Here is a 144,179-nt window from a genome sequence, read left to right as displayed (position 1 = left end):
TGGAAAATGCTCGGAATATTACAATTAGGTTTGGAAGGAGTTCTCGGAAGAGTTTCGGGTTCCAAAAACGTAACAACGGTTGACGTCGGTTGGTTCCCGTTTTTATAAAATAGATTTTAAATACTCGGAAAAAGATTTTATAAATTTCATATGATTCATATAAATTCATAAATCAACATAATAATAATTAGGAAGATATGACAATTATCTATATTTTATTTTGGACATATAAAAATTGAAATACTCAATTAATACTATTTTTGAATATTCAAATACAAATAACACTTAACAGTTAATTCACAGAATAGATACTGAACACACATAATAATTATTTAATAGCAAAAATAATTACACGATATATCCCGGATATTACATCCTCCCCCCTTAAAAGGATTCTGTCTTCAGAATCTCTTAAGAAAACAAATGAGGGTATTTTTCTCTCATATCACTTTCTAATTCCCAGGTTGACTCTTCAACCTTTGGGTTTCTCCACAATACTCTTACTAACTTTACCACTTTATTCCTTAATACCTTCTCTCACTCCTCTAGAATCTCTATCGGACTCTCTACATATGACAAATCTGCCTGAAGCTCTATTGGCTCATATTCTATTACATGCCTGGAGTCTGGATTATACTTCTTAAGCATTGATACGTGAAAAACATTGTGAATGTGCTCCATGTGCGGTGGTAACACGCCAACTCATAAGCTACTTTGCCAATGCGCTTTAAAATCTCAAAAGGTCCGATATATCTTGGGCTTAGCTTCCCTTTCTTCCCAAACCTCGTTAGTCCTTTCCATGGTGATACTTTCAATAATACCAAGCTCCCTTCTTCAAATTCCATGTCCTTCCTTGACTGGTCTGCATACTTTCTCTGACGATTTTGTGCGGCTATTAATCTCTTCTGGATAATTTCAACAACTTCCTTTGTCTGCTGCACCAATTCAGGTCCGAGTATTTTGCGTTCTCCTACTTCGTCCCAATATACTAGAGATCTACATTTACGTCCATAAAGGGCTTCATAGGGTGGCATCCCAATGCTGGCGTGATAACTGTTGTTATAAGCAAACTCTACCAGGGGTAAATGCTCGTCCCAACTTCCTTTGAAATCAATAGCACAAACACGTAACATGTCCTCGATTGTCTGGATCGTTCTTTCACTTTGGCCATCCATCTGCGGGTGATAGGCCGTACTCATATTCAATCTTGTTCCCAAACATTCTTGAAAACTCTTCCAGAATCTTCAGTTAAACCTTGGATCTCGATCAGATACGATAGACACTGGAACTCCATGACGAACTACAATTTCTTTTAGGTACATATGGACCAACTTGTCGAGCGAAAATCTTTCATTTATAGGCAGAAAATGAGCTGAATTGGTAAGTCTATCCACTATAACCCAAATGGCATCATGATTAGCCCTTGTCCTTGGTAATCCAACTATAAAATCCATGGCAATGTGTTCCCACTTCCATTCTGGAATCTCCAATGGCTGTAGCAATCCGCTTGGTCTCTGATGCTCTGCTTTAACCCTCTGACAGGTATAACATTTGCTAACCCATTCCGCAATTTCCCTCTTCATGTTTGGCCACCAATAACTCTTCTTTAAATCTCTATACATTTTGGTACTTCCTGGATGGATGGAATACCTTGAATTATGTGCCTCCTGTAGAATTTCATTCTTTAACTCCGTCACCGGTGGAATCCAAATTCTAGATGAAAACCTCAGAATACCTTGGTCATCTTGTTGCGTGCATAATTCCTCACCTACCAAATGATTTATATCTTGATCCATTACCTCTTTCTGGCATTTCTTTATTTTCTCCCATAATTCCGGTTGGAAAATCATACTTTACACTTTTGCTTCCTCGGGCTTGCAAATTCTAATCTCCAATTCTAATTTCTGAAATTCTTTATGTATCTCTTCAGGTACGGATAACACATTTAACCTTTCCTTCCGACTTAACGCGTCTGCTACAACGTTCGCCTTACCGGGATGATAATTAATCGAGCAATCATAATCCCTGATCAATTCTAACCATCTCCTTTGCCTCATATTAAGTTCCTTTTGGGTAAATATATACTTCAAACTTTTGTGATCCGTATAAATCTCACATTTCTCTCCATACAGATAATGTCTCCAAATCTTCAAAGCAAATACTATGGCTGCTAACTCCAAATCATGAGTAGGGTACTTCTGTTCGTGTGGTTTCAATTGCCTTGACACATACACAATCACCTTGTCGTGCTGCATAAGAACACATCCTAATCCTTTGTGAGAAGCATCACTATAAATTACGAAATTCCCTTGATCGTCTGGAAGTGACAAAACAGGTGCCATGATTAATCGTCGCTTCAATTCCTGAAAACTTTTCTCGCATTTGTCGTTCCATATAAACTTCTCATTCTTTCATGTAAGCTTTGTTAATGGTGTGGCAATCCTTGAGAAATTTTGAACAAATCGAATATAATATCCTACCAATCCTAGGAAACTTCTTACCTCGGTGGGTGTTCTCGGTCTTTCCCAATTCGTAATTGCCTCGATCTTTGCCGGGTCCACTTTGATCCCTTCATTAGTAACTATGTGTCCTAAGAACTGAACCTCTTGTAACCAAAATTCACACTTCGAGAATTTAGCATACAACTTCTTTTTCCTTAAAATCTCCAAAGCTGTCCTTAAATGTTCTGCATGATCCTCTTCTGTCTTTGAATAGATCAAAATATCGTCTATAAATACAATAACGAACTTGTCCAAATATTCCTTGAAAATTCTGTTCATCAGGTCCATAAATGTTGCCGGGGCGTTGGTCAATCCAAAAGACATTACTAGAAATTCATAATGTCCATACCTTGTTCGAAAAGCTGTCTTTGGTATATCCTCTGGTTTGATCTTGAGTTGATGATATCCCGATCTTAAATCGATTTTGGAGAAATACTTAGCTCCCTTCAATTGGTCAAACAAGTCGTCAATTCTGGGCAACGGGTACTTGTTCTTGATCGTAAGCTTGTTGAGCTCCCTATAGTCAATACATAGTCTCATGCTTCCATCTTTCTTCTTAACAAATAATACCGGTGCTCCCCACGGGGATACACAGGGTCTGATTACTCCTTTCTCTAACAACTCCTGCAACTGCTTCGCTAGCTCTTTCATCTCAACAGGCGCCATTCTGTACGGGGCCTTGGATACTGGTTCTGTTCCAGGTGTTAAGTCGATCGTAAATTCAATTTCCCTATCTGGAGGAAGTCTTGGCAATTCGTCGGGAAACACGTCTGGAAATTCATTCACAACTGGAATATCTTCAAGTTTTGCTAGCTCCTGACTCTTGTCAATCACGTATGCTATAAAATGCTTGCATCCTTGCCGTAATAACTTCTTAGCTTGAATTATTGTTAAGAACTTCTTTACTTGCTTCTGTCCCTTGAACGTTACTACCTTTTCGTCAGGCGTCTTCACCATTACCTTCTTGTTTCGACAATCAATCTGGGCATCATGCCTAGATAACCAATCCATCCCTAATATAATGTCAAATTCTCCTAACTTAAATGGTATCAAATCTACACAAAACTTACTACCAGAAATCTCAACCTCACAATTCCCACAAACTTGATTCACAGTTACACGTTCTTGATTTGCTAATTCCACAGTCATTATTTCATTTAAATACTCTACTGGACAATTTAACTTGCTAACAAAATCTTGTGAAACAAACGATCGAGTTACTCCCGAATCTATTAACACTTTGGCACATAAAGAATTCACATTGAGCGTACCTGCCACGACATCTGTGTCCTGGATAGCATCCTTCACTGACATGTCGAAAACTCTAGCCCTTGGAGCCTTATTTACTGCTGGGGTAGATCCCATAATCCTCAATGCATTACTGACTGGGGCTGATATCTTGCAATCCCTGGCCATATGCCCTGGCTTTCCACATTTAAAGCACGTAAATCCAATGGCTGGAACCTTTAGTGCTGGATTTCGGATAGGCTGATCCTTATTTGCTGGCTCTCTAGCTGGCTGATTTTGGCACTCCCTCGAATAGTGCCCTTTCTGGTTGCATTTGAAACATACCACATTCAACTTGTTACAAACTCCTCCATGCTTCTTTCCACAAACTTGACAATCTGGAAAAGTTAATCTCAACTGATTCGGCTGATTCACATTAGCTGGACGGTTGCCCTGGCCTCCGTCTCCTGCATTTTGTCTCCTGAAATTAAAATTTCTCCCTGGCTGGAACTTTCCCTTCTTAAAGTTTGGAAACTTCCCTGGGTGTAACTGACCCTCACTTCCCTCAACCTTCCTTTTCTTGCTCTCTTTTTCCTTCTGTGACATCTCACTTTCGGTCTCCGCAATCATAGCCTTCTGTACAACCCCTGCATATGTCTCCAACTCAAAAATAGCTACCTTCCCTCTGATCCATGGCTTCAAGCCTTGCTGGAATCTCTTAGCTTTCTTTCTATCAATATGAACATACGACGGCACATACCTTGACAATTCTTCAAATTTACTCTCATTATTTGCCACCGACATAGTTCCTTGCTTTAATTCTAAAAACTTCAGCTCCATCTGATCTTGAACAAACTGAGGAAAATACTTTTCTAGAAATAATTCCTTAAACCTCTCCCTAGTAATAACATCTGTACCTTCCAATATCTTCACCATCTCCCACCAGTAGGTGGCCTCATTCTTCAAATAGTAACTTGCAAACTCAACCTTCTGTTCCTCTTTCACTTTCACTAAGGCAAATGCCTTCTCTATTTCTTTTAACCACACATTTGCTTCAATCGGCTCTAGGGAACCCTTGAATTCTGGTGGGTTTACTGCCTGAAAAGTTTTGAAAGTTATCTGGGGATTGGTCTGTCTTTGTTGTTGTTGTGCCAGGTGAACTGTTTGTTGGGCCAAGATTTGGAGAATCTGGGCTTTTGCTGGGTCTATGGGTCTTGGGTTCACATTCTGGTTTGTCTCATCTTGGTTATTATTGTTGTTGTTGTTGGTTTCTTCATTCTGGGTGTTGGTGCGGGTATTTCTTTTAGGAGGCATTTTCTGTAAAGAATCAAACAATTTATTTAGCTTTTGAATCAAATCTTTGCATAAAGGAAAAGTTTTGTAAAACAGGAATATCTCCTTTTTGAAAATAGTTGTAACTACGTAAATTACATGCTTCTTTACAGAATATAAACAGTCATGGAAAACAGGGTACATGGTATCACAGGGGTATAACTGGTGCAATAGATAAGGTAAAGTAAAACAGGTGCGATAAAGTAAATGACAGTGCTGGAAAAGAAAAGGTACTGATATATAGATCAAAAGTTTTAGGGTAGTACAAGCGTAAAGACGCTTCGGAAGTAAAAGCAAAAGGGTACAACAACCTACTTACTAGTCAGCATAGCTAGTCTATAAAAATAACTCAAAAGTCTACTGATACACACTACACACTACTGTACATACTATACAATCATAACAACACTTCTTAGCATCTCCGTCTCTGGATTTCTGACTCATGGCAAGTATGGACCTCCAATCTCTTCAAGCTCCTCTAGAACCCACTTAGCCCACTCCACTAGGAAATCAGGGGTGATGTCCTCATGTGTAGCCTCAGCAATCCTCACTACAGCTGTCCTACGAAATGCATGTAGCCTCTCTCTGAGTCGCCTCTCACCACTCCCAACCTCTCTGGTACGCATGATATGTAGTAACTCCTGAATCTGACCCTGAAGGAATTGCTGCTCCATAAGGCAAGCCTCAAAATGATGATATGGGACAGGATAGGAAGAGAACTGAAAAGGTACTCCTGTAACTGAATGACCAGTAAAGCCTGAATCAGCAGGTGGGGGTCCTCTAACAGGTGGCCTCATGCCTGGAGGTGGAATAGCCAATGATGGTGGAATAACAGGACGTGGATCCGATGCTGGTGCTCCAACTGAAGGCACTGAGTGATCAGCTGATACGGGAATAAAAGAGTCGGCCATCGCTGCTATCTGAAATTATATCGCAATATAAGAATCTCAAACCACGACGCGAACTATACTAATAGCGGTTATACCATAACACTCAACCTCTCGACGTTATATCATCCTATGCCTTACTTCTAATCCTAACCCCGTACCCATTCCCGTCAACCTAGGCTTGTGTTAGTGACTTATAACCTGTAGCTCTGATACCAAAACTGTGGCGCCCTCCAAACCCGGGTCAGAAGTTTGGGGTCCACACACACACCTTATTTATAACCTGCTTATAACAATACTGAAGATAATAATAATATGCAATGACCCTACTTACCTACTACCACGGATCGCAACAGGTTAAAGTATGCACACAAGCCAAACACACTAATATATTACATACCGATTAAATCCCAACCATTCAAACTCAAACTGAGTATTAAACATATTACAAACTTTTACAATTTTTAGTATTCCAAAAGAAGCCTACTAGCTCAGCTTCAACAGCCTTAATCCCTAGCTCTCGCACTGGACTGGGGATCCTTGCTACCAACTGGTTCCTTTTTAACTGGAAAGAGTATAAACAACATCGCACAAATGAGCTAACTAGCTCAGCAAGTCACAATGACAAAACTGAGAATAATGATCATCAAGTGAATATGGTTATGATATCGAGTGAACAATGGATTATGATTTAGAATTGGATACTATATTTTTATTTTAAAACCAAGGTTAGGCTGCTGATCAGTCACACACTAACCCCGAGCAAAGCACACAGCATTGCTCTAACTACTGGATTCAAGGCACACATTGGCCTAACTTGACCATTATATGGTCTCACCATGAATCTGGTCCACAATTTTATAAAAACAATCCAATTCTAACATAATAACAAAATTAAACAATAATAAACAATAATCAGAATCATTAACAATAGTGAGTGTTTAACAATAAAAGGGTTTCAAACCTTGTGTGGATCAACAAGGTACTTTCAAGGCTTGGGTGTTGGGTAATGAAAGAATTGGATAACAAAGGAATCAATGTTTCAGGGTTTCAAGAATTTGGTCTTTTAAAGAATAAGATACCATGGGTTGAGTATATAATAATTCAGTTCAGAGTCTGGTATTTAGTTTGTATGTATTTGTGGAGTAGTATCGTAGATTTGTGGTTCGTGTTTGGGTATACAATAATCAATGGCTTAGAAAGAATATGGTTCATGGCTCAAGAACAATAACTGAAATCAGGGTTTAGGTTTCTGTGCTTCAAAGCACTTGCAATGTCAACAAGACTATCAAGTACTACAATATCTCGAGAAAGTTCAGAACACTTGCCTGGTATTAGCTTGCTATCCTGCACTCGCTTCCAATCACAATCGTCTTACTCCTCAACTACCTGTTTCCCTTTCCTACGTCTTGCCTCTTCTGCTCACATATGATAAGCATCTATCAATCATCAACTCACAGGATTCTATTCAACACATACTTCTATCTACCCTTCGTTTCACCCAAATCCGATTAACGGATTGAAAGTTATGCAATAACCAAGTAACACCGAATATATAGACCGATAGTCAATCAACAACTCACGTATAACACATAATACATCACGTAATCAATGACATATCATTTATAAAGAAGTCTCGGATCATAAATATGCTTTCGGGTATTTAAAATGATTTTTAAAGTATTTTTCAGAATTAATATGGGTCGTTGGATCAATTTCGGGTTAATAAACAGGGTTCGGTTGGCCAATTTTGGCTCCGAAACAATTTAGTAATAATTATCGAGCCTTGGAAATAATTTAGAATAATATTTTAAAGCTCGAAACTATTTTTCGGAATTTTTAAATCATTTTTAAATAATTAAATCTAATTAAATAATTAATTAAAATCAATTAATAATTAATTAAATCAATTAATCAATTAATTTTTGAATTAATTGACCAATTAATCAAATTAAAAATCAACTGAAATTAATTAACTAATTAATTCAGATTTATTTTTGAATTAAAAATAATTTTCGGAATTAAAATACTAATTTTTAGAATTTTCAGAAATTAAAAATGAATTTTTATAATAAAAATAAATAGGAAAAATGATTTTTAAACATTTTATAAATAGGAATCCTATTTTTGAAAACTTTGCAAACTACGGGGACTAAACTTCATCATCTACAAAACTATAGGGGCCTGTTTGCAATTTTGCCAGCCCAGCCGTCGACTCGCCGGAGTGTGGCCGGAGAACACGATTCTGGCCACCTCAGGCCACCAAACTGTCCAGATTAAATCTACAGGTTACCAGCAACTTATTCGTGCAATCAAAACTCAATAATCATCTATGTTCTGGCCGGAAATTGGCCAAGAACATCGCCGGTTTCCGGCGAACATCGAAAACTTTCAAAACACAACTCCCTTCGATTCATTAATCCTCTGTTAACGAGCTATATAACAATCGATTGCAAATTTCATAAGGAACATAACCCACTATAAATCAACAGCTAATAACCCCTGGATCAAAAACCCCCAAATTTCAATTGAAAACATTCATACGGGCTATAAACCCTAATTTTGAAAATCAAAAATTAAACCTACTTTTGAGCATGTTATTGAACTCCAAATCAGACGTATAATATATCAAAATCATCAGGAAAACAAGCTCTACCACATGCAATCATCAAATCATACAAATAATCATCCGAACAAAAATTCATATTTTTCATAAAAATAAATTAAAAATAATTAAATTTATATAAAATCAACCTTTGATTCTGCAGTAAAACAGGTTCTGGAATCTGATAGTACTCCTTGAGACCTTCAAATTGGTTACTCCAACTTTCCAAATGGATTTCACTAACACCTTGAATTTGTGGTTTGATTCTCAAAAAGGTTTATGAATATATGATTTTTCTCTGTAAAATTATATAATTATCTGTCTGCAAATGATTTTGATACGAAATAAAATACGGTAAAAGGCTATTTATATTTACGGGAAATTAGTATCCCGTTGGATCATTCCGGATATAAAACGGTACGTTTATTTGTAAAAACTGATCCAAACGGTATCGGTTTTCGGGATAATTATCCAAATCAGTACAATTTGTATCGTGGTCTTGGTCTCAGCGCCTGGTTACATGTATTACGAATTGATAATTGTGATAGTTTAATAAAAAGCTCCCGTTTATCGAAAATACGGGTTTTATTGATTTACCGAAACGAATATTGTATCAAAAATGTTGCGCCGGGACCCGCGCAGGACAAACCGTACGCCGGATCGAAAAAGTCGAAACATGGAAAATGCTCGGAATATTACAATTCGGTTAGGAAGGAGTTCTCGGAAGAGTTTTGGGTTCCAAAAACGTAACAACGGTTGACGTCGGTTGGTTCCCGTTTTTATAAAATAGATTTTAAATACTCAGAAAAAGATTTTATAAATTTCATATGATTCATATAAATTCATAAATCAACATAATAATAATTAGGAAGATATGACAATTATCTATATTTTATTTTGGACATATAAAAATTGAAATACTCAATTAATACTATTTTTGAATATTCAAATACAAATAACACTTAACAGTTAATTCACAGAATATATACTGAACACACATAATAATTATTTAATAGCAAAAATAATTACACGATATATCCCGGATATTACAGTTACTCATTGGAAGAATGGCTCAAACTGGTAGAAGCTCTGAGAGGAACTGAGATCATTGAAGAACTTGAAATTTTAGTCAAACTCAGGGATCTAATCAGAGGAGAACCTGGTTATGAGAAGTTCAGAGAGTCATGCAATTCAACTCTAAATATAACTGCAAGAATATATAAAAGTTGTTGTTTATAAATTTATCTGTTTTACTTTTATTTGATTTTATCTTGGGGTTAGTCTTGTTATTAGGCATGAATTTTTGACAAGTAATCTTCTAACAAATTGGGGGAGATTGTTATGCAAAACATGCCTGTACATAACAAAACTAAGTCATATTGATAACCCTAAGGATAAGTTGTATGATAATCTAATTTTGTATTCTGCAATTATATTACTTGAGTCTATAAAAATGTTAAGTAGATTAGACTGGGAGATTTTATAAACAACCTTCAAGCTAAGGAATAAACTCTGATAGAAGATCAAATCCTGATCATGCCTCGGATAGAAGTGTAGCAGCTTGGATTTGAATAATACTGTTTTAGGAAAAATGTTCTAAATCAGATATCGAAAAGTTATAGATCAAGTAATATCGAGAAGTATGGCGAGAAATCCAAAATGACTTGTAGAGAAGTCCCAAGAGATATCGACAAGTCAATATGCATGTAGAGATCTCAGATATCGACAAGTCGAAAAGAACATGTAGAAAACCGGAGATATCGACAAGTCATTTCTTCATGTGGAGATCTAGAGATATCGACAAGCCAAATCTTCATGTAGAGAACTAGAGATATCGACAAGTCAAAAGCCTATGTAGAAAAAAAAGAGATATCGACAAGTTCTTCTATATGTAGAGAACTAGAGACCTTGACAAGTCAGTAACACATGTAGAGAACTCAAGATATCTATAAGTCATTATACTTATTGATATGTGAAATCTCTATAGAACAAAAAAAGATCTCCACAAACTATCTTATAATTCAGAATGCAGACAAATTAAAGATTTAAGATTATCAGTCAACAATCAATTCTATCACTGAATTGGGAAGACTATAAATGCAGCTTGAAGAATATATGATCAAGGGCTAAGATTTACTGGACAAAGGATTGTCACAGACCTAATACATTCTGCATAGATTTGCTAATAGTGGAAATAGAATTAGACAAAGTAGCTTTTAGAAACTGTGTTAGTACATTTTGGTACAAGTTTCGTAAACACGTGTTGTTGGTCTATAAAGCATAAATGTGTCCTTTGTTTAAAAAAATAGATATAGGAAAAATATTGTATTCACTCTCAAGAATTGTAGCTGAGTTTTTATCTTTAAGAACACGTATTTATAGCAAATCAAATTTGATTAATACAATCAAGTGAGTTTTTGATATTTTTTTGTGTGTTTCTAGTGTAAACATTTCATCACTACAAGTTCATCTTTATTTTGTTCAAATATAAGCCAAACACTTTTACAAGTAATTAAAATCCAAGAAAACACATTCACCCCTTTGTGTTGTATTTCACTGCACTTAATATCTAATAGATAATAAATTAGACTTGAGAGATAGAGAGATGGATGAAAACTGGGAAATATCGTCGAGGAGAATAAAACCCGATGTCGGCAAAAGTGAAGTATAAGAAAAAAATAAAAAACATTTAAAAAAATCGATATTTATAAGTTCATTAGACATCAGTACATGATGATGACTAAGACGACGATAAACATCAATTAATTTTCTAGAAAATTGATGTCTAAGAGCTAAATAAACATTAGTCATAGGAAATTATTTGGTGGTATACATCATGTTATACATCACTTTCAAAGAAAGAAAATGAGTTCTATATGAAAAATCACTTAGTATATTATATGTTTTCTTGAATATATTTCAGGTAATTTATTTATGAAAATAATTACATTAAATATATCAAATAAAAATTCTAACATAGATATCCTAATTGAAGTTATAACCAAAGTGTATTTAAGTAGAGACATCGGTTTCTGGCCTAAAACAATTTGTCATCAGATGGAATCGTCCCCTTAAAAAAGAAAATTGTAACATGGCATAATATACCATAACTTATCAGGCTAGACAATGACTGAGAATAAGCTACTTTCAGTGACATATTATGCATACTTTATTTAAATTATTAGGGATTGTACACTTTATTTTTTAACAACACTACAAGAAAAAGGCTAATAGACAACAACTCACACTAATGTCTAAAATGTTCAAAACCAAAATCTATGTCGGTGTGGTAAAAAATATCTATTTTTCATATCAATTTTGAACCAGTGCGAACATCGGTTTTGGACCGATGTGAAAGACAATGTAATACATGATTTCTAGAAAAATAACTTATATATTAGACATACTAAGACATCATTTAAAATCAATATGAACAATAAGAAATTATGTTAAGTGGCGTATACAACAACGCCTCTATAATATACCAGATATTGTTTGATGTAAAAAAAATCAGATTATCAATAAAAAAAGCAATGTAATATCATAAAAATATATGTAGGTGGTTTGTGTTTTGAGAGAGTCGAGAAAAAAGAAAGAAGATGATAAAAGAGATTTGAGAGAGAGAGAAGAGAATTATAAAAATATCGGGGAGGAGAATTGATAAAATATCAGGGAATATTCTTAAATAATGACTCGTGCCTCGCAAGGGCTATTATGCTAGTTGATATTTATATAAAAAATTGAGTTTATTCAAATCATGCATTGTAATTTAATCAAATAGTTAGTATAATCTCAGCATTCTGATATTCGGTTATGTCTATATAGACTAATTTGATCAATTTTTAGTGTACTTAAATATATATTCATTAAGGATATTCTAGTCTAATTCCTAAATTATATACGGATATTCCTAAATTAATTTTAAAGTAAGAGAGTATTTTTAAATTCTTAGCATTATTCTGGACATGTTTTAAATCCCAATATTTAAAATTGAGTGATTTGATACTTAATTGAGTCAAGCTGAATCGAATACAAACATTTATATTTAAATTCGAGTCGAATATAAACAATGTGTAAAAATTTTAATTCAGATCCGGATTGAATTCGAATAAATTATTTATATATTCGAACCAAATATGATAAAACTACCATTTGCACCTATTCAACGTGTCTTCGTACCTATCTGTACTTCTATACTATATTATAATAATCGGAATGGGGTATAATTTAGTATGGCCTTTTTTAGTTGGTTTGGTTATCCCCGTTTATGACTGTCTCATCTTTTTAATCAAGTGATCAAGATCTTTGGATTCAAATACTAAAAAATATACACTACTCAAGCTCTCAGGTTCGAACCCCACCAACAATAAATATTTATATTATTATTTATACACTACTAAAGCTCTCAGGTTCAAACCCCACCAATAATAAATATTTATATTATTTATTATAATTTTAAATAATATAAAAATAATAATAAAGACCTTGTTGTGGAATAAAAAACTAGAGTGTGTTAGTAATTAATGCTAGGGTTTGTGAGCTTGAAGCTTTAATGGTTGTTCTCACGGTAGGGACTAGCTGTCCTCGCAAGATACCTACGTATATCTGTGTTGTAGAGAATCAAGATAAAAAAATGTAGTTCTAGGTTGAGGGGTAGAGCCCTTGATATAGAGATGTGTCTAGGGTTAGACTTGTGATGGGAGACTTGGTGGACAAGTCTCCTACTTATATGGTAATTAGGACTTCTGTAAGGGAATGAATTCCAAATCCTTCTCTGTAGGAATTTGTTTTCGTGTTGGACAAATGTCTCCACTCTTCTAGCCGTACTGGGCCTAGTCCACGAACAGCTCACGCTAATGGACCTTGACAAACTCTTCTAGTGGGCCTTGACCGCTTGGGCTGTAATAACTTGAATTTTTGAGACTTTGTAAAATGATTAATGAATAGTAACCCTGACAATCGGGGAAAACATTTTAGCCCACACTATGTTATGCATGGGAAATTTAGTTTCCAAGTCGACAACGTGAATATAGTTTAAGTTACTATATGATATACTTTTCATTCAATCAATCTTTAATGTAAAATTAGCCAGCACTTATTTGTACTATAATTTAAAAATAACAATTACTCATTCCCTCTGTCAACCATCAACATCAGTTTCAAGATGTTCCATTAACAAACAATCTTAACAATCCAATATACTGTTAGGCGTAAGACTATTTGTTTATTCTGTTTGTTATCAACATTTGTCAGTGACAATTCAATTTAAAATATTTAAACATTTCTTTTCCGAGGGACTGGGACTTTAAACCAACTGGATATGATTAAATTATTATCAGTCATTTCAATCATGTCCTTCTAAGGAACCTTTTTACTACTAATAGATAGACAAGAACACTTTTCGAACTTGACCAGGCAAAAATGCTTTTTGAACTTGACCCTTATGATGGACAAGAACACATTTTGAAATTGATCACATCCATTGGCAGCACATGGGCCAGATTTAAAAATGGTCGGACCGACTAGACACGATGACTTGCGTAAAAGTACCTCCTTTCTGGTATTCTCAATCTACGGTACCGACGTTCATGTCGACCGTAATCTAGTTTTAATAGTATACTGACCAATCGGGTCGCATCTGCTAGGGCATCATGTACAATGATCCCTGTACTAACCGAGTCCCATGCATTATAAAAGAATATTCACTTTTTATTTTAGTCCATTCATGAGATTCCATGTTTCACATTCCACAATTACCGGTCAATCTTTTTTATATCAATCACATCATTCTTATCTCTTTATTCTCATTATTACTGTTATTTATCTCAACAGTCATCATATTAATTATTATCCATTAAGGAATATTATTAATCAAGAACATTCTCGATTTGACCAGGAAGCCTTAATAATTGCTAAGATATTTAATAATCTCTTACTCTCTGATTTAAAAATAATACTTTTAAAAATTTAGCCTCCATTTGAATATCAATTAAGATTCCTTAACCAATATTTCAAAATAATTAAACTAAAGAAAATAATTTTATTTAAATAATTAAATGTTATCGTTTAATCTTTATTTACCAAATTCCATCTTAAATCCTTCATTATTCCCAAAATGTTTTGAAGAATAAATAGATAATGAAATAATGACTACATCGTCTTTATGAGTTTAGGTTGTGATAAACTTGTTTGTTATTCTCACTCGTATATTTAATAAGATTAAATACATCAAAATTTGATAACAAAGAAAGGAATAATATAAAATCGTATATTATTCGAAGGAACAATCTTCGAACTCAGATGACTACTGTTAGAAGAAAGGTCGGCTTCCGGTCGACATAAAGAAAACATAAATAATTAGCTACTAATTTTCTCATTCATTTGAATCCACTTCACTTAATTACTCTTCCCTATTCGTGGGATTCAAAAATCCTTATACATACATATCTTAGGGGAGTCATTCATACCTCGAAACAATTATCAACTCGTATCTAGTCTATGCATATATATATAAATATATACACACATATGAACACTTTATAACGAACAATATCATAAAGTCAAGAAGTTAACAGTTAAAGGATAGAAGTCTTGCTTCAATGATGCGAATGCAAATGCAACTGTAAATGCGAATGCGACTACGAGGGTCCTGGGTTGGTATGATAACCTATAAACAATATCATAACTTGGTATTAATCCTCGGTCGCTTAAGAAACTGAGATTTACTCATGCAAACCCTAACGCTCGCTTCTACGCTTAGGGATTTACATTAGCCGCTCGAGTACCCTCGGCTCCACCATTTTTATAAAATTAGCCATTAAATATTTAAAGGCGAATCCTTCGTGAGGGCTTTACCAACTTCCTAATAAACCTTACATAAATGTTTCTTGTTTCGTAAGTCTTTTAGGGGCCTTAAACATGGTCTCAAAGTTACTCAAGGGGTAGAGGTTCGTTCACCAAACGCCGTTACTTAAAATGGTCGTTTTCCTAAACCGTAAATTGGATTAAAGAGAACCACATATCAAAATTAAGCTTAAAACACAACCTATCTAAGTATGGAACTGGTGAGTTCTTAACAGTGGGTTCTCAGGTCCAAAAGTTAAGAACAAAACAGTTTTTAGAAAAAATGGACATTACGACGACTATACTTTAGCGATTCCCAAATTCTTACTATACCAAATAACTCCATTCCAACAACAATCCAACCACAACTCAAGATCTAAACTTTTACTACTGAACTAAGGTCAAAACAAGCTCAAGATCATCCAACCCAACCAATCTCACTCATGGTTTAATAATCATAAAAACAACTTTAACAAATATTACACTAAACATGCTTAATCTTTCATTTACTAATCAACCATCAAAACATACATTTACAATCCTTACAACATACAAGTTCATACTATTAATCAAAGAGGGAAAGCTCTGGTATACCTTCTGAAGCTTCTAATACTCTTAAAAGGCCTATGTATCCTTGGATGATCCTTAAATAACCTTAACATGTTATAAAATTCAACACAAAACCAAGAAAACAAACATGTTTATAATTCACCTAACTGTAAATCATGAAAAACGAGTATGGGAATCAAGGAGGTGAGGAGAGTGGTTACCCTATATGCGTAGGGCTTCTCGAGGGTTCGATTTGAATGGTAGAACGTGCGAATCGGTCAAGGAAAACTCAAGATACAAGTATTTCTTTCTCCACCATTTTTATCTCCTTTTCCTCTCGGTTTTTTCTTAAAAAATGAAGAATGAGATTTTGGTTGCTTCTTTGCTTGGTTGGTTGGTGGATTATTGATCAAGTGATTTACTTGGTTAATTTTTATCCTTATCTAAATATCTAGATTTTCTTTAAAAAAAAGTGCTCGGGTCCTTGCTTGCATCATCTAGCTTACCTCACCATCTAGCCACTTGTCCAATTCTTATGGATTGATGATGTCATATTGATTCTAATACACTTTCTTAATCTCTCTTGCTTCTTGTAGAAGCTTGATCATTGGTCGCTTATTTATTTTACGGTTCGCTTAACTCCCGTTCTCGTTATTCTTTTGAGGGTTCATATCAGGGATCTTCTTACTTGGCCTTCCCTAAACCTTTATTAATATCTTAAATTCCTTTAATGATCCTCTGTTATAATCCTTGAATTGAAATCCTTTTAATCATGTTACCTTATACTTAATTCCTTCGGTATCTGGTGGATTTTCAGGAAAAATCAAAGTGTTCGAATTCGAATTCCGACGACCTTTACATACACTCATTTACTTTATGGAATACTTATACGATCTCAGAATTTCCATAGCAGAACTCCTATATAGGCGGTCTGATAATTTCTTTAATCAGTACAATCAACAAAAAGTTATTATTCATCAGGATTACAAAAATAGGGGTTATTACAGTATCGGCCCTTCATGGGTATCGACCTCCCACGGGTGTAGACCCTTCATGGGTATCGGCCCTTCATGAGTATCGTCATTTTATCATTAAGTGTGGACTGACCTACATATTTACAACAACTTATATAGTGTGAGTATACACACTTAAGGCCTTTAGACAGGCTAATTAAATAGTGTTTGACACTAAACGGTCCTAATCGGGACTAAAAAGTGGGCGTTTTCACCCTTTAACCTTCGTCTTGGTTAATTATAGGGCGCAAGCGGCTATCAGGCCCTAATCGAGGCTAATTTCCATGTATAAACTGCTAATTAGGCTTAAAATAACCTAATTTCAAGATAGAATACGCTTGTCGGCCTTAATCGAGGCTAATCTGCCTTAATTGGGGCCAATTCGTCTTAATCAGGACTAATTAGTATGCACGAGACACTAATTATCCCTAATTCACACTAATCATGTGCGTAAATAAGTTAAACAGCCCTAATCGGGGCTAATTATATCACAGGAACCACTAATTACCCTTGATTTAGGTTAATTACGTGTAATATACACTAATCGACCCTAATCAGGGCTACATCTCACCAATCGACCCTAATCGGGTTTAAGTTTAAAATTCTGAAAATTTTAAAAAAATCGAATTACTTCCAATTTTTGCAAAAAAAAATAAAACTTTTCGTAGGAGGGTCACTAGAAAACCTACAGGACCCCCTAGACCATCCTCACACGAGGTCCTGTTGGGCCTCACCTCCCCATGTAGCCTGTTCGGCTCCTTCTAGTCAGCTGGAGCTAAGCGTCCTGCTGGCCGAGAGGTGAACGTCCTGAAATATATATTTTTTTGCAAAAGCTTCTACTCGGCCATATGTCCTTCATGTGGCTAGCTAGGCTCTTTGTAACACCCCAAATTCGGGGTCAGGATTTGGTGTCACTAAACAATCTTTACATAAAATAAAGAAATAAATAAAGAACCCCTTAGATCCGGATCGTTTACAAGTTATGGTATGAAACAAGAATCTAACCTTCTACAACTTACAATAACTAAATTACAAATGAGAATACCTTTGAACTAATGCTCTTGTCACAATCTTCTAACACCTTCAATCTCTCGCAGCGAAATTTTTCTAACTCCTGCCGTCTATCGAAGCTATTCATTTGTATCCTTATCTGTTTCTGGAAGAAATAAGAATTTACAAAACAAGAGTGAGCCAAAAATGCCTAGCAAGTATATATATTTTTAGTTTCAAACATTAATATCAATTAAAACTTCCGAATAAATCTTAAAACAATTTTAAACCATTCTATTTATTTTGAGTGAGTGAGCGAATAAACGTTGGTTGTCACCAGCCTTTAACTAAAATACAAAAATGACAAACGATTCCCGATTCATCTCCTAAACTAGGGTTTTGTCCGGTTTTGAAATCATAAACCATTCGAGAGAGAATGCCGTTAATGGCGATCAACAACAAATTAGACTGGACACTAGTTTGCATCTATACTCTACTGATCAGTCAGAATATAATGCAGACCTATATCTCAATATATAGATCTAGTCGGGTCCCCAGGCACTACGGCCCATCTCGAGGCACCAGCCATCCCGGACCTCAGGATTAAGTAAAACTCAATCCCCAAAATATCATCATTATCCAGCCCATGGAGTATTTTGATGTCAAATCATTTTGAATTCAAAACATTCCAATTCAGGGTTAGCAAATAACCCGAAAGAATGGGTATTTGCTCACGAGAGCAATCGAATTACAGGAATAAGAATAAATGAACATGCATAATATGAGTAATTGCAGTGAAATGTAAAACATTTAACTATTCTGAACTTAGGATAGGATCGAAGAAATAATTGCAGTATTTTAAAAGAAAATCAGGAATACTTGCAGTATTTAAAAGAAAAATCCAGAATACTTGCCTCAATAAGCTTTAACCACTATTATCGGTTGACTTTGGTTTGACTTTAATTGTTCGGCCTTATCGTCAAACTTATATCCTATTCTGGATATGATCCCAACATTCAGGTCCTTCAATTAGAACTTCGTTGATCTCAACGTCTAATCACTAGATCGTTCCTAGCCCGATGTCACATCTCGGTTCTTCCGTCTAAACCTACAGGGTTGAAGTACCCTAATTCTGATAACCGCTTGAGCTTAACATCAAACCGCCACCCTATTCTACCCATACGATTTCATAACTGAATTCATATTTATACGTATTATCGAAGTACACATAACAATTAGGGTTCACATCTTCGAAAATCGGTTTGGTATTTAATTTCGGAAAATACATATATTTGTCATTTTGAAAAATAGGGTAATCGATTATTCACAAAATATCTTGTCATGTCACGTAAATAGGTTCATAAAGTTCAATTATATCCTCGTTCGACGTTACCGACAATTACAGATTACGTTCTCGTATTTTCGCAATTTATTTTTCCGAAAATCAGGCAGCGTTTCCTCTATTTATCGGCCTACCCATCGAATCATTTTGACGTCAAATCGCAACCATAACACAATCCACAACCCAATCACAATCAATTCCACATATCCCAAACTCCGATTTGGTTAATTATTGTCATTACTTGTATTTTACATTTTTATTCGTATTTTTATTTCGCAATTTATTTTATCAACTAATTTTTATTTATCTATAATTTATAATTCATATTTTATAATTTAGGACTTAGATAAAAATCATCAGTGCCCACCGTCGGCTCGCCGAGGCTCATCGCCGACGGCGATAAAATTTGCGGGTTTCCGATTATATCGGACATCCTTCGCAATTTCATCAATTAACACAACTTATTCTCGCACAAAATATTTTATTTTCACGAATCGATTCAATTTAATATCTGCAGGAATACCAAAAACAAAACAACTAATATTAAAATCGAGTTGAGGCAACAGGTAACAGACAACAGGACATACGCGCACAACACAATCGCACGCGCCACCACACCTCTCGAAAATTTCCGAGAGGCGGCAACGCCAGGAGCAGCAAAATAAGGCTGACACAATACATACACGCATGTATACATATATATCAACAATAAGCAGTCACCATAGAATCGAAGAAATCAATCGGAAAATAGGGACATGGCCGGAGGAGAAAGAATCCGGCGAACTTACCAATTCCGGCGGAACAGAGGGGAGAAGAGGGAGGAAAGGAGAGGGAGAGGAGGAGAGACTGTGAGAGAGATATAGAGAGAGAGACACCGAGAGAGAGAATCGAGAGATTAGAGAGATAGAGACGAGAGAGATTGATGTTATGAACAGGAGAGAGAGAAACAAAATAAGGAAGAAAAATTATACACAGGCACATATGAATTAATCTGCCACACACTTGTTTTTGATTGCCACGCGTCCTTTTTCTGACTGCAGCCTGAATTGATGCCCGCATTTTGAATTTAACGATACACTTTACCGATAAAAACAAATCAAAATAATTTTAAAATTCTTAAAATATTTAAATACTAATAATCTATAAATTTCATAATTTTTTTGAAACATTTTCGAATTGCACACCATACCCACTTTTTGTGATTTAACGAGCAAACGTGCAGGTGAATCTAATCTGAAAAAAAATAAAAAAAATAATTTTAAAATTCTCTAAATTTTAAAAACTTAAGAAAATATGAGTTTCGTAATTTTTGAAGCATTCTGGAATTTATATTGAATTTATACTTTAATATCAACATAAAATCATTTAGGGACAAATAATTGATGAAATATAGTTTTCTGAATTTTATAAATCCCTAAAAATAATAAGTAAAATTACAAAACAACAAAAATAATTTTAGTATCAATTTTAGCATTTATGAGCATCAATATTTAATTAAAATCATTTTAAACAAATTAAATTCATACAACTCAATAATTAATTATAAAATTAATCCTTGCTTTGAACAAATTACACACAATTAATAATAAAGCAACACACGGCTGACAGAACTATCACATATTTTATTTACTTAATAATTCGATGATTGCCTTTACATATTGGATCCGAGAATAGATTACTTAGCCGCTAAGTAACTGAAAACACGATACGATTTTAATACCAAATTTGGATAATTCTCAAAACAGAGCTTCATATAACATACTTCAGTCCAAAATAAGGTAATAATGTCTCGCCTTTTGAGAATTTGGATTTTTATCGGACTATAAAATGATTTGCGTATCGAAAATTTCACACCGGGACTTATACAGGTCAAACCGTACCCCGGATCGAGAAAGTCAAAACATGAAAAGTGTTCAGAATTATCAGATTAGGTTAGGAAGGAGTTTTCGGAAGAGTTTCGGGTTGTAAAAACGCAAAAACAATTGAAGTGGAACGATTTCTGATTCTAAAAATTAATTTTATAATTATGTAAAAATAATCATTGTTAATTCTATAAATCCTTATAAAATCATATGATCATTCAAAAATTACCAGAAAAATACCAAAATTATCCAGATTTAATTCTGGATAATTGGAAATTAGAATATCTAAATTTTATCAGAAATAAACATTCAAATATTATTATCCATCATCAAATATTTCACCAAAATTCACACAGAACTCACATAATAATTATTAGTTAATAAAAATAATTACATAATATTTCTCAGGCGTTACATTCTTCCCCCTTAAAAGGATTCTGTCCTCAGAATCATGCTAAAGAACAGACACTGATACATTTCGAGTATCTACTTAAAACTTCTCAGGACTCACTATTTTAATCACGTTTTAACGGTCTTCTATCGTCATCAGATTTATCAGTTGCTCATGCAACCCCTAACTCAATTTTTAATTTCACATATTTGAAGCTAAATTACTTTTCATAGTCATACACACATAAATGCCTTATGGACTCGTTACACCTGTGACAACAAGCCCAACTCATTCACAATCGTTCTATCTATCTCACTATTTCAAAGGACCAACTTAATTTACACTAACCTTCTTTTATTTACGATTCTAGTAGTTTCCTGTTCATGAAATTTCTATTTTCACTAACTGTTCTACTTTACGTTTCATATCTCCCTCTGTTCGGGTAGTCTGGCATATGATCAATTTTAATCGTATTCGAGAATCTTCAATCGGTCTCTTGCATTTTCTATTCGTCTGCACCCGATGTCCTGAGCTCATGACGTTTGATTTTTCGAAATGTTCTACATCTATTCAAAGGCTAAAAAGAAAAATTTCGGCAATTGCATCTACTCACCACTTGGTAGCATACTTCTATTTCTTTTCAATCACTATCAAGTAGATTTATCGAGCGAAAATCTTCCACTATCTACAAGGAAAAATTAATTTTGGAACAGAATGAATCATAACTTTATTCAAAACCCGGTCTCTTGGTACTAATACTCATTTTATTGTCATATCAAATTAGATATCAATACGAACTTTGATGCTCACAACGTCCCAAACTGAAGTCAACATCAATCATCTGCATTAATACCACCTTTGATATCCAACAACAAAGTAAGCATCAGCATAACCCAAAAGACGGATCAATACATATTCGTCAATTTCTAACTTTTCGAATTCTTTTAACCACTTCTCAACATTCTTAATGGTATTCACTCTTTTATTTTTTTTTGAACATCTGTTCCTAAATGGACTTTTCCTTGTTGGTATTTACCCACATACTGGAGCTCATAATCAATTATAACCAGAATTCTTATCTTTGAAGCTGAGAATGCAGCTGTTATTTTCCCACTCTTCGCAAGCATATCTTCAGGCGTTCAACTTGGTCTTCCTTAGTCCTTGAACTAGCGAGGATGTTATCAATAAATACACTCACACTATCCCAATACTCCTGGTACATTGTGTTCACTTAACCTTCAACTTACAATTCCTGATAATCGTCGCGTAACCTCATATCTCTATTTTTTTATTTTTTTTTCCATGACCACTTTTGTGCACAGCACAAAATACACTTTATTTCATTATTCTTTCATCCCACATTTCTGAAGTTTTTCCTTTATTTATTATTTCATCCCTATTGAGTTAAACGATACAGGGCTTTTGACACCAGCTTGACTCTGTGCAGTAACCGACGAGAAATTCTTACCTTATTCCCTGAGGTACCCTTAGTAAATCATTCGTTTGAACTTTCGGGACTTCACTTTAATTTTAAGGAACTCCGACATGAGATTCATTGCAACGTCCTTCTCTAGCAGTTTTCCATTAATACCTTTATTTAATCATTCATGTTTACACACATTCCTTGAATAATATTCCTATCTTCAATTATCGGCATTTCCCTTCATTCTCCAATCAGTTCTGGCATAACCGACGTTCACAACTTGCATATATTCTGGATTATTTTATAAAATTTCTTTATCATCCTTTTGATTCCACTTCTTGTCTTGATTAGTTCTTCATTTTCATTATTTATTATCTCTCTTAAACATAACGAATTTCTTTTTCTTAGTAATATTACTCTGTTTATTATTGGATAAGCCATTCCTGAAGTTCACGCTGGAATGAAGGCTTTTATTTGTACTATTTAAATTCTTACTAACAAAATTATCGAATTTTCTCGGTAGCTATTTCCTTAGCTTTGCTTGACGTACCACAGATCGCGTGTTTGACTTCTCTTCATTGACCATCATCTCTTTTTTTCCTGAATTAACATGCGGACTTCATCAATCTTCATCTTTCATTGGGTGCTTGAATTTGCGAGCTTTTTGTTATTCTATCGCAACTTCCTTTCAATCGCCGTTCAAAAGAAGTGTAAATTTAAACCTTCCATTAATTCGTCATTCGATATGGGTATACATCCAAGTTCTTCCTGGAATGCTATTGCAGATAATATAATCCCTTTGCTTTATCCTGAACCTTCAGGTCTTAAAATATTCCTCTTACTAGCATGTACCAATAACTTCCTGTTCCTCTTATTCATCAAAAAGAGCATATTCTTCTGGATCAAACCTTGCACCTGATTACAATAACATCACACTAATTGAGCTAAGCCTTCAATTTTCGTTAACGCCATTACTTTCTCCAAATTTCTAATCATTTTAATTTCGGATCTGGAAATCATGTTAGAGTTTCACTCAATCTAATTGAAATCGATTTCCATTTAACTAACCATTAGTTGGAAAAGTGGATCAATCAACTCCTTTAAATGATCACTTAAACCAAGTGCTGACTAGCTAACTGGAATCAAAGACCAATTACATAAAGTCGGTTTGGTCATAACAACTCTCTCAAGAACCGAGATTGCATATTTGGAGTACTGACGAGAACGGCAATATATTTCTTTGTTCTTAACTATAGGGTAATTTTTGAAAATTTGGGCAGCACTTCCCCCTACACCATTGACTACCAGTCGGACTCAAGCCGACACCATCAATCAACCAAGTCATCCACAATCATATCCGTCCACTTCCATCAACCAAATCATCAATTCCCACAATTCACCTTTGATCAGCATCTGACTAGTATAGCATATCTCTTTTTAATTGGGATTGGGTCTGAAACCCACAATGATTAATATAACCATACATTTCTCAATTCTTTTTAGAATATTACGAATTGTCCTTAATGAATTTAAGGTTTGATTTCATGATTCTGTTAATTTATTTCTGACAATTATTAATCGGTTTATCTTTTAATAACTGCGCATGGTCTTTATTATTACCGTCACAATCTGGTAGAAACTCAATCGTTAGATCATTATTTCTTGAAAAATTTCACAATCGAGTCACCATTGCTTCATCTCCACTTATGGCTTCGTATCGAACTTTCGTCACTGACTCGGGTATGAGCATTGAATTCACAATCACTTATTTACGCAAGTTAGAGAACTTCATAATTTCTTGAAGAGCACATTCGAAGTTCGATTATATTTAAGATTTCTTTTATCTTGAATCTTTACGACAAATATTTTCACGCGACGAAGGAATATTTCACGTAGTAATTGCATGTCTGAGTCATTATTCAGAATTTCCTTGATCTTTGATCGTCGTCCCGATACTCGTTGGCTCCTTCTGACGCACACAATGTTACTTCCTTATTCTATAATTGATCTAATTATTACGGTTCACTAATGATTCATTCCTCATCGAAATCTTCTGATTTGAAGTGCATCGCGTTAACGTACTCTACTGTACTTATGAGATCCTCATAACACGAACAACTGTCAGATTTGATGTCCTTGCCACGACCGCGTTGTCGGTGTATCCATTTTTCTTTGCTTGCAAATGTCCCCCATTTATCGGCTTGTAATCATATTCTTCTTTGACACGTAATTCTACCTGTCGCACGAGACTTTTCTATTTATTTCGTAATTATCAGAGAATAGACTCGATGCAAGAAGAGAGTTTATGAATATGATTTTGAATAAAAAGAAGGATAGGGAATAACAATACAACAAACAGTTGGAAGAATCTGTAAGTTAATAAATTGAAGGAATAAAATGAGTGAAGAATGAGACAACCATATTCATACTCAAGATGGCCAGTCTTTCATACTATATGGCATACAGCACATGATTAGGTGGCGTCCCACCCGACTCTTCGTCATTTCGACAAAGCGTCATACCACAACACTGTTATCTCAATCAGGAATCAAGAAACTGGAGAAGAGAAACAATTCAGAAGGAATATAAGAAATTTTCTTTCATTTCCGCCTCATATAATTTATCAACAGAAGAAGCTCCTACGTATTCAAAAATCAAGAAAAACATATACTGTCGTATTAGAAGAAAGAATGTCAATGCCGGTCACTTCCACGCTTCACTACGTATGCCTTCAGGATCGTGCGGATACAGGTTCACGATTCAAGTCACATCATTGCTTCGAAATGTTTCTTGGAAATTCCTTCATATCAACTACTTCAATAATTTGATCTTAATCGTGTCCTTCCGAAATTTATAACCATCGATCACGCAACGCCTCAGTTTTGTCGATAAAATATGATTCTTCTGCCTACTGTCTAGAAGATTCTGCCATTCCCTTCAATCATCCTCCGTCCATTCGAATCACGAATTTCGTTAAATTTGTATAATTTTATAAATTGGGTAAATAATATGTTGATTCAATTATTGATTTTATTAACAATGCTTACCTTTATTTTTTTCACAAAAAACTTTAAACTTTTCTTCCTGCCAATGGGTCTACTTTGCCCTTTGAATTAACAATACTGAATCTAATTATATTCTTCTTTTTAGGTCATTTTCTGTTTATAATAACAAGAACTTAAGTAGTACCTCGACAACCAAATTGTAAAACTTATTTCATGCAAAATCTTTCGAAAGTTGATTAAGGAAATCTTTTCTAAAATCTCATTTTTAAAGTTTTGAAAAATCAAATATTTGGTCGTCATTACTATATAAGTTACTTGCTATTTTCCTGATTTACCAATGAAATGTCTAATTAAAAGAATGTCCATATAAAGGTCTCTTCACTTTGGTACCTCTTCCATATTTCCTCGGATTCAGCTCACACTGATTAGTCGCCGAAACTTCATTCACCGTCGTAAATCATTTTATTCGCAACTATATCGCAACGCTGACATTTAGTACTATCTTTAACATTCTTATCGTCGTCCTTGACGTTATGCTCACACCCACGCATGTGATTCGGTGTTCCGTCTATAGATAAAGGCGCACGTTCTTGCTAGTCTTACCTATACCTAGTGAAGTAGATATCATTCCTCGTGCAGCTCTCGATAAGTGATAAGAATCCTCTCGCAACGGTGGTGCCTTCGAATCGCGCAACGTTAGCTCTTCATCAGCTTCCTTCAACTGGTTGCCTTCGGCGGGAAGCTCGTCCTACTACCTAATTTTAGGTTAAATCGTAGCTTCTCTTACACAAATTCTCACAAGAATCGAGATCATATTTTTTTTTTCAAAACCACATGAAAAGTAGGGTAACATACCCCATCTCCGTCGATCTGTTGATTCCTCATTATTGTATGAGCTGACAACTCAATATACCTATAATATTGTGATATTCGCCTTACACTTTCTCAACGATCCTATCTTAGCAATTCCAGATCGGATCTGCTAACCCTAATTCGCACTCAACTCAACTTAACCTAAGTATGCCTAGGGTCTTTCTTATCCTGTACGACCTATCATTCCTATCTTGCTCTCACCTATTCTTATTTCAGTGACTAATAACCTGCAGCTCTGATACCAACTGTAACACCCCAAATCCGGGGTCAGGATTTGGTGTCACTAAACAATCTTTACATAAAATAAAGAAATAAATAAAGAACCCCTTGAATCCGGATCGTTTACAGGTTATGGTATGAAACAAGAATCTAACCTTCTACAACTTACAACAACTAAATTACAAATGAGAATACCTTTGAACTAATGCTCTTGTCATAATCTTCTAACACCTTCAATCTCTCGCAGCGGAAATTTTTCTAACTCCTGCCGTCTATCGAAGCTATTCATTTTTATCCTTATCTGTTTCTGGCAGAAATAAGAATTTACAAAGCAAGAGTGAGCCAAAAATGCCCAGCAAGTATATATATTTTGAGTTTCAAACATTAATATTAAAGAAAATTTCCGGACAAAATCTTAAAACAATTTTAAATCATTCTATTTATTTTGAGTGAGTGAGCGAATAAACGTTGGCTGTCACCAGCCTTTAACTAAAATCCAAAAATGACAAACGATTCCCCGATTCATCTCCTGAACCAGGGTTTTGTCCGGTTTTGAAATCATAAAACCATTCGAGAGAGAATTCCGTTAATGGCGATCAACAACAAATTAGACTGGATACTAGTTTGCATCTATACTCTACTGATCAGTCAGAATATAATGCAGACCTATATCTCAATATATAGATCTAGTCGGGTCCCCAGGCACTACGGCCCATCTCGAGGCACCAGCCATCCCGGACCTCAGGATTAAGTAAAACTCAATCCCCAAAATATCATCATTATCCAGCCCATGGAGTATTTTGATGTCAAATCATTTTGAATTCAAAACATTCCAATTCAGGGTTAGCAAATAACCCGAAAGAATGGGTATTTGCTCACGAGAGCAATCGAATTACAGGAATAAGAATAAATGAACATGCATAATATGAGTAATTGCAGTGAAATGTAAAACATTTAACTATTCTGAACTTAGGATAGGATCGAAGAAATAATTGCAGTATTTTAAAAGAAAATCAGGAATACTTGCAGTATTTAAAAGAAAAATCCAGAATACTTGCCTCAATAAGCTTTAACCACTATTATCGGTTGACTTTGGTTTGACTTTAATCGTCCGGCCTTATCGTCAAACTTCTATCCTATTCTGGATATGATCCAAACATTCAGGTCCTTCAATTGGAACTTCGTTGATCTCAACGTCTAATCACTAGATCGTTCCTAGCCCGATGTCACGTCTCGGTTCTTCCGTCTAAACCTACAGGATTGAAGTACCCTAATTCAGATAACCGCTTGAGCTTAACATCAAACCGCCACCCTATTCTACCCATACGATTTCATAACCGAATTCATATTTATACGTATTATCGAAGTACACATAACAATTAGGGTTCACATCTTTGAAAATCGGTTTGGTATTTAATTTCGGAAAATACATATATTTGTCATTTTAAAAAATAGGGTAATTGATTATTCACAAAATATCTTGTCATGTCACGTAAATAGGTTCATAAAGTTCAATTATATCCTCGTTCGACGTTACCGACAATTACAGATTACGTTCTCGTATTTTCGGGATTTATTTTTCCGAAAATTGGGCAGCGTTTCCTCTATTTATCGGCCTACCCGTCGAATCATTTCGACGTCAAATCGCAACCATAACACAATCCACAATCCAATCACAATCAATTCCACAAATCCCAAACTCCGATTTGGTTAATTATTGTCATTACTTGTATTTTACATTTTTATTCATATTTTTATTTCCCAATTTATTTTATCAACTAATTTTTATTTATTTATAATTTATAATTCATAATTTATAATTTAGGACTCAGATAAAAATCAGCATTGCCCACCGTCGGCTCGCCGAGGCTCATCGCCAACGGCGATAAAATTTGCGGGTTTCCGATTATATCGGGCATCCTTCGCAATTTCATCAATTAACACAACTTATTCTCGCACAAAATATTTTATTTTCACGAATCGATTCAATTTAATATATGCAGGAATAACAAAAATAAAACAATTAATATTAAAATCGAGTTGAGGCAACAGGTAACAGACAACAGGACATACGCACACAACACAAACGCACGCGCCACCACACCTTTCGGAAATTTCCGAGAGGCGGCAACGCCAGGAGCAGCAAAATAAGGCTGACACAATACATACACGCATGTATACATATATATCAACAATAAGCAGTCACCATAGAATCAAAGAAATCAATCGGAAAATAGGGACATGGCCGGAGGAGAAAGAATCCGGCGAACTTACCAATTCCGGCGGAACAGAGGGGAGAAGAGGGAGGAAAGGAGAGGGAGAGGAGGAGAGACTGTGAGAGAGATATAGAGAGAGAGACACCGAGAGAGAGAATCGAGAGATTAGAGAGATAGAGACGAGAGAGATTGATGTTATGAACAGGAGAGAGAGAAACAAAATAAGGAAGAAAAATTATACACAGGCACATATGACTTAATCTGCCACACACTTGTTTTTTTATTGCCACGCGTCCTTTTTCTGACTGCAGCCTGAATTGATGCCCGCATTTTGAATTTAACGATACACTTTACGGATAAAAACAAATCAAAATAATTTCAAAATTCTTAAAATATTTAAATACTAATAATGTATAAATTTCATAATTTTTTTGAAACATTTTCGAATTGCACACCATACCCACATTTTGTGATTTAACGAGCAAACGTGCAGGTGAATCTAATCTGAAAAAAAATAAAAAAAATAATTTTAAAATTCTCTAAATTTTAAAAACTTAAGAAAATATGAGTTTCGTAATTTTTGAAGCATTCTGGAATTTATATTGAATTTATACTTTAATATCATCATAAAATCATTTAGGGGTAAATAATTGATGAAATATAGTTTTCTGAATTTTATAAATCCCTAAAAATAATAAGTAAAATTACAAAACAACAAAAATAATTTTAGGATCAATTTTAGCATTTATGAGCATCAATATTTAATTAAAATCATTTTAAATAAATTAAATTCATACAACTCAATAATTAATTATAAAATTAATCCTTGCTTTGAACAAATTACACACAATTAATAATAAATCAACACACGGCTGACAGAACTATCACATATTTTATTTCTTAATAATTCGATGATTGCCTTTACATATTGGATCCGAGAATAGATTACTTAGCCTCTAAGTAACTGAAAAGACCATACGATTTTAATACCAAATTTGGATAATTCTCAAAACAGAGCTTCCTATAACATACTTCATACCAAAATAAAGTAATAATGTCTCGCCTTTTGAGAATTTGGATTTTTATCGGACTATAAAATGATTTGCGTATCGAAAATTTCACACCGGGACTTATACAGGTCAAACCGTACCCCGGATCGAGAAAGTCAAAACATGAAAAGTGTTCAGAATTATCAGATTAGGTTAGGAAGGAGTTTTCGGAAGAGTTTCGGATTGTAAAACGCAAAAACAAATGAAGTGGAACGATTTCTGATTCTAAAAATTAATTTTATAATTATGTAAAAATAATCATTGTTAATTCTATAAATCCTTATAAAATCATATGATCATTCAAAAATTACCAGAAAAATACCAAAATTATCCAGATTTAATTCTGGATAATTGGAAATTAGAATATCTAAATTTTATCAGAAATAAACATTCAAATATTATTATCCATCATCAAATATTTCACCAAAATTCACACAGAACTCACATAATAATTATTTATTAATAAAAATAATTACATAATATTTCTCAGGCGTTACACTCTTTCTGCTCCTGGTTGGCCATGAAGCCACGTTCATGGTGGTCCTAGAGTGTAACGCCCCTAAATCCGGGGTCAGGAATCTGGGTGATCACGCCATCCTTCAATCATGTATAACTTGTATTGATTCCATAATCCAACATACCCCAATCTCACATACACACGTTATAGCCTTACAAATGATGTATAAAAGTGTAATCTTATTTTATAACAAATAAAATATACTGTACAGGATCTCATTCAATTATTCGTAACCTCTACATGAGGTCACAATAATTACTACAAACATCTTATACCTATCTGAATATTCTAGTCCACCTGAGACAAAGCTACAAGGGATTCTCCCCACGATTGCAAATGACTAAGTCCCACACCGGCATATTGGTAATATGTTGTGTTGTGACATTTAAAAGAAAGCAAGAGTGAGCAATAATGCTCATTCATAATAATGAATAGTATGAAAAAACTGTTAAAGAATTTATATTAATCTGTATAAGGATATGTATTTTATCAAAAGTAGTTTTTTAGGTGATACACACCTCTTTTTGAAACAATGTTTCTGATTGACTTATTTAGTCTACAAATACCTTAATGGTAAACCTAGCACCTAGGATTGGGTTACCGTATTGCATCTCAATTCCAACCGGAAGAATAGGACATTCACCGGAGCCCTCGATATATGATGATCAGTCGTATAACAGTAAATATTTATTGTCACACTTGCCGCATTCGGGCATATTATGTGTGGCCCATACATCCAGGCTTTCCACATACTTCACATATTTATATGTGGCACACCAGTAGTCGCTCCAGTGCACAAAGTACTAGAGTGTACCCCTCCTTGTCCTTTTTTTAAGAGTCCTATCGTATCTCTGGAACTCGAACTATGTCGAAGTTCCCCAAGCGTTTTGCTTGTTGATATGCACTACTCATCTCATATATGTATATATGTACTTTCGAGAATTTTCGGACGAAGTACTACGATAATTTTCGGGGGAGTTTCTTTTGACACTATAGTTAAAATATTGAAAATACGTCGAGATAATATTTTTCGACGATCCGAAAGTATTAAAATGATTTTTTGAAACGCAGAATATATTTTAAATTAGGGTTTTGATGATTTTTAAATTAAAATAAATCTTTCAATAAATATTTAACAATTAAATAATAATTATCAAATAATTAAAACTCGAATGATTCGATTTTAAAAGATTATTTGGAATAATTTTCCTCAACTAATTTATGTTCAGGTAATTAAATTAATCTTTAATAAATATAAAATAATTGAGTTTAAAAAACAATTCATCGGAGAATACTTCTCCTTTTCAAATGATTAATTAAAATAATATTCATTGTTCGATTAATTAAATATAGTTGAGGGAATACGTTCTTTGGAAATCATTTTAAATAAATTTGAGGTATTTAATACTTCGCAAGAGGACATGGAGTCCCTTGTAATAAAACAAGTACGGACTTTACTTGTCCAAAACATCTCCAGAATACTTTCGGGTTTTTAAATAATACATACTGATCGACTCTCGGTCTACAATATATACGACACGCTACTCGCTAGCGTTAATATTCTTCAAATATAAATACTTCCGAAATACTTCCGGGTTTTTATAAACTTACACCAACCGACTCTCGGTCTAAATATATCATTTCAAATCCGGTGTTTTTACTATACCAAAATCATCATATCTTATGATTCAATATATAACAACTTGTAAAACATCGTAAAAAATTCATCATGCATATATTTCTGTATTTAAAAGCAATCACAATACAACAGTTCTTAAAAGGTAAGGTTTGAAAACTATCTGGAGTCCAAGATACATGTTTCGACTTCCACTCGTTTCGAGTTTTCTAATCAACAAATATCATAATCTTAATCAGTATTTCTAATCCCATCAACGACTTGTTTTACTAATAAGTGAAATACTTTTCAATTTTTGACATTCGAACCACTCGAAATAAATATCAACCCTTGATCGCAATAGACTGTCAAAGTGGGCTTCTAGCGTTAACTTTATCGAATATTACTATTACGCGATCGTACACTAATATTTTTAATAAATCAAAAAATTAATATTTTTATACAAAACGACCTCGAGGATCTTCTTGAGTGTTTTTAATATTTATCATAATAGTTTCACTTTGAAAATATGAATTTAAATAGGTGAAAAATATTTTAAAAGTCCGGTTAACTACGGAATTTTACTATTCATAATACTTTCACTAAAATATTGATTTCTCTCAAACCGTTAACTTAATCGATGCACCGTTTTCGTGTGCACGATCTAGACAGAATTTAAAACAAATTACTCAAAAACGGTTTTCTGGAGAGTAGGTTAAAAATCCCGAAGAAGTAGTTTATAGGCAATGGCTACGCTGCGTCATTTTTGGCACTCTCTCCTTGTGCCACCTTCACTCTGATATTTTTTAGCTAAATTTTTAAAGAGGTCTTCCTCACTGTATGAGTCAGCTAATGGCCAAGTTTCATAATTTTACACAATGTTTAAAGGCCCCAATTATACCCTCAAAGTCAACAGTAGATAGCAGTTTGGTTTTCTCGACTACGTTCACTAAAATGAAATTTTCTCCTAATCGGTAAATCATCTAGATACGATATTTATATGGTTACAAATTAGAAACAAAGATATTTAAAATAATTTCCATTGGTATGAAAAAATATATGTTTTAAAGTTCGGAATTATGTTTCAAACCACTAAAGGCACACGAACATTATAACGGATATACACGTAACGATTTTCGGTTTAACTACGTTAAATCCATTTAACCACAACTCAATCATCAATTCCACCATATATATTTAAATTTAAGTGTATATAATCTATGAAAATATGAGCAACACCAACCCATAAAAATTAACCATCAAGATTTAACAATCCAAACTCCATTCTTCAAGAATCATGTCACACATGAACATGTCTTGTAACTATGATTAAAACTTAAAGAAATACAAAGGGTGGATGATGTTTATACCTTTCTTGAAGCTTTTTAATACTTAATAAGTGCCTAAAATCCTTGAGGATATCTTGGTATAGCTTTAGGAGGCTTAATCATCCATGAAAATCAAAAAAATAAATTAGTAATTTTCGGAGTTACTATTCACCTCAACTTTGAGCAAGGATTTGAGCATGCTAACCTTAATGAATGATCATGAAATTTTGTGCTAGTATTGACTTATGTAAGAGCGTTTCAAAGAGCTATAGTTTGCAATTTTTGAAGCTTGAGAGCTAGGGATTTGAATTTTTATTCTTAATAAAGAAGATGAAGTTGAATGGAAGCTTCATGGAAAGTCGGAGAATATGAAAGATTGAATTGGCTTCCTTTGGAAGTGTGGGGTGATATTTTTGATATTTATTGTGTATGTGTAAGGTGTGTTCAATAAGATGCATGCAATTCAAATCCTAGGTCTTAGCTTGCACACCACACTTGACTGGGCATTTTAACCATAAAAACATGAATCCTTATTTTAAGGAATGTTGTGTTTAACTTAATTCTTAATTTAATTAGCTAGCTTGGATAATTTATTGCTAATTAATTTGCATGAGATTTGCATGGCCTTTGTTCGTTTATTCATTCACTTATGTAATCACTTGATTGTTCCCTCGTAATCTTAATAAATCTTCGCAAGTGGTTCGCAATGCAAATCCTGTAATCGTAATTCTTATATTTTCTCATACTTGAACTTGGGTTTTATTTATAGGATTTTAAATCCTTGGTCGTAGTGCAACTCTCGTATTCCTCAATAGCTCGTAAAATAATGTTGTCTTAAAATATTGGTTTTCTTCGAAAATTAACGACTTTTACATACACTCATTTTGTACGTACATCTATAATATCAACTCGGAAATTTATTCAAATACTTGTATATGGTGTGGTCGCAAAAGTTTTTAGTAAACCTCAAGATTACCATTCATAAAGGTCTTATACCGATGTCAAAAATTCAGGTTTTTACAGTCTTCCCCCTTAAAAGGATTCCGTCCCAGAATCAGTTTAGAAAAAGATGGGGATACATTTCTCGCATATCAACCTCAAGTTCTCACGTCGACTCCATAATGTTTGAGCTCTTCACAAAATTTGCACTCGTCTGTCAAATATATTTCAGAGTACTCGTTCCTGTAGATATATAGTCTCTACATGTTGTTCCATATACGCTAAGTCTGGTTGTAAGTTTATTTGCTCATTTTCACATGTCTGGCGTTGACCGCTAAATCCCCTAACATCGATATGTGGTACACATTATAAACTTATCGACTGTTCGGGAGTAGTGCTAACTCGTAAGATGACTTTCTTAGTCCTAATTTCAAATGGTGCGATAAACCTTGGGCTCAACATTTCTTTCCTTTCGAATCTCATCACTCCCTCCCAAGGAGACACTTTCAACAGTACTTGGTCTCTTCCTTCGTAATTTTTGTCCTAACAGGTCTGGTCCGCATATATTTATTGTTTATCCTGGGCTTTCACTAGCCGGATTCTGATAAGTTCTATGAATTTCTTTGATCTGTTGACTCAACTGTGGTCCAAGTATCCTCCGCTTACCAACTTCTTCCCAACCCAAGGGAGAATGATTCCTTTTTACATACAAAGATTTGTAGCCATTGCCATGCTCGCATGATAATTTGTTCTTGTCGATAATTTAATTAACGTTAACCGGTTAGTTCTTCTTCCTTTAAAAATCTATATCATGGACTATTATCATATCTTCTACTACTTGAATATTTCTTTCACTTTTTTTAGTCTCCCTCATGCGTTCTTACACATGCTAAAGTCTTGTTCCTCAATGTTTTGCTCATTCCGGTATATTCGATTGATTATGCAAGAAATTATGGTTGCAGTCCTACACGCTCGTCTTTTGTCGCACCCTTGGCGTCATATTTAAAATTTCTTTCTATATTCATGTAAGACACATCATGGTCTTGTTGGCATATCGAAGGAAGAACCATTTCGTACGCAATTGGTTGATACACTTTAGAATCTCGGAATGCTCATCTTCCGCTATTTGTCGGACTTTTTTTATCCCTTTTCGTATGATATTTCTAGTACTACGATACCAAAAAGGCCGTATCCGTTATTCTCGCTAGTGCCTTAGACATATCTGTGTTTATTGGGAACTGCTACCAGTGGCCTTTAAAGTGTGTGTACCATCTTCTTTGCCTTTTGTCAACTCAAACAATGACATCTTTCATCTTTCCACTTTATCCTTCGTAAGGTTTATCGATGGTCTTTTCCTGAGCTTGCATGGTAAATATACCTATACAAATTTTATGTTAACGATAGGTGATTCTCCTAACTGCTCTAAAAAAAGCAATCTGCTTGACGTATCTTCAATGGTATGGACAGTTCTTTCGTTCTACTTGCTGATTTGAGAACTCTAAGTCGTGCCTCTGCTCGTTCTTTTTGGAAAATATTTTTGGGAAAATAATATAGTTGTGAAATTAAATCTTGGCTTTTTGCCTGACACAAATGCCACGGGATCTCTCTCTGTAACCAATTATTTCTTCCATGTTTGTAACAATTTCGTCGGGTGGAGATCTATCATTTGTATATGTAATAACTCAAATTTTTGAGACCATGTAAAACGTTTAATAAATAGTAACCCTGACGAATGGGAAAAACTTTTCAGCCCACACTATGTAGTACATGAGAAAATGAGTTTCGGAGTTGATATTATGATTATACGTACCAAATGAGTGTATGTAAACGCTATTAGTTTTCGAAGAAAATGAACTTTGAAAAACGACCATATTTACGACTCATCGAGGATTACGGGAATCCCGATATAATTACAAGATTAAAACCTTACCGATTTATATCCAAGTATGATAATTCAAAACATAAGGAATAAATGCGAAAGGAATTACATCGCGAACCATTTACGAGTAAGTATTACGAAAACGTTTAAGCGACCGAGCGAACGCGTAAACAATTAAATAAACGTAACGCACTAACTAACCATGGTAAGAAAGTAACCATGGTTACTTTATCAAATAGTGAGCTAGATATAGGATGATCAACCAAGGCTAATGGAATAGTAAGCTAAGGAAGCTAAGCAAGTGGATTAGCTTGTAATCTACCACAAGCTAGTAGATTTGTCCATGGATTTGGCAACAAGAATAAACCTAGGATCCTAAACTAGAGAATATCAAATCAATATAAGATATCACCAACATACTTTCCAAGGAAGCAAGCATAAAACTCTCTCCCCACTTCTTCATCAAGCCATTCGGCTATTTTCGAAAAATCAAGGAATTTAAAATCAAATCTCCAAGTTCTAGCCATGGATAAATCCTCCCATTAATTCTCAAGCTTCCTAAAAACCAAACTAAGGTAAGATAATTCTTTGATCTCTTTTTATTAAGGTTTGATGGGTGAAATAAAATCAAGAAAGTTGCTAGTGAATAGTATGAATGGTAACTCTTCTTTGATTTCTTGATTTCAATGGTGGTTTTAGGTTCCAAAAACCATACCAAGCACTTCCAAAACTCTACCATCCTCAAAACACATCTCAAGCTTTAAATAAAGGTAAAAATATTTGACCCAACTTTATTTAAGATTCAAATCCAAGATCCTTTTAGTATGTAGTTATAAACCTAGTTTTAATGGTGATATTGTTAAGATCTAGATGTTTAGTTAAGTAGATTTAAGGTTGATTGTTGTTGCCTCAATAACATGATGTTATTGATAGGATTTAGTGTGTTGATGATGGTATGGTGATTGTTGGTGGTAGTATAAAGATTTAAGGTGTAAATGAAATTCCGATCATAAATATAATCTCGTTAAAACAAATAAAACGTAACTTTAAGTTTCTGCAGAAAGTCTCGAAGATGTAAACTGTAGTTTCTTGACAAATAACCCTTGTTATGATATACAATGTTATAAGGATCGTTTAGGTACTTGAATCGCTTTATTCCGATTTACGGATCAAAAGTTATGACCGTTTTACTAAAAGTGATTTACGCGACAAAAACTGCTACAAATCACGAAGTTTGAAAATATAAAGGATCGACTTAAAAGTGTTCATAAATCATGAAATTTTTACAGAGAGTATAATATTGAGGTTCCTAACTGCAATTAAAATTTCAAGTGAAAATAATGATTTTTCAGTTTTATAAAAATATCGGAGCCGAGACCGCGCGATTAGAAACCGTACAATCCATAACCGTAGAAACCGTAAAAATATCGGAGCATCCTCCATCTCGAGATACCTAGGCAAGTTTACGAACCCAACTCCACTTACTATTGTGTTGTGAAAGGATTTTTTTATTATCATTGCATAAATACCATGTTTGCCATGATACATAGCTATTGAACTTTTGCATAATATAGCGATTATGTACGATAAGTATATGTATCGTAAAATATTTATTTCCGCTTTAAGCATGATGTATAATTATAAGACCGAGAGTCGGTCGGGATTTTAAGATGAAAACCCGGAAATCATTCCGGTAATATTAGGACAATCACGAGTCCATAAAAGTACGTTTTAAAGGGACTCAACGTCCAATTACGAAACATTAAAATACCTCGAACTTTTATTAAAATGATTTCCCAATGATCATATTCCCTCAACTATATTTTATTATTCGAACAATAAATATTATATACATATTCCTTTATTATAGGAGGAGTATACTCCAACAATTATTTATTTCAAAACCCGATTAAACATTAAAGATTATTGATTGCGTAGACATAAACTAGTTGAGGAATAGTTTTTTAAATATTCTTTTAAAAAATAAACTCATTCGAGGTTAATTATTTATCGATTATCATTTTGCTATATATTAAAGGGTTTATTATGATTTAAAAATCATGGATCCTGATTTAATATACTTTCTGATTTTCGGAAAATCATTCGAATAATTTCAGATCGTCGGAGAATATTATCTCGACTTATTTTAAATATTTTGAATATAGTTTCAAGACAAACTCCCCCTTATATAACAAATATGTTGACAACGGTCAACTCACATCCTTAGTACTTCCTCCAAAAATTCTCGGAAGTACATATATATACGTACATATCCAAGTGCACCTATCAACAACCAATATGCTTAGGGAACAATATAAGTTCCATAAATATGATGGGATTCTTACAAGGACAAGGAGGGGTAGACTCTAGTACTTGGTGGACTAGGGAGACTACCAATTTACTACCACATGAGAAAGCATTTTAAATACTGATGAACATGTGGAGTATGCGTATCTGAGAGGGATGGGCGCAAAACCATGTCTTGAGAGGGATAGACGCGAAGTGTGTACCTGAGAGGTACGGACACATAAAAGGTCCGAATGCGGCCAGGGTGATAACCAATAATAAAAGGGAATCGTCCATCTACATGTAGAAAAGGTTACTTTTATCGCAGTACGACTGATCATCGTATGCGGTGGCTCCAACGAATGTCCTATTCTTTCAATTGGAATTGTGATACAATACCGTAACCCAAGCCTAGGTGCTGGGTTTACTATTAAGGTATTCGCAGGATAATAAAATCCACTAAAGAATTGTTTTTATATAAGAAGGTGTGTGTCACCTAGGAAAAACTAAATTCGAATAAAACATAATTATCATATATGATGTTTTACGAAAGTTATCATACAGTCATTTTCATACTGTACATATTATGTTGGGCATTATAGCTCACACTTGTTTTCTTAAATTGACACGACACAACAGTGAATCAAGATGCCTACCATGAAAACCACATCCAGGAAACGGGTAGGAAATGGTCAGTTGTTCCGTAGATTGTTTGGTGCTGTACCACAGGTAGTCCGAATAAGATGGATTGGTTTTCAGTTGTTTTTAGTTCGGCTTATTTATAAGTATGACTTATGTAAAGTAATAAACAAGAAACGTATATTTGGCCGACGGACTAGCCTTACTTAAAGGTTACTCCCCGGTAAGACTTAATTACTTTTGGGTTGTAATAATTATCACTTTATGGTTGAATTACCCTAGCTATGAATGGTTCGTTTCCAAGATAATAACCTGTAAGTGTGTGTGTGTGTGTGATAAGTGTGGGGTCGTAAGTGTGAGTATTTATATATTATAGTGTGAGGTATATGGTTTGTAGTAGTTTAGATGGCGTGGCCTCCGAGATTCCTGACCCCGGATTTTGGGGCGCCACAGTATAACTCATAATCCCTAAATAGCACAATGGATTACTTAGTTCTTGATAATCCTCCTTTGAAATTTTATTATAATAAACTCTTAATCCCATTCGGGTCATTCACAAGCCGCAATCTCCAAAATTTTAATCCACGTCGTTTCGTTTTCATTTTCAACCATGTCGAGTACTTAATTACCTACTGAATGACATCCCTTTTCATATTCGGTCATGACTAGTATCCTCTTAAGTTTCTAGGCATCATTAATTCTTCCCATTACGTAATAAAGGGTTCTCTTCAGATTGTCTTAAATTTAAAATTCATTCGTGCGAACCTTCTTATCAGTTGTCCTAAAAAAATTTTATCCTCAACCTATCCTTTCCATACTCAAGGTGTCGGCCACCATATTGGCCTTTCCTTGATGATAATATATTCCTCAATCATAATCCTTGATCAATTTGACTATAGCCTCTACCTCGTGTTCAGTGTAAGTATACACTTCGGGAGAGAAAATAATTCCATATTTTCCTCGTAAGTTAAACTCTTCATCCCATTCAGTACAAACCTTATCGCGATTATTCTAGATCATTATTATGACATCTTATATCTCGGTCCTTAAGCAACATAAACGTATTGTTATCCTTCACACAAAATCCTTTTTTTAAAGTCAGGTACTGCTAACACGGGGTTGTTACTAATCTTACTTTCATTTATTAAAAATCCTATTTTTTGAATTCATACACGCTTGGTCGATATTAAGTACTCATTCTGACAAAAGTTTCATATGAGCATACTTTCATTAATCACATTAATATCTTTCATATTGTCCTTCTTCAATCATACTAAAGATTGGTACAATATATTTTAAACATATTATTCCCTCTTTACATAATTTTAGCCATCAACATGTTTTAATGGCACAATCATAATACTGAGTTTTCAATCTCATATTACAATATTAGGTTCTCAACTATACCTCTCTTTGTTCGGAAGGCAATCAACCTTGGCAAAATGATTTTCAGGATTGATAAGTGTAATTTATATCCACTTGAAACGCTTCATATCGACTTAAGTTGGTGTTTTGGACTCAAGTATTTGGTATTTTTGATGTGTTTTGTGTTGAGTCATTGTATGGCACTACTCAGGAGGTGGAGAGGAGCTTTACAATGATTTTATGATAATAAGAGATCAGGGAATGGACTTGCGGAATTTTGCGAGAAGATCAGAGCGCAAAACAAGAAAATGCAAAACATTCCAGATAGCAGGCATGCTCACGCCTGAAGGAGCGCGCCCGCACCCATGTTTCCAGAGAAGGAGCGCACCCGAGCAAGGAAGGAGCGCGCCCGCGCTAGAAAGGAGCGCGCCCGTGCCTGACACTTGCTGCAGAATCCTGATTTGAGTCCAGGTGATCCAGGGGCTTATATATAATAAAAAGAAGACGTTTTTAAGAACAAGGAAGCCAGGGAGAAAATTAAGAAGAGTTAGAGCACACGAGACGACTAAGGAGAAGAAGATTTAGTTTCATACTTTGTATTCTTCGATTTGGGCGATACTTTTGGATGCTTGTTTTGATTTGTTCTAAACCCTAGTTCTTCTATATTCTATTATAGTATTCTGAACTTATTATTATCATGCTTTCATTGGAACCCATGGTGATGATGTGTTCGATCATGAACTAATCATTGTCATGCGGTTCTAGCGGATTTATTTATGGATTTCAGTAGTTGATTGTTTTAAATCTTTAGTGTGTGGTGATTTATGATTTCCTAGTATGGTTGTGCTTATTTGTCTTTGATGCGTAGCTGACATCTAGGATTTTTTTTTAATATCTATTGAAGCGACAGTGAATATAGAGGTTTAGAACTTGCTATGCTAGTATAGGTTTATGTATGGATTGACATGCATGATTCATAGTATAATTTTAACCATCTTACACACCCTATATAACCATAATAGATAACTTATTCTTAAACCGTTATATTTTCAAATCTTATAAACATATAGGGTGTAAGCATAATTGGTGTCTACTCAACTTCTATCTTGATTGTGGATGCTTAGTAGTAGGGTATACGTATATCGAAAGATAGCATATACTAATTTCGTGTTATCTGATTACTTATCATCACCATCTCATACTATTGATAAAACATAAACTTTGAATGAAGTATTTAATGAAGTTAGAATCTCATGTTTTATTCTCATATAAGTAATTCACTTTTAATCTCTTAGTTAATGCATGCTAGTATAATCTATTAAGTAGTTAATCAACTCAAATTTGTTACTTGTCTTAGCTGTGAACGATAATCATACATTGTTGGATAAGTGCATAATCTGAACTTAACCTAAATCATTCTCTGTGGGAACGAACTTGGCTTAAACCTTATACTACTTGTGATCATGTACGCTTGCGTGTATTTTCACGTATGTTTTATTGTGAACAAGTTTTTGTGCCGTTGTTGGGGAATCGATGTTAATTTTTAGTTTATGTGCTTGACATCAGTGGTCGTTAAAGTTCACTGACTCGGATTACTTTACTTACTACGGTTTCTTTATTGTGTTTTAGGTACTCTAGAGAGCGTGTATGCGAACACATTCTCAATCTTGTAAGGAAACACTAGAAGAAGTTGAAGAAGAGGAAAAAGAAGTTTTTGAAGAAGTTAAAAAAGTTGAAGAAGAAGTAATCATTGCAATGGAAGAACTAGTCACAGCAACGAAAGCGATGATGGATTATTCTGAACTAAAGATCCATGACATTCAATCTAGCATTGTCAGGCCAGCTATCGCAGCTAATACCTTTGAGATCAAGCCTGGAATGTTTCAGATGGTGCAGAATTCAGTGTAGTTTGGGAATTCTCCAACGGAAGATCCCAATACGCACATTAGGGATTTCATCGAGATTTGTGACACCTTTAAGTTCAATAATGTTTCTGAAGATGCTGTGAAACTGAAACTTTTCCCATTCTCTCTGAAGGACAAAGCTAAGAGCAAGTTGCACTCTCTACCACCAGTATCTATTATGACATGGGAGGATCTTGCTCAGAAATTCCTTACTAAATTCTTTCCTAAGGAAAAAACAGCTGCAATCAAGAATGTTCTTACTCAATTCACGCATCGATCGGGTGAATCTTTATGTGAAGCTTGGGAGCGCTATAAGGAGATGCTTAGGAAGTGTCTTTATCATGGAATGCATGACCGGATGGTGATCAATTGCTTCTATAATGGGTTAGGAGCACAGTCAAGACCTATGCTCAATACAACATCAGGTGGAGCCTTATAGGATAAGAGCTATGAGGACGCTTATGAGCTAATTGAGATGATGGCTGCGAATGAATATCATAATCCAACTCATAAACTAATACAAGGCAAGGTAGCAGGAATTCTGGAGGTGGATACAGCTAAGGCTATTGCTGCTCAGCTAAAAGCGTTGACTATGAAGGTCGATTCTCTGACCAACTATGGTGTTCATCAGATAACTCGTGTTTGTGAGCTTTGTGCAGGTTCGCATGCAACAGAGCAATATGTTATATCTAGTGAATCAGCTCAGTTTGTGAGCAACTTTCAGAGGTCGTAGCAACCAGTTCCTGCCACTTATCATCCTAACAATTGCAACAATCCTAACTTCAGCTGGAGTAATAATCAGGGTGGTATGCATTAGTCATAACAGCCATACCAGCAGTTTAGAAACAAGCAATTCAATCCTCCTGGTTTTCAACAACAGTATGCACTAAGGCAACAATTTCAGCCATAAGGAATGCAACAACAATTTCATGGAGGTTCCGGTCAAACTTCTAATGAAAAATCTCAGTTGGAAGAGTTGAGGCTTATGTGCAAGAGCCAAGCGGTTTCAATCAAAACTCCGGAGAATTAAATAGGGCAGATTGCTAACGCCTTATTAAACCAACCACAAGGAACTCTTCCAAGTGACACAGAGGCTAATCCAGGTAAGAGAGAAGTCAAAGAATAGCTTAAGGCAATCATCCTAAGGTCTGGAAAGGTCGCGAGCACCCAAAATCATCAAAACGCAAATTCTGAAAATTTCTTCTAGAAAGCAGGCACGCCCACGCCCACACCAGGCACGCCCGCGCCCTGCCCTTTTCCAGAAAGTGTGAATTCTGCTGAAATGGCTTCGTAGAAGGATGGCGAGGAGGTACCAAAGAAAATTTTTGTTGAAAACACTTCTCTTGAGCAAAATACAGGAGATAAACAAGTATATCCTCCACCTCCATATCCTAAAAAACTTCAGAAGCAGAAATTCGACAAGCAGTTTTCCAGGTTTTTGGAGGTTTTCAAGAAGTTGCACATTAACATACCTTTTACGGAAGCTCTAGAACAAATGTCGAGCTATTCTAAGTTCATGAAGGGTATTCTATCTCAGAAGCTAAAACTTGAGAAGTTGGAAACCGTTGCAATAATGGAAGAGTGCAGCGTTGTGCTGCAACAGAAACTTCCTCCTAAGATCAAAGATCCAGAAAGCTTCACGATACCATGAACTATTGGAAACTTATCTTTTGACAAGTGTTTGTATGACTTGGGAGCTAGCATCAATCTGATACCATTGTCTGTCTTTAAGAAACTTGGTCTGCCTGATCCAAAACCGGTAAACATGTCTTTACAACTGGCTAATCGATCTATCACTTATCCGTGAGGTGTATTGGAGGATGTCTTGGTTAAGGTGGATAAACCCATCTTCCCGACTGATTTTGTCATTCTGGACTTCGAGGAAGATAAGAAGATTCCCATTATCCTGGGGAGACCATTCTTAGCTACTGGCTGAACTCTGATCGATGTACAGAAGGGTGAGCTTACTATGAGGGTTCAGGGTCAGGACGTGACTTTCAATATCCTCAATGCAATGAAGTTCCCTACTGGATGAAGAAGAGTGCTTTAAATTAGAGTTGGTCGACTCTATAGTGACTTCGGAGCTTGATCAAATGTTAAGGACTGATGCCTTAGAGAGAGCCTTGACAGGGGGATCTGATAGTGAAGATGGAGAGGGAACAGAGCAGCTGCAGTTTTTGAATGCTTCTCCGTGGAGAAGGAGATTGGATTTGCCATTCGAATCTCTCGGATTATCAGAGCTTAAAAATTATTAGGAGCATCTCAAACCATCTATTGAGGAAGCTCCCACACTTGAGCTCAAACCACTGCCTGATCACTTGAGGTATGCTTTTTTAGGCGATGCATCTTCTTTATTTGGTATTATTGCATCTGACCTTTCAGGTAGTGACGAAGACAAGCTCTTGTAATTCTGAGAGAATTCAAATCAGCGATTGGATGGACTATAGCAGATATCAAAGGAATCATCCCTTTTTATTGCATGCATAAAATGCTGCTTGAGAAAGGAAGTAAGCCAGCAATTGAACAACAGAGAAGTCCCAATCCTATCATGAAAGAGGTTGTGAAGAAGAAAATTCTTAAATGGCTGGATGCAGGGATCATCTATCCGATTTCTGACAGTTCATGGGTGATCCCGGTGCAGTGTGTGCCTAAGAAAAGAAGCATTACAGTTGTTGCTAATAAAAAGAATGTGCTCATTCTTACTCGGACAGTCACGGGATGGAGAGTATGCATGGATTATCGGAAGCTGAATAAACCCACCAAGAAGGATCACTTCCCGCTTCCATTCATCGATCAAATGCTTGACAAGTTGGCTGGTCATGAGTATTATTGTCTTCTGGATGGGTATTCAGGCTATAATCAGATTTGCATTGCCCCAGAAGATCAAGAGAAGACCACTTTTACTTGTCCTTTTGGCACTTTTGCTTTCCGTCGAGTTTCTTTCAGACTTTGTGGTGCACTGCACTTGCTACTTTTCAGAGATGCGTGATGGCCATATTCTTTGATATGATTGGCACTAATGTGGAGGTGTTCATGGATGAATTTTCTATGTCCGGGACTTCTTATGATGAGTGCTTGCATAATCTTGGCTTGGTGCTGAAGATGCGTTGAGACCAATCTGGTGCTCAACTGGGAAAAATGTCACTTCATAGTGTAACAGGTTATCATTCTTGGGCATAAAGTATCTATAAAAGGTCTTGAAGTGAATAAGGCCAAGGTGGGGGTTATTGAAAATCTTCCTCCACCAATCTCAGTTAAAGGAATCCGCAGTTTTCTTGGTCATGCGGGTTTTTATCGGTGATTCATCAAAGACTTCTCAAAAATCTCTAAACCCTTGTGCAATCTGTTGGAAAAGGATGTTCCTTTTAAATTTTATGAAGAATGTTTGGCTGCTTTCGAGAGTTTGAAAAAGATTTTAACTATAACACCTGTTATTACTTTACCTGATTGGGATGAGCCCTTCGAGATGATGTGTGATGCTAGTGATTTTGCAGTTGGAGTTGTTCTTGACCAGAGGAAGAAGAATATTTTCCATGTGATTTACTATGCTAGTAAAACCCTTAATGGTACTTAGCTAAATTACACTACTACAGAGAAGGAGCTTTTGGCAATTTTCTACGGTTTCGTGAAATTCAGATCTTATTTACTTGGGACAAAAGTAACAGTTTTCACTGATCATGCTACTATTCGATACCTCGTCTCGAAGAAAGATTCAAAACCTTGATTGATTCGATGGATTCTATTGCTTCAAGAGTTTGAGCTAGAAATCGAAGGCAGGAAAGGTACAAAAAATCAAGTAGCGGATCATCTTTCTCATTTGGAAGATCACGGCAAAGCTTCACAAGATAAGACGCTAATCAATAAATCTTTTCCCGATGAGCAGCTTTTTGGGGTGCAAGAAGAAAAACCGTGGTTTGCAGACATTGTGAACTATCTTGTGAGTAATGTTATTCCCCAGAACTCTCTCATGCTCAAAGGAAGAAGTTTCTACATGAGGTGAAGTGGTATCGATGGGATAAGCCGTTTTTGTTTAGACAGTGAGCAGATCAAATTATCAGGAGATGCATTCCGTATAGTGAGACGGAGGGTATTCTGCGAGATTATCACGCCACTGTGTATGATGGTCATTATGGTGGAGAGAAGACAGCTGCCCGTATTCTTCAAGCAGGATTTTTCCGACCAACGTTATTTAAAGATGCTCATCATTTCGTGTTAAGATGTGACCGCTGCCAACGAGTTGGAAATAAGTCCAAGAGAGACGAGATGCCTCTTAATGTGCTTCTCGAAATTGATATTTTTGATGTTTGGGAAATCGACTTCATGGGGCCATTTGTCTCATCATGCAATAATCAGTATATTCTTTTGACGGTGGATTATGTGTCTAAATGGGTTGAGGTTAAAGCTTTGCCAACCAACGATGCAAAGGTGGTGCTAAATTTTCTTCATAAGCAGATATTCAAACGTTTCGATACTCCAAGGGTCATAATCAGTGATGAGGGGTCGCATTTTTGTCATTGCAAGTTCACTGTATTAATGGAAAGATATCATGTGAATCATCGTGTTGCCACATCCTACCATCCTCAAACTAATGGGCAAGCTAAAGTGTCTAACCGAGAGATCAAACGAATCTTGAAGAAGGTTGTGAGTCCATCAAGGAAGGATTGGTCATTGAAGCTTGATGAAGCTGTTTGGGCCTATAGAACAGCATTCAAGACTCCTCTAGGAATGTCAACGTTCCAGTTGGTGTATGGGAAGCCGTGTCATTTGCCTGCGGAGTTAAAGCATAAAGCGTATTGGGCTTTGAAGAAACTGAATCTGGACATGGTAGTTGTTGGAGAGAAGAGAATGCTTCAGCTTAATGAACTCGACGAATTTTGTCTTCAGGCTTATGAGAACAATAAAGTATACAGGGAGAAAATCAAGAGATGGCATGATAGGAGGTTAGTGCGCAAGTCATTTGTGCCTGTTCCGCAAGTTCTATTGTTCAGCTCTCATCTCCGTCTTTTTCCAGGAAAGCTTAAGTCGAGGTGGTCAGGTCCATTCATTATCAAAACTGTGTTTCCACATGGAGCAGTGGAGATTTTTGATAAGCATCCGGATCAAGCACTCAAAGTAAATGGTCAGAGGTTGAAGCATTATTATGGTGATACGGCGAACCGTGAGGTGGTGAGCGCCGTTCTTGTGACAACTTGATTTCAAAGTTTCACATCAAGCTAAAGACCTAAACCAAGCTCTTCATAGGAGGCAACCCATGCTTTTTTGTATAGAAAAAACAAAAAAAATGAAATTTTTCTAGAAGCACGGCGCGCCCGTGCCTTATAGCGGTGCGCCCGCGTGACTTGTCTGGAAAAAGAAAAAAAGGGATAAAACAGAAAAATCAGTTACAAACCCAACCGAAAATTAACCCTAATTCTACCCTATTTCTACATCCTAAACTCTACCCACCCATCCGATCTCTATCCTATATATATACATCTCTTATTCTACACAACCATCACTTTTACTCGCAAACCCTAGCCTCTCTACATACACAATACAAGCACCCTAATCTCTATTCACTTGTTGTTATGGCACCCAAAAGAGCACGAACCATGGGTAGTAATAGCACTCATCTCTCGTTTACCGAGGACTCTAGTATGGGAGGCATGGCGAACATATTTTCTTCTCTGGAGGCACAGGCAGAGTTTACCCGGTTGATGTCTAAACTGGTTGCAGAGTTTACCGTTGAGCATTGTGCGGGAATTTTATACAAATGCTAAGGTGGACAAGAATGGGTTTTTTGTAGTTCATGGGTTGACTGTTGATTATACTCCTTCTGCTATTCGTCGGGTTATTAATCAACCCACGAGACTTCTGGTTGATGAGGATTGGGTGCAGAAGACTAGGGAGGATTTGGACTTGGATTATATTATGGCTGAGTTGTGTGTTCCTGGCACAGAGTGGAAGTACAAGGAGGGCACGAATGAGCCGCTTAATTTTCCTGCTTCGTGTATGAACAGGTATGCTAGGGCTTGGAACCTGTTTGCGTGTGCTAATATCATGCCATCTTCGCATTCACACGAGGTTACTGTGGATCGGGCTATTATGTTGTGGGGGATTTTGACTGAAGAATATGTTGATCCCGATAATGTGATTTATCATCGTATGTTGCATTTTCTGTGAGGAGGGACCACGGGGGCGATTCCTCATACCTATATTGTTAAGAGGTTGTGCACTGCGGTGGGTGTAAGGTGGCCCGAATATGAGCAGCTACGGATGCCGAGTGCTCCTATTGATAGCTCGATAATTTAGCAGCTGAAGGAGTGATATGGCGGTATAGCCGATGAAAAAGGCTTGGGTTATACATATGATCATCTACCGGGTGGCCATCCAGCTGATCAGACTTATGCAGGGGGTTCTTCTCAAGCACGTCAGGCAGCTACTAGATCCTCTCGTGGAGTCGCTAGATCTTCTCATGCTCAGCAAATAGGGGATAGTTCCGGACTTGGAGATGCGCAATACAGGCGACTGACTAGGCGCATGAATGTGATGCACGACATTCACAATCATTTTGCTACAGATTTGACATAGGCTTTGGGTACTGATTTACAGGCCACTAGTGTCGAGGTCGATTGGCCTGTATTTGGAGCTGATTTTATGTACCCACCACCTAATACTCCACCCGAGGAGGGTGATCTTACTGATGACTAGGTATGCCTTGTATCCTTATTATTGCCTTCAATGAGGACATTAAAAATTTTAAGTTTGGGGGTGATAATGTAAGGATTAATAGTGTGTTGTGTCCATATAGATTCATTTTACATGATTAGTTGTAGTTCATTCATATTTTTGCATGATTGTTCATATAGTTGTTTACATTTTTATTTTGCACATTTGGTCGTGTTTGTATGTGAGTCCATTTAGTTTCATTCACATGCATATAGCATGATCCCTTAGGTTGAGCTGTTTTTGATTGTTACGTTGGTGTTGATTTGAGTGTAGTGATGTTGAATAGAGGGATGATTAAGTCCTAATGACTTGATTTGCATGCCCAGAAACAAAGTTTTTTCACAAGTCTTATAGGTTTCTTTTGAACTAGATCATGATTATACTTGTTTGTTTATTGGAATTGAATCACTTGGTTATATTTAGAATTTTTTCTATTATCGTAATGACGTAGGAACACTAATTTTAAACTAGGGGAAATCATGGATTTCATTGCTTGTTGTGAATAAAGCAAGGCGTCAAATGGCTAGTAGCCGACTCATATTTTATGAGTAGTCTAAGGTTGAATGACATGGAGCGAAACACACTCATTCAGAATCAATGAAAAAAAAGCAAGAAAAAAGAAAAGAAAAAAAGAAAAAAAAAATTGTGCTAGTATATGTTTCTACATAATTGACCAAGAGTGAGCTTTTTAATACTCGAGTTATTAAGTTTTAGGGGACTTTGTGCCTAGTGACCTAAGGCTTGTATAGTCTGGGATCCACTAACCTAACGCTCGCTACATGGGTATTATTGTATAAGTCTTTTGGGGACCTAATTCATTACACGGTCAAATAAGCATTTGTGTTTATGTGTTCATTATAATAGCATGAATCCTTGTATAAGTCTAGTAAAAATGAGGTGTTGTGAGTCATTATGTGCTTAACATCTATTCTATTTATAAACTTGTGATTGTTTTGGCGAAAAATAAGGTTTGACTATTGATCTAGTTGGAGAGTATATCTATTAAGCATGGCACACACCCACGTTTCTGGTTTATAAGTTGGTTTATGGGATTTAGTCGAGCTCTGTTTAGAGTCATTGCATTCTTTAAAGACATTGCTTATTGATTTGGTTATGGTTATTCCGAAGGGATCGTTGTATTGTTATTTAGTTGCATTTTCACGTAGTTGCATTCATGCATTAGTTGTGTTTTTTAGTGTCGAGTCTGTTTATGCTTGAGGACAAGCATCGATTTAAGTTTTGGGGTGTGATAAGTGGAATTTATATCCACTTGGAACGCTTTATATCGGTTTAAGTTGGTGTTTTGGACTCAAGTATTTGGTATTTTTGATGTGTTTTGTGTTGAGTCATTGTAGGGCACCAGTCAGGAGGTGGAGAGGAGCTTTATAATGATTTTATGCTAATAAGAGATCAGGGAATGGAGTTGCAAAAGTATGCGAGAAGATCAGAGCGCAAAACAAGTAAATGCAAAAAATTCCAGAGATCAGGCGCGCCCGCGCCCATGTTTCCAGAGAAGGAACGCGCTCGCGCTAGGAAGGAGCGCGCCCGCGCCTGAAACTTGCTGCAGAATCCAAATTTGAATCTGATTGGATGATTTGAAGAGTCTAGGTGATCCAGGGGCTTATACATAATGAAAAGAAGACGTTTTTAAGAACAAGGAAGCCAGGGAGAATATTAAGAAGACCTAGAGCACACGGGACGCCTAATGAGAAAAAGATTTAGTTTCATACTTTTGTATTCTTCAATTTAGGCGATACTTTTGGATGCATGTTTTGATTTTTTCTAAACCCTAGTTCTTCTATATTCTATTGTAGTATTCTGAAATTATTATTATCATGTTTTTATTGGAACCCATGGTGAGGATGTGTTCGATCATGAACTAATCATTGTCATGGGGTTCTAGCGGATTTATCTATGGATTTCAATAGTTAATTATTTTAAATCTTTAGTGTGTGGTGATTTATGATTTCCTAGTATGGTTGTGCTTATCCGTCTTTCATGCGTAACTAACATCTAAGATTGTTTGTTAGTCTCTATTGAAGCGACGGTGACTATAGAGGTTTAGAAGTTGTCATGCTAGCATAGGTTTATGTATGGATTGACATGCATGATTCGTAGTGTAATTTTAACCATCTTACACAACATATGTAATCAAAATAGATAACTTGTTCTTAACCGTTATGTTTTCAAATCTTATAGACATATAGGGTCTAAGCATAATTGGTGTCTACTCAACTTCTCTCTTGATTGTGGATGCTTAGTAGTAGGGTATGCGTATATCGAAAGATAGCGTATACTAATTTTGTATTATCTGATTAGTTATCATCACCATCGCATACTATTGATAAAGACATAAACTTTGAATGAAGTATTTAATGCAGTTAGAATCTCATGTTTTATTCTCATATAAGTAATTCACTTTTAATCTCTTAGTTATGCATGCTAGTATAATCTCTTAAGTAGTTAATCAACTCAAATTTGTTACTTGTCTTAGCTGTGAACGATAATCATACATTGTTGCAAAAGTGAATAATCTGAACTTAACCTAAATCATCCTCTATGGGAACGAACTTAACTTAAACCTTATACTACTTGTGATCACGTACGCTTGCGTGTATTTTTGCGTATATTTTATTACGAACAACAATATCGATGTAATTTAGACAATCTTAACAATATTTCAAAATCGAATATCTCAAGAAATAATGAGCTCTGAATAAAAGAGTCACAACACTTAAAAGATATATAAATTGGAAGAAAGAATACAACAAGGATTATTCTTCCATGTTCTTAGAATTTTATATTATGATATTATAGAGAATATCCATTGAAATCAATGATTTTCTGAATAATAACATCATAAGAATGATATTTATAGATTTTCTCATTGAAAGAATATTTTTCTTTTCAAATAATGAAAGAAATGTCGAATAAAATCATCAACCAAAGGTTAACCATTAAGGTCTCAAAATGATGCTATTTTGAAATAAGGAATTATATCCAATGATTAACAAATAAGTAAGTATTTTTTCATTCAATCATTTTATGATTTTAAATGGATATTCATTATATAAACGAAAGAATATAACATTGCATGAACAAAATATTTCATAAAACTGGATATGAATTCTCGTTCGAGTGGACGACCTAGTTATGTCTCAATTAAATCAATCTTTGAAAATTTCATCAATAATTAATTTTGCATATATAATGCATTATGGAATAATAAAAATTTGATCGGAAGTGGAACTAGAAAAATAATAACTAGTTCAAATCAAGCAATATTATCAATCGGCTAAGAAAATGGCCAACTCAATTGGTTTGGCACATAGCAACTAGCTAGGACGATTAGCTAGGTTTCCATCGTATTAATTAAAATTTCGACTAGTTATGACAATTAATTAGTCGTTCATGAGAATATATGCAACTAAGCATATTTCAGTTTGTTCGGAAAAAAATCTCAACATCGTAACCACTGAAGAAATTTGTGCATACCTGGATGACGATTTTGAAATAAAGATTTTTCGAATTTGGCAGAGAAAGGGAATTATAACTCTGAATCGAGTGGTCTTGGCATCAGAACAATCGATATCCCCTCATCAAATATTTCTTGCCAATAACATGATACACTCAGAGGTGCCCTCGTTCACATACTTTTTCATATTCTCAAATAGAATTGAATTCGGAATACCAATATTAAATTGATACCCTTACTATGATTTCAAAGTTCAATATACAATGTCATCTCGAATTGAATAAAAGTTCACGAGGAATTTATATATATCATGTGGTCAATGTCCTTAAATATATAATAAATTCAAGCTCGAGTGAAGAGTGTAAGTATGAAGGAAATCAAATATTAATATTCTCAAAGAAATATTCATCGATTAGTCAAGAAGTTAATTAAAGAAATTCCATGGATAATTTGAAAGAAAGTATAACAGGTCTGAGCCTGAACAAGATAATCATAAACTTTAAATAGAAGTTCATGGATCAAATAAAAGATCTGAATAAGTCCTTATACGGAGAAAGACTATTTAAGTTGTTGGTCATTTCAGAAGTTCAAGCTAGAGAAATAAAAGGATCTCCTGATATGACTTATCAAGGAAATACAATGATAACGGTTTTGAGGAAGTAGCGTGACGGTAAGTCGATACTAAAACAAGTCACCGACTATCCTAATATTATCATTACCAGTCTGAGGACGATCTCATCTTTTTTACTTCATAATTCCACATTCTATCTTACATGTCTCTCAACATCATTTCAAAGTTATCTATTAATCTGGTTGCAAAAATATATATGTTATTCCAGTGATTTTCCTTAAAGACCTTACTCCACATTATTCCAAAAGCATCTTCTAAGCCGATAGGGTCAAACGACATGCATTTGTCATGAATTATAAGTGGCCAGTCCCCCTGGGAACAGATCAAAGAGATCTCTCAGGGATCTGAATGCAGTCCATAAGTTTAGTGGCATATGTGTTTATGTGAACATATGGTACCAAATACATAGAGGTCTACGGGTATATAAATATAGTCTCTAACATTATCTCTACCGAAGAGTTCCACTCTATACTCATTGGTCTGTCCTTTTAGTAGGTTCTAAGATCGAACCATTACTCGTTGTAATCATATGTAATTTAGTTGCAGACATGCCATCAATTCTTGACGCTCTTGACCTCTAAGCTAAATCATCATTACCTTACATGTTAAGGGCACTAATAATATCATGTAGTGTACTCATATTATGATGACATTCATATATTATGTTCAAATTTTCCTTAATGGAAAAAAATCCTCAAGGGTATATTGGACACTATCCCTATTGAATTCGTTATTCATACGATATTCAAATCCTCATTGGTAAAATGATACCTTCAACTAGTTTGGGTCAATAACATCAACTATATATTAATAATTAGACTTCGTGGTTCTCACATGTGATGCACCCTCATGGGCAACCTATAAGAACTACGAGTAACCAGGCTCGAGTTATCCAAACGAACATATGGTATTGGTAATATCGTCTTTACCTCAAAGGCGTTGGAGGCTCATCTCCGTATTTTATATCAAAATATTTCCCAAATCATATACGATTATAAATTCTCATATTCTATTTTGATTATTTATAGTGATTTCATTGGTCTTAGTATAATACCTCAAGTAAACATCTCAGCCTAACTTACTCGTTGGTACTACTTCTGGTAGTCCAATGATGAACTCTATATGAGCTTTTACACAATCTCTCATCTAGACAAAACTCCTAACACTCACGTCTCTAATTACTATAACTTAATGCTCTAATACCATTTCTGGAATGCCCCCAAATCCGGGGTCAGGAATATGGGTCGTCATGCCATCCTTCAATCATGTATAACTTGTATTGTTTCCTCAATTTAATAGACCTCAATCTCTCTCTCACACACACAAGTTACAGCCTTACAAACTATGTACAAAAATTTAATCTTCTTTTATTACAACTAATATGTACTGTACAAGATCTCAATTAATTATTCGTAACCTCTATATGAGGTCACAATAATTACTAATAACATTCGATGCCCATCTGAATACTTTGGTCCACTTGAGACAAAGCTGCAAGGGATTCTCCCCATGATTGCACGTGACTAAGTCCCACACCGGCATACTGGTAATCTGTTATGTTGTGACATTTAAAAGAAAGCAAAAGTGAGCAATAATTCTCAGCCATAATAATCAACAGTATGAAAAGGCTGTTAAAGAATTTATATTAATCTATATAAGGATATGTATTTAATCAAAAGTAGTTTTATGGGTGATACACACCTCTTTTTGAAACAATGTTTCTGATTGACTTATTTATTCAGCAAATACCTTAGTGGTAAACCTAACACATAGGCTTGGGTTACGGTATTGCATCTCAATTCCAACTGGAAGAATAAGACATTCACTGGAGCCCCCGAGATACGAGGATTAGTCGTATAACAGTAAATATTTATTGTTCTCTACTAGTAGAAGGACGACTCCCATACATCCAGTTGTCACCCTTGCCGCATTCGGGCATATTATGTATGGCCCATACATCCAGGCTTTTCACATACTTCACATGTTTACATGTGGCACACTAGTAGTCGCTCTAGTACACAAAGTACTAGAGTCTACCCCTCCTTGTCCTTTTTTTAAGAGTCCTATCGTATCTCTGGAACTCGAACTATATCGAAGTTCCCCAAGCATTTTGCTTGTTGATAGGCACTACTCATCTCATATATGTAAATATTTAATTTCGAGAATTTTTGGAGGAACTACTACGATAATGTGAGTTTACCGTTGTCAACAGATAAATAAATAAGAGGGAGTTTCTTTTGACACTATAGTCAAAATATTTAAAATACGTCGAGATAATATTTTTTGACGATCCGAAAATATTAGAATGATTTTTCTGAAACTCAGAATATATTTAATATTAGGGTTTTTATGATTTTTAAATTATATTAAATCATTTAATAAATATTTAATAATTAAATAGTAATTATCAAATAATTAAAACTCGAATGATTCAATTTTAAAAGAGTATTTGGAATAATTTTCCTCAACTAATTTATGTTTAGGTAATCAAATTAGTTTTTAATAAATATAAAATAATTGAGTTTACAATAATATAACAGTCGTAGAATACTTCTTCTTTTTAAATGATTAGTTGAAATAATATTCATTGCTCGAGTAATTAAATATAGTTGAGGGAAACCATTCTTTGGAAATCGTTTTAAATTAGTTAGAGGTATTTAATACTTTACAAGAGGATATTGAGTCCCTTGGAATAAAATAAGCACAGACTTTACTTGTCCGAAACATCTCTGGAATACTTCCGGATTTTTAAATAATACATACCGACCGACTCTCAGTCTACAATATATATGCCACGCTACTCTCTAGCGTTAATATTCTTCAAATATAAGCACCTCCAGAATACTTCCGGGTTTTTTTATAAACATACAGCGACCGACTCTCGGTCTAAATATGTCATTTCAAATAAGGTATTTTTATTCTACCAAAATAATCATATCTTATGATTCAATATATAACAACTTGTAAAATATCGTAAAACATTCATCATGCATATATTGAATCATTTAAAAGCAATCACAACACAAGAGTTCTTAAAAGGTAGGGTTTGAAAACTTGCCTGGAGTACAAGATACATGTTTTGACTTCCACTCGTTCCGACTTTTCTAATTAACAAATATCATAATCTTAATCAGTATTCCTAATCCCATTATCGACTTATTTTACTAATAAGTGAAATGCTTTTTGATTTTCGATATTCGACCTACTTGAAATTACTATCAACCCTTGGTCGCAATGGACGATCAAAGTGGGCTTCTAGCGTTAATTTTACCGAACGTTACTATTACGCGACTCACACTCTAACATTTTTAATAAATCAAAATATTAACATTTTTATAAAAAACCAACTCGAGGAGCTTCTTGAATGTTTGTAATATTTATTATAAAGGTTTCACTTTAAAAATATGTTAAATAGGTGAAAAATATTTTAAAAGTCCGGTCAACTATGGAATTTTACTATTCATAATGCTTTCAATAAAACATTTATTTCTCTCAAACTGTTAACTAAATCGATGTACCGTTTTCACATGCAAGATATAGACAAAATTTAGAACAAATGACTCAAAAACAGTTTTCTGGATAGAAGGTTAAAAATCCCGAAGCAGCAGTTTATAAGCAGTGGCTACGCTGCGTCATTTTTGGCACTCTCTCCTTGCACGACCTTCGCTCCAACATTTTTATAAAATCGAAAACTTAACATCCTTAGCTCAAATATTAAAGAGGGCTTCCTAACTCTATAAGTCAGTTAATGGCTAAGTTTCATAAGTTTTAACAAATTTTAAGGGCCCCAATTATACCCTCAAAGTCAACACTAGGTAGCAGTTTGGTTTTCTCGACTACATTCACTAAAATGAACTTTTCTCCTAATACGTAAATTGTCTCTATAAGATCTTTATATGGTTACAAACTAGAAATAAATATTTACATTCATGTCCAATGGTGTTCAAAATATATGTTATAAAGTTTGGAATTATGTTTCAAAACAGTCCTAAAGGTACACGAACATTATAACGGCTATACGCGTAACGATTTCTGGTTTAACTACGTTAAATCCAATTAAAAACAACTCAATAATAAATTACATCATATTTATTGCAAGTTCAGTTTATATACTCTATGAAAAGTGAGCAACATCAACCCATAATAATTAACCATCAAGATTTAACAATCCAAACTCCAATCTTCAAGAATCATGTCACACATAAACATGTCTTGTAACTATGTTTAAAAATTAAAGAAATACAAAGGGTCGATGATGTTTATACCTTTATTGAAGCTTTTTAATACTTAATAAGTGCTTAAGATCCTATGGGAGAGCTTGGTCTAGCTTTAGGCGGCTTAATCTTCCATGAAACTCAAGAAAACAAATTAGTAATTTTTGGAGTTATTATTCACCTCAACTTTGAGCTAGGATTTGAGCATGCTAACCTTAACGAATGATCATGAAACTTTTTTCTAGTCTTGATCTATGTAATAGCTTTCCAAAGAGCTATATTTTGCAATTTTTGAAGTTTGGGAGCTAGGGTTTTGAATTTTTATTCTCCATGAAGAAGATCAAGTTGAATGGAAGCTTCATGGAAAGTGGGAGAAGATGAGAGCTTGAATTGGCTTCCTTTGGAAGTGTTGGGTGATATTTGTGATATGTATTATGTATGTATAAGGTATTTTGAATAAGATTCTTCCAATTCAAATCCTAGGTCTTAGCTTGCACACCACACTTGACTAGGCATTTTAATCATAAAAATATGAATCCTTATTGTAAGAATTGTTATTTTTCACTTAATTCTTAATTTAATTAACTAGTTTGGATAATTTATTGCTAATTAATTTCATGGGATTTGCATGGCCTTTTTTTATTTATTCATTCACTTACGTAATCACTTGACCATTCCCTCGTAATCTTAATAAATCCTTGTAAGTGGTTCGTGGTGCAAATCCTTTAATCGTAATCCTTATCTTTTCTCATACTTGAACTTGGGTTTTATTTATAAGATTTTAAATCCTTGGTCGTAGTGCAATTCTTGTATTTCTCAATAGGTCGTAAAATAAAGTTGTCTTAAAATATTATTTTTTTCGAAAACTAACGACTTTTACATGCACTGATTTGGTACGTACATCCATAATATCAACTCAGAAATTTAATCAAATACTTGTATATGGTGTGGTCGCAAAAGTTTTTATTAAGCCGCAAGATAATTATTCATAAAGGTCTTTTACCAATGTCAAAAATTCGGGTTTTTACATAGAGCCTCTTGTAGCTTCTCTGTTATTGCCCTCGTTAATGTTTTGTACTTTAACTAGTGAACGTTCTGTATTCATTTTAGTGAATGTTATGCACTTGTTCTAGTTAACATTCTGTACTTCAAAAAACTTGTTCCCATGGACCTTCTAGTCATTATAGATATTGTTCTCATCGATTTTCTAACCTTCTTAAAACTTGTTCTCGTTGAAGTTCTAGTCTTCACGAAACTTGTTCTCGTTGAGCACTCAATTTTGTAAGAGTTTTCAAAAAAATTCCGAGGGTCACCGTAAAAATTTCAGGAAGGTCTAGACCAATCCTACGAGAAGTTCTGGTCGGCCCTAAGCCTTCCATGTGCCCTACTTGTCCAAACTAGCTCTTGGTCGGCCATGGAGCCACCTCTATGGGATTTCTGGTCGGACGGGAGGCGAATATTCTTTGAACTTTTTGTACACGTTCTCGTGAATGTTCTGAACTTGTTAATGTGAACTTCCTACTCTTTTCTGGTGGGCATTTACTCTTTTGGTGAACGTTCTACTCTTTTTCTAGTGAACGTTCATATCTTATTCTCGTGAACGTTATACACTTGTTCTCGTGTGTGCTCTACACTTCACGAAACTTGTTTCTCAAAAATGTCCCCGTAATCGAGTCATGGTTATAGATGGCCATTTATATGGGATTAAGAGCTTGATCTTGCTCTAACCTTCATGATTTTTAGTAATCTTAGTGATTAGCATAATTAATCATCGAGTTAAGATTAACGACTTGTGCTTAGCATCTGTCAGGCTTTTCTTGGAGAATTGATACGATAAGTGACGCTCTGCATCGCTTCATTCATTTATTATATCATTTCCTCTAACTTCTTGATTATTTTTCCTACCATTCTTCGGTCTTTTTTTGGGGATACTTGCTTACGTGAAGCAGGCAGAGTTATGACCTGTTGTAGCATGTACCTCTTCTCCTATAAAAGAAGATGAGAAGTGATCATTTTCATTCACACTTTTAATTCTCAACTTCTCAACTTCCCTCAATTTTTAGAAGCTCTCAACTTCTTAAGTTTTTCAAGATGTCTCAAGGTCCTAGCAAGCCCTCCATCTCAGACCAGGAAGCCATGCACAAGAGAGCTAGAATTCGATCATTGAAAGGTATAGCCTTCGTTTATTCTTATTCCCTTAATCGTTATTCTAACAACTTAAAGAGTATGCTAAATGAGCGGTCTGATGAGTATCCGAGCACCGTTCACTTTGGTGCATTAAAGCATAAGAGCGTGCTTGATGAAGAGGACGTCAACGAGAATCAATCGAGCTACCCCTGGCCTGAATGTATAGTGGTTTATAAGGCTAAGCCCAATGAGAGGACCTATAATCTGAGCACCAACAGGTTATATGTGTACAAGGCAGCTCTAAAATCTGGGCTAAGGTTTCCATTATACCATTTCATCCCGAGACTCCTTGTCGAGTTGATGGTTTATCCGTGCAAGCTCTATCCCAACGAGTGGGCTTTCATCATCATTTTTATAGTGAGGTGTAACGACCTGGGTATTTCATTGAGTGTCCCAATATTCAGAAGTATTTTCATGTTGAAGGCATCTCCTTCCAATAGACCCAGCTGAGTTCTTCTACAACACATGCCCCATGTTCCTCACATCATGAACACGTATTCTCATCATGACTCTATTCACCATTGGAACAAGAAGTTTGTAGTCTTGTAAAGGAAGAAGGGAGACTGGGGGTATACTTAGACAGTTCTCATTACATCCTTCATCTCACAGATATTGAGTTTTACGACCGTGACCGCCTTATTAGTGATAATCGAAGAACCCATTATTGGGAGTTTATCTCGAGGCTAAGCTTGTTGATGCCGACATCGATAGCCTCTTGAGAGAGGGTATTCCTTTTTATTCTATCTCAACTTTGGCCAAGTTTGTTCTTATATCCATCTTTGTTTTGTTTTGTTTCAGCTGTTGAGTCCCTGGATGCAATGACTAATAAGAGTGAAGGATGGCTAAGGAAGCAGCCAAGCATGTTAACCGCATTCCCAAGGTTCTGGCATTCCTAGATGCCTCTGGAAATGGTACATCTTCACATATCTTCGGGTGAGAAGTTGCTCGAGGCCGAGGTGCTAGGGACTCATGCCTTGTACCAGGTACATCTTAACTTGTTCAATTTTCATTCAAGTGTACTTCTTTCAGAATTTTTATAAATTTTTCCCTGGAAGGTCAAGGAAATCCACCAAGAGGCCATGGGCCAACCCTACAGTAGGTCCTGGTCGGCCTTAAGCCCTCCATGTGGAGAACTTGTCCCTTCCTGGTCTTGGTCGTCCAGGATTCTCCGTGTTGGGTTTTTGGCCTTCTTGAGTCTTAGTCGGTCTTTGTTTCCTAACCCCTGTCCGAGTTAGCCTTTTTATGATACCTTTTTTTGTTATTTTTGTCAGGTCAATGCCAACTTTACTGCATCCTATACTCAAAACATCAAGATGAGGGGTGACTATGTAGCATTACAGACTTCTATGAATAAGATGAAGATCTCCTCAGATGAATGGGAGCCTAACGCTCATCACGCAAAAGACAAGGTTATTGTCCTAGAGAAGAAACACTCCAAGAAGATGAAGGGGCGGAAGATGGAGTGGAGGAAGCTTGTGAATGTGTATCATAGATCCCAAGAGTTCACCTAGATGATGGAAAACCATGATGACCAGATGCGCCCCTTGAACCTGGCCATAGGATGGCAAAGGGGCGTCAAATACATTCATACCTTGTATGCGGACGTGGTCAATCTGAGACTCTTCTCTTTTCCTTGGGAAATTCATGTTATGGATCCATCCGGGCAGGCCACCGGGTCTGTGCCTGAGATTTCCTAAGGGGGTTCTGGTTCCTAATGTTATCAATCTAGTTCAAGTCACGGGGGTTCTGATTCCTATGGTAAGGCTCCTTTAGAAAGCCCCAGCTCTAAAGAGGCTCTCTACGAGAAGATCCGGGAGCCGGTGAAGAAGAAGAAGAAGAAGAAGAAGAAGAAGAAGAAGAATTAGAAGAAGAAGAAGAAGAAGAAGAAGAAGAAGAAGAAGAAGAAGAAGAAGAAGAAGAAGAAGAAGAAGAAGAAGAAGAAGTTTCCCGGGAAGAGGGAAATGATGAGGAGGAGGATGAGGAGGATTCTTCTAAGGAGTGATTGTGATCCTTGCATGGATTTAGGTGTCATCTGTGATTTTTATTGAAAACTTGTTTATTTAAACTATATTGGTCTGTAACCTATCTGTCCTTCGGAACTATCTCGTGATCCTTCGGGATCTTTATTTATGTATATCATTTGGTTTTATTTCATACTTGTCTTTTATTTTCGGCATTTGGTCCTTCAGGACTTGCATTCTTTATATGCTCGTACTTAAATAAATTGGTAGACAGGATGATAGAAATAGACTTGCATAAATAGATAATATCTCTAAAAAATGGGTTCAACCCTTAATAAGATGGTTTCAGCGACCTCATTTATATGTCTATTACTAAGTACTAGCAACACATTGTGAATGTCCTAACATAATAAACCTTCAAGTTTGAAGCATGCCAAGTGCATGGCACTTCATCACCGTTCAAGGTCTATAACTTGTAGGATCCTCATCCTAATGTCTTTCTGACCTTATAAGACCCTTCCCACTTAGGGGATAGCTTTCCTCTCTCCCAGAATCCTGACGCCTCAATAATCCTTAAGACCAAGTCTCATTGCTGAAAGAACATTTCCTTTACCCTTCTATTATATTATAGGGAGGCTCTTCATTGATGTTCTACATTGCGGGTGTTGGCCTCATCTCTAACCTTGTCAATGAGATCAAGAGCGAGCCTCATGCCCTATCAGTTAGTTTATGGTTTATAAGCTTTGACCCTAGGTGATCTATGGGTGATTTCTAGGGGCACCACAGCTTCGGCTCCGTAAGCCAACATGAATGAGATAGCTTCAGTTATCACTTTGTAGGTGGTACGATATGCCCATAGTATAAGCAACAACTCATCCACCCAAGTGTTCCTCGAGTGTTCGACCCTTTTTTGAGTCCATCAAGGATGATTCTCTTAGAAACTTCCGCATGCCTGTTTGCTTGTGGGTGTGCAGCAGAGGTGAAGTAAACCTCTATGCGGTTATCGTTGTAGTATTCTCTAAACTATGTATTATCAAATTATCGCCCATTATTCATGACAAGGATGCATGGGATACCAAACCGGCATATCATATTTTCCTAAAAGAATTGGGTAATTTGCTTGGTAGTTATCTTGGCTAGTGCCTTAGCCTCAATCCACTTTGTGAAGTAGTCTATGGCTACCACAATGAACTTCCTTTATCCCGATACCGCAGGAAATGGACTAAGTATATCCATTCCCCATATTGCAAAAAGGATGGGTGTGCTAATGGATATAAGCCTCTTTGGGGGGTTGTTGTACTATCGGAGTGTGCCTATGGTATCTATCATATTTCTTTACAAAATCCTTTACACCGGCTAACATCGTTGGCCAGTAGAACCCCAATCGAGTTATCTTGTGAGTGAGGGCCCTGCCTCCCAAGTGCTATTCAAAATCCCCTCATGGGCTTTCTTAAGTGCCTCATCTGCTTCAAGAGGTCTCAAGCACTTCAAGTACGGAATAACAAAAGCTCTTTTGAACAGAAGGCCTTCAATCGATGAATATCTCAACGCTCTCACCGATAACTTGCGTGCCTCCTAGGCATAGTTGGGGAGCCATCCAGTCTCAAGATGACTTTTGAGGGGATCTATCCAACAACTTTCCACACCAATTGGTGCTATCAAATTTATGACATGTATAGTAGGGTCTTTAGGACCTGAAAGTTAATACTTCTCAGGTAGTTCTCAAATTCAGATGATGCAAACTTGGATAGGGCATCGACCGTAGTGTTCTCCTCTCTCGGAACATGTTCAGTATACCATTCTTTAAACTGAGCCAGTATTCTCTTCATGACTCTCAGGTACTTGGGCATTATATCATCCTTAGCCTCAAACTCTCCATTCACTTGATCCACTACAAGTCTTGAGTCTACACAAATATTAAGATTTTTTGTCCCTCACGACTCTAGCCAAGCCTAAGCAAGCTATCAAAGCTTCATATTCTGTTTCATTATTCATAGTTGGGAAGTCTAACTTCAAAGCACGCTTAATCATGAACCCTTTGGGGCTTTGAAAGACTAGGCCTGCACCACTGGATTTTGTTTTGGACGCTTCGTCAAAATAGAGAACCCGATACTCTTTCAGAGTTGTACCTTTATCTTTCTTTTTCTCCCCTTATTCTGAGGTTACTATCTCTTGCCTCCTGATTTCTTGGTCGCTAATGGTGGATTCGAACATGAAGTCTGCTAAGACATGAGCCTTGATGGATGTTCAAAGCTTATATTTGATTTCAAATTCTCCTAACTCAACCGCCCACTTGATAAGCCTTCCACTGGCCTTCGGGCTATGAAGAATGTTCCTTAAGGGTTGGTGTGTCAAGACTTCAATCTTGTGGGCCTTGAAGTATGGCCTTAACTTCCTCGAGGTTGTGATGAGGGAAAATGCGAATTTTTCAGTGGTAGAGTAATTCAACTCCGCTCCATGGAGTACCTTGCTCATATAGTAAACAGGCTTCTAGAGTTTCTATTCTTCCTTTATCAGGATTGCACTCACGGCTTGTTCAGATACCATGAGGTATAAGTAAAGGATGTCCTCTGGACTAGGTTTGGACAAAAACGGGGCCTCAGTCATATATTTTTTCAACTGCTCGAAGGCCTCTGGGCTCTCAGCTGTCCAATCAAAAAATTTCACCTTCTTAAGGATTTTGAAAAAGGGCAAGCATTTGTATTTATACTTGGAGATGAACCTCCCTAGGGCTGTGATTCTTTTGGTCAGCTTCTGAACATTCTTGATGGAGCGTGGTGGCTCCATGTCCAGGATGGCTTTGATCTTATCGGGGTTGGCCTCTACTCCCCTCTTCGAGACCATGTGACCCAAAACTTTTCCAGACCCAATACAAAAAGCACACTTGGTGTGGTTTAACATCATCTTGTGGTGCCTCAACACTTCGAATGCCTCTCTGAGGTAATTAATATGATCGGCCTTGGCTAGGATTTTGACTAACATGTCATTAATATAGACCTCTGTGGTCTTCCCAATTAGATGGGGAAATATCTTATTTACCAACCTTTGGTAGCTAGCTCATGCATTCTTAAGTCCAAAAGCCATAACAAGATAACAAAAGACACCAAAGTGAGTTATGAAAGATACCTTGGGGGTGTCATTTTTGTGAATTTTAATCTGATTATAACCGCTGAAGCCATCCATAAAACTCAGCATCTCATGTCTAGCGGTAGCATCGATCAAGATATCAATCCTTGGTAGGGGGTAGTAGTCCTTAGGACAAGCATCATTCAAGTCAGTGAAGTCGATGCACATTCTCCACTTTCCATTGGCCTTCTTGACCATTACCGGTTTGGCCAACCACTCATGGAACTGCACTTCTTCTATGAATCCAGCTTCTAGGAGCTTCTCAACCTCATTTTTAATGGCTTCCATCCTGTCAGGGGCATAAATTCTCTTCTTCTGCTTCACGGCCTTCTGAGTTATAAGGTTGGTGTCAATCCTAGACATATCAGCTACCATCCAAGGAAACACACTAGTGTTCTTTTATAAGAAAGTTGTCAATTGGCCCTTCAGGGGCTTGTCCAAAGATGGTCCAATATATGTGACCTTCTCCGGGTCTAAGGAGTCTAGGGGAATTGGGACAAATCCTATGCTGGCTTTCCTCGAAGTTTTATATTTTCACAGACATCCATATCATCAATGGGGAGGACCTTCCCCCCAGTTCCATCGGGCCTAAGTGATGTAACATAGCAACTACAAGCCATTTTCTAATTTCCTTTTGCCTCTCCAACATCGTTCCTAGTCGGGAACTTCAGCACTATGTGGTAGCTTGAGGGCACGGCCTTGAACGCATGGATCCATATTATTCCCATGATAGCATTGTAAGTACAGGCTACCTTAACAACCTGAAAGTTTAACATCTGTGTGGCCACTCTGAGCTCTTCCCCAATAGTCACTGAAAGTTGTATTGCTCCTTCAACTTGGCATTTCACCTGATTAAACCCATAGATGGGTGCATCAAACGGAGTTAACTGGGAGTCATTGTACCCCATTCTTAGGAAGATGTCATGGAATAGAATATCCACAGAAGCTCTGTTATCCACTTGGACCCTCATAATAGGATAATTTCCAATTGTCGGGGTGATAACTCGAGGGTCGTCCTGAGGAAATTTCAAACCTTTCAGGTCTGGGTCACCGAACTCAAGCATCTTCTCTGACTTAGAACACTTAGATGATTCTTCGACTATGCTCATTACCTCTTTCGCATAAGCTTTTCGAGAGTTCCTTGTAGTCCTAACTGTTGTAGGTCCTCCTGAGATCATGTTGATTACCGGCCCTCGGGCCTGTGGGTTACGATCCCTGTCGTTACCCCTTTGATCATCATCTCTTCGATCATTATCTTTTTTTTTTGCTTTGATATAATTTTCGGCCCTCCCCTGGTCCTGCAACATACTTTTAGGAAGGAGCTTGGCCAGGGACATCTTGAAGACCTAATCTCTAGTCCCTTGTTGTAGGGCTATCGTACCTACCTTGTCGTTAAGATCCGGGACTTTCAGGGCCTCCTTCGTGAATCGGTTCAGGTAGTGTCTAAGGGGATCCTTTGCTCCTTGGACTATGCCCATGAGAGAAGACGAACTTTTCTCCTATACTCTGTCACTAATAAACTATTTGAATAAATCTTGGCTTAAATCCTTGAAAGATCCAATCGAATTTGAGGGTAGATGGTTGTACTACCTTTGAGCCATACCCGACAGGGTTTGAGGAAAGGCCCGACACCTGATAACGTGGTTCACGGGCTGTAGCAACAGGACGTTAGAGAATGTCCTAACATGGTTAGCTGGGTCGCTAGTACTATCATATGCTTTGATGGTGGGCATCTTAAACTTCCTCGATATATGGGCATTCATTATCTCTTTAGTGAATGGTGGGTTTGGATCATCAGGATCTCCTAGGGGCATCAGATAACTTGGATCAGTCCTTGGGGCTATAGCCCTTCTGGGTGTTGGACCTTCCAGGTCTATGAGAGGAGGAAAATCCTTTTGCCTCACTGCAGGTAGAGGTCTCGGGTCAAGTGCATCTCCAGGTCACGCTTTAGCCTTTGAATCTCGGCTTCATGAGCCTGATCCATTTTTATATCTCCTGGGGAATCGTCCTTTAAGTGCACCTGGGCTATTGGTAGCCACTAGGCATTGGCTCCTTTCCAGAACGCATCCTCCTTGGAGCGAATTCACCGTCCGATGATTCAGAGTCTCTATCAGAGTAGGGTCTAGAGAACTCTCAGTTCTCAGGGATGGGGGCCAAGCCACGGATGTATTAGGACATCCACCCTTGTCCTTCGCTCTGATTATAGTGTCCACTTCCTCCAACCTCGGGGTAGAGAGGCATCCCGTAAGGTGGGTTGGTGGTCCTGATCGTGGAGTACTCATACCCACCAAATTGAGGGTTCACTTTTGCATGTAGGTGCTGAAATTGGGGATTCGTCCATTGAGGAGCTGGGGGATTCGTCCCTTGTGGCGGATCTTGGATTGGGGGATTCGTCCTTTGAGGCTGAGCCTCATATGCCCCTACAAAGGTTCCTTTACCTTGGGTGTAGGATTAGGTTGAATGAGGGAGTATCTCCATTATTGAGGAGATCGTCTGTGATGGGATACGACCATTAGCTCCACTGTTGTTTCCGCTCCATGTGAGTACTATGATTGTTGTTTTCGTCCCACGGACGACGCCAAATATTATGGAATAAAAACTACAGTGCGTTAATAATTAATTCTAGGGTTTGTGAGCTTTAATCTTTAATGGATGTTCTCACGGTAGGGACTAGCTATCCTCGCAAGATGTCTACATATCTTTGTGTTGTAGAGAATCAAATCAAAAAATGTAGTTCTAGATTGAGGGGTAAATCCCTTTATATAGAGATGTGTCTAGGGTTAGATTTGTGATGGGAGACATGGTGGACAAGTCTCCTACTTAGATGGAAATTAGGACTCCTGTAAGGGAAGGAATTTCAAATCCTTCCTTATAGGAATTTGTATCCGTGTTGGACACATGTCTCTGCTTTTCTAGCCATACTAGGCCTAGTCCATGAACAACTGAAGCTAGTGGACCTTGAAGAGCTCTGCTGGTGGGTCTTGACCGCTTGGGCCGTCTGTAGGCTTTCACGAGCATACACCAACCTGGTCCGTATCGGGCCTTGGACAAGAATTCCAAGTGAACTAATATGACATTTAATATATTTTTAGGATATATTTTCTATTCATATCAGACATGTACATCGCAAGGGTTGTGAAGCAAGTTTTGTTAACTTGTGAAAAGACGTAAGACTCCAAACGAAATAATATTGCAGAAAATGACGAGTGCCATAAAGAATGTGACACGCGATTGGCGTGAACTATATTAATCGGGACCATGGATTGGCTAACCTATTTAGAAATTGAATTTAACAAATATGAGTTAATTTTTTGAGCTTTCTATTAGTTGTTGACTATACACTGGGAGACCTGTAAAATGTTATTCCCTTTGTTTTGTACGAGTCACTTTGAAATTTATGGCAGACTCCAATATGGATCACAAAAAAAATAAGGGGGATTACTAAAGTGCATTATATAAATGTGTCATTAAAAAAATCTTATGTGAATGTTAAGACTGGGAGGTTCAAAAAAGAAAAGAATTTCATATAAAATGGGACAGAAGTAATATGTTCCTGGTTAGTATTTAATTTGTTAGGTTTAAAATAATGTGAATAACTGAACTGGGAGGATCTGTTGAAACTACCGAATCACTACTTACTATGGAATCAATGGAAAATAATGCAAATCATTTTTAAAGATTTATCTATGGACTATAATCATCTCTAGAAATTACTTCGCAAACCAACACCTACTTGTTGTATATGGAGCTATGGTTGATGAAATATAAGTTCAAGGACGAGCACAGCAACAGCCTTATAATGTGCCCGTTTAAAAAATATTAAAATAAATAATTTATAAATTAAATTAAATAAGTGATTTACAAGTGATACGTTACATAAGTGTTTGAATAATTTTTTTATAATTTATAATATTTTTTAATCAAATAAATTAATATAAATAATTTTTAAATTTAATTATCTTAATTCGTGAATTTTAAATTAAATTAACAATTAAAATATATTTTTTAAAATTAAAGTTTAAAAAATGCAAAAAATCAAAATAAGTTGAAAAAAATACGTCGTTACTAACATTCAACTTATAATCTTGTAAATTATAAATTAGAGTTATTAGTTGGGTCGACAAACACTATTACGGTTTAAATTTGATAAGCCACTGATAAGTACTCGTCAAACAAGCCCAATATCTCATTTTTGATCTCTAAAGACTGAAAAAAGAAAAGGAGGAAAATTAAGCGGACAACTCATGCAGGGTTACTTTTACCCCACCAGGCAGCAGAAAGCCTAGCTTGTGTTTCTGTATTAGGAGTACGGTTAATCAAGTGGACAACTCTGATAACCCTTGTTGAGTTTCGCATGTATGTGCACTTTTCTGTCCAGAAAGGTGGCATTTTTTTATATCCTTACGATCATTTCCAAATTAATTTCCCAGCATTGTAATCTTTCATAGTAGCTCTTTATGTTTGTTGCTTAAATTATTATCTCTTAGAAGTGAGCAAAAAAATTCATAACAGTCCAAATTAACCGTTTCAAATTATTCAAACCGAAATTTTATAATTTTGTAAGGATTTAGATCGGTTATGATTTCGTTTCTCCAAAATCTGAAAAATAATGGTTTGATTCAGATTTATCTTTTATACCGTCCGTTATATTCAAACCACTCGAATATATTAAAATGTTTTAATAATATATTTTGAGGATACATATATTACATAAATTATTGATAAATATAAGTAGTTGAATTCATATTATATTAAGTATATTTGGATGTTAAATATTAGAGTTAAAAAATCCAAATTATTATATAATGAACTTGTTTAATTGATAGTTTATTAACTTATTAATTTTTTTATCTAGTACATATATGCACATATTATTCTTAACGGTTTAAACGTAAACCGCCCAACCAAAAAGTTATAATTTGGGTGATTATGATTTTGAATTAACGGTTACGGTTATGATTATGATTATAAGAATTGCCCAATATGCCTAATACTCACCCCTATCTCTTATTATAATTATTGTTGAGTAACCAAACTCAAAAGATATTAATAAAAAATTTCCAACATCATCGTTTAAAATTAGGTGTTAGTGTCTCAAAATCTTATAATTACAATATATATTTGATAATTGTAGGACTCTAACGAACCACTCATATTAATGTTAATACGAAGTAATAAATTCTTCTTAAACCTTAAATTATCGTAGAAAGTTTTTAACAAAATCTTATACTCCACTAATCTTTAACAACTACTTAAAGCATCGTCAACCCCTATAACTCTTAGGTAAAACTCACAGCTGTCAACTAAACAGTACATGTTATATAGCCAACATCTTCAAAATTGACATCTCCAACCGGCAACTCCGCTTAGCTTAAATTATAGCCATCTACATGAGTTTGGTTGTACTTGTTGATTGCTGACAGATCGGCAGGGGAGTTTTCAGTGTCTCCCGCTACTTTCCTTCTCTCCCGCCTCTTCCCTTGCTTTTCTCTTCACTTGATTTGCAAGCAGAATTATTCAAAGGAGATGGGCCCGACAATGATTTGTAAGGGAGTCATTATACAATAAACAACTTTTCAAACGTTGGATGGTTATTTAATGGATGTAATTAAAAAAGTGCTATAGGGATTGCAGATATTATTTGCGGTCCTGAAAAATTAATTTTTTGTTCTTGTTACGTTACGAACCGGAGACATTGTCTACGGTTGGAACTTATAATAGATTTCTATTTGTTAAGTGAAAATTAACCCCTTGTATTAACATCAACATACAATTTCAAGTTCAACTGCAGACAATGTCAATGGTCCGTGACCGGAGGCAAAAAGTTTCGGACCGCATAAAATATTCACGGTCTCTGTAGCTCTTTCTTAATCATAACCATTGGATCAACTACCCAACGAATAAAAAGATATTTGTTACATAAGTCGTCCCTAGCAATAAGACGTCCCTAGCAAACGTTTGTTACAGACCTTCTCCCAATATTCAATTGTTGGGCAGACTGTTTTTTTTTACAATGTTAGGCTATTGATTTAATAAGAAGCAATGAGTGCGAAGATCAAATTCTATAACTTACTTAATTTTTTTATTTGAAATTTTTAAAAAGTTTTAGTTCTAATATTAAGATATTAATATTTAATAATTTTTTAGTTTATTAAAATTTAATTTTATAAAAATTTATTATTTTAAATTATATTATTCCAGAATATAGCCAATCATTATAGACAACCTCATTGGGATTCAATAGCTTACAAGTTCAGTAAATTTTAGCCAACCATTATTTTATATTATTTTAGCTAGCCCTTTTAGGAGATACTCTTTGAGAATCTCTCACAATATTGTTAAAACTGTTAGCTAAAATAATTTAAAATAAATAGAAATTATCTAAAATTTACTGGACCTATAAATTTATTCATCCCGGTGGAGTTGGTTATAATGATTGGCTATATTTTAAAAATAGTATATTGTTATAATTTCAGGTTGTTATAAATAAAATGTATTATTTGAATATGATAACAGATTTTGTATAATTTAATTATAGGTTGTTAGAGGTTCGACAAATATAGCCAACGTAGAGAGATTGGCTAAATATATAGCTAAGGGAAATGCAACGTGAAGCGAATATTTTTTACATAATCTCTAAAATATATATTTATGACATATTTGACGCATTTTAAGCTAAGGGCTCATCATATTGAAGATGATCTTACATGTATTAAATTTATGCAATGACCTATTACTAAAAGATAAAAACCCTAAGTATTTGGATAAAGCCTCTCTGTCACGATTGACAGTTTTTCTCTCTGTCTTTGTGACAGCTTTTATTAAAATCCTTAAACTTTCTATATTTTCTTATATGCATTTTTACATTCTTCAAAACAAAAAGCCTGAGTCTAGGAGACGTACAATTTGTTGATTACACTAGTTGCGTATACTAATGAAATAACAATGTCAAGATCTGAGAGTGCTTTGGAGGAGATGTATGCAAATCTGGTGATAAAAGATGAAGAAGAAGGAGGACTCGTTGTGGTGAATGAAGATTTGTGGAACAAAAATAGACATTTATGTTAGTAGGTAAGTTCTTGACGGATAAAAATATAAACTATAATACAATGCAAAATGTAATGGCATGGTTGTGGAGACCAAAGGAGGGGATGAAGGTGTATGATATGGGGGATTGCACATATTCCTTTATGTTCAATCATCGAATGGATCTGCAAAAGGTAATGGATGGAGGGCCTTGGTCGTTTGAACAGGCGATGTTGATATATAATCAGGTGGAGGCGGGGGAAGATCCGTTTGCTGTTAAGCTGCAAGAAGTAGAGATGTGGGTTCAAGTGTATGATATTCCTAGGGGGTTTTTGTCGGAAAGTATTCTCAAAAGAATCGGAGCTTCAATCGGTAGATACATTAAATTAGATCCAGCAATGTTTGAGGGTGGATGGAAACCATATGTATGGATTATAGTAGCAATAAATGTGAAGAAACCTTTAAAGCGAAGAATAAAAATTAAAATAAAAGGAGATAATTGGAGTTAGCTGAACTTTAAGTATGAGAGGATGGAAACATTTCGCTTTGTTTGTGGGATTATAGGACACTCCGAAAGGGATTGCAATGTCGTGGACGCTAACCCTGATAAGCTGGCAGAGAAAGCGTATGGAACTTGGCTACGTGCACTATCCAGGAATGCAAAAATTAATACGGGGGCTAGATGGCTTTGAAATACAACGTAAGGGGATAGACTGCGGGGGAAGAAAAACCATGGTGAACCTTCAAACACTGAACACAGTGATACACACGGTGAAGGACGGTTCATGGAGGTTGATGATGTGATCCGACAAACAGCTGAGGATATGGATGAAATTAGAATTAAATCACGAAAAAATAGGGAACAATTGATATATGATAGGGATACGTAAATCATGAGACAGGAGAAAGGAAAGACAAGTCTGATAAATATGGAAACTGAAAACGAAACCATAATCATTAACCCTAAAAGAAAGCGGATTGACGAAGTATTAGTGGGAGATAATTATGGGCTGGATATTGAGGGAAAAAGAGTTGGTCAGCAAAAAGGTGGGCCAAAAATCTTGTAAATGGCGGGTCCTGAAGTCGAGGCCCGCCAAGGATTATGAGTATTATAGCTTGGAACTGTCGTGGGATGGCCAAACCTCAGACAGTTCAATTTCTAAATGAAATCAATACACATTTTAGGCCGAGCATTATTTTCTTAAGTGACAGTTTAGTTAAACAAAATATAGTAGAAAAGGTGAGTAAAAAATTAGTATTTATAGGGTGGTTTGCTATAGATGCACAAGGGCATGGTGGGGGGATTGCACTTCTGTGGAAAAATGTAGGAAGGGTCGGTATTGTGAAAGTTTTAGTAATTTTATTGATCTCGAATGTAATCATGAAACTCTTGGGAGATGGAGGTATATGAAGTATTACGGCTTCCCAGAGAGAGGACAGAGGAGGGAACCTTGAAATATGATACGATAATTATCTATAGCATCATTTTTACCTTGGTGTATAATTGGAGACTTTAATGACCTTATGTCTATGGAGGAAAATCGTGGGGATTAGAGACAACCATATGTATTGATTGACGGGTTTGCGGAGACAGTAATGGAGTGTGCGTTGGTCGACCTAGGTTTTATAGGGGACATGTATACATGGGAGCAATCATGAGGAACTGAGAGACGGACACAGGAGAGGCTAGATAGAGGTTTATCGATGAAATATTGGATCAAGATGTTCCCAAGTGCGGTTATACATGTTCATGAGATGACCACATCCGATCATCTACCTCTAATCTTGCAATTGCATAAGCAAGTGTATTGTTAGTCCCTTAACAATATAGCAAGAATTACAAAAGGGGGGTTGAATGGAATTCTTGAACCTTTTTCTTGAAATAAAAATATTCAACTCGATTATAGATATATTTGTTTTGATTAGCACAATGCGGAATGTAAACTTGAATGAATCAAAACATAAGTAATTAAAAACAAGAGTCTTTAAAAACTTTCTGGTGGATTTAAACAATTCCACCAGAGATATATATATAATATATCGAGAGGACTCTGTGTGCAGAAATGCTCACAACTGCTTACAAAATGGAACTACTGAGAATACAGGAAATGCTAAAGATTATGCTTACAAAGATTTCTTTGTTTTTGTGTTTCTCAGCTATCTCAGTCATTTTTCTATTTGCTACTCTCTTGGTTTATATATTACCAAGATTACAAAGTCAAAAAGACTGAACAAATATAAATCTAACAGTCTTGATCTTTGCTATTTTTCGTCCTCTATTACCCAGTTAATGGGCTTCCACAGTGTGTTTGTATCCAACTCGATGGCTGTGTGTCAGCTTTCACTGTTCAACTGATGTTTGAATTCTTGATATGATCATCCGTCGACTTTCAGATCATCCGTCGATGACATGATTGATCATCCGTCGACTGCTATGTTAAACATCCGTTGATAATCATTTGATCATCCATCAAAGGCTTTGTTAATCATCCGTAGGTAGCTATTTTGGCACTTGACTTCATTTCACTTATACAGAATTACAAGACATTGCTTATGTACAATTAATCAACCTATTCTGTATATCTAGTTAAAGTCAACATGACTTATATGCTACTACAGATTCTATATAAAGGTGCATACATCACTGTGCTACAAACTTATTATTACATAAGTTACTCACTCGATGGATAATAAGTTAATCATCCGTCGGGACTATAATGAGTTATCCGTCGAGAGCTACATAATTTCACTAAGTAAAATCTACTTAGACATTTTGTTTAAGTGATCATCAAGTACACAACATATTCACAACAATCTCCCCTAATTTATGTCTACTGGAATTGTAGCCATAAATTAAGAGACACTTGATGATTACAAAACATCCTAAACATATATCTTTAAAGATAAGTAGATAAAACTGAAAGTGCTTCAATTTAAACAAAATGTACAAGGTTTGACTCACAGTCAGTTCAAGATGCTCCTCTAGCCTGAGCAGATTTTTCTAGTTTCTTAAAGGTCTGGATCTTCTTCCAAGCTTTCTGTTATTTTCTTCAATTTAATTCTGGAGCTGCCTGTGGAATTCTAATTCATCAGATTTTGAGAGATCTAGCATTTCTTGCATCTCCAAGAGAGTCTCATTGCTAGAGATACTCAATTGGTCTTCTAGTCTGAAGAATCTTCTCACACCCTTGTCATCCATGAATTCCATCAGCCAGTAGGGCCTTAGATGCACTCTTCTCCCTGTGTATGGGATGATAAGAGTCTTGAGAAGTGCATCTTTGGCTCTAACACTCCTTACCTCTTCAATCTTCTTCAATACTAATCTTCTTGCAGTTACATTGAACCCAAAGTTTTTCTTGAAGGATGAATAGACTTTGATCAACACAACTTGGCTTTCTTGAAGTATCCTGTGAAGAGGCCACTGAATCTCCCTTCCTCCTTTGTACTTGAACACCAACCTTTCAGGTAGTTTTCTGTATGCATCAATTGCCCTTACTTCATCCAGCTCCTCCAGATAAAGGTTTAGATCTGAGAATTCTTTGATGTCACACAAGTACAAGTTGTCTCCCCTGTTGACCTTGGGTTGAGCTTTGACTACTAACTTGGATTTGAGAGGTGACAGCTTCACTTTCTTGACTGCCCTTGATTTTGTCCTTTTTGGCTTAGTAAGGATTGGCAAGTTGAAATCAGGAATTGGTAATTTATCCCACTCTATTGGCTCATCCTTTGGCACAATAGGCTCTCTATGTATGTTCCTGTAGGGGTCCACCACCCTTATGTCTTCAAATACCACAGAGGGCTTTGATGCTTGAGTTTTAGCTTGAGTGGATTCCTTAGGAAATTGATCTTCCAATTCCTTGTCAACAACATCCAGTTTCCTTTTTGTTCTTCTAGCCAGTTCTTTCTTTCTTGGGGATTTCTTCTGTTCTTCAATCTTCTTCTTTGATTCAGCAGCTTGAGATGGTTGAGAGGGAATTTATTGAGAAGAATTCACAGCCTGTAGCTTGGCCAAGATAGCAAACTGTTCTTTCTTTTGTTTAGACTTCTTTGCATCTAGAGCAGCTTGCCTCTTTTCCTGCTTCAATCTGGCTTTTTCTTCTTTCTTTGCATGAGCAAATTGTGGATGTCCAGCTACCACACAAATTTCCTTTCCATTTCTGAATATCTTTGCAATTCTCTTTCTTGAGGCTGAATCAGCTGGATCTTTGTAGAAGATAATAGATCTTGACAGAAGCTTCTTTTCATCAGGCTTGGGTGTCTCATATACAGTATCCATAGGGTTCTTCAAAGATGACTTTGGATAGTTTGCCCTTGGTTTAAGAATTATCTTAGCCTTTGTAGTCTTGATGCAGGAAGATTGTCCTTTCTCTAGATAGTTCATGCTCATCTTATTCACACTGATTGGCTTGACATGAGAGTGATGGATGGCTGACTGAACTGGTTCCTTGACTAATTCAAACTTTTTCTGTATTTCCTCATCAATCTTTTTCCAGTTGATCAGAGTCAACTTTCCTTTATCAGCATCTTTCAAATTTTCTGCTGCTGCATTGATAAGATCTATACCATCTGCAACTGGTGGCTTGGAGATAGTAATTGAAGGTATAATTACTTTGCTGATTTGAACTAGAAGTGTCTCCCCCTCAGTTGGTCCTTTCTCCCCCTTACTTGATTCTCTCTCCCCCTTTTTATTATCATCAAGTGGAGGAGTTAGGCCTTGTGCTTTAGCCAGTTGCATAAGAAGATTTGTCTGAGTCTGTTGATTTTGAAGAAGTAGAGCCACTGAATTCTCAATAACTTGAACTCTGTTCTCCAGCTTGGCTATCTTCTTGTCAGAATCTGATTCTCTCCTTAATCTCAATAATAGATCTTGCATGGTACCATATGGCATTACTGAATCCAGCTTCTCAGAGTTATAGGTCTTCAAGTCAGCTATATCCCTTTTCAATTCATCCACACTGAGATTCTGTCTTAAGTGCTGGATCTTTATTAGATGTAGAGAGTCCAGGTGAACTTGAAGAACAGCCTTGGTACCAGCATCTGAAGTTTCCTAAAGAGCCTGTTGAATAACTATTACTTGCTTGACCAAGGACACCTCAAATTGTCCTAGTGTAGATTCCTTTGCCCATGCCCATTCAGGTAAACTTAAAGCAGAACTTGGGCCTTCAGCTCCCCCTAAGTTCATGCTTCCATCCAAGGAACCAGAGTCATCATCATCAGAATTTACTCCAAATTCTTCAGATGGCTCTCCAGCTTGAGAAGGCATCCTGTTAACAGCACCTTTATCTCTTTGAAGAGATTCTGTGGTGTGCACTAAATTCAAAGTCTGCTCTGCCTCCACATTACCCTGAGCATCCAACAATTGATAGGCTGAAACAGGGTGAGTAAAAGTGTCAGCATCCAAGGAAATGTTATCAATTACAGCTTTGTAATGTTGCTGAAATTGTCTTTCCTTTTCAGCATCATCCACAATCATTGACTCACTAGCAATGGCTGGTTCCATCCTTATTTCTCCTGTACCTGCCTTTCTTTCATATTCTCTTTTTTGTTGCATCAGGGTCTCACCCTGGCTCCCCACCCTCACACCCTCACCTTCACCTACTAAGGTGGGACTCCTCTCACTCACTTTTGCCAATCCTGAATGAATGGATTGCTGAGATTCACTCTTTTCCTCTCTTTTTGCCTGGGAGCAACCCAGCCTCTCACTCAATGCACTCTCCTCTCTCAGTCCTAAGAGTGATTGTATTACCACTAAGTCTTCTACACTTGAAATTATTGAAGTTTGAAGTTGTGCAGAGACACTCGACGGATAAGTGATATCCGTCGGGTGAGTGGTAAAGCTATCCGACGGATAACTGCTGTTAAGCTTATCCGTCGGGATACAATCACTACTCGACGGATGAGCAATATCCATCGAGAGAGTAGAAGTGAATGAGGTGGGAAGAGAAACTATTGTAGACTCTGTGTTGATTGAAGTTATTTGAGGCACAAATGTCACAATAGAATCTGAAAGAATTGGCAAGTGAGCCAACAAATAATCTAAAAGATGATGCTCACTTGCACTAGATTTTGGCTTCCCCAACAGAGTTAAAGAAGGAGAATCAGGAATTGAAGTGTTTATCATGTCCACTTCCAGTGAGTTAGTTGGTGAGTACAGTGTTTCAGTGGCTTCTATAATGAGAGATTTTGGCTGTGACTCCACATTTATTGGAGCCACATCAAACTGAATTTGAGAAGGTGCAGGGACTGTGTCTTTAGCACCAGTTTGCACTAAGTGTGTGCCCTGTGCATCCCCAGTTGTTTTGGATTTCTTCTTTCTAGTGTAAGTTTGGGGTGAGCTTGTGTCCCTAACCCTCTTGGTCTGTGCTCTTGGATGAGAGCTTTGTTCAATAGCTACATCCTTTTGGGAGGATGCAGCTAGAAGAGAGCTTTTGTCCTTTTTAAGCACTGCAGTTTGTTGGGAAACTGCAGTGTGGCTAGGCTGGGATTCACTCAACTCTCCAACCTTATCCTTGGGGTTTCTTTGATGTTCACCCCTTCCCTCACCTATCTTACCCTCCTTCACACTCCCCTCTTTGGCTTTGGTAGATTTTTCAACTGGTACCTTTTGAGAGATACCAGGGGGGTTTTCTTTGATTTGGATTTGGAAATTGCAGTTGTTTTGGCAGCTTTGGTAGGCAACTATTTGGTCATTGTCACAGTTGCCATAGCTATGCCTGAAGTCAAAGAAATAGAGGAGATTGGAATAGTTGAGGGTATGGATGAACTTACCTCACTTACCCGAGGTGTCAGCATTACAGGAAAATAGAACATTGACACATCCCTGTGATGGTTGGCTCTGTTCAAGTCTGCAATGATTCTTCTCTCTTGAACCCAACAAGCCAATTTGTTGTCTGGGTTCTCAAGTACAATCTCTTGACAAAGATGGTTAGCCAAAAGCATAAAAAATCTAGCATAGTAAACATTTTTCCTCTTTTGGCTAAGTCACCTAGTTTAAAACCTAACTCATACACCACAAGGTCACTGAAATTGTAAAATTTGTCTATAACTAGCATGTATAGCATGTTAAGCATGGAAATGTTCACAGAACCAAAATGACTGATTTTTCCAGAAAAGACTTTAGTTACAACATCACACAAATAACTCCATTCCTTCCTAAGACCTAGTCTTCTAATCTCACTTAGCTTATTAGTAGGAAGTGCATAATGCATGGAATTAAGCATATTGATCAAATCAGTGTCAGTGTGTGGTGAAGTTACATTATCATCAGGAATCTTGAAACATGCTTTTATCACATCACTATTGATACAGAATTCATTACCTTTGATGGTCAGAGTGATGGTTTTGTCAGTAGAGTTGTAGATTGCTGTTGTCCACATCTCCTCAACAACTTCACAATAAATTGTGGGTGATTCCAGCATGGCAAAACTTAACTTGCAGTTCTTCACGAAGTCCATCATCTTGTGATAGTCCTCTGATTGTTGAATACCCTTATTGACCAAAGCAGTGAAGTTGTTCTTCTCATAGATGAACCCAGTCTGTGACATGATCTTTACTACGGGTGCCATTGTTAGAGAAGAAAAGCTTGAAGAGAAAGATGATTTTTGCTTGAGAGAGAATGAAATAAACACAGTTGAATTTGAGAATGATAAAAGAAAATGATTAGAATGAAATAAGCTTTTATACTTTGCACAAAAACAACGGATAAAAATAATAAAGAGAAGTAAATTATCCAATAGAAATTGCCTAAATTAGCCGTTTTAAAATAAACTGTAAAAATTCCACCCATTATCCGTCGTGTAATGCTTACAAACTGTAAGTATACTCGATGGATAATGTTCAGGGAATTAACGGTTAAGATTTAGACACTTCGACGGATGAGGATAAACTGTTATCCGTCGAGTTTTAAAAGATTCCAGAAAAATAATTGATTTTATTATTTACAATTTGTATATCGACGGATGACTCAACCCGATGGATAATGGTCATCCGTCGAAATGCAAATTTTGACTTAGCCAAAATTTCATTCAAGACTAAAAATCAGCTAAATGTCTGGCTACTTTTCAACTTGCAAAATAATTCAGATAAATTCAAGAGTAATTAAGCATACCTAACTCACTTACCAACCTAAAAAAGGTGGATTCATCTAGTGGCTTGGTAAAAATATCTGCAAGTTGCTTCTCGCTTGGAACAAAACGTAACTCTACAGTACCATTCATTACATGTTCCCTTATGAAATGGTACTTGATGTCTATGTGCTTTGTCCTTGAATGTTGCACTGGATTTTCAGTGATGACAATTGCACTTGTGTTGTCACAGAAAATAGGAATCCTTTCAACTTGCAAACCATAGTCTAGCAATTGATTTTTCATCCATAAAATCTGTGCACAACAACTGCCAGCAACAATATATTCAGCTTCAGTTGTAGAGGTAGAAACTGAATTTTGCTTTTTACTGAACCAGGACACAAGCTTGTCTCTTAAAAATTGACAGGTTCCTGTTATGCTTTTTCTATCAATTCTGCAACATGCATAATCTGCATCTGAATAACCAGTTAGATCAAAACCAGAATCTCTAGGATACCAAATGCCAAGTTTTGGTGTTCCTTTGAGATATCTGAAAATTCTCTTAATAGCTATCAAGTGAGACTCTCTAGGATCAGCCTGAAATCTAGCACACAAACATGTAGCAAACATTATATCTGGCCTACTAGCTGTTAAGTATAGAAGTGAGTCAACCATGCCTGTATAGCTTGAAATATCCACAGACTTTTCAGTAGTGTTTAGTTCAAGCTTAGTTACAGTAGCCATGGGAGTTTTTGCAGATGTACAATCCATTAGATCAAACTTCTTTAAAAGGTCAAAAATATAATTAGTTTGACTAATGAATATTCCATCACTGACTTGATTAACTTGTAAACCAAGAAAGTAAGTTAGTTCTCCCATCATACTCATTTCATACTTACTTTGCATCAGTTTGGCAAACTTTTTATAAAGTTTCTCATCTGTAGATCCAAAAATAATATCATCTACATAAATTTGAACAAGTATGCTAGAGCCATTAACATTTCTGAAAAATAAAGTTTTATCTACAGTACCTCTTGTGAAGTGATTTTCCAAAAGGAACTTTGATAAAATGTCATACCAGGCTCTAGGTGCTTGCTTCAGTCCATAAAGTGCTTTCAGTAGATAATAGACATACTCTGGAAAATTTGGATCTTCAAAGCTAGGAGGTTGACTAACATACACTTCTTCCTCCAAATCTCCATTCAGAAAGGCACTTTTGACATCCATTTGATAGACCTTGAAATTGGCATGGGCTGCATAGGCTAAGAAGATTCTGATGGCTTCAAATCTTGCAACACGAGCAAATGTTTCATCAAAATCTATTCCTTCTTGCTGGAAATAGCCTTTAGCAACCAATCTTGCTTTGTTCCTTACTACTACGCCATTTTCATCCATCTTGTTTCTGAATACCCATTTGGTGTCTATTGGATTCTTTCCTTTAGGCTTGGGTACCAGCTTCCATACTTTATTCTTTTCAAATTGGTTTAGCTCCTCCTGCATAGCTAAAATCCAATCAGGATCTAACAAGGCTTCTTCTACCTTCTTTGGTTCTTCCTTTGATAGAAAGCTGCTGTATAGACATTCTTCTTGAGTTGCTCTCCTGGTTTGAACTCTGGAAGAAACATCACCAATAATCAGTTCAAAGGGGTGATCATTTGTCCATTTCCTTGGTTGAGGTAGATTAGCCCTAGATGAAGAGACCTCAATGTTGTCTTGATCTGTGATTGAGTTTTGATTTCTAGAAACTCCCCCTGAGTTTGTGGATCTTTGATTTGAGATAGGGGTACTTTCTATGGGTGATCTGCCTTGACTTCCTGCTCCTTTTGATAACCCGACGGATGGTGAATTTTGAGTACCGACGGATGAGGCAGGTTGTCTTCCGACGGATAATACAGATTGCCTTCCGACGGATAAAGCATTATGTAACTCGACGGATGTTGAGTTTTGTGCTTCATTTGTGGTAGATTTGTCTGCATTATCCTTAGACACTGTTTCTTGATCACTTTCATCACTGACCATCTCAACATTGTCGAATTTGAGGCTCTCATGGTAATCTCCATCTTTTAGTCCTTCAATCTTTTTATCATCAAACACAACATGTATATTCAACAACAATGTTGGTTCTTAGATTGTAGACTCTATATGCTTTACCAACAGCATATCCAACAAAAATTCCTTCATCTGCTTTAGCATCAAACTTCCCATTTTGATCAGTTTGATTTCTCAGAATATAGCATTTACAGCCAAAGACATGAAGAAAGTTTAGAGTTGGATTCTTGTTCTTGAACAATTGATAAGGTGTCATGCATCTTGCTTGATTAATTAGAGAGATGTTCTGAGTGTAGCATGCAGTGTTTACAGCTTCAGCCCAGAAATATGTTGGTAATTTTGATTCTTCAAGCATTATCCTTGCAGCTTCAATAAAAGATCTATTCTTTCTTTCCACTACTCCATTCTGTTGTGGAGTCCTTGCTGCTGAAAACTCATGCAAGATCCCATTTTCCTCACAAAATGCTCTCATGACATAGTTCTTGAACTCAGTTCCATTATCACTCCTGATTCTTCTAACTTTGAAATCAGGATGATTGTTAACTTGCCTTATGTGATTGATGATGATTTCACTAGCTTCATCTTTAGACTTTAGGAAATATGTCCAAGAGAACTTTGAGAAATCATCTACAATTACTAGGCAAAATCTTTTCTTAGAAATTGACAATACATTGACTGGTCCAAACAAATCCATGTGAAGCAGTTGCAAAGGCTCTTCAATTGCTGAATCAAGTTTCTTCCTGAATGATGCTTTAATCTGCTTCCCTTTTTGGCAGGCATCACACAGTCCATCCTTTGTAAACTCCACTAGAGGAATGCCTCTAACTAGCTCTTTCCTTACCAGCTCATTCATAGTCTTGAAGTTTAAATGAGATAGATTCTTGTGCCATAGCCAACTTTCATCTTGACTTGCTTTGCTGAGAAGACAAGTTACAGATTCTGCTTTAGTTGAGTTGAAGTCAGCTAGATACACATTTCCTCTTCTCACACCAGTGAGAACCACTTTGTTGTTTTTGATTATTGGTCACAACACAGGCTTCTTTGTTGAAGATTACTGAGTTGCCTTTGTCACAAAGCTGGCTGATACTCAGCAGATTGTGTCTGAGACCATCCACTAAGGCAACCTCTTCAATGATGACATTGTCCTTTGAAATCAAGCCATATCCCACAGTGTAACCTTTGCTGTCTCTCTTCAAACTCTGTGAGCAGGGTAGAATCACCAGACATGTGTCTTGAACAGCCACTATCCAAGTACCAAAGATTCTTTCTGTTTCCCTGCACACATCAAAATCAAATCAAGTTGATTTTGGTACCCAAGTTTCCTTGGGTCCTGCCTTGTTAGCTTTCTTCTTCTGTTTCTTAGGTTTTAACTCATTTGACTTAGAAATTTCAGATTCTTCCTTAGTCATTTGGGTTGGGCCTTTGAAACCACTAGATGCAACAGAATTATCATGCATGTTATGGCTAACAGGAAATGGCATGCTTGGTGCAAACATGTTATTCCAGTAAGGCATGTTAAATGGCATTTGAGGCATATTGTATGCAGCATAATATGGATTAGGTGCAAATGGCATATTAGCAAACTGTGCATTCATATTCTGTGTAGGCATAGCATTAACAGGCATGAGAGGCATGGCATTTATGTTAGGAAATTGAGGTTGAACGGACATGGGAGATTTGCAATTAACAGACAAATGATTTACATTACCACACTTGACACAGATCTTTCTAGGAGCATATTTATCAGGTGTGTAGTTATTGTGTTTGTTAATCCCTACTTTACCATTTCTATTGTTTTTCTTTTTAGTCTCTATTTTTACCTCTATTTTCTCAAGTATGTCACTTAACTGTTTGACAGCCATGTGACCGACATTACCCTTTTTCCCTTTCTTAGCTTGACTTGATTCTCCTGAAACAAAGTTCTTGGAAACAAACCCATACTTATCATTTAGCTTGGTTAATTTGGCCTTGCTGATGGGTTTGCTTACAGCCGACGGATGAGGATTTTTATCATTCGACGGATAACACTTTTTGTTATCCGACGGATAGTCCTAATCATCCGTTGAGTCTACATCTGTTAGCAACCCATCTACCAAAATAGGTTCTAGTTTCTCCTTATTCTTTTTCCAGGCTTCATCACAAAAGGACTCAATTCCTTGAACCTTGGTGATTTGAGCATGAACATCTCTGGATGTTTTCCATGCTTTAATCACCTCTTGTTCACGATCGAGCTGCTTCTTTAAAATTTCTTCCCTTTTCAAGGACTCAGTTAATTCCTCCTTGGCAATCCTACACTCAATTTTTAGTTTCTCAAACTCAACAAACTGAGACTCAAGCACATTATTCCTCTCACTCAAAAACAAGTTGTTTTCTTTGATTTTAGCATTTTCTTTAGTGAGGGACTTAAGTGTAACACGCAAATGATACAATTCTGTAGACATGTCATTTATGGTATCATTACACTCAGCTTTAGATAAATGTGAAAGGTTTGTAGTGATTACCTGATTGCTTGAGGAACTTGTCTCTGTTTCATCAGACTTGGCCATTAGGGCTAGATTGACATAGCTGACATTTTCATCTTCATCCAAGCCATCAGCTGCCCAGTCATTCTCTTGTGTAATAAAAGCCCTTTCCTTTTATTTGAGTAGATCAAAGTATTTTTGCTTGTAATCTACAGACTCAAATCTTTTCTTACTGGAATCTGACTTTCTACACTCATTTGCAAAATGCCCTGCCAAGCCACATTTGAAACACTTGAATTTTGATTTATCCACCATGTTTCTATTTGGCTTGGCAGCTCCAAAGTTCTTCTTTAACTTGAGCTTGGTAAATCTTCTTGAAAGGAATGCTAGGTGCTCATCAATGTCATCCATGTCATCTTGGCTCAATGAATCTTCATTTTCTGCAGCTAGCCCCTTATCCTTGCTTTCACAGACCTTTGAAGTTGATTCCACAACTTCCATCTTCACTTCCTTCTCCTTTTCCAGATCAGCAACTAGTGCAATGGATCCTCCTTTCTTGTTTCCTCTCTCCATTCTTTCATCCTGCTCTATCTCAAGCTCATAGGTCTTCAGAATGCCATACAGTCTTTCCAAAGTAAACTCCTTATAATCTTGTGAGTTTCTCAATGAGACTGTCATTGGTTTCCATTCCTTTGGAAGAGATCTGAGAAATTTCAGATTGGAGTCTTTAGTCTGATAGACTCTTCCATGCAACTTAAGAGCATTTAGTAGTTTTTGGAATCTACTAAAAATGTCAATGAGTGATTCACTTTCCTCATTGTGAAAATGCTCATATTGCTGAATCAGGAGCTGTATTTTATTTTCTCTTACTTGCTCAGTACCATCACAGATTATCTGTATTGTGTCCCAAACTTCCTTGGCAGTCTTGCAGTTGATGATGTTACCAAACATGTCTGCATCCACACCATTGAACAGAATGTTCATGGCCTTTTTATCTTTCCTGACTTGTTCAATGTCAGGATCAGACCATTCATGCCTTGACTTTGGAACAGATGGCTCATTTCCTGTTGCAGCTCTCATTGGAACATGAGGGCCTCTTTCTATGCAGTCCACATAGGCCTCATCTTGAGAAAGCATATGCAGATGCATCTTTACCTTCCAATGATGGTAATTATCTTTATCAAGAAAAGGAATCTTGACTCCAACATCTTTCTTGTTCATCTTGCTGAATTGTTTTGATCTTTAAACTCTTTGTAGATTAAGAGTTTGCTCTGATACCAATTGTTAGTCCCTTAACAATATAGCAAGAATTACAGAAGGGGGGTTGAATGGAATTCTTGAACCTTTTTCTTGAAATAAAAATGTTCAACTCGAATATAGATATATTTGTTTTGATTAGCACAATGCGGAATGTAAATTTGAATGAATCAAAACATAAGTAATTAAAAACAAGAGTCTTTAAAAACTTTCTGGTGGATTTAAACAATTCCACCAGAGATATATATATAATATATCGAGAGGACTCTGTGTGCAGAAATGCTCACAGCTGCTTACAAAATGGAACTACTGAGAATACAGGAAATGCTAAAGATTATACTTACAAAGATTTCTCTGTTTTTGTGTTTCTCAGCTATCTTAGTCATTTTTCTATTTGCTACTCTCTTGGTTTATATATTACCAAGATTACAAAGTCAAAAAGACCGAACAAATATAAAATCTAACAGTCTTGATCTTTGCTGCTTTTCGTCCTCTATTACCCAGTTAATGGGCTTCTACAGTGTGTTTGTATCCAACTCGACGGCTGTGTGTCAGCTTTCACTGTTCAACTGATGTTTGAATTCTTGATATGATCATCCGTCGACTTTCAGATCATCCGTCGATGACATGATTGATCATTCGTCGACTGCTATGTTAAACATCCGTTGATAGTCATTTGATCATCCGTCGAAGGCTTTGTTAATCATCCGTTGGTAGCTATTTTGGCACTTGACTTCATTTCACTTATACAGAATTACAAGACATTGCTTATGTACAATTAATTAACCTATTCTGCATATCTAGTTAAAGTCAACATGACTTATATGCTACTACAGATTCTATACAAAGGTGCATACATTACTGTGCTACAAACTTATTATTACATAAGCTACTCACTCGATGGATAATTAGTTAATCATCTGTCGAGACTATAATGAGTTATCCATCGGGACTATAATTCTTATCCGTCGAGAGCTGCATAATTTCACTAAGTAAAATCTACTTAGATATTTTGTTTAAGTGATCATCAAGTACACAACATATTCACAACATATATGTGCTAAGACGTAGTAAATTCCGATTTGAGAATATGCGGATTAAAGAGGATTCATGTAGAGGTATCATTCAAGAGTGTTGGAAGGAGGGAGAAATGGATGATCTAATGAAGAAAATGCTGAGATGTTGTGCCAGACTTGAAGATTGGGATGGGGGATTGATCAAGGATATGAAGGTGAAACTTGCTCAGTACAGGAACCAAATGAAAAGGCTTAGAATTCGACGTGATGCTAAGGGGGTTAGTTAGTATGGAAGAGCTAGATGGTAGTACTTGAAGTTACTAGAGAAGAAAAAAAATTGGTGTCAAAGAACCAAACAATTCTAGCTAAGGGATGGTGATAGAAATATCAGATTTTTCCACAAATATGCATTTACAAGAAAGAACATAATGTCATCAAGAAATTAAAAGATGATACTGGGTAGTGGAAGGAAACAGATGAAGAAATTCAGGAGATAATTATAGGATACTTTGAAAACATTTTTCGTACATCGAGTGGGGATGAAAGGTTGTTAGAGAGAATTCACTTTAAACAATTGAATGATGAGCAAAAACAGTCAATTATATTACCGGTTACTGATAAAGAAGTTAAAGCTTCTATTTTTTCCATGCATCCTGATAAAGCACTAATGGTTGATTGACTGAATTTTTATTCTTTCAAGCCTATTGGAATATAGTAGGGAAGGATGTTTGCGTGTTCTTCCAGAAATTCTTTGATATAGGGGAGCTAACGGAAAATATTAACAGGAAACTTGTATGTTTGATCCCAATAGTGAAACAGCCGAAGAGGTTGGTGGACCGTAGGCAATGTTTTTATGCAATATAGTGATGCGGATCTTATCTAAGGTCATGGAGAATAGAATGAAACATACATTAAGTAATGTGATTTCTGAGCAACAAAGTGCTTTCATTGAAGGTCGACTCCTAACTAACAATGCACTCATTGTGTTTGAGGTTACTCATTATATGCATAGAAAGACACAAGGAGTGAGGGGGGTGGCTGATTTGAAAGTTGATATATCAAAGGCCTACGATAGATTGGAATGAAAGTTTGTGGAAGTTATGTTTCAGAAGCTTGGTTTTCCCCAATTATGGATTGATAGAGTCATGCAGTGTGTAATAACGGTGTCTTATAGTTTCTTGCATGATGGTAAGATATTTGGGAATGTAAGACCTCCTTGTGGGATTCGTCAGGGAGATCCTATATCATTGTATATATATTATATGCGCGGAGGGACTGAGTGGGATGATGAGGAGACATGAAGCTGATGGACTTATACATGGATGTAGTATAGCAAGCGGTGCTCCGCCTATCTCTCATCTGCTATTTGCAGATGATTGTTACCTCTTTTTTAAAGCAACACATGTAGAGGCTACTATAATGAGGAACATATTAAAGAAGTATGAAAGCGTGTCGGGACAGCTGATTAACTATAACAAATCAAATATTGTGTTTAGTCCTAATATGAAGATGGAAGAAATTGGAGTAGTGTGTGGGGTATTACAAGTGCAGGAAGCAGTGAAACCGGGGAAGTATCTAGGCATGCCAATGATTGTAGGGAGGAATAAAACAGAGGTGTTTGGGTTTCTGAAGGATAAGGTGCAACAGAAAATTCAGGGTTGGGATCGCAAAGATATATCCAAACAAGGAAAGTTAACATTATTGTCTTCTGCAATACAAATGATCCCCAATTTTTGGATGAATTTATTTCTGATTCCGACCGGTATTTGTAAGGATATGGGAAAAAAGATGAACGGATTCTTATGGGGAAGATGAGCAACAGGGAAAGGGAAAGGGATAAAATGGATGGCATGGTCGAAAATGTGTCTACCTAAGGGATGTGGGGTATTAGAAGTTAGAGATTTGATAAATTTTAATGTGGCTATGCTTGCCAAGCAGGGTTGGAGACTAATCCAGCAAACGAATGTTTTTGTCGCGAATATAATAAATGCTAAGTATTATCCTAACATGCACTTCCTTGAGGTAGGAATACGACATAATCCTAGTTATGTATGGAGGAGTCTAATGGCTGTGATGGACTTTATTAAGGCGGAAGCTAGGTGCCAAATTGGAGATGGAAAGGAAACTAGAGTTTGGCATATACCTTGGTTACCAGATGTGGAAAATGGGTAGTTAACAAACATAATTCCATAAAACTTGAAAGACATTACGGTGAGTAGTCTCATGGACGATACAGTGAGGAGTTGGGATATAGAGGTTATTCATGATATATTTAATAGTCGAGATGCTGAGTTAATTAAAAGAGTGCCCTTCCTCTGCATGACATAAAAAATTCATGATTTTGGCTGCTAGATGATAAAGGGTTATTTACAGTCAAAAGTTGTTTATAGGTGGTTACAAGGGGAAGTGGAAAATGAGAATAAGAACTTCTGTCATAAGCTATGGTCTTTGAAGCTCTCGGTTAAAGTGACGCAGTTTTTGTCGCATTTATGTAAAGGGTGTTTTTCAACTGCTTATGCCTTAACAGTAAAACAAATTATTCAAAATGCCCAGTGCCCATGGTGTCAAAATGCGGCGGAGACCGATATGCATGTGCTTTTTACCCGTGATTTTGCATGAACAGTGTGGTATAGTGCTGGTTTATATCAGTGGTTGTAAGTGTTACCACATGAAACGGCTTTTATGGTCTTGCTGCGAATTTTTGAGATGTGCACGAATGAGCAGTGTGTCCTAGTTGGAATGATCAGTTGGTGCCTTTGGAATAGATGGAACAAATGGTTATGGGATGTATTTAATGGGTTTGCATTTGGGGTAAAGGTTGTTGCTATAAATCTTCTTGCATATTGGAATGAAGCACATGTTGGGGGGGGGGGGAAAGGAGCGAGTAGTGGCATAAGAGATAATGTGTGGAGGAAAACTATGGAGGTATAGGTGAAGGTAAATATAGATGCTGCTGTTTTCAGTGATGGAAGTATTGGTTTGGGTTGGGTTATGAGGAAAGATCAAGGAGTATTTCTGGGTGCCAGATGCTGTAAGAAGAGGGGAGCATGGACTGCTCGAGAAGATGAAGCTATTGGTATGAAGGAGGCGTTATCATGGGTGATTGAATGGAGGACTGACCATTGTATTATTGAAACAGTTTCCCAGGTTCTTGTGCCTGCATGTAATGAAGACTCAGGCAAGGCATACTTTAATACAATAGTAGGTGATTGTATTCAACTCTTGAAGCACATAAATCCGGTACTTGTTAAGTTTGTTTATCGTTATGCGAATAGTATGGCACATGAATTAGTTAAAACTGCCTATTCTATATCAGACGTCGGGGACGGGTGTGATAGTCCACCTGATTGATTTTATTATGCATGTACTTGACAAATATATGGTTTGACTAATGAAACTACTACTTATTAAAAAAAGGATTATAATGCACGGTGTCGTCACCATTCACAACTTTATCATACCTGCAACATAATTACTGAAGTGTCGTGATTTCCGTAGCAACATAATTAGGTCATGTGCGTGTACCATGCATTATGTGAGAGGTCCATGTGAAAACACCAGGTTGGTGATATTTTTGATATATATGTGTGTGAGCGCGTTTTGATGTAAAAAATTAAAAAATATATATTTTTTAGTGAGTTTTGATGATGAAATAAGCAGTGACTCCGTACAAAAATTGGGGAAAACATTTTTTAAAATATGGAGACTTGTTTTGTCTAACAACATCTCCTTAAATTTTAAATTAAAGACATATTTTAAATTTTATTTATAGTCGTTTTTAGCAAAAAGCTGTTGCATATCCGCTTGCGAGTTGTTAAGTCATTTGTATTGTAGGGTTTAATACAATTTATTTACTTGTATTTTTTGTACAATTTGCAAGAGTCAATCCCGTGGTTTCGTATTTAAGAAAAAGCCAAGGATTTATGTGGAACCAGGTGATGATCTTGTATTTAATCCAGCAATTAACTCCAGTCCATCTCCTTGGCTTCCCGGTAACGCACCGCTTGTCTGACCATTAGTTTTAATTCACGTCAAAGTCCAACTATAACATTTTACACAACATGACTCTATAATCAATGCATATCAATATATCATGTTGTTGGGTCCTGTTTTACAAAAATAAAACAGAAATTCCGAGAATGACATGTTTTCAGAATTTGATCATATGTTTTTGAATATTATTAGTAAAATAAGTGTGGTTATATAAATTGGTCAATTTTTAAAAAATTGTCGATAAATTATTTTTTTAATTTGACCAATTCTCGATAAATTGCTGATAAATCACCTAATTTTTTAAACATCGCCCAAATCAAAAATCGTCGATAAATCATTTTTTTTTAATTTGACTAATTCTCTATAAATTGCCGATAAATCACCTAATTTTTTTAACATCGCCCAAATCGATATCTCAACTGAATAATTTCGATTTTCAAAATCTGTAATCGGAAAACTTAAATTATTTAGCACATAGTCAAATCGAACATTTAAATGAGAAATTTATTCAGAACAATAGTTGATTTGATCTTGATTTTTAAAGTTTTAGCTGAGTCTCGGTTGCAACAACTTGCTAACTTAAAATATGCTTTAATAATGGTTTTGGTTGTTGAAATTATTCTTTAGTTGCTTTGATGCTGTACAACTTCTTGAATTGTCGATTCATGTTGGTTTCTCTGTCTGTCAGGCCGAACAAAATGTATCAAATCAAATGCATTCACGTGTTCCTGTACGTCTTTCAACATAACAAATTCACTTGTTGTGTATCTCATAAATAATTTGGTTTGATCATCTTTGTTATCAAATCAAAGTCAAGAATTTGAACTATTGCATCAACACATGCGTACAAATACGCAGCATATTGTTACTTGATAATTTACCATATCAAAAAATCACTAAATTGATAATTGTGTACATTTTTTAATTTGCGATGGCATGTTGCCGAGAACCCCAACATACATTTTTTGCTTATTCGTATTGATTGTCGTTACAATAATTATCAGCTACATGGATTCGATAACAGTCGATGAGGAGTCGAGAAATAGCAACTGCAGTTTTACAGTTTTTTTTTTGACAAGTCTACAGTTGGAAAGTGGAATTATTTACTTCGCCTGCTACTCTGTTAACCTCTGTCCATACACGAGAGAGCCCAAGGCTTGTGCAGCTCCTTAATCTCGAAACTTAATAATCAGCTAACTGTGAATATGTGATCAGGTCGTGGTAAACTGGTAATTTTCCATGATCATGGTTGTTAACTTTAGAAATACAATGCCAACATATTGACCTAGAATTTATAATACATATCTGAACCTATATAAAAAATCAATATAAGCTAAATACTGAAAATACCCTATATATATATTCTAAATCACGAAACAGAATGAGTATTGAGAGTTTGTCAGACAAGAAACGAAATCACGAAATAGAGTGAGCCTTTAGGAAAATATCCGTAATCTGAAGCGAAGAAGGAACAAAAAGCAATGAGATGGTGCCTTGTAGCAGATGGTGCCTTGTAGCAGATAATGCCGCGTAAGATGACAATTAATCTCTATATGTTTAGTACGCTCATGAAATATCAAATTATGTGCAAAATGAATTGCACTATTATTATCACAATATAACGGAGTGGAAATAGGAAGGCTAACACCCAAATCTGCAAGTAATCGACATAACCAAACAATCTCACAAGTAGTGGAAGTCTTGGCACGATACTCAGATTTTGAAGATGATCTCGAAACAAGATCTTATTTCTTACTCTTCCATAAAATAAGTTAATCACCAAGAAAAATACAAAAATATGTTGTGGATTTACGATCCTCGGGATCTCCAGCTCAATCAACATCACTATAAGCACGTAACTCTAAAGATGAGTTAAAAGAAAATAAAAGACTCTCAAACTGAGTCCCACGGAGATATAACTGCAACCCAATGTACGTCAGTAGGAAAAGTGACAAATTGACTAACAATATGAACATCATGTGCAATATCCGGACGAGTAACAATGAGATAAACAAGACTACCAACAATCGTGCGATATAAAGTAGGATCTGCTAAGGGAAGACCATCAGATGGAGAATATCTAGCATTAATCTCTAAAGGAGTTTCATCGGTCTTGTTATCAGTAAGGCGTGCACGGTCAAGCAAATCATCAATGTACTTAGATTGACACAAAAGACACCCCTTTGGTGAGCTAGCAACTTCAATTCCCAAAAAGTAACGAAGAAAAACTAAATCTTTCATAGCAAAATAACAAGCCAACTCACAATTTAGTGACTCAATACCATCACAATTTTTACCAGTAATAATCATATCATCAATATATAAAGACAATAAGACACGACACGACCATCACTCGTAGATCGTTCAAAATGAGCAGAACAATGATAACTAGGACGAAAAACAAGTGAATACAGTGCACTAGAAAATTCTCAAACCAATAACGAGATGATTGACGAAGACCATAAATTGATTTACGAGGTCTATAGACATAGCCTAGTTGATGCAGCAGACCAGGATGATGTGTCATATATACTTTCTCGTAAAGATCACCATACAAGAATGCACTCTTAACATCCATCTGAAATATTTTTCACTTGCGAACATAAGCCACTGCAATCAAAGTACGAACAATCGACATCTTTGCAACTGGCACAAAAGTCTCTTCATAGTCCAAGCTGTTAGGGATATGTTGTGTACTTGATGATAAGTTAAATAAAATACCTTAGTAGATTTAATTTAATGAAATTGTAGCTTTCAACGGATGATCACTTTAACATCCGTTGAGAGAGTAGCTTATGTATCAATAAGTCTTGTAATACATTTCTGCATTCTACACAACCTTAAAGATCTAGAAGTTGTAGGATATTCAAAGTCATGTTGACTACTAGTTTGATATGCAAAATAGGTTGGCTAATTGTAAATATTAGATACCTTGCAATTTTGCATAAGTGAAATAGAGTTGACTGCTATGAAAGACTTTCAACGGATGATTCTACAAGGTTTCGACGGATGACTTAAGTCACATTCAACGGTTGATCTAATGAAGCTTCGACGGATGATTAAACACAGTTTGAACGAATGATCCAATGAAGTTTCAACGGATGTTCTAATTCAAATAACAGTTAATAGTGACTTGACAGTCACATGTCTTGATTAGATGCAAATGGAATGTGGCATCCTATTTATAGGTTTTAAAGAACAAAGAAGCATTTTCATTTCCATGCTAACTTGAAGATATTCAAAGATGCTGGATAGAGAAATGAAGAAGCATGTAATTAGACTAAGAAACATTTTGTCATATTTGTTTGTCTTTTTATCATGTAACTTGTTGATATATAAACCAAGTGTAGCAAGTAGAAAAAGAGTGATTTTAAGTAAGTAAGCAATCAACTAGAGAAATAGATAAAGCTGTATCTGTGAAAAATTTCTCAGTTCTTTGTAAGTTATACTTGTAAGCAGTTGTGTGCAAACCTTGCATCACAGAGTTCTTGAATTTATATATATATCTCTGGTGAAAAAGTTTAATCCACTAGAAAGTTTTTAAATACTTGTGTTTAATTACGTTGTGTTTGATTTCTTCAATATTTTTATTCCGCGCTTTAGCTAAATCAAACACAGTTATATATTAAGATAGAGTAGTTCTTAAATTCAAAAAGAACTAGAATTACATTCAACCCCCCCTTCTATAATTCTTTGTTAGATTGTTTGGGATTAACAATTGGTATCAGAGCAAACTCTTAAAGTACAAACAGTTTAAAGATCACAACAACTAACAAGATGAGCAAAAAAGATGTTGGAGTAAAGATTTCATTTCTGCTGGAAGGTGAAAATGCACTTGCATCTCCTCTCTCAAGATGAAGAATATGTGGACTGTATTGAGAAATGTCCACATGTCCCTATGAGAGCTGCTACAGAAAATGAGACATCTATCCCAAAGCCTAGAGCAGAATGGTCTGATCCAGATATTGAGCAAGTTCATAAGGATAAGAAGGCCATGAACATTTTGTTTAATGGTGTTGATGGTGACATGTTTGACAACATCATAAATTGCAAAACTGCTAAGGATGTCTTCAGATACAATTCAAGTCATAAGAGATGGATTGAGCAAGTAAGGGAAAATAAAATGTAACTCTTTATTCAGTAATATGAGCATTTTCATAGTGAAGAAAGTGAGTCACTCACTGACATTTTTAGTAGGTTTCAAAAACTGTTAAATGCTCTAAAGCTGCATGGAAGAGTCTATCAGACAAAAGACTCAAACCTCAAGTTCCTTAGAACTCTACCAAAGGAATGGAAGCCTATGGTAGTCTCACTGAGGAATTCTCAAGATTACAAGGAATTTACCTTGGACAGACTGTATGGGATTCTAAAGACCTATGAGCTTGAAATAGAGCAAGATGAGAAGTTGGAGAAGGGAAGGAAGAAGGGAGGATCCATTGCATTGGTTATTGAGCAAGAAAGAGAGAAAGAGATAAAGGTAGAAGCTGTGGAATCTTTACCAAATCCTAGAGTTTGTGAAGGCAAAGGAAAAGGGCTAGTAGCTGAACACGAAGACCATTTTAGTCAAGATGATATGGATGATATAGATGAATATTTGTCTTTTCTATCCAGAAGGTTTGCCAAGCTTAAATTCAAGAAGAATTTTGGAGCATCCAAGCAAAACAGAAACATGGTCGACAAGTTAAAATTTAAATGTTTCAAGTGTGGCTTGAGTGGTCATTTTTCAAGTGAATGCAGAAAGCCTGATTCTGATAGAAAGAAGTTTGAGCCTGTGGATTACAAAAAAAAATACTTTGAGTTGCTCAAACAAAAGGAAAGGGCTTTTCTAACTCAATAAAATGACTGGGCTGCTGATGGATTAGAGGAGAATAAGGATACAAGCTATGTCATCAGATGATACAGAGGTCAGTTCATCCAGTAATCAGGTAATCACTACTAATCTAGCACATTTATCTAAAGTTGAGTGTAATGATGCTATAAATGACATGTCTACTGAATTATATCATCTGCGTGTTACCCTCAAATCACTCACCAAAGAAAACACTAAAATTAAAGAGAATAATTTGTTTTTGAGTGAAAGAAACAATGTGTTAGAAACTCAATTTGTTGAGTTTGAGAAACTGAAGTTGGAGTGCAAGATTGCTAAAGATGAACTAAATGAATATTTAAAGAAATAGGAGATTTTAAGAAAGCAACTTGAACGAGAACAGGAAGTAATTAAGGCATGGAAATCATCTAGAGATGTTCATACTCAAATTACTAAAGTTCAAGGTATAAAATCTTTCTGTGATGAAACCTGGAAAAGAAGCAAGGAGAAACTGAATCCTAACTTGTAAGAAGGACTTTTAATGGAAGTGGATTCGACGGATAATGAAGATTATCCGTTGAATGATCAAAAGAATTATCCGTCGAAAGACAAGGAACCAAATATGTTGAGTGAAAGAAAGCCAGTTAGCAAATCCTAGCTAGCTAAGTCAAATGAGAAATATGGATCAGTTTCCAAGAACTTTGTTCTAGGAGAAACAAGTTAAGTGAAAAAAAACAAGAGTGTCAATGTAGGGCATCTGTCAATCAAGCAATTGAATGACATATTGGAGAAAATAGAGGTTAAATCATAATCTAAAAGGAAAATAATAGAATTGGGAAAGTAGAAATTAACAAAAATAACAACTACACACTTGATAAATATGCACCTAGAAAAACCTGTGTGAAGTGTGGTAGTGTTAATCATTTATTTGTTAATTGCAAACTTGCTATGCCTGCACCCATGTTTGCACCTTCTTCATTTCCTAACATGCCTACAATGCCTGTGAATGTTATGCCTAAACATAATTTGAATGTACAATTTGCTAATATGCCATTTGCACAAAATCCTTACTATGTTGCATTTAGTATGCCACAAATGCCATTTAGCATTCCTTACTGGAATAACATGTTTGCTTAGAATATGCCTTTCCATGTTAACCAGCATGTGCATGATAATTCTGTAATAATGAATGGTTTTAAAGGTTCTACTCAAATGACTAAGGATGAATCTCAGATACCTAAGTCAAATGAGGACAACCTTAAGAAACCTAAGAAAAAGGCTAACAAAGCAGGACCCAAGGAAACTTGGGTACCAAAATCAACTTGATTTGATTTTGTTGTGTGTAGGGAAACAGAAAGAATATTTGGTATTTGGATAGTGGGTGCTCAAGGCACATGACTAGAGATTCTACCCTGCTCACTGAGTTCAAGGAACGAGCTGGCCCAAGTATTACTTTTGGAGATGACAGCAAGGGTTATACTGAGGGATATGGCTTGATTTCTAAAGACAATGTCATCATTGAGGAAGTTGCCCTAGTGGATGGACTCAAGCATAATTTGTTGAGTATCAGCCAGCTTTGTGACAAGGGCAACTCAATAACATTTAATTCTGGAGCCTGTGTTGTGACCAACAAGAAAAACAACAAAGTGCTTCTCACTCGACTGAGAAAAGGAAATGTGTATCTAGCTGACTTAAACTCATCAAATGCAGAATCTGTCACTTGTTTCTTTAGTAAGGCAAGTCAAGATGAAAGTTGGCTATGACACAAGAAGTTGTCCCATCATAACTTCAAGACTATGAATGAACTAGTCAGGAAAGATTTGGTAAGAGGCATTCCTTAAGTGGAATTCTCAAAGGATGGATTGTGTGATGCCTGTCAAAAAGGAAAGCAGATCAGGACATCATTCAACAAGAAACTTGATTCAACAATTGAAGAACCTTTACAACTATTACACATGGATTTATTTGGACCAGTCAATATATTGTCCATCTCAAAGAAAAGATATTGCCTAGTAATTGTGGATGATTTCTCAAAGTTCTCTTTGACTTATTTTCTCAAATCCAAAGATGAAGCTAGTGAAATCATCATCAATCACATAAGGCAAGTCAACAATCATCCTGATTTCAAAGATAGAATAATCAGGAGTGACAATGGAACTGAGTTCAAGAATTATGTGATGAGATTGTTTTGTGAAGAAAATGGAATCATGCATGAGTTTTCAGCTGCAAGAACTCCACAAAAAATTGGAGTGGTGGAAAGGAAGAACAGATCTCTTATTGAAGCTGCAAGAATAATGCTAGAAGAATCAAAGTTACCAACATACTTTTGGGCAGAAGCTGTAAATAGTGCATGCTACACTCAGAATATTTCTTCGGTTAATCAAGAAAAATGCATTACACCCTACCAATTATTCAAGAATAGGAAACCAACATTAAACTTTCTTCATGTCTTTGGCTGTAAATGCTATATCGTAAGGAATCAAACTGAGCAGCATGGAAAGTTTGATGCCAAAGTAGATGAAGGCATTTTTATTGGGTATGCAGTTGGAAAAGTATAGAGAGTCTACAATCTCAGAACCAACATTGTTATGGAATATGTACATGTTGTATTTGATTATAGGAAGATTGAAGGAATCCAAGATAGAGATTTCCATGAAAGCCTCAAATTTGACAATGTTGAGATGATTTGGGATGATAGTGATGATGAAAGTGATCAAGAAATAATATCTAAGGATAATGCAGAAAAATCTATAACAAATGAAGCACATAATTCAACATCCGTCGAAGGACCAAGTGCATCATTCGTTGAGAGATAATCTGCATCACCCATTTGAATTAATTATTGGTGATGTATCTTCAAGAGTGCAAACAGGGAAAGCAACTCAGGAAGAATATCTATACAGCAGCTTCCTGTCATAGGAAGAGCCTAAAAAGGTAGAAGAAGCTCTGTTGGATCCTGAATGGGTTTTAGATATATAGTAGGAGCTAAACCAATTTGAAAGGAATAAAGTTTGTAAGCCAATACCCAAGCCTAAAAGAAAGAATCCTACTGACACCAAGTGGGTATTCAGAAACAAGATGGATGAAAATGGCATAGTAGTCAGGAACAAAGCTGGATTGGTTGCTAAGGGCTACTGTCAACAAGAAGGAATAGACTTTGATGAGACTTTTTCTCCTGTTGCAAGACTTGAAGCCATCAGAATCTTTCTAGCCTATGCAGCCCATGCCAATTTCAAGGTCTATCAAATGAATGTTAAAAGTGCATTTCTGAATTGAGATTTGGAGGAGGAGGTCTATGTCAGTCAACCTCCTGGTTTTGAAGACCCCAACTTTCCAAAATATGTCTACTATCTTTTGAGAGCACTTTATGGATTGAAGCAAGTACCTAGAGCCTGGTATGACACTTTGTCAAAGTTTCTCTTAGAAAATCACTTCACAAGAGATACTATTGATAGAACTTTATTCTTTAGAAAGTTTATTTTATTTTATTAAACTTTATGTGGATAATCATTAGAATTTCGACAGTTTATTTTATTTTAAATGGCTATTTTGGGCTAATTTCATTGGCTACTTTATTTTTACTTTTTATTTTTTAACCATTTATTTCTGAGATAGTATAAAAGCCTATTTCATTTTTTATTTTTACTTTTTATCTTTCTCAAGCAATTTCTCTAACTCTTTCGTCTCTAAAGAAAAAAACCTTCTTCTCTGCAATTACTTTCACTCTCAGCAATGGCATCAGTAGTCAAGATCATGTTCGAAACTGAGTTTGTTTATGAAAAGAATAACTTCGTCACACTGGTGAACAATGAGATTGTTACTTCTGAAGATTACCACAAAATGATGGATTTTATTCGAAGTTGCAAACTGAAATATGCTATGTTGGAGTCTCCGTCATATATTGTGAAGTGGTTGAGGAAATATGGACTAATACTATTTACAACTCAAAGGACAAAACAATTACCTTCACTATTAAAGGTAAAAATTACTACATAAACAGTGATATAATTCGTGACTATTTTCAATTGCCTGAGAATAATACACTAGTTCCACACACAGGCACAAATGTGATCTCTATGCTTATTTCTATGGGTTACTCTCTTGACTCTATCAAGCTAGGTGAGGTTAGGAGAAAAGGCCTTAGAAATGAATTGAGCTTTCTCTGTGACTCTTTTATTAAAGTCTTTTCTGGAAAAATTAGTAATTTTGATGCTGTGACTTACTCACTTGTTAACATGATGTATATGCTGCTTAGTGATAAGTATCATAATTTTAGTGAGTCTGTCTTGTATGAGTTAGGTTATAAGCTAGGAGACATTAAGAAAAGATCTAAAAACATATTTTATGCTAGATTCTTTATGTTGCTAGCTAACTTTGTGTCTAAAGATCTTATCATTGAGAACCCAACCAACAAGTTTGATTGTTGGGTTCAAAAAAGGAGAGTTATTGCTGACTTGAAAAGGTAAAACAACCTCAGCGAGGTTCCTCTAGTATACTTGCGAATCATGGAGGGCCCTCGGGTAAGTGAGGTAAACACTTCTGTCTCTGCTACTTCTCTACCACAAGTTTCTTTGCAGAAAACTGTGGCTATGGCATCTATGAGTTTTCCCCAACAGATTCCTACCCAAGCCACTAAAACAAAAGTTTTTAATCCAAGTATCAAAGACCCCACTCTAGTTCCTCTCAAAAGGGACTAGTTTCAAAAACTACTAAAACCAAAGAGGGGAGTGTGAAGGGAAGTAAGCTTGGTGAGGGACAAGGTGAACATCAAAGAAACCCTAAGGATAAGGAGGAAGAGGTGTGTGTAACCCAGCCTAGCCACACTGTAGTTTCCCAACAAACTGTAGTGATTAATAAGGAATCTAGCTCATTACTAGTCGCATCCTCCCAAAAGGATGTAACTGTTGAACAAAGCTCTCAACCAGGAGCACATGCCAATAGGGTTAGGGACATAGACTCATCTCAAACTTACACAAGAAAGAAGAAATTTAAAATGGGGATACACATGGTGCACACACTGTGCAAACTGTGGTCAAAGACTCAGTTATAGCACCTTCTCAAAGTCAGATTGATGTGGCTCCAATAAATGTGGAGTCACAGCCAAAATCTCTTATAATAGAAGCACCTCACATACAAAACTCACCCACTAATTCTCTGGATATGGACATGATTTACATATCAATTCCTGATTCTCCATCTTTAACTCTATTGGAGAAGCCGAAATCTCAAGCAAGTGAGCATCATCTTTTGGATGATTTGTTGACTCACTTTCTATTTCTTTCTGATTCTACTAAGAAATCTGTGCAAAATCTCAAATCAATCACCACAGATTCGACAGTAGTTTCAAATCCAAACCCTGTCATTTCTACTCTCTCGACGGATGTTCTTCATCCGTTGACTAGTGATTGTATCTCGAGTGATGTGCTTGACAACAATCATCTGTTGAAACTCTCAACTACTATCTCAACAGATGTCTCTCATCTATTGAATATCACTACACCACTTGAAATTTCAACTATTCTTACAAGTGCAGATGATCTAGTAGTTGTAAAATCACTCCTAGGATTGAGGGAAGGGAGTGAACAGAGTGAGAGGCTGAGTTGCTCTCAGGCAAAAGGAGAGGAAAAAAGTGAACAAATACAAGCTATTTCTTCCACCTTGGCAAAAGAGAGTGAGAGGAGTCCCACCTTAGATGGTGAAGGTGAGGGTGTGAGTGTAGGAAGCCAAAGGGAGCCCCTGATGAAAGAACAGAGAGAACATTAGAGAAATATAGGTACAGAAGAATGGGAAGAGCCCATTGTTAGTGAGTTACAAGATGTCAATGAAGCTGAAAAGGAACAGCTATTTCCGCAAGAATATCAAGCTGTTTTAGACTCTGTTTCTTAGGTAGCTGAGGCATTTACTCACCATGTTCCATCTTATCAAACTTTAGCTGAACATGACAATGAGGCTGCTGAGAGAATTCTAAACTTGGTGCACACAACAACTTCGATGCTAAGGGCCAATGATGCTATCAACTCACTTCCACCTGCAGCTGGTGATGATTTTGAGTTAGATTCTAGTGGTACATTTGGGGATGCTTCTAATGATGAAGAGGATTTCATGAACATAGGGGGAGATGCAGGTCCTAGCTCAAGCACAAATATTCCAGCATGGATGTTTAGTAAAGACTGCAGTGAGCATCACTTCAAATCAACTCTATTCCATATAATCCATCAAACTCAGACAACACTTCAAGCTACTACAGATGCCAACACCAAGAGTCTTCTCCACGCACACCTTGAGTCTCTTTATTTGCATAAAATACAATCTCTCAAGAAAAATCAAGATATATCTGAGATCAAGACAAGAATTGGACAAATCAAGAAGGACATCACTAAAAGATTAGAGTATATTCTTCCTGACACAACAATGAGAGATATCAACAGGCAACTCAGGAAAGATTCTGATCTCAGTAGCAAGGTTGATTCTTTGGACACTAGGCTGAAGGCCCTGGAAACTTCCATCACTAAAATCCAACTCCACCAAGCTCAACAAACACTTCTTCTTTAAAAATTGGTGGTTGCACAAACTTCCAACCCTGCTCAACTTGATGATAACAAAAAGGGGGAGAAAGATGTACTTGTCTCAGTTAGTTAAAGGGAGACAACTACAATCATTCTAGTTAATAAGGGAGAGTCATCTAGTGAGGGGGAGAAAGTGCACAACATTAAAGTCAGTAAAGTGATTATTCCAGAAATTACTTTCTCTAAGCCACCAGTTCTTGAAAGCATTGACCTGATCAAGATAGCAGCAGCTGAACTAGAGCTGAAAGAAAAATGTAAGAAGCTTAATGAGAACATTGAGAAGAATTTTGGTCCAATCGAGAAACAAGATAAAGTTGTGAAACATTTCTCTCATTTTACTCAATTGAGACCAATTTCAATAAGTGAAATGAGCTTAGGGAACATGGAAAGAGGTCAACCCTCAGCAAGAAACCTCTACAAGCCAATGTGATTTTCAGCCAAAGAGAAACTACCCAAAGATTTCAAGAAAAATTCCATTGGACCTAATCTATGAAACTCCCAAACCTGATGAATAGAAGCTGCTTGGAAGATCTATTTCTTATTTCAAAGATCCTAGAGACTCGGTCTTGAAGAAAAGAATTGCTAAAATTTACAGGAATGGAAAATTAATCTGTGTGATGGCTGGAAATCCACAGTTTGCAGAAGCTAAGAAAGAAGAAAAGGTGAGGCTCAAACAATAATAAAGGCAAGCTGCCTTAGATGCCAAGAACCAAGCTAAGAAGCCTGCAACCACATAATCTGACATGCCTGCTGTGATAGCTGAGTCTCTGAATGAAGAAAAGCAAGAAGCCAAATCAGACAAAGAAACCAAGACTGAATTTTAGACCAAAGAGGAAGGTGGATTTTGATGAAGATAAGGAAGAGTACATGCCAACCCAATCTACCACTTCAAATCAACCATCCATGCCCACATTGGAGCAGGTTGAATTCAAGGTTTATACTGACACAAACTTCCATGGTGAACCCATAATTTCCAAGGATGAACCTATAGATTGGGAAAGCCTGCCACTCCCTGATCTAAACATCCCCATCCAAACCAAACCAAGGAAAACAAAGTCAAGAGCAATCAAAAAGTCCAAGCCTGTCAAACTTAAATCCAAAGCCTTAGCCAAACCCACACTAACTGTCAACAAAGGAGATCAACTCTTCATATGTGATATCAAGGAATTTTTAGAACTAAATCTCTATCTGGATGAGCTAGAAGAAGTAAGAGCTATTGATGCCTACAAGCATCTTCCAGAGAGATTGGTCTTCAGGTATAAGGGTAGAAAAGAGCTAACTTGGTCTCTTTATAGAATTCTCAATGAAGGTTATTCTACCTTAGTGAAGATATTCTCCTCAATAAAGAAGAACTTTGGGTTCAATGTTATTTCCAAAAGGGAGATACTAAACAAAATTGAAAAGATAAAGAATAGCCGGAAAGGCCCAAATGCACTCCCAAGAGTCTTATCATTTCCATACACAGGAAATAGAGTGCATTTGAGGCGATACATGTTGATGGAATTTAAGGATGAGAAGTGCACCAGAAGATTTCTTCAGATTGAAAGATCAGATAAAAATTTCAAACAATCAAATACTCATGAAGATGCAAGAAATGCTGGATCAGACTAATGAAGATGAATCTGAATTCTACAGGAAACTTCAAAACCAGATTGAAGAGAACAATGAGAAATTGGGAAAGAAGTTCATACAATAAAGGAAATAAATTAAATTTGCTCAGTCTAGAGGAGCACCTTGAAAATGGCTTGTGAGATTCTCTATAAACCTTCCTCTGTATGATTTTTAATAAAACTACATCACTTGTCAATTTTATCTACTATTAATTAGTTTGTAATTTAAGGGTGTTTTGTTATCATCAAGTTTCTCTTAATTTATGCCTACAATTCCAGTATACATAAATTGGGAGTTATTGTTAGGAATATGTTGTGTACTTGATGATAAGTTAAATAAAACACCTTAGTAGATTTAATATAGTGAAATTGTAGCTTTCAACAGATGATCACTTTAATACCCTTGAGAGAGTAGCTTCTGTATCAATAAGTCTTGTAACACATTTCTGCATTCTACAATACCTTAAAGATCTAGAAGTTGTAGGATATTCAAAGTCATGTTGACTACTAGTTTGATATGCAAAATAGGTTGGATAATTATAAATATTAGATGCCTTGTAATTTTGCATAAGTGAAATAGAGTTAACTGCTATGGAAGACTTTCAATGGATGATTCTACAAGGTTTCGACGGATGACTCAAGTCAAATTCAACAGATGATCTAATGAAGCTTCGACGGATGATTCAACACAGTTTCAACGGATGATCCCATGAAGTTTCAACGGATGTTCTAATTTATATACCAGTTGATAGTGACTTGACAGTCACATGGGTTGATTTGATGCAAATGGAATGTGGTAGCCTATTTACAAGTTTTAGAGAACAAAGAAGCATTTCCATTTCCATGCTAACTTGAAGATATTCAAAGATGCTGGATAGAGAAACAAAGAAGCATGTAGTTAGACTAAGAAACATTTTGTCTTATTTGTTTCTCTTTTTATCATGTAACTTGGTGATATATAAACCAAGTGTAGCAAGTAGAAATATTGTAATTTTAAGTAAATAAGCAATCAACTTGAGAAATACATAAAGCTGTATCTGTGAAGAATTTCTCAGTTCTTTGTAAGTTCTACTTGTAAGCAGCTGTATGCAAACCTTGCATCACAGAGTTCTTGAATTTATATATATCTCTGGTGGAAAATTTCAATTCACTAGAAAGTTTTTAAATACTTGTGTTTAATTACTTTGTGTTTGATTTTTTCAATATTTTCATTCCGCATTTTAGCTAAATCAAACACAGTTATATATTTAAGATAAAACAATTCTTAAATTCAAAAAGAACTAGGATTACATTCAACCTCCCCTTTTGTAATTCTTTGTTAGATTGTTTGGGATTAACACAAGCCATACTCTTGAGAGTAACCTTTCGCAACAAGTCGATCCTTATGAAGCTCAACAGATCTATCAGATTTTATCTTAATTTTATATACCCAAGGATAACTAATTACATATTTTCCTGGAGGTATTAGGACTTAATCCCATGTATGAGTTTGATGTAAGTCAGTAAGTTCCTCGGCCATAGCATTCTTCCATAGAGGATCATGAACATCATCTCTATATGATCCAGGCTCAGACAAATGGTGTGTGACGCCCTCCAAATCCGGGGTCTAGATTTGGGGGTCACTATGCGATAAACAAAACTAAAATAGGCACAACGGAATAATATAATAGATATGACCCCTTGCATGCAACTGGATCAATCACATGTTATAGTATAAAAAAGACACTAATACGAACCAAATGTTATTACAATCCATAAGTCTATTTAGTTTTACAAATTATTCAACTTTTATTACAAACCTCTAGACTAGTCAAGCGTCCCAAAACAGTCTACCAGGAAAACACACCAAACTATTTACAAGAACACAACTCCTGGTGAAACCTGGAACTCAGTTGTGCTCTGGCCTAACTGAAAGAATTAGAATAATAAACAAGTATGAGCGAAAGAAGTGCTCAGCAAGCAATATATAGCTTATGATTAAAACAACGACAATATGTCTGAAGAATAAAACCAAACAATAATACCTGAGCAATATTAAAAGCTAATATTGAGCTTTAATAAACCACAATTATATATATATATTTTAGATTAGAATCCTCGAACGACGGTGTGTTGCCCCCGGTTATCAGCCGCGGAGCAACACCAGTATGCTGAAGCATATCCAACTAAACAAAGGGTACCCAAGGCACATATCGGCCTAACAAGGTATTATATCTTGTATAATACATAACTCACACTGGATCGCCGCCACGGCCTCTTACGCAACCATCCAATCCATAAATTTTTTTTTTAATCAAAGGGGTCAAATCAAACGACATCCTTAACAACATAACTCCCCATTTCTCATAGTCCAGAGTTATCTCAACAACTGATGGCGAAGTAACTAGGAAAATTAATTATTCGCTAATCTCATCTCAAAGTTTCACTGTATAGAGTAATTTACAGCGAAATATAAAACGTTTAACTATTCTGAACATAGAATAGTATAAAAACTGGTATAATAGAGTGATATATATATATATATATACTTGTAATTATACTACAAGAAAGTTCAGGAATACTTGTCTAGTATGGTCGATAACTTCTTACTATAACTTTGGTTTATAACTGCTGGTTACTGACTCTGTCTAACACTTGACTGCACTCCTTGCTACTTGATTCTAAAAACAAAATGACTATCATAATTGACAAAACCAAACTCAATCAACGTAACTATACGTCTTGATGTCTACCCTATCGTTTATAACTAATCATGGCATTTTAAAACTGTAAACAGATAGCATGCATATCATATAGAACATAATCATGTTATTCATATAACAAGTAATCATATATTTCATGTAACATATAAGTTACATTGTCAAAATATAGGTTTCAGAACGTTCAGAATTGAAATCAGGTCGATAACATTGTTTATCTATTAAATACCGACTCAGAATGACTCGCAAATCAAATGACCTTGTTATACAAAAGAAATTAGGTCTCAAAGTATTTTTATTGGAAGTGGAATGTTTTTCAGAGTCTGTACGCGTTCGTTTCGTATTAAACGGACGAACGGTTAATTTATTATGAATAAAATAAGAATAAAATGGAAATAAATCAACTAATAATAATAATTGATGTTTAAATATAATTTTTTAAAAGCTTAAAAGTGATTTTTAGGAATTATTTGAATTAGTAATAAATAATTTACATTTTATTTAACTATTTATAAATAAAATTAATTGATTAAATAATTTAATCAATTAATTAAATTCATAAATAATTAACTAAAATAAATTATAAATAATTAAATCAAATTAGATTTTTGAAAATAAAAAAAATAGATTTTGGAATTTAAATTAATTACGTAAATAATTTTTATAATTTAAAATAATAAGTAAATGATTTTTTTTAAAATTAAAATAAATGATTTTTAAAATTAAGAAAAAGAATTTTGAATTAGAAATAAAAGAAAATATCAGAAACAGTTTTATGCAGGGGAAGGGATTTTGGATTCAATGGAGGAGCCGGAGGAAAACTTGCTGGCCTGGCGGGGAAGACGACCGACGTATCGCCGGTTTCTGGAATTTCAAGATTCCGGCCGAGAGGTCCGACCACTTTCCATACTTCGGCGAGAGAAAAACAACACCAAAGTTTACGGTTTGCCGCACAACCATAACAATCGATTTTCCGCACAACCATACCAATCGATTCGCCATACAACCATAACAATCGCCCAAAAATTGCGGATAGTTCAAAGATACAAAAATACCGGGTATTTGAATTATGAATGATTCTATAAAAATAAAAACATGAATTTTGTGGGCTTTGACGTCCCGGTGGGGTCCCGGTCCGTTAATTTTTGAAAAACCGAAATGATTCCTAATTTAACAGAAAAGCCCGACAACACATACATTCAAATGTACATAAAACGAGATAAAATGAGTATCTCGATAAAGATGCAAATAAACACGCGTCCAGATTGTAGATCGATTCATATAAATGTATTTTAAACACAAAACAATTAATCAAAAAATTTTATAGTCCTTGCAGGCCACATATAACGATTATAACATATAATATCATGGGAATAATCATTTTAAACTTATAAAACACATTATATTTATTCATTTACCACAAAATATTCAAATAATTTTTCCCGGAGATTACATCGTTCCCCTTAAAAGGATTCTGTCCTCAGAATCAGCCTAGGAAAACAAGTGAGGATATTTGGTTCGCATTTCGCTTTCCAACTCCCAAGTCGATTTTTCAACCTTGGGATTCCTCCACAAGACTCGCACTAAAAACACAGACTTATTCCTAAGCACTCTTTCTTGCCAGTCTAAAATCTGTATCGGTCTCTCTACAGAAGACAAGTAAGGTTGAATCTCGATTGGCTCATATTCTATCACATGATTCGAATCAGGAAAATAACGCTTCAACATTGACACATGGAATACGTTGTGGATATACTGCACGTGGGGTGGTAAGGATAGCTCGTAAGCGACCTTCCCACACGCCTCAAAAACTCAAAAGGGCCAACATAACGCGGACTCAGCTTTCCATTCTTCCCAAATTTTGATAAAACTTTCCAAGGTGAAATCTTCAATAGCACCGCTTCACCAACTTCAAATTCCATATCCTTTTTGGCAGGATCAGCATATTTGCGTTGACGATCTTGAGCTGCCACTAATCTTTTCCGGATGAGTTCTACTTTCTCTTTTGTTTGCTGGATCAATTCTGGACCCAAAATCTTTCTCTCACTGACTTCAATCAACATATTGGAGATCTGCATCTTCTGCCATATAAGGCTTCGTATGGAGGCATTCCAATACTGGCATGATAACTATTATTGTAAAAGAATTCAACCATTGGAAAATGTTCGTCCCAACTTCCTTCAAAATCTAGAACACATACCTTTAGCATGTCTTCAATAGTCTGAATTGTCCTTTCACTTTGACCATCTGTTTACGGATAATACGCGGTACTCATATTCAGCTTCGTTACGAGACAATCTTGAAAACTTCTCCAAAATATTGAATTAAATCAAGGATCTCTGTCTGAAACTATGGATATTAGAACTCCATATCGAACTACAATTTCCTTCAGATATAACTGAACCAATTTATTCAATGAAAATCTCTCGTTGATAGAAAGAAAATGTGCTGACTTCGTCAATCTGTCAATGATAACCCAAATAGCATCATGATTTGCTTTGGTCCTTGGTAATCCAACTACAAAATCCATTGCAAGATGTTCCCACTTCCATTCTGGAATGTCCAATGGTTGTAACAGTCCATTGGGTCTTTGATGTTCTGCTTTGACTCGCTGGCAAGTGTAACACTTACTCACCCATTCAGCAATTTCTTTCTTTATACTCGGCCACTAAAAGTTTTCTCTTAAGTCTCTGTACATCTTTGTACTTCCGGGATGAATTGGATATCTGGAGTTGTGAGCGTCTCGAAGAATTTTATCTTTCAGCTCGGCCACATTAAGTATCCATATTCTGGAAGAAAATCTTAATATTTCTTTATCATCCTTTTGGCTCCCTTTCTCTTCTCTTGTTAATACGTCTTGTTCATGGCTCATTACTTCTTCTTGACATCTTCTTATTTTCTCCAACAGTTTTGGTTGAAAAGACATTGCACATAACACATCTGTAGACATACATGAAATACTGACCTCTACTTCAAGCTTCTCAAATTCCTTGATCAATTCCTCAGATGAAGTGATCATGTTTAACCTTTCTTTTCTGCTCAGAGCATCTGCCACCATATTTGCTTTTCCTGGATGATAGTTAATGGTACAGTCATAATCATTAATCAGTTCTAGCCATCTTCTCTGCCTCATGTTTAATTCCTTCTGGGTAAAGATATACTTTAAACTCATGTGGTCCGTGTAGATCTCACACTTCTCTCCATAAAGATAGTGTCTCCATATCTTCAATGCAAACACTATAGCTGCTAATTCAAGATCATAGGTTGGATACTTCTCTTCATGTGGTTTCAGTTGTCTTGAAGCGTAGGCTATCACTTTGTCATGCTGCATCTAAACACATTCTGATCCTTTGTACGACGCGTCACTGTAGATCACAAAGTTTCCTTGATCATCTGGTAAAACTAGCACTGGAGAAGATACTAATCTGTTCTTTAATTCCTGAAAACTCTCCTCACACTTATCATGTTCAGTCACACAACACTATAGAAGGGGATTGAATATAGTGTTTATACAATCAAATCGATTTCAACACAAGTATGTAACAAAGATCAAGTATATTCAAATAAACTCTGTTACAATAGAACTGTTGCTCTCTCTCAGTGATAAACAAATATCACTAAGAGCTGCTAGGTTACAATGAATAATGTTTCTCGATAATGATAACACATCTAGTGTAAACCCTACGCTGTGTTTATATAGTACACAGTTATAAGATATATTCTAATTGATATGGAATATAATTCTGTCTCCTAAAATATATCAATTAGATATCTTTTATAAGTCTTCTAGTCCTCTAACTCTTCATGCATATCTTCTTCTATTTTAGTCCAGATCTTCTCCTGTAAATCAGCCACATTCCTTATCTGAAGTCTTCCCGCACTTAAGTACTGATATATATCTTCTGACGCCTTAAGTTCTGATATTAAGTTCTGACTTCAGTAAGTTCTGATTTCAGTAAGTCCTGATATGTCCTGTTGTTAAGTTCTGAAAACTAAACACAAATCAGATTAGACATGACATCTCAAATATATCTAACAATCTCCCCCAACTTGTAAATTATGCAAAATATACAAGCTAATAGATTTGATGATGTCAAAAACATTTAAGTACAAATGCAATGAGAGTTTAAATAAGACAACTAACGACAACTTACAGTCCTTGTAGCTTTTACCAATATCACTGAGTCAATCTGGATCCAAAGTGATTCTTGACAAAGTTTGATATCAGCTTTTCTTCTTTATTCCTCAGGACTTGAGCTATTGTAGCTTTGACTTGCTTCAATTCTTCACCCTGACTTCCAATCTGGAAGATTGCTGTCCTTAGTGTTGAGATGTGGTTTCTTTCCAAGCCATCAACAAGTCTGATCACCCTTGGATGAGAAGAGTCTTCATTGTAGCACATACATTTCTCTTTCAGAATCACTTCAAGTTTAGCAGAATCCTTCTTAATTGGAATTTCACTTCCATCATCTTCAACTGTATTAGGAATGACACTACATGAAAAACTGGAATAGACATCGGTTATTAGTCGATGTAAAAAAAAATCCTGATCGATGTCTTCGTCGGTGTAGAGAAAGGTCCCCCCCTTTGACATCGGTTTTTAGCCGATGTAAAACATAGCTTTCCACATCATTTTTTGTCAATAAACTGATGTCCTTTATTTTATATAAGTACCTAACAGCATTTTAATTTTGCAAACTATGAGATTATAATCAATTTAAAGATATCACACACAATGTGATTATAACCTGTTACATCAGTTTTTTTCTAAAAAATGATGTTTATTAAGACTATTAACATCACCCCCGTTTAAAAACTGATGTTAAAGATTAACATAGATATCGGTTTTTAGCCGATGTCTATACTTTACAACGGTTGTTCATTCAACCGATGTTAAAACACATTTTACACATCAGTTAGTAACCGATGTAAAAAGTATATAATTTTTCTTAAGGTCAAAGACATCAGTTTTGAACCGTTGTCTAAAGTATATAATTTATTTTAAAAATCAAAGACATCGGTTCAAAAACGTTGTTTATTTGATTTAACATCAGTTTGGAATTGCTTTGCCTGATGTTATTGAGTTGTATATACATTTGTTTTGGGTACAAAAGAACACAATATGCCTGTTGTTTTTGATTAGCATAGACATCAGTTTTTACATTTTCAGTGATGTGTATTATTCACATATTCAACTAGCCAAAAATTACCAATCGCAAACCAATCACAAACCAAACCAATCACAAACCAAAACTATCAAAACTGAAATTGACTAATCGCAAACCAAAACTGAAATACTAAAAGCTTTTTAGCTATATATCAAGCACCAAACAAGCACGAAAATGCAACAAAAGTTATATAATAAATTTCAAATCATCCAACAAAAGTTATAACAATCATTTAAACAAGTCAGACCGAATATCCACAGTTCATGATCTACCATAACTAGTCTAAATACGCAAGTCATTTCCAGCAAAGCGTGGTACTAGCGTGGTAGCAGACTACTTAAGCAGATTACATGACCAACCAAACGAACGAACGACCAACTAGATGACAGTGTACTGATCAAACTAAATATTATTCCCTGGTAACATGAAAACTAAACAAACTCTTGGACATATTGAAGAGTCTCAAATCGCACTTCATCAAGTTCCTCCCTTGTATAGCACTTTCGAGTTTTAGCTGCCTACTGTGAAATTTACAGAGTGTAAAAACAGCGAATTAGCATTCTATACTATAAATATAAATATGCCCTGATAAATCTACATTTATTCTAGTTGTTTGCAGATTGCGCTAAATGTACATTTATTACCTTGGTAATGAATTTCATTTCTTTATCTTCGAATATGTATTTCATGAAACACATGACAACGTACCCACACTCGTATCCACCCGGTTGTTTCGGGGATCCCTTATCAGACAAAAAATTAACAATCAATCAATCCCAAAAAAGAAAGAATTTACAAAAAAACTATACTACAGTCAAATGTGCACAAATGAATACTTACGCTAAGGTTCTTAATCTTGGGGTTTTTGTTTACCAATCCTTTATGAGCATTATAAGATCTCACCGCTCTGTACAGAGTAAACATGCAGTATACATAAATAAAAAATTCTAAAAAAAATAGACAGCAAACATATATAAAAAAAGTTCAATTAACACTACCGCATTAATGCTGCTTCCAATTTTGAAAAATTTGTCGGATGGGCCAAGGGGTTGAGAATGAAGATTTCCGATTCCCAAATCATAATCAAAATCCAGTGATAACTGTTTAATGTTAAATAAATCAACAAGAAATTATAAAATATAGAGACAGTTTATAATTTTTTTATAATTTTGCAAACGCTAAAACTTACTTCTCATTATGAGGCATGAGCAATATGCGAGAATCTCCTGTATTCATCCGTTCGAGAATATAAGCTTCAAAATCGTCATTGAGCTTAAAAGTGGCCGCTGGATCAACAAATGCATACATGTCGGATAGTTTTCTCTTACGAACCTCGATATACAAATACCTACAAATAAAAATAAAATATTCTCCATAATTTGTTCTCACAAAAAAATAAATAAAACAATATTAATGAATTGAAAAGGAAAAATAAAAAGGAAGAAATACATACGCCATATATGTGGATATTATGAACTGACCAATCATTTTAAACTCCAACAAGGCCATAACATTCTTGTGCAATAAAAAAATGACTTTTTCGACTCCAAAAACCTCAGCACCACACGATATTTGTATCGAGTCTCCACTTTCTTTCAATATGACCATGGCATGTCTGTACAACAATATAAACCTTCGAGGAACATTTTCAGTAGGTTTCACACTCTTCATATCAGCCGACAGTTTCTGATACGCATTGACAATCTTTGTTTTCCTTGGCTTCACTTCCTTCTTTTTCTACAAACAAATAAACAAATAGACAAGTATTCCATAAACCTTAACAGTTTTTAGAAAATGCATTTATAATTCTCTGATTTTTAAGAAAATACCTCAGCACTGGGGGGACTGAAGATGATCAAATTTTTAGGCCATGCTACAAGGGAGCCAACCGCTTGGCGGACTGTCTCTATTTCACCAGCTATTGGTACCGGAACTAAGGCGTCTTCCTTGATGGTTCCTTCTACCTGGATACGAGCATATCCGGGCTCAAGAGGCACTCCATGTACTAACGTAGACATTCCATCCTCGGAGAATACCATACCAAAAGCTACCTTGTTTTCAATTACATCCACTGCCATCTCGCACTTTCGCGGATCCTAAATTACATTTATAAGCATTGTCAAATAATAAGTCTGGCAACAATTGCAAAAATATTGAGAGATATACGTACAATACTTTTTTACCTTTTTTCCAGGCGGAGGGTCAAAATGATTAATGTCCACACAGTCATCACCATTACCATTATTGTTTTCAACCATCAATTCACGTACAGCAGTAAGACCACAATTTTGCTTCATTTCAGCAACTCCTTCTTTTTCTTTTACTCGACAATTTGCCTTATCTGACAACATCGGCGAGTGGAGTTTGGCTGCACTAGCCATTTCCTTCATCGCATTCTTCAGCTCAGCAATCTGCAATATAAGATCCTCATTTCTTTTCTCAAAGTCATTGTTTATTTGTTCAAACTCTGCTTTGCTCACTCTGCTTTTCTTGTCTTTCCCTTTTGGTAAATTAAAGTACGTCGATGGATTTACAAAGCTTCCAACTCCTCGAACTCTACCAGAATGTTCAGGAGTTTCCAGTGCAACAGAAAGCACATCCTCGCTTCCAGACGGTACAAACTCACCTTTGCGTTTCTTTTCAAGTAGTTCATCCTGTTAAAATTTTAAAAATTAATCAGGAGTGCAATTAAAAATAAATTTAAAAATGCAATTAAATTGGAAACATGTACAATTAAAATTAAAGCAAGTAAATTAAAAAGCAGTGCAAGTAAATTAAAAAGAAGTGCAATTAAAATTAAAAAGAAGTGCACATAAAATTAAAAAGAAGTGCAATTAAAATTAAAACTGCAACTAAATTTTTAAATACAATTAAATTGAAAACAGATGCAATTAAAAATGCAATTAAATTGAAAGGTAGTACAATTAAATTTAAAAATGCATATAAATTTAAAAATGCAATTAAATTGAAAAACGGTGCAACTAAAATTAAAAGAAGTTCAATTAAATCCGGAACTTACAATTTTTTCAAATATCTTAGCCAACTCTTCATCAATAACTCCATCTGGTGGCGTACGAGCTTTTTTCCAGAAAATTGCTCGATCAGGTAATTCTTCAGGGCCAGCCGCCCTGCTTTGATCTGTTAAAAAATAAAGAAATAAAAATGTTTTAAAAATTTAGTGTAATACTATAATAAATTTCAGAGATAGCAAGAAACCCGTACTTCATCTTCCTCCAAACCAATATATCCTTTCCTTGAGGTTCTGTGTGGATATATTCGCTCGCTAACTCGCTCGCTTTATACTTTACTAATCTCCTGCACACAAGATATATTAAATTCAACACTAATTCAAATATACCACGATAAATGTGAAAGATATAAATATGAAAGATATACCTCCCAGCTTTTACCGGTCCTCACAGCCACAAATCTTCTCCAGCAGTCCTTGCCAACATAAGCATATTTTGGAGGGGGCTTGTTTAGCTTCTTCTTCTTTCCAATATACGGCTTCACAAATTTTCTGGTTAATTCAGACTTGAATTGTCTCCACTTCGTACCCGCTGACTTTAAGACCAACCCCTCACTTTCCAGAGCTACTTTGAAAGTATCCTGAGAGGAAAAAATAACCATGTACAAGGTAAAAACTCATATACTAAACAAGTTACAATATTTTGGTAAAATAAACATGATTTATTTTACCTGCACATCACTCCATATCTTCGCTTTTAACTCCTCATCCACTGTTAGCCAATTTTCAAGATCAACTGGCACCATCGTTCTCGTCAGCATGCCAATATAAGACTGCAAGGTGTGCCTTGTGTCACCAACGGGAATTCTGATTCTGTTGTATCTGATTTTGAACTTTTGCCCTTGAGCTTTCTTCGTCACGACCTTGTGCATAGCACAAACACCACGTGTTGCTCCGGTTTTTCTTTTCCTAGATTATGTACTTGTAACCGTCTCTTGTGGAACATCAGAGTCTGCCTTTTTTCCATCTTCTCCAGGGTCATCTGTAGGCTGTGCGGCATCCAGTTGCTTTTCTAGTGTCAATTGCTTCACATCAGTTTGCTTTTCAGGTGTCAATTGCTTCACTTCTAGTTGTTTTTCTTCATTTTTCTCACCGCCCTCCTCTGTCATTGCTTTTTTAGATATCAGTGTTCTGGGTTTCTTTTTCCCCATTCCTGTGCTTGTAATTCCTGAAATACATGGTGTACATAATTAGCTATATATAATAATCAATAGTGGGAATAAGCGTTCTAAATGCATTATAGTAAAACATAAAAAAATAAATAAAATAAAGAGCAGACAATTATATAGTAATAACGCGAATGTAACAAATGTAAAATACATTGTAACTATGAAACAACTGAAAATCAAAGACAAATTATCTAGGGTTTAGCAAAAGTACAATTTTAAACATGTCCCAAAAGCATACTTCTTTCTCTCACAATAATACAAATATCGAAATTAATTAAAAATACATTGACATTCAAATTCAAAATGTAATCATTTTCTAATCCAAATTCCCTCGACATCCTCTCGTTGATTTCCAAGACTAGGCTTATCTGCATCATCATCTACATCTACTGGGACATCTACTTTAGGGATTTGAGAGCAGAATGGAGGATTTACCAGTGTTGTATCCCCTAAATCGTCGTCATTATACACCTCATGGTAATCTCGATTCGCGGAAGTTAATACAACTGACCAGGTAATATTGACTGGATCGTCGACATAGAAAACTTGCTTGACCTGGTCAACCGATACTTATCAATTTTGTGACCTTGTCGACTAAGGTCCACAAGTGTGAATCCGAGATCGTCGACCTTGACACCTCTATCGCTATCTGCCCATCTGCACAAGAACAGCGGAGCCTTAAATGCACGGTAATCCAACTCCCAAATTTCTTCAATAAAGCCATAAAATGTCATATCGCTCTCTACGGGATTTAAATCCTTGGCATTACCCACTTGGACAGTCTTAGCAACTAAAGACATGCCGCTATTTTGGACCACCCGCACATTATCTCGGTCTTTTGTGAAATATTGAACCCCATCAACGAGAAAGCCTTCATAAGTCAATACGGAAAAAGACGGTTTGCCTGCAAGCCATCTTATCGTTTCAGGAACATCTTCTCCATTCCTTATCATTTCACTGACCTTTTTTTCAAACCAACTAGAAAATAACCGATTGTGCTCTCCGATTAGCCATTGCACTGTCTTTTTTTTCCCTCGATAGGTTTCTTCTAATAATTCCTTGTGCATCCTAGAAATAAAAGTATTGATAAGGAAATACCATAAATACTCGCTAAAAGAAGATTGATACAAGGGTTAATTAATTTAACTTACGTGATGTATGGATACACTTCCGAGTTGTTTTGAAGAACATGTAGGTGTGCTTCATCTCGCTCTTTTTCTTCGACTGACTTTATTATTGCAGGAGATAACGGACCATCAAGTTTGGCTTTGTCCTTCGGAAGACCTGTAGTTGTGTAACTCTGCCGAACAAACTCGCTGCAAAATTCTACAGATTCTTCTCCGAGATAGCTTTCAGCTATACAACCTTCCGGATATAAACGGTTTCGCACATAACTTTTCAGCACCTTATTGAACCGTTCAAATGGATACATCCATCTGTAAAAAACCGGACCACACAAACGCAATTCTCTAACCAAGTGAACCGTAAGATGTATCATTACATCAAAAAAAGAGGGAGGGAATATTTTCTCCAGCTCGCACAAGGTTAATATTATATCTGACGGTAATTTATCCAATTTTGATACCTCGACAACTTTAGTGCACAAAGAATTGAAAAATAAACACAGCCTAATGATGCTAACCCGGACATTTTTTGGGAGAATTCCACGAATTGCAACTGGGAGCAGCTGTTGAAGTAGTATGTGACAGTCGTGAGACTTCAGCCCAAATAACTTCATATCAGGCATCGAGACACAATTTTTTATGTTTGATGAATGTCCATAGGGAATTTCATTGATGACAATGACTTTAACAGTTTTCTTTTTTCTTCCTTTGAAAGAGTATAAGCAGCAGGGGGCAGGTACGTTCTCCGTGCTCCTACTTTTTGTGGAGCCAAATCTGTCCTAATGCCCATTTCAACCATATCAAGTCGGGAGGCCTCGCTGTCTTTAGTTTTAAATTTCATATTTAGGAGTGTCCCAATAAGATTGTCGCACACATTCTTCTCGACGTGCATAATATCGAGACAGTGATGCACATGATGAAACTTCCAATATTCTAACTCAAAGAAAACTGACTTTTTCTTCCATGGACAGTCGACCTTTTTGGACTTCTTTACTGCATTCGCGAAAGCAAATTTAATCCACTCCTGCTGCCTTAACACCTCTTCTCCAGAAAGGATTTGATGAGCATTTCCTAACTCTTGCTCACCATTAAAAAGCCGTCTTTTTCCTCCTATAAGGATGATTCCTAGATAAATATCGACGATGGCCTTAAAAACACATTTTCTTGGTATGAGGTAAATACTTGGCTACGGTATCGTCGCCACAAACCGAACAACATATATAACCCTTGTTGGCACAACCAGATAAGTTCCCATAAGCGGGAAAATCATTTATTGTCCATATTAATATTGCCCTCAAAGTGAAAGAAGATTTAGTATGAGCGTCGTACACATCTGGTTCACCTTCTTTCCAGAGCTTTTTGAGATCATCAATAAGTGGCTGCAAAAAGACGTCAATGTTATTACCTGGCTCTTGCGGACCAAACACTAATATTGTTAACATCAAGAACTTTCTTTTCATGCACAACCACAGAGGAAGGTTATATGTTGTCAACACTACTGGCCAGCAGCTATACCTATTGTTTATGCCATTGTTATGGGGGTTTATACCATCCGCCGCCATGGCTAATCGAAGATTTCTCGGCTCATTACCGAATTATGGCCATTTATAATCGACATTCCGCCACGAAGGAGAGTCGGCTGGATGACGCATATGCCCATCTTGACTTCATTGGTTAGCATGCCAAGTCAGAAGCTCAGCGGTAGAAATCAACTTAAACATCCGTTTAAATCTTGGAATGATTGGAAAATACCACATAACTTTAGCCGGGACGTTAACTCTCACTTTACCATCCTTTCCTAACTTCCAGCGAGATATGTGGCACTTGGGACACTCGACAAAATCACAATTTACACCTCTATATAGAATGCATTCGTTCGGACATGCATGGATCTTAATATATTTAAGACCTAAATCGGATAGGGTTTTCTTAGCTGTGTATGCATTACTTGGCAATACGTGATCTTTAGGAACTAAGGAGCCAACGGAAGAAAGTAAATCCGTAAATGCACTATCACTAATACCAAATCTTGCTTTCCAATTATGTAACTTGAGCATCGAAACTAATTTACTAGAATCGCTGCCTTCAAACAAAGGTTGCTCGGCATCGGCCAAAAACCTCTTAAACTTCTCTGAATCCTAATCACAATCATCACCCAAATTACCGCGGTTATTATATGCTTCTTCACAGATATCACCTACCTGTGATGCAGCAAATTTTTCTTCAACGTTCTGTTCAATATTTTCCGAACACGGAGGTAGCATTGTGCTACCAGCCGATGACCTACAACTAGCTTTAGCTCCATGCCAAATCCAATCGATGTACCCTAAACTAAAACCCTTTTCATATAGATGCCCCCTAATGATTTTTACCGAGAATTTCTTAAAATTGCAGCAACGTGCACATGGACAGGGTATCATCTTAGGATCCTTACAGTTTTCTTCAGCAAATATCAAAAACTTTTCAACCCCAATGTCATAGTCTAATGAATCCCTATCTGCAGATATCCATGACTTATCCATATAACCTACCTGATCATAATTTCAAATATTGAATAAAAATTCATAATTTACTAACACCTAATCATTTTCTTGAGTATATAATAACTACGCATAATTTTATTCGGATAATGACAGTTATTAAATTATCATGGTTACCCATTTAACAAATTATGATAAACCTATCATACCATATACAATTACATTGCGTTTCACTAATTTTATACCTTTTTTTAACGAATACCTAAATTACAATTACGACTAGTTCTCCTCAAAATCGTTAACATCTCTTCTGCATTTCACTAATTTTATACCTTTTTTAACAAATATCTAATTAAGCTTGTGAACTTGTTCTCAAGCTCATACACAACACAACTGCCTTCCATAAATTGCACAGTTTATATAGATAAAAAAATTTGTAAAGCCCCATATCAGCACAAACAGACAATCAAAATAGAAAGAGGATTACTAAAATACGTACACATTTTAAAATATACAATCAAAAAAGAAATAGGATTACAATCATTTTAAATAACATTAGCACAAATATATCAACAAAGCCCCATTTCACACAAGTAAAAACAATGCATACACATCAATTCACAAAGATACACAAATTCAGTAATAATCTGACTATAAGACACACACACACACTAATCAAAAGTCCCAAAAAATCAAATTTAATTGAAAATACACTTACAAATTAGGGTTCGATTTCGGTGAAACATAGCTCGATTTGTGTAAAACTTGCTTGATTCGGGTTGTATGAACACTTCTCAGGGCTGCATGTCAACCTTCTTGCTTGATCTGTAATTAGAGGGTTTAACTTTATTTTAGGGCTTGTAACGGGTAGAGGTGAAAGAGAGGGGAGAGTGATAGTTGAGAGGTAAGAGACGGAGACGGAGATGGAGAGAGAGAGAGAGAGAGAAGTCGGGGAGGGAGAGTGTACCGAGAGAGAGAGGTCGGGGAGGGAGAGCAGTGAGAGAGAAGGGGGAAATGAATTTTGTTTAAGTAAAAATTTCCCTCATGTTTTTTTAGTTGTAAAGGGGGAACAATTTGTTCTGTGTTTTTTTAATTTTTTAAAAAGCAGTTATATACAATGGTCGGCCATGAAACAGATGTGAATAATGCTGTTTCACATCGGTTTGAGAACAACTGATGTCAAAAATTATTTTTACATCGGTATTTTTGTAACTGATGTAAAAAGTGTGATATCTATTCCAATTTTTCACGTAGTGTGAATTCTGTAACCCTTGAACCAGAAATTCTTGCTTTATCTCTTATGGTCTTCATAATGAAATTTGACCATCTCCTGGTAATCTCAGACTTTATCTCTAAAAGATAATGAAAGAATTGAAGTTCTTTTAGAGATTTGTTCAGCACATCTGATTCCGACATTTGATATGTTCTTCCATCTTCAAGAAATAGAATCAGATTTTCTTTGACATTATGCTTATCATGAGCATCCAGTACCACTTGAACAGAGATAACCTTATCAAGGTGTTTCTGTGTAACTTCTTGAAGAGGTTGGTCAGTCAATAAGAATGGATCTCTTGTAAGTACTTCAACTCCTGTCTTGATTTTAGCTTCATCAAAACCTAGTCCATATCTTTCTCTTGCTTCTCTAGGTTTCAATCCAATAGTCATGAAATCAGATAACAATAGGCTTTTCTTTGGATCTGATGGTTTGACATTCTTCCATAGGAGTTTCTTCTTATCAGCAACTTTCATCTTGTCTAAATCAACTTGAGCACTGTCAGAGGTTGATTTCTTGATGACTTGATCAAAATTTGCTGTTTCTTCTGTAGCTTACTATTTTTCACTCTGAACAACTTGAGCTTTGTCAGAGGTTGTCTTGGATCCTTCAGTTATCTTCCTTCTTTTCAAGGTTTGAACATCTTCATCTTCAACAGCAGTATCATCATAAACTTAAACCATTTTACACACAGGTTTCATCAGGATTTGAGAAATCTTCATCTCCTGTGGCTTTGTTGGTTCATCAACTTTTCCTTTCCCTTTATTTTTGGGATCAATCTCAACTTGTGATCTTGTCTTGTGCTTTGAAGCCTCAGAATTTGACTTTTCCTTGATCACAATGCCTTTTTACCTTAGGCCTTGGAGGTTTCTTAGCATCAGAAGCTTTAGATTTTAAATTTGTCTTCTCAGCTGCAAATCTAGCTCCTTCCTCCTTGAGATTCTCTAAATTCATTCCAGGATTATGTTTGAAAAATAGTTTTCTAGTAATTTCTTCATCAAGTGTCTGAATTTTAGGATCTTTGTAGTAGACAGTAGTATGCTTTCCCTTGAGCTTCAGAGTTTGCAAAAACTTTTGAGAGTCTTTACTTCCTCCTTGAACCAGAACATCAGAACTTGATATCAGATTTTGGTTATCAGAACTTGTTATCAGAGCTTGAGCATTTACAACATCATAATTTGTCTTCTTTTGAGTAGAAGATTTGCTTGAATCAGAAATTAGTTTCCTTGAAGAAACTTTGCTGTTATGTCCTTGACCTTGACCCTGACCCTTGCTAGGGTTTCCCTGGTCATCCTCATTGTTATCCTTTTTCTTCAGTACTTGAGTATTATAGCATTTGGACTTAACTACCTTCTCCCCCTTTTTGGCATCATCTGGTAGTAGGAGAGAGAAAAGAAGTTCTACTGAAGATTGAATTTCATTAAGTTGAGCTTGTTGAGAGGCTTGATTCTGCAGGACCTCAGTAATTTGGGCCTGTTGCTTTTATTGAACCTTCTCAATAGCTTCAACTTTCTCAGAAATAGGTCTGATAAATCTCTTTTTATCTAGCTTGATCTTCATATCCAGCTTTTCATCTTTTTCCAGAAGTTTGTCAACCTTTTCATGAGTTGTAGAGTGTTGACCTTGAAGAGACTTGATACTTAAACCTGTGACTTTGAGTTGTGTCTTGAAATCAGAATTTGTCATTAGCTCATCAGCTTTAGCAATATACTCTGTCAGAACTTTAGAGCTTGGAATGAAAACAGATTTATTCCACTTCTTGGTCCACTCAACCCCTCTATGAGTTTCTTCCCAAGGAACAGGAGCAGCTTGTTCAACAAATTTTTCAATCAGTGCCTCCTTTCCAAGAATGGGAGCTGGAGTATTAACTGGAGCTGACTCTCCAGAACTTGCAGAAAACTCATCATCTTCTGACAGTACTAAAGTATGTGTCACTGAAAGTGATTCTGCAATAACTTCATCTAAATACTGATCATCAGAATTTATCTCCAGAATTGGAGTTGTTCGAATCTCAGCCTGTAAGATAGGAGAAGTAGCAATAGTTGGCTGAGCTGCAGTAGGAGCTTTCAGATAAAGAACAGTTGGAATGATAATCCTATGAAGGTCAATTTCAGGACTTAAACCTGAATCTTCAACTGTAACATTGTCATGAATAGGAGAGACAAGAGGTGTGATCACTGTATCCTGAACAGTGTCTTCAGCCTGAGTTGGAGATGGCAAAGATTCAATTACTATTGGCTTGGAGATCAGAGATTCCTGATCATCTTCCTCAGCTGTATTAGAATCCGCAGATGGAGGTTGTGCCAAATGCCTTCCTGCTCTCTGTTTCTTTGATCTCCTTGATAGAGAAGGAGTTTCCTGAGCAGCATCAGAACTTGAAGCTTTTTTTCTCTTCAAAGTATCAGAATTTGCAGCTTCAGTTTCTTTCTGAGAAGTTTCCTTTTCAGCTGCTGTAGTCACATGTTCTGATGCATGAATCTGGACTTGGTCATCTTCATTATCAGATTCATCCCTAAGAATCATTCTTCTTCTCCTTGGTGGAGATTTAGGAACAGACTTTGCCCTCTTAGGCCTGGAGGATGAAGGTCTGATGGTAGGTACTGATGGTTGAGATTGAGATGACTGAGCTGGCTGGAAATATGTTCTGATGGTAGGTTAAGTTGGTTGAGTTTGAGAAGTGGTAGGTGGTTGATTGGTTGTAGGTGCTGATGGAGGATGGGATGGTTGTACATCAGGATATATAGCATTGTAGGTGTCTGGATCAGAGTTTACTAAGACTTGTTTGACTGACTGTGGAATTTGGAGGGGTCTTAGTACAATCTTCTTATTATCAGTAGATAATAAGTCAGTGAAAGCCCTTTTAGCAAGTTTAAAGGGTTCAATCAACTCAGTAGCTAGTTGGGCCTTATCAGAACTACAGAAACTGTAAATAAGTTGGCAAAATCTAGAAAAATATTTAGTATTTCTGTCCTCTTGCATCCTATCCCCAATAAATCATAGCACAACACTAGCATAATCAAAATGAGTTTGATTAATGAGAGCATACCCGATTTACTGACTCAGGATTGGGATGGCATCAAAATTGGAGCACTTGTTGGAAAAAGCTTTAGTAATACAGTCAAAGAAGAAACTCCATTCCCTCCTGATGTGAGGTCTCTTCAATTGTCCCAGCTTTGCTAAAGTCTTTTCATAACCCAGGTTGGACATCATCTGTTGAAGAGCTGGTTCCCCAACTTGTGAATTGTAAACACAGTTTTCTGGAAGATATAAAGCTTGTCAAACAGTAGCCAAAGTCACCATATGTTTATCCTCCCCTGTTGTAAAGATAATACTTGGGGACCCATGTGCACCACCATCATCATATACACCACTCCTCCAAAACTCCAGTACTTGAGTTCCTGAGATTGCTTCTGGTTGGTCAAAGCAAACCCAATTTCTTTATTAGCAAGAAAGTCCTGAACGAAGTGAAGATCTGATGGAGCTTCTTCCTTGCTAAGAATAGCCATGTAGTTGTTGGGAACAAACTTGGCTCCATTGAAAATGATATCTTTTGGTGCCATTTCTGTAGAGAAATAAGTGAGAAAATGTGTGTTTGCAAAGTGTTTGATAAAATGCCGCTGAAAAATAGAGCTTCAGAGAATATTAGAAAGAGAGAGAGAGTAATAGAGACAAGAAAAGAATTAGAAAGTAGGTAAAAAATTGTAAAATCTTTTAACTCCTATATTTATACTCACTCCACTCAACAGCTCTTTATGGAAGTAAAACAGATACTTTACACCTGTCATCCAGTAAATAGTTAAAGCAGTAGTTAGTGGGCACGAGAAATAAGCAGTAATTATTGTGCACATGCAGTTGTCAGGGCAAACACGTTTCCCACTAACCAAATGATTATGGCTGTTTTTATCTCACTTAAATATATTCTGATAAAATATGACCGTTACTGTAAATATTAAAACTAAGCCAAGTAATTAAATAATGCCACATAAGCATCAGAGTTTCCATCAGGATTTGCATCAGAACTTGACTATTATCAGAATTTAATGGTCATCAGAACATGGCTTCTATACTCAAAAAGTGAATGTCTGTTTCTGTGTTTCTTCATACAAATAATGACTAGTTTCTTCAGAGTTTAATCATCAGAACTTTCATCAGAACTTGTCCTCAGAATTTATGCAAATAATACTTAACTGTTTGTCAAAAATAACTTAATCACCACAGTAATTTTCATCATTCATATGGAGTGAGAGTGTGTGCATTTGCAAATGATCAGATAGAGATTAAAGTCTGATAAACTTTAGTATATCTTAGAAATAAGGCATAACTAAGAAAAGTGCTAAAAATCTATCTTTAATTATGAAGTCTACTATAGAACAAATTTATGCAAGAGTCCACCTCAACTATTTATGCTCATTTTATGCATCTTTTGACATTCTTTTTACAGTGGCTTCTCAGTGTAAGTGAGTCACAACTGCTATCAGAATTTATGCTATTTTTAGAGTATTTCTCCAGTAATCAGAGAATGTGAAAAGTCACCAAGAAAAATTCATGTGCTTTTTTAATGCATATTACTTAATACCAACAATGCACTTGGGTCTTCCCTTTCATATTTTTACTCTAGATCTCAAAGGAGTACCTGATTTTGATTTTCTTTTCTTTTCTTTTCTTCAGATAAGTGAGGCTTATCAAGCATGTAGTTCATCCTTAAGATTTACTGAGATCAGAATTTGACAGATAGGAAGCAAAAATCTAGTTTGTGACTTAGTAATAAGATACACAAAGTAAATTTGACTAAGCTCAAAATCAGAATTTGCTCGTGTTAATGAATTTCCACATAAACAGCTAATTCAAACATGGGATTTCTAGTATATTAAAGACTACCAGGTCAGCATCTAGCACAGTGATCCTCATTGGATTGAATAGTCACAGAACATTCAAAACACTATCAAAGTATATAGAATCACATCAGATAACAATCACTATTTAATATATTACAGTTAAAGCACATATTACATGGAGATAAGACAATCTGTAAACATTGATCATAAAGTCTGATCCATGAGAACAAAAACTAAGCAGCTATTGAGAAAGAACTTGAAACCATTCCAAGTTCATTTACCAGTCTTGTAAAAGTAGCTTCACATAGTGGTTTTGTGAAGATATCTGCAAGTTGTTGATCTGTTGGAACAAATTGCAATTCCACTGTACCTTCCATCACATGTTCCCTTATGAAATGGTACCTAATGCTGATGTGCTTTGTCATTGAGTGTTGAACTGGATTACTTATCATAGCAATATCACTTTGATTATCATGATAAATGGGTATTTTAGAAAATTCTAACCCATAGTCCAGTAACCGATTCTTCATCCAAAGAATCTGTGCACAACGGCTTCCTGCAGCAATATATTCTGCTTCTGCAGTTGAAGTGGAAATTGATTTCTATTTCTTGCTAAACCAAGAAACCAATCTTCCTCTAAGAAATTGGCAGCTTCCACTAGTGCTTTTCCTTTCTATTTTGCATCCTGTAAAATCTGCATCTGAGTAACCTATTAGCTTAAAATCTTATTCTCTAGGATACCACAATCCTAGATCAGCTGTACCCTTAAGGTACTTGAAGATTCTTTTCACAGCTATTAGATGAGGTTCTCTTGGATCAGTCTGAAATCTCTGTAGTTAGTAATATCTACTGATGCTCCAGTATCTTTATTAACTTGGTTGCAATGGCCATGGGAGTGGATGCAGTTGAACAATCTTGCATTCCAAATTTCTTCAGTAAATTTCTGGTGTACTTGGATTGATTTATGAAAGTACCTTCTTCATTTTGCCTGACTTTAAGTCCCATAAAATAGCTAAGTTCTCCCATCATACTCATTTGATATCTTGACTGTATTAGTTTTGCAAACCTCTCACAGAGTTTGGCATTTGTAGAACCAAAGATGATATCGTCAACATATATCTGTACCAAAAGTAAGTCCTTTCCATAGTTGAGGTAGAACAGTGTTTTATCAATTGTGCCTCTGTTAAATCCACTTCTAAAAGGAATTGAGCTAAAGTCTTATACCATGCTCTTGGAGCTTGCTTAAGGCCATAAAGTGCTTTATCAAGTCTGTAGACATGATTAGGAAATTTTGGATCTACAAATCCTGGAAATTATTCAACATATACCTCTTCTTCCAATTCTCCATTGAGAAAAGCACTTTTCACATCCATTTGAAAGACTTTAAACTTTTTGTGAGCAGCATAAGCCAATTCTTCCAATTGTTGGCACTTTTTGTAACCTTTAGCAACCCGTTTTGCTTTATTTCTTGTAATCATGCCATCACTGTCAGTTTTATTTCTAAACACCCATTTTGTGCCAACAATTGATATGTTCTTTGGTCTTGGCACTAGAGTCCAGACTTTATTTCTTTCAAATTCATTTAACTCTTCCTGCACTGCTTGCACCCAATCAGCATCTTGAAGAGCTTCTTCCACTTTCTTTGGTTCAGTTTGAGATAGAAAAGAATGATAGAGACATTCATTTGATGTTGCAGTTCTAGTCTTGACACCTGCTTCAGGATCTCCAGTTATTAAGTCAGGTGTATGTGCTTTAGTCCACTTCCTTGCAGATGTAAGTTGTTCTCTAGAACTCGATCTTCCCCCATGATTCATGCCGTCTCCATCAGCATTTTTTGATGCTCCCTATATAGTTATGCTCTCTGAGACTTCAGAATTTGAGTTGGATCCTTCAGGATTTGAAGAATCAGATTTTCCAGAATTATCAGAATTTGGCTAATCAGAACTTGATGAATCAGAACGTGAAGAGCCAGTGACAAGTTCTGATGCTTCTTGAGAGTCTTGAGTTATGGTAGGATCTTCAGCTTGCTCCCCCTGAACATGTGCATTTTCCCTTGGAGTAGTTACCACAGTTTCAATGACATCAGAATTTAACCCGTCAGAACTTATAGGATCAGGATTTAAGCCACCAGAATTTACGGAATCAGAATTTAAATATTTATTTTCAAATCTCAGCTGATCATGATCATTGAAATCTTCAAGTCCAGTAATCTTTTTATCATCAAAATATACATTGATAGATTCAATGACAACCCTTGTAGACTCTAAAGGCTTTTGTGGAAAGTGGATATCCAACAAAAATTCCTTTATCAGCTTTTAGATCAAATTTTGACAGCTGCTCAGGATTAGTCTTAAGAACAAAAGACTTACATCCAAATACAAGAAAGTATTTCAGATTTGGCTTCTTTTTCTTCACCAACTCATATAGTGTTTTTCCATGCTTGTTTATGAGTGTATCATTCTATGTAAAACAAGCAGTCTGCACAGCTGCAACCCAAAAGTAGGTTGGCAGCTTTGCTTCATCAAGCATAGTTCGTGCAGCTTCAATGAGAGTCCTGTTCTTTCTTTCTACAACTCCATTTTGCTGTGGAGCTCCAGGTGCAGAAATTTTTTGCTTTATTCCATGCAAGCTCCTTGTATAATTGCGTAAGAGAATAAAAAGAATCTTACGCCCAACAACTCCCATGCCTTTCTTGGCCCAACCGGCTGGCAATTTCCGACAAGTCTTTATGCATTTTTAGAGCAAAAAGTGGAACTACAAGAAAGCTTTCTTTATGGATAACCAATTCATTTTCAAATATAGTTGAGAGACTTTACCCAAGAAATGGGTATCTTTGCAGAACTCTTCCATGATTGAATTCTTGAACTCAGTGCTATTATCACTTCTTATTATTTTAACAAAATCTTTAACCAACTAATCCAGCCATTTGACATGTTCAGTTAGAGTAGATGCAGTTTCATTCTTCTTGTGTAAGAAATACACCCAAGTGTATCTTGTGAACTCATCCACTATAACCATATCATATTTCTGCTTTGCAATTGATATGACATTGACTGGACCAAATAGATCAACATTTAGTAAGGGATAAGGCTCAAGAATTGAGGATTCAGTTTTGCTCTTGAATGAAGATTTTCTTTGTTTTGCCTTTTGACATGACTCAAAGGCCATCAGGAGAAAATACTGATTTTGGCAGTCCTCTCACAAGATCTCTCTTTACTAGCTCATTTATGTTGTTGAAATTTAATGAGAGAGTCTCTTGTGCCAATTCCAGCTTTCTTCAATTGATGCTCTACTCAACAGACATATTGCGAACCATCAGAATTTGTTGAAAGTCTGGCTTCATATATGTTACCATGCCTGTAAACTTTCAGAACTACTTTTCCTATAGAATTACTTATAACTTCACAGTGTTCTTCAAAGAAATCCGCATGATAACCTCTGTCATAGATTTGACTCATACTTAGCAGATTGTGTTTAAGTCCTGAGACAAGAGCTACTGATTCAATGATGACATTCCCAAGATTGATATTGCCATATCCCAGGGTTTTTCCCATGTTGACATCTCCATAAGAAACTCCTAGGCCAGCGTTCTCCACAAAGTCTAATAGCAGGGCTTTATTTCCAGTCATATGTCCTGAACATCCACTGTCCAGAACTAGGATGTTTTTCCTGTTACCCTGCAATCACAAAGACCACTATTGGTTAGTTTTAAGGACCAAGACTTTTTTGGATCCTTTGGCCTTTTTAAGTTTGTTACCATTTACAGCGGATTTAATTTCAGAGTTTATGCTAACATGCTATTTATCAGAATTTATATCAGACTTTGCATCAAACTTTACACTAGAAGGAATTACACTAACTTTCTTCAAAGAAGGTTTTATTTGATAATAATTATAGTACAAACTATGATATTCCTTACATGTATAAATGGAATTCCATAAACTACCACAATGAAAACAAGGATTTTGTGGTTTAAACCTAACAGACTGACTCTTAGCTCCTGATTTAGGAGGTAAAGAGTTTATATCTTTATTTTTCCTGCAAAAAGAAGCAAGATGGTTAGAGTTTCTACAGTTGTAACATTTCTTTCTAGGAGCATTAGGAACATGCATATAATTATTGCTTTTATTCACACCTTCCTTTCCATTCCTATTTTTCCTAGCTTTCTTTACCTTGTTCATATTTCTAATCTCTTTCAGCTTATGCTTAAGCTGCTTCTTAGTCATTAAGCCTATGTTTCCTTCAGCTGGTTTATCCTGTTCTAATTTGTCAGAAGTTGACTTTTCTTTTACTTCTGTCTTAGAATCTTTCATCTTTTCAGAATCAGACATAATAGTTTTTGCTACAAATTTAACAGAATTTACCTTTGGGTTAGCAGTCTGTTTAACAACAATTGGCTCAATTTGCACAGTTCCTTTCTCACTTTTAGCATCTCCATAACCTAAGCCCTCTTTCCAGTTTCCACTACTTAGTAAATTTTGAGTTGTTCTGCCAGAGTTAGTCCAAGTTCTGATAATCTCTCTTTCCTTTTCTTAATCAGGTTTTAGAGATTCATTCAATTTTAGCACTTTATCTCTAACATACAAGGCATCATTTCTTTCTTTCTGAGTTTGATGGAACATAACTAACTCTTTTTCTAAATAGTCATTTCTGTTTCTAAGAGCAAGACTTTCAGATGTTAATCTTTCACATGTTAAATTCTAATCTCTAAAACTAATGAACATTATTTTATGATATAATCTCAGCTCAGTAATATCATCAGTATGAAAAGCAAAGGTTGTTTGAGGTACCTTCAATTCAACAGTGTCAGTACTGCTATCACCATTTGCCATCAAGGCATGGTTCACCTCATCTTCAGAATCAGAAGTGTCTGTCCAGCTTTTCTTCTTTGTGTCAAGTGCCTTGCCTTTATCACTTTTTCCTTTCTTGCAGTCAGGAGATATGTGGCTTCTTTCACCATAATTGTAGTATTTGACATTTGAGTTGTCTCCTCCGTCAGACTTTCCTCCTTTGCCTTCAGACTTTCTGTAACCTTTCTTATCAGAACTTCCACCTTTCCTGGAAAACTTCTTGCCCTTTCTGAATTTCTTGTAGGCTATATTTGTGATAAGAGCACACAGTTGCATCATTTCTGCATCGACATCAACTTCAGATAAACTTTCAGTTTCTGAATCATCATCATCAGAATTTGATGACTTTGAATCAAACTTTATGATGAGAGCATTTCCTTTGCCCTTCTTTAAGACAACAACTTTAGGAGACTCCTTCTCAGCTTTAAGAGCAACTGTCCTTGACTTTCTTCCATGCCTCTTGCTCCTTTGATCCATCTCAAGTTCATAAGTCTTGAGCATACCATAAATTTTATCAAGAGTAGTTTCAGTAAGGTCATAGTTGTCTCTTATGGTAGTAGACTTCAAATCCCAATTTTCAGGAAGAGCTAAAAGGAATTTAGATTTGAATCTTCAAGATCATATTCCTTGTCCACCAGTGACAGATCATTCAAGAGTTTGACAAAACTGTCATATAAATTAGTTAATGACTCATCAGCTTTTGAGTCAAAGTGCTCATACTCTTGAGTAAGTATAGTCCTCATGTTCTTTTTGATAGCATCAGTTCCTTGGCATCTTGTCTCCAAAGCATCCCATATCTCCTTTCCAGTCTTGCATCCAATTACCCTTTTTTGACATGACATTATCAATTGCACTATACAGTAAATGCTTTACCCTTGCATCCTTGGCAATAGATGAGATATCTTCAGGTGTGTATTCACCTCTCTCATTTGGTATGGTTTTTGCTGGTTGATCAACAATTGCAACAGAGAGCTTGGTAGGCTTATATGGTCCTTCATTAATTCTGTCAAGGTATTCTGAATCTGTAGCTTCCAGAAACATAGCCATCTTTACTTTCCACATGGGATACTCAGAAGGTCTCAGTATGGGAACCCTAATAGTCTCATATCGACTGCGGGTTTGAGTGTTTTGAGTTTTGGTGGGCTTAGTTGGGGTTTGTGTTTCTTCAGACATAATTGTTTGGATCTTTACTGTATGTGTGTTAACAGATATGCTCTGATACCACTTTTTCGGTCAAACAACACTATAGAAGGGGGTTGAATATAGTGTTTATACAATCAAATTGATTTCTACACAAGTATGTAACAAAGATCAAGTATATTCAAATAAACTCTGTTACAATAGAACTGTTGTTCTCTCTCAGTGATGAACAAATATCACTAAGAGCTGCTAGGTTGCAATGAATAATGTTTCTCGATAATGATAACACATCTAGTGTAAACCCTAAGCTGTGTTTATATAGTACACAGTTACAAGATATATTCTAATTGATATGGAATATAATATTGTCTCCTAAAATATATCAATCGGATATCTTTTACAAGTCTTCTAGTCCTCTAACTCTTCATGCATATCTTCTTCTATTTTAGTCCAGATCTTCTCCTGTAAATCATCCACATTCCTTATCTGAAGTCTTCCCGCACTTAAGTACTGATATATATCTTCTGACACCTTAAGTTCTGATATTAAGTTCTGACATCAGTAAGTTTTGATTTCAGTAAGTCCTGATATGTCCTGTTGTTAAGTTCTGAAAACTAAACACAAATCAGATTAGACATGATATCTCAAATATATCTAACATATCATTCCATTCAAACTTCTGGTTCTTCCTAGTGAGCTTTGTCAGCGGCGTAGCTATCTTCGCAAAATCTTGTACAAACCTTCTGTAGTAACCTGCCAATCCCATGAAACTTCTAGCTTCTGTTGGTGTTTTTGGGATGCACTTCCACTCTTTTATTACTAATCACATGCCCAAGAAATCGTACTTCTTTTAACCAAAATTCACACTTTGAAAACTTTGCGTACAATTTCTCTTGTCATAGTGTCCCTAGAACTATCCTTAAATGATTTGCATGCATTCTTCCATCTTGAAATAGATTAAAATATCATCTACGAACACAATCATAAATTTATCCAAATACTTCTTGAATACTCGATTCATTAGATCCATGGAAGCCGCTGGTGCGTTGGTTAATCCAAATGCCATTACCAAAAACTCATAATGTCCATATATGGTTCTGAATGCTATATTCGGAATGTCTTCTGGCTTAATCTTCGATTGATGATATCTGGATCTTAAATTAATCTTAGAAAACCATACGACGCCTTTTAGTTGATCAAACAAATCATCAATCCTTGGCAACAGATACTAGTTCTTAATGGTCAGCTTATTTAATTCTCGATAATCAATACACAGCCGCATACTTCCGTCTTTCTTCTTGACAAACAACACTTGTATGCCCCACAGAGATACACTAGGTCTTATTACTCCATTCTCTAAAAGATCTTGCAACTGAGTTGCCTACTCTTTCATCTCCATTGGTTTCATTCGATACGGAGCTTTAGAAACCGGTCCTGTTCCGGGTGCTAGATCAATCACAAACTCAATCTCTCTGTCGGGAGGTAATCCTGGAAGATCGTCTGGAAAGACATCTGGAAACTCATTGACAACTGGAATTGCATCTAGTGTTGGAACTTCTTTGTTGGTGTCTATCACATGGGTCAAATACGTCTCGTAATTCTAACGCAATAACTTCTTCGCTTGAGCTATCGTTAAGAACTTCTTTGCCTGCTTATTTCCTTGAAATATCACCTTCTTCTTACTATCCAATGTCTGAAGTCTCACTTTTCTATTCTTACAATCAATCTGAGTGTTATTCTTTGACAATCAATCCATTCCCAAGATAACATCAAAATCTCCCAACTTAAAATGTATTAAGTTGGCATTAAAATGATGTCCTTCTATCTCAATGTCATACCTTGGACATACTCGGTCGACAGGAACTTGATTCTTATTATCTAATTCTATCATTAACTCTTGTTCTAATAATCTAACTTGGCAATGCAGTTTATTGACAAAATCTTGAGAAGTAAATGACCTTGTATCTCCAGAATCAATTAAAAATTTAGCATCTATGAATTGACGGAAGCGTACCTACAACCACATTGGAACTTTGAACAGTATCCTTCATAGTCATGTTGAATGTCCTGGCTTTGGTTGGTTCTTTTCTAGTGGTCCTTCAATCCTTGCCACATTAGCTCCTGGATCTATTATCTGGTAGTCCCTGGAAATATGCCCCATCTTCCCATATTTGAAACATATTGTCCCTGATTTCTGAGCTGAAGTCTGATTTTGACACTCATTAGCATAGTGTCCCTTCTGACTGCACTTAAAATACAATACAATAGCCTTACAAATCCCAAAGTGCCTCCTACCACAAAACTTACAATCTGTCATTGGTGGACGATTAGACCTCTGGTGATCTAAATTCTGAAAACGGATGCATTGTCCTCCATTTCCTGATTGTGGTCTTCTGAATCCCACATTCTTATTACCTTGAATCTTTGGCCTTTTGTTGAAACGACCTTGGAAATTATCCTGCTGCTGACCTCCTCCCGAGGTTTCTATTTTCCTTTTATTTCCATCCTTTTCTCTCTGAGACATGTCACTTCTACTTTCGATCACCATCGCTTTCTAAACCACTGCAACATATGAAGTCAACCCAAACATGGCCACTCTATTCTGAATCCAAAATTTTAATCCCTGCTCAAATCTTCTTGCTTTTTTTCATCTGTATCAACCTGATCTGGCACAAACCTTGCCAATTTAGTAAACTTGGCCTCATATTCTGCAATAGTAAGATCACCTTGTGTTAGATTCAAAAACTTGATCTTTATTTGGTTCTTCATATACCTTGGGAAATACTTCTCCAAAAACAGCTCTGTAAACCTTTCCCAAGTTACAAACCCACCTCCTTCCAACGCTCCCGTGGATTCCCACTAATAGTTCGCCTCACCCTTCAGGAAGTAACTGGCAAACTTGGTATTCAGTTCAGCTCTTGCTCCGACTAAGTCAAAATCCTTCTCAATCTCTTTAAGCCATACATTGCTTTCCATGGGGTCAGCACTTCCCTTGAACTCAGGTGGTTTCACAGCTTGAAATTTCTTAAAAGTCACTGCATGTGGTGCTGTTGCTTGCTGTTGCTGCTACGTAAGATGCAACACCTGTTGCTGCATCAGTCCCAACATCTGGAAAATCGCCAGATCTGTATGACTCTCGGTACGATCCTCTCCTGAATTAATCCTCCTCTTTGTTGCCATTATTCTAGTAAGAAACAAGCAACGTATATAATAATCTGTCAAGAATAGTGCCAAATATTTAGCAATCCTTTAGCATATCAAAAATTCTTAAGCATTATCTCTTTTCCAAAATATTATAAACTTGCTACCATATTAACACAAGCGATATGATTATCACATAATCTTGCTTATTATCTCAAGAATAATAACATAAAGAAAATTACCGAAGAATTATCCAAACTTCTTAAACTCTTGCTCAAATCTCAAATAAACCAACAAATGGTGGATAGGATTGCAACACAACCTTCCAACCTCTTTCATTACTTCCCACTATCCTCGGGAACCAACAAAATAGCAAAGCAGTGGCATAAAATCCTAATGCTGAACGTAAAACTGGAAACCTGAACAACTTAGCTATAACCCAGGACAAAAACCTAAACTTAACTCTATAAGACCTAAACTACATGCGCTTATCTTATGTGATCTCCCTATGACTCACTTAAGAAAACCCTAAGCCTATTTGAGTGGCCATAACCTGTAGCTCTGATACCAACCTGTGACGCCCTCCAAACCCGGGGTCTAAATTTGGGGGTCACTATGCGATAAACAAAACTAAAGTAGGCACATCAAAATAATATAATAGATATGACCCCTTGCATGCAACTGGATCGATTACAGGTTATAGTATAAAACTGACACTAATACGAACCAAATGTTATTACAACCCATAAGTCTATTTAGTTTTACAAACTATTCAAATTTTACTACAAACCTCTAGACTAGTCAAGCGTCCCAAAATAGTCTACCTGGAAAACACAAAACTATTTACAAGAACACAACACCTGGTGAAACCTGGAACTCAGGCCTGCTCTGGCCTAGCTGAAATAATCAGAATAATAAACAAGTATAAACGAAAGAAATTCTCAGCAAGTAGTATATAGCTTATGATTAAAATAACGACAATATGTCTGAAGAATAAAGCCAAACAACAATACCTGAGCAATATCAAAAGCTAATATGAGCTTTAATAATAAACCACAATTTTATATATATTTTGGATTGGAATCTTCGAACGACGGTATGTTGCCGCCGGTGATCAGCCGCGGAGCAACACCGATATGCCAAGCATATCCAACTAAACAAAGGGTAACCAAGACACATATCGGCCTAACAAGGTATTATATCTTGTATAATACATAGCTCACACTGGACCGCCGCCACGACCTCTTATACAACCATTTAATCCATAAAAAAATAATTTTCAATCAAAGGAGTCATATCAAATGGACATCCCTAACAACATAACTCCCCATTTCTCATGGTCCATAGTTATCTCAACAACTGATGTCGAAGTAACTAGGACAATTAGTTATTCGCTAATCTCATCTCAAAACTTCACTATATAGAGTAATTTACAGTGAAATATAAAACATTTAACTATTCTGAACTTAGAATAGTATAAAAACTGGTATAATAGAGTTCAGAATAAATATCACTTGAATGATAAGTGGAGATAAAGACTTGTAATTATACTACAAGAAAGTTCAGGAATACTTGCCTGGTATGCTCGATAACTTCTTACTATAACTATGGCTTATAACAGCTGGCTACTGACTCCGTCTAACACTTGACTGCACTCCTTACTACTTGTTTCTATAAACAAAAGGACTATCTTAATTGACAGAACCAACTCAATCGACGTAACTATACGTCTTGACGTATACCCGATCGTTTACAACTAATCACGTCATTTTAAAACTGTAAAAGGATAGCATGCATATCACATAGCATGTAATCCTGTTATTCATATAACACGTAATCACATATTTCATGTAATATATAAGTCACATTATAAAATATAGGTTTCAGAATATTCAGAATTGAAAGCAGGTAAATAACCGTGTTTATCGATTAAATACCGACTCAGAATGATTCGCAAATCAAATTATCTTGTTATACAAAATAAATTAGGTCTCAAAAGTATTTTTATTGGAAGCAGAATGTTTTTCTGAGTCTGTACGCGTTCATTTCGTATTAAACGGACGAACGGTTAATTTATTATGAATAAAATAAGAATAAAATGGGAATAAATAAATTAATAATAATATTAATTGATGTTTAAATACCAGAATATAATTTTTTAAAAGTTTAAAAGTGATTTTTAGGAATTATTTGAATTATCTATAAATAATTTATATTTTATTTAACTATTTAAAATAAAATCAATTGATTAAATGATTTAATCAATTAATTAATTCATAAATAATTAACTAATATAAATTATAAATAATTAAATCAAATTGAATTTTTGAAAATAATAAAGAAAATAATTTTTAGAATTTAAATTAATTAGGTAAATAACTTTAAAATTTAAAATAATAAGTAAATATTTTTTTAAAAAATTAAAATACATGTTATTGAATTTCCAGATTCGGTTTCAGGAATTTCCAGATTTCCAGATTTCGGCCGAGAGGTCCGGCCACTTCCCGGACTCCGGAGAGACAAAAACAACATCAAAGTTTATGGTTTTTAGCCCCTTTTTGATCTACAGCCACCCAGAAACTCAGTTCGCCGCACAACCATAACAATCGACTGGTAAACAACAAAAACCGATCAATTTGAAACAGGAACACGACGACTTCGCTGGAAAAACGTAAATCAATCAATTCAAAACCAAATTTAATATTCTACACATGAAAATCAAGCTCGCAATTCATATAATCCATTCATATCCTCAAGAACAACCACCACAATCTCTATAATTCGGAAAAACGAAAATTAAAATCATAAAAACCAAGAACTCGAACTTCATGAAATCTTAATCAAAATTAACAAAATAAAATGCTAAATCAATCCTCGTGATCCCAGGAACAATTATCAATCAACAAAATAACAAACAATTATCCAAGAATAAAAACGAATTCCAAGTTCAAGAACACAAAATCGATTTTTAGAAATACTGCACCTCAGATTTTGAAACTGGTATAGATGGATAGAGTTTGTTGAGAGGATTATTTTGATTACTAGAAGACTCGATTTGGTTTCCTGGATCGTTCAAAATCATCAATCAAAGTTGTGCCCAAGAATTTTTTCCCCAATTTTGTTCTTGAATTTAGTTTTAATGAAAATAAAAATGAAATAAAAAGAATTAATGGGCTATTTATATTTTATGAAAAATAAATACCCCAAAATCAATTTAGGGTGTTTTTATCCTCTAATTAAAATAATTGGGCCCAAAAATAATAAATATGGGAAATAATTTTAAAAGAAATAAAATATAAAATTTATATCAAAATTCCCCAAACATTGCGGATAGTTCAAAGATACGAAAATACTGGGTATTTGAAATACGAATGATTCTATAAAAATAAAAACATGAATTTTGTGGGCTTTGACGTCCCGGTGGGGTACCGGTCCGTTGATTTTTGAAAAACCGAAATGATTCCTAAATTAACATAAAAGCCCGACAACACATAAAATACATTCAAATATACATAAAATGAGATAAAATGAGTACCTCGATAAAGATGCAAATAAACACACGTCCAGATTGTAGATCGATACATATAAATGTATTTTAAACACAAAACAATTAATCGAAAATTTTCTGGTCTTTGCGGGCCACATATATGTTAGATATATTTGTGATGTCATGTCTAATCTGTTGTGTTTAGTTTCAGAACTTAATATCAGGACTTACTGGAAATCAGAACTTACTAAGTCAGAACTTATATCAGAACTTATGGCCTTCAGGATTTATATCAGGACTTAAGTGCGGGTACTTCAGATAAGGAATGCGGCTGATTTAAAGGAGAGGATCTGGCACTAAAACATAAGAAGATATGCATGAAGAGTTGGACAGCTAGAAGACTTGTAGAAGATAATATCAGATTGATATATTTTAGGAGACATAATTATATTCCATATCAATTAGAAGATATCTTGTAACTGTGTACTATATAAACACAGCATAGGGTTTACACTAGATGTGTTATCATTCACGAGAACATTATACATTGTAACCTAGCAGCTCTTAGTGACATTGTTCATCACTGAGAGAGTAGTTTAACCTACTTTGTAATAGAGCTTATTATATTGAATAACTTGATTACTGTTACATACTTGTGTTCGAAAATCGATTTGATTGTATAAAACACTATATTCATCCCCCTTCTATAGTGTTGTGTGCCTAACAAGATAACAATTATAACACGTAATCTCATGGCAATAATCTTTTAAACTTATAAAAACATATTATATTTATTCATTTACCACAAAATAATCACATAATTTTCCCGAATATTACATGGTGAACAGAAGTAACAGATCATGCAAAGGATGGAGAATAAGATGAATAAGAAAAAATCTAGGAGTTGGGTGGACTTTCATATATGAGTAGACCATCGAACTGGAAGAGGATTCGAAATTTTGGTAGACGATTGAGGAGAGGAGAACCTGAAATATCTGGTTACGATTGACTGGTTGTAGAAGCAGGTGGTGGATGTCGGAGCCTAAGATATTGATTAGAAGTCGGTGGAGATGTGGGAGTTTGAGATATAAATTCTCCAGAATTGAAGTAGTAAAATTTATGTTTAAAGCATCCTCAATGTTCATGTCAAAAGGATCAATACGAATAAGCTCTTCATGTGTCATATGATGCGAACTAGAAAGAACAAATGAAAATGGAATGTGCTCCAAAAAGTAAAAATTGTCGAGAAACATACAATTTTCCAATGATATCCTTATGAGTAACACCGTGGCCCAAAAACACACATAAAGCAGACTTAGCAGACAATCTACTACGCTCAACTTGAGATTTAAGAACAAAGCAGGTACAAATAAAAACACGCAAAGAAGCATAATCAGGCACTTCGTCATATAATTTCTCAAAAGGAGACAAACTAAAATTTTGAGTAGATGGAATTCAGTTAATCACATGAACAACAATAAGAAGTGCTTCACCCCAAAATATACTTAAAACACCAGCCGACAACAAAATGAGCGAGTTGTTACAACAAGATGACGATGTTTTCTTTCAGCAACACCGTTTTGGTTGAGGAGTGTCTATACATGAGATTTGACGTATAATCCCATCAGAAGTAAACAAGCGACAAAAAGTGTTAAAACTGTATTCACCTCCCAAATCACGACGAAAACATTTAAACACAGCTTTACGTTGAGTTTTTTATGAGCTCTAAAATCTTTAAAAATATCCAAAACATCAGACCTATGCTTTATAAGATAAATCCACGTATAACTAGTGATATCATCAATAAATGAAACATAATATCTAGATCCTCATTTTGTGGGCATAGGAGCAGGTCCACAGATATCAGAATGCACAATATCAAACTGAGGAAGAGAATACGTAACACTCTTATGAAAAGGTAAAGCAGTAAATTTCGCTAATTTACAGCCACTACAATCGGAAATATCATGAGTTTTTAGTTATCACAAGGCTCATGTTAAAACTAAAAACTAAAAACTAGATTGAGAAACATGACCTAAACGAGCATGCCAGCGGTAGAAGTTAGAAGACAAATCACTCAAACAAAAAGAGGATAAATCAACACTCGGAGTTCCCACATCAAATATTTTGAGTTCATCCAAAACATGAAGTCCTTCCTACTTACGACCTTTCCCAATTACCTTTTTAGATCTCGGATCCATGTCTTTATGTTTTCAATTTCCTTCTCAATTTTCAAAGATTAACATGTCTTTTGTCAATTGGCACTTCAAGTATATTTTCTATTGACGATGAGACATACATGTCGAGATATGCTGGAAATTAACTCAAACCAAAACAGAAACAAAGTTGAATCCCAATTAAACACCAAATTGAAATTGTAACCAAATATAATTGCTAAACTGTATAAAATCCTATTAAAAAATCTGACCCGAAATCAAACTCAATCCAAAATCAAATCCAAAGCAGACCTCAGACCAATTTTAATTCTGATTGCAAATCCAAAACTAATATCAAATCTCAAACAGATAAACCAATTACTAAAACTGTAACATCCCAACAATGGAGTACTACATAATCCAATCAATCAAATAACTCAAATTAAAAGATCAACAACGATGGAAAGAATGAACTCCTCCTTTGTGTGTAAAACCTTTCTTATGCATCAAAAATTGTTTATGTTTGAGGTGGTGTCACTACATCGGATACCCTGGCCGACAGGCAAATTTCAATAGATGCACCATGTTGAGAGGATGAATCTAGTAACTGTTTTTGTGCCTTTTCAGCCATTATATCTTTTTGAGAAGATGTATGGGGGTTAACAGTTTTCTCGGTTTAAATACTACTCATCTTTGTAGAAGACAGAGCTGCTGGGTTGACTTCAGAACCTTCCTTATGTGGTGCACTAATGCACTATCTCCCTCACACTCATTCATACTACATTTTAGTGGTAAGAGTGTTGGTTGGTTCTGTTTCTATATTTGTCTTTACAGTCTGGGATAGATGTTGTGGGTTTTCAACCTCATGACTGTCAATGAAAGAAGGCCATTGGAGGCTGAACCTGTATCACAGAACATACGACAATATAGAGATAAAATGTACTTAAGATCTATAATGAATGAAAATTATACATTTAATCTTTTGAGAGAGATGATGTACAATAGTGACTTCAAAAGATTTTAAATGAAATAAGAAATCACTAATGTTGAAAGAAGTTTGAGTTCAATGATAACATTACCAGCTTGCAAATTGCCATATCCCTCAGTTAAACCTTGGTTGTTATCTCCAAAGGTAACCTCTGGGCCAGCTTTCTCAACCATATTTGATAGCAGGGCTCTATCTCCGGTCATATGTCTTGACGATCCACTGTCAATAATCCACACTGCCGGTTCCACCTATTTAATGCCCCGCAATACAAATGGATTAAACCTTCTTCGGAACCCAAACTTGGTTGGGTCCGGCATACTTGTAGAATTGACGTTTGTCAGGCAGAACAACATTCTTAACTTTAATGTTCTCAACTTTCTCAATGACTGGACATTTGACCTTGTAAACAGCCTTAACAAATTTCTATTTAGGCTTAGCAACAAATGTCTCCTTTCTAGCCTTAGAAGGACTAGCAGTCTTAGACCTATCATGCTTCCTATTATTCACATGCTGACGAGGAGTAGTCTTATCACTAGAAACATGCTTACCATTAAAATAAGCATACATTAAATTAAAAGCACAAGACATACAATTAGGAACACCACATACTTTATGAGAGGGATTAACAACAGGCAAATTATGCATGGTAGATATGGCATTTTTGTTATCCAACTCATGTGTGTCTGAGTTAGTCTCAGTTGCTTTCACAACTTTGACTGGAACTTTTGACACACTTGGCTTGCAAACAACCTTCTCATTAGCCCGATCTTCAGCACGTATTTCTTCTTAAATAATAAAGGAGGTCTCATCAAATGGTTCAATAATTGATCCTTTATAGAGGGGTTTATCAACACCCTTAAGCACATGTGGTACTTCCCTACCTATAGCACAGACATGAGGAGGGGAGTTTATGCCTAATTCTCCAATAGCAGCATTGCAATCAAAACCTATTCCAGATGTTTGATTAACAGCTTGCTTACTGTAGAACTCTTTAGCCTTCGAACAAGAATTAAAGTAAGCTTTAACCTTAGTCTCAAGACCGGTGATCTTGTCTTTGAGAATAGTTTCGAGTTGTCTATAACAGTTAACTCTATTCTCTAGAAAAGATACTTATTCTTTTAATTTGTCTTGATTAATGTGCACAAGTCTTAATTCATTGACCTCTTTCTCAAGGTCTTTGATCTGCTGACTTAACTGTTCATTATCACGACGAACACGATCTAAGGAACCTCCTAGATGATAAACTAATCCAGCATCAGTAAATTTTACCTCTTTTCTTGACGATGAAGTATTTCCATCAATAGCCATAAGAGCAAGATTCCCAGCTTCTTCCCTTTTCCAGATAAGCCCTTTCAAAGTTACTCTTCTGATTTGAATCATAAGAGTTCTTCCTTACTTGCTTTGGCTTCCTGCATTCTGTGGCAAAGTGTCCCAACTCATTGCAGTTAAAGCATCGAATGGTGCTCCGATCAACCATCCCTATTTTGTATCCACCACTGCTGGTGTTAGAGGATGAAGATCCACCTTTCTGGAATCTGTTGTAGTTGGGCTTGTACTTGAACTTGGGATTTCTCTTGAATCTGACATTGGAGAATCTCTTGACAATCTGGGCCATTGACTCATCTTTCAATTGCTCCAGCTCTTCCAAGGAGTAAAAATCATCACCGGATTGTTTTATAGTAGGAGGATCATATTCTGCTACTAACACATTTTCCTCAGCCTTAGAAGACTGTACCATTCTCTCTGACTGTTGAGATTGTTGTTGTTGTTTTTGACCTTCAGCTACTAGAGCAGTAGATGTGCTGACCACTCTATCTTTCCTGTAGACTTCCTTCTGCTGAATCTGCTCTAACTCATAGGTTTTTAACACACCATAGAGCCTTTCCAGAGAAATCTCACTCAGATCTCTCGCTTCTCTTATGGTAGTGATTCTATGTTCAAGATGAGTTGGCAGTGTTAAAAGGAACTTTTTGTTGATCTCCCTGATTGAATAATATTTTCCATTTATGTTCAGGTTGTTAATCAATGCATTATACCTCTCGAACACTTCAGTAATTCCTTCTCCTGGATTGGATTTAAAATGTTCATACTCAGAGGTTAGGATCTCTAACTCATTCTCCCTAACTTCCTCTGTTCCTTCATTAATCACCTCAATAGTTTCTCACATGTGTTTGGAATTTTTACAGTTCATCACATGTCTGTTCATCAAGGGATCAAGGGAATCAACTAAAATTAATTGAAGGCTGGCATCCAAGGAGGCTTCTTCCTTTTCAGCAGGAGTAAAATCTTCAGGCTCTTTTGCATAGGTTCTAGCTTTGGTAATCACAACATCATTTTCTATAACCTCTGGATCAATAACCATCGGAATTTTTGGACCATTCTTTAACAAGTTCAGATATTTGGGATTTGCCACTTGTAAAAACAAGAGCATCTTCTTCTTCCACATAATATAATTTTCTTTATCGAACAGTGGAATTTTAACGGTTCCAACTTTTTGTGAAGTCATAATGAATTTTGAATAAATAAAAATTCAAGGAGTGGAAGAATCATAAAAGTCTAGGATCTTGATTTGTTCGTTAATCAGAAGTCTCTCATACCAATTGTTAGGTCCGAATATGTTTGTAGAAGGGGGGTTGAATACAAACTATACCGTTTAATCGAATTTAATGCGGAATAAAAAATTGAAACAAA

The 144,179-nt window shown here is 35.8% G+C and overlaps 1 non-coding gene across 1 annotated transcript; it reads right to left on the bottom strand.

The window, feature by feature from the left end:
* Positions 1 to 43,040: 43,040 nt before the first annotated feature.
* Positions 43,041 to 43,147, bottom strand: LOC141662821 (small nucleolar RNA R71). Its single transcript, XR_012550919.1, has one exon. It is a non-coding gene; the product is annotated as a small nucleolar RNA R71 (small nucleolar RNA).
* Positions 43,148 to 144,179: the final 101,032 nt, after the last annotated feature.

Source organism: Apium graveolens, chromosome 5 (genome assembly GCF_009905375.1).
Source record: "Apium graveolens cultivar Ventura chromosome 5, ASM990537v1, whole genome shotgun sequence".
NCBI classification, from domain to species: domain Eukaryota; kingdom Viridiplantae; phylum Streptophyta; class Magnoliopsida; order Apiales; family Apiaceae; genus Apium; species Apium graveolens.
Note: the sequence above shows the minus strand (reverse complement) of the source record. Positions and strands in the feature narration are given on the sequence as shown.